Source organism: Canis lupus, chromosome 9, assembly GCF_048164855.1.
Source record: "Canis lupus baileyi chromosome 9, mCanLup2.hap1, whole genome shotgun sequence".
In the NCBI taxonomy this organism is placed as follows: domain Eukaryota; kingdom Metazoa; phylum Chordata; class Mammalia; order Carnivora; family Canidae; genus Canis; species Canis lupus.
This window is the reverse complement of record NC_132846.1, coordinates 73,547,799-73,686,415: the sequence shown is the minus strand read 5'-3', so window position 1 is coordinate 73,686,415 and position 138,617 is coordinate 73,547,799. Positions and strand designations below refer to the sequence as shown.

General features: G+C 57.3%; 2 protein-coding genes, 3 long non-coding RNA genes and 1 other non-coding gene across 21 annotated transcripts; 3 read left to right on the top strand and 3 right to left on the bottom strand.

Annotated features, from left to right (window-relative positions):
• The first annotated feature begins 33,590 nt into the window (after positions 1 to 33,590).
• TMEM179 (transmembrane protein 179) lies at positions 33,591 to 51,649 on the top strand. 4 transcript variants are annotated; one of them, XM_072840126.1, is made up of 7 exons: positions 33,591 to 33,682; positions 34,909 to 35,815; positions 39,635 to 39,826; positions 40,398 to 40,672; positions 46,819 to 46,956; positions 47,601 to 47,679; positions 49,030 to 51,649. In XM_072840126.1, exons 4-7 carry the CDS (start codon positions 40,503 to 40,505, stop codon positions 49,207 to 49,209), a joined length of 567 nt encoding a protein of 188 aa, XP_072696227.1. In that variant the 5' UTR covers positions 33,591 to 33,682; positions 34,909 to 35,815; positions 39,635 to 39,826; positions 40,398 to 40,502; the 3' UTR covers positions 49,210 to 51,649. The 4 variants fall into 4 exon arrangements, with proteins under 4 accessions (XP_072696227.1, XP_072696226.1, XP_072696228.1 ...); XM_072840125.1 differs by having other exon boundaries at positions 34,909 to 36,325; XM_072840127.1 differs by lacking the exons at positions 33,591 to 33,682; positions 34,909 to 35,815 and having other exon boundaries at positions 39,595 to 39,826.
• Positions 51,650 to 52,471: 822 nt separating this feature from the next.
• Positions 52,472 to 62,365, bottom strand: C9H14orf180 (chromosome 9 C14orf180 homolog). Of its 13 annotated transcripts, none has more exons than XM_072840136.1 (6): positions 62,145 to 62,236; positions 60,419 to 60,454; positions 57,258 to 57,384; positions 55,658 to 55,781; positions 54,050 to 54,085; positions 52,472 to 53,644 (listed from the first exon to the last, which is right to left on the bottom strand). In XM_072840136.1, the coding sequence occupies exons 3-6, from the start codon at positions 57,366 to 57,368 to the stop codon at positions 53,439 to 53,441; spliced, it is 477 nt and encodes a 158-aa protein (XP_072696237.1). In that variant the 5' UTR covers positions 57,369 to 57,384; positions 60,419 to 60,454; positions 62,145 to 62,236; the 3' UTR covers positions 52,472 to 53,438. The 13 variants fall into 13 exon arrangements, with proteins under 13 accessions (XP_072696237.1, XP_072696242.1, XP_072696238.1 ...); XM_072840141.1 differs by having other exon boundaries at positions 57,258 to 57,422; positions 62,145 to 62,198; XM_072840137.1 differs by lacking the exon at positions 62,145 to 62,236 and adding an exon at positions 60,586 to 61,532.
• A 24,183-nt stretch (positions 62,366 to 86,548) lies between these two features.
• LOC140640545 (uncharacterized) lies at positions 86,549 to 89,811 on the bottom strand. Its single transcript, XR_012037304.1, has 4 exons — positions 89,682 to 89,811; positions 89,106 to 89,426; positions 87,316 to 88,821; positions 86,549 to 86,855 (listed from the first exon to the last, which is right to left on the bottom strand). It is a non-coding gene; the product is annotated as an uncharacterized lncRNA (long non-coding RNA).
• Positions 89,812 to 90,174: 363 nt separating this feature from the next.
• LOC140640547 (uncharacterized) lies at positions 90,175 to 124,348 on the bottom strand. Its single transcript, XR_012037306.1, has 4 exons — positions 124,114 to 124,348; positions 122,057 to 122,848; positions 91,707 to 91,980; positions 90,175 to 90,788 (listed from the first exon to the last, which is right to left on the bottom strand). It is a non-coding gene; the product is annotated as an uncharacterized lncRNA (long non-coding RNA).
• Positions 91,019 to 132,791, top strand: LOC140640546 (uncharacterized). The gene is made up of 3 exons (XR_012037305.1): positions 91,019 to 92,212; positions 126,768 to 127,113; positions 127,417 to 132,791. It is a non-coding gene; the product is annotated as an uncharacterized lncRNA (long non-coding RNA).
• LOC140640795 (U1 spliceosomal RNA) lies at positions 99,805 to 99,965 on the top strand. Its single transcript, XR_012037427.1, has one exon. It is a non-coding gene; the product is annotated as a U1 spliceosomal RNA (small nuclear RNA).
• Positions 132,792 to 138,617: the final 5,826 nt, after the last annotated feature.

Sequence of the window (138,617 nt, the reverse complement as noted above, 5' to 3'; positions counted from 1 at the left end):
TCAAATGTCGCACAAGGCGGGGGTCCGGGGCCTGGCTGTGGATCTCGTGTTCCTTCCTCGTCCAGCCTCGTGAGGGAGAGCGTAGCCTCACACTTTACCTCTGCCGGAAGCGCTTGCGGCCGCACCGCGGTCTGTGGCACCAGAGTCCTCGACACCAAGCTCATCAGGCTCTGGGATCCCACAGTTCCTTGCCCCTGCAACTCGAAGACCTCGGATTCGCGTGGGCACGAGTCATGGCAGCCGAGCTGTCCAGGGCGACGTCTGCGGATGCTTCAGGGACTTTAACCTCAGGTCACAGGTGCGTGGTTCCCCCCACCCCCGCAGCAGCAGCAGCACTGCCCAATGCACGTGCAGGACCCCCAGGTACACGCGCAGGACCCCCGGGTACATGTGCAGACCACTTGGTGCATGCTCAGGACTCCCGGGTGCATGCACAGGACCCCTGGGTGCACATGCAAGACCACCAGGTGCACGTGTTGGACCCCCAGGTGCACACTCAGGACCCCCGGGTGCATGTGCAGAATCCCTGGGTGCATGTGCAGGACCCCTAGCTGCACGTGTAGGACCCCCAGGTGCGTGCTCAGGACCTCCAGGTGCATATGCAGGTCCCCCAGGTGCACACACAGGATCCCCAGGTGCACACCCAGAACCCCCAGGTGCACACACCCAGGACCCCCGGGTGCATGCACAGGACCCCCAGGTGCACATGCAGGATCCCAGGGTACATGCACGGGACCCCCAGGTGCACACTCAGGATCTCTAGGTGCATACGCAGAACCCCTGGGTGCACACACAGGACCCCCGGGTGCACGTGTAGAACCTCCAGTTGCACGCACAGGTCCCCCGGGTGCACGCGCAGGACCCCCAGGTGCACGTGTAGAACCCCCAGGTGCACGTCCAGGACCCCCGGGTGCACGCTGCCGGTCCAGGAGGCCGGGAGGTTAGCACCTTCACACCCACATCTGTGCTGTTGGCCTCGGGCTTTGCTGCGCCGGTCAGGGACCACCGCCGGTGCCACCTCCCCTTTGGGGAACCCACGGAGATTTCCTGGGGGTTCCCTCACCTGTGCTTCTTTGGTTGGCATTGAAAGGAACGCAGTCTTTGTTGAATGCCAAGTCCTGCACACCTACTAACTCGCCTTCTGTGACTCTCCCCTTTCCTTCACTCATTTTCTCTGGCACCTGCTGCGCAAGGTACGTCGGCCTCCCGCCGAGACGCCATCCGGGCAGATTCTCCTTGGCTTTCTGGCAGCTTTTCTCCATATGCTCGGGAGCAAAAGGTTAATAACTGTGATGTGGGCTCCGTGGACGTGTCCGTCTGGCTCCGCTGGGGGCTTGCGATGCTCTCTGCCAACCCTGGAACCTCATTTCCAAATCTGACTTCTGCGAGCCTGCGGGGCTCTGCTCCAGAGGGGTTCCGGGGGACGAAATCGACCATCCCAGACCCGGACCAGTGGACGGAAACACGAAGACCAGGAAGCAACGGGGCACAGAGGGATGGCTGAGCCGACGTGGGGGTCCCCTGGCCCCTCCCGGGAGCCGCGGGGCGGGCAGAGAGGTAGGCTCACGGCTCACAGGTCATCAGCCGGGACTCCTTCTTGGGCTGGGACTCTTGATGTGATGACCGGGGTGCTCGCTGCGGCCGAGCCAGGTGGCACGTGTCCCCCCCGAGACGGCACAGGCCGCCGTGGGCTGGGCCTTGGGGGCCTCCAGAGCACGCGGTATCTGTTGGGGTGGCTCTGACGTTGTGATGGGGGAATCCGTGGGCCACAGCCGTGACGTGCAGCTTTGCCTCTGTGTCACTCAGGGGTCACAGGCTCGGGGATGAGATGCCAGGAGCTCAGAAGCTGTGAGGCTGATCCCCAGGTGTGTTCTGGGGTGGACGGCGGGCCGGTTACCTGTGACGGTTAGCTCGTGTGTGACTGGGCTCCGGGGTCAGTGGGATTCTGGGCATGTCTATGCAGGTGCTTCTGGATGAGATTAACATCGGAACTGGCGGACGGAGGGAAGCCCGGGCCTCCCCACGTGGGTGGGCCTCACCCAATCAGTCGAAGGGCCTGAACTCTCCCTCTGCCTGCCTGTCTTCCATCTGGGACCTCCGTCTTCTCCTGCTTTTGCACTTGGACTCACACCGGGACTTCACCGTCAGCTCCCCCGGTCGTCAGGCCTTCCGACCTGGGAACTCGCTCTTGGCTCTCCTGGTGTCCAGCTTGCCGACTGCCGGCCTCGGGACCTGTCATCCTCTGTAACTGCGGGTAAGTCACTCTGCACACACACACCCTGTATTGGAGAACCCTCCGGAGAACTACTTCTACTCTACCTACACGCGCCACTTGCATTCTGACCCGCTGGTCCCCCTCAGCTCGTCTTCCCGTTCTTTTTTATTTATTTTATTTATTTATTTATTTATTTATTTTTATTTATTTATTTATTTATTTATTTTTTGAGACGCCCAGCCTGGTGCGCAGCACCCGGACCCCATCCCTCTTGAGAAGGACCTCGCGACGACGTGTGTGCAAGTGCAGGGCACGGCTGCTCAGTCACAAGGGTCCCGGGGGCTTCTGCCTCCCGAGAGGCCGACACCCTCCGGACTCGGCAGCGGGTGGAGGGCGATCTTCATCCAAATATGCTCTCCTTAGTTCATCGAGTACTTTTGCCCTGAAATCCTACCTTGTCTGATAATGATACCGCCGCTGGTTCTGCCTTCCTTTAAAAAAAAAAAAAAAACAACAACAAAAACCCCCTTCACCTGGTACATCTCGTTCCTCGGAATGTTTTCAAGCTGTGTCATTTTGTGTTTGGTGTGTCTCTCGTCAACAACACAGCAGGACTTAAAAAATGATCCATGTTGAGAGCTTTTGTTTGTTTTAAAGATTTTATGTATTTATTAGAGAGAGAGGGAGAGAGCGAGCGGAGCAGCAGGGGGAGGGGCAGAGGGAGAGGGAGAAGCAGAGCGCCCGATGCGGGGTTTGATCCCAGGACCCCGGGATCGCGCCCCGAGCCAGAGGCAGGCGCTTAAACTGACTGAGCCACCCAGGCGCCCCGAGAGCTTTTGTCTTTTCCCCGGGAGCTCCCCGCACGGACGCTGATGGCACCGGCCGCGTAGGTGGGTATCCGATCCCAGCCCGAGGCTCCGCGGGCCTCACCGTGGGCCCCCCGACACTGCGGCGAGCGCCCCGCGATGCGTCCCCTCCTGGCGACCATCCTGCAGCCACAGGTTCCTATTCCCAGCTTGGAGAAATGAAGTGAGTTCCCAGGGTCACAGGGCGGGTGAGGGGTAGAGTCGGGACAGACCCCACCTGGCGGGGAGTTCGGCATCCCCAGTGTATTTTACTCGTGGTCAGCCCTACATATTTTTTTTAAAAGATTTTATTTATTTATTCATGAGAGACACACAGAGAGAGGCAGAGACACAGGCAGAGGGAGAAGCAGGCTCCCTGCAGGGACCCTGACGTGGGACTCGATCCCAGGACCCCGGGGTCACGAGCTGAGCCAAAGGCAGGCGCTCAACCGCTCAGCCACCCAGGTGCCACCCCCCTTTTTAAAAAGATGCTATATGGCTTCTTTGTTCATCATGATTTCTTGATTTTCATTTCTCCCCCCACCCCCTTTCTTCAGTTTACACCTCGTCTTTGCTGCTGCGCACACCTGATGGCTTCCTTTTCCCGGAGAGGGTCCGGGGGGCTCGTTTGTCTCCGCATATCGGACAACACGTGTCCCCTTCACGTCTGAACGGTGACCGGCTTGGCCACGGAGCTTCAGAGTCTCCCCCGAGAGCCGGCACCGTCTGTGAGGGAGACACCTACGCCCACCTGACGTCCGGCACGTCACAGCACCTGCCTGTTCCCAGCGGCAGCTTGTCTTTTTCAACTCTGGAGTTGAGAGTTGTCACCCGCACGTGTGGGGTATGTGACCTTTTGTTTCTTTTAACTGTTTCCTGCCTGACGTTCTGTGGTTTGCGACCAGGCCTTTGGTTGGCAGAGCAAGACCTTAAGTCTTTGTTCAGATCAGAAAAATGTTCTGATCTAAAAAATTAAAACATTTATTTTAAATTTTTTTTTTAAATATTTTTTTTCTTTTTAAATTTATTTATTCATGATAGTCACACGGAGAGAGAGAGAGAGGCAGAGACACAGGCAGAGGGAGAAGCAGGCTCCAAGCACCGGGAGCCCGATGTGGGACTCGATCCCGGGTCTCCAGGATCGCGCCCTGGGCCAAAGGCAGGCGCCAAACCGCTGCGCCACCCAGGGATCCCAAAACATTTATTTTAAATGTGTAATTTATTTTATTTTATTTTTTCTTTTTCTGTTATTTTTTGTCTTTTTTGTTATTTTTTAAATATGTAATTTATTTTAAATGTGTAATTTTAAAAATAAGACATTTTAAAGGGTAAAATGTATTTTATTTTAAAACGAAATAATACATACGTGGGGCACCTGGGTGGCTCAGTTAAGCATCTGCCTTTGGCTCGGGTCATGATCTCAGGGTCCTGGGATCAAGCCCCGAGTCGGGCTCCTGCTCAGCGGAGAGTCTGCCTCTCTCTGTCCCTCGGCCTTCCCCCCGGCTTGTGCGCTCTCTCTCTCTCTCTCAAATGAATAAATAAAGTCTTTAAAAAATTATATGTAAGGTGAGCAACATGATGACCCGATGTGTGTAACCCAGGAAGTGATGACTGTGGTTGAGCTCCTCACGCTGTCACATCGAGGGCACCTGAAGTCTCCTCTTCTGGAATATTCCCAGTACTCAGCACAGGCCCATTAAGTGTAGTCACCAAGCTGTAAAATGAGCTCGGGACAGAATCATGCTACAAGGAAAACTGGTTTTAACAACCTTTCTTCCCTATTTCTCGGTCTCGTCTTCCCGATTTTGTCCTCCTAGCGCGTCTATTGCACAGCTGCTGGACCTTCTCTTGCTGTAGCTTATCTTACTCTTTCCGGAACAGTTTGCCCAGCAACAGGAAATAAGCCTCGAGTGTAAGTGGCCTTAGCCATATGGACACGTGCCACACTACTCTGTGGACACCTGCCACTTATTTACGAAGAAGCCGAAGGACAGTGGCCCCAGCGTGGGTTCAGTGGCTTGTATCCGTGGCTTTTGTATCCTTCTGCCCTGCCATCCTGTGTGTAGACTTGTTGCCTCTTGGTCACAAAGTGGCTGCAGGTCCACGCACACTGTTTGAAGGCAGGAAGCAGGGGACGCCAGTGAGGTGTAGAAGATTCCTTGGGAGCCTTATGTCTTTCATGGGAGAGGGAAGCTCTTGGCCAGGAGCCCCTCGGCAGATGTCCGCACGTCACGTGGCAACCGTTGCTTCCAGAGAGACTGGGGAAATGAACTGCTGACGCTCTTAGGCTCTAGAGTGGGAGGTGGGCAGGGAGAAAGGAACTGGTGACCGTGGGGACAGCGCCTGCAGCCCGTCTCCGCGCTGCCCTCTGTATTAGTAAGTAAAGGACTAGATTGGTCAGAATTGATCGCTAACGGCATCACGGGTACGGCTGCCGCGTGGGCTCCCTCCGGCCCTCCCAGAATCATGGCCTGGCCCTGGGCAGCAAACAGGACCAGGGTCCCGGCAGGTGCACGTAGTTGTTGCTGCCTGTAAGCACAGGGCCTGGGCCCGAAGCAAGGCCTGCCTGGTGCGCCCGCGGCCCCCTCTGTGCCCGGAGCCTGGCTGCCCACAGCACGTGCTCCTGTGTCCTGCAGCCCTCGTGTCGTGTCTCACCGGACGGGGCTCAGGACCTCTGGCCTCCCCAGGGCCCTCCCCTGCTGGAGGAAGCGACTTAGCTCTAAAACCAAAGCTAGTGGAACCTAGGTGAAGGGACGGGAGCGCGGTTCCAGGCAGGGAACAAGTCAGGAAGCTCTGAGGCCCGAGATGTGCCTGCTTCCAGGAGCCTTCAGAGGGGAGGAGGGGACAGTAGGCGGCCAGGCCGGGCTGGGCGGCCTTGCTGTCTCTTTGGAGACCCGGGAGGCTCAGGTGAGCTTTGAGCAGGGTGGTGCCGGGGTCAGGCTGGCATTTGAGGGGACCTGTGCGGGGTGTGTGCTGCAGGAGCAGCAGGTGTGCAGCAGGGCGGATCCGGGGGACCGGCTGGTGGGTGCAGCAGGGAGGCGGCCAAGGGAGTCGGGGTGCAGGGATGAGAGGGACAGGCCTGATGCTGACCCCTTCCTGGAGACGGGAAGACCCCGGGAAGACCCGCCGTCTCCCTGCACCTCTCCGTCCCAGGCACTGGCGGCCCAAGGGAGAGGGGCTGGATGCAGGGGTGGGTCGCTGCAGTCTGTCCTACATCTGTGTGCAAGTCCACAGACCAGGTGCCCCGGGGCCTCAGGGCCCCACCCGTGGTGACAGTCCCGAGGGCCTGGCCCCCTGGGGATGATGGAGGCGCCCGGGGCAGTGACCCCCTGGACTAGGGGGCAGGGGTGCGGGGGGGAGCGGAGGGGGCTGGTGGGCGCGGTCCCTGCAGGCATCCCGGGCAGCGGGAGGGGGGGCGGCTGAGCAGGGGCCGCTGCCTGGGGTCCCGGTCCCGGTCAGCGACCCCCCGCCCGCCCGCCCCACCCCTGCTCTCCATCCACCGCGTCCCGCTGGAGGCCGCGCCCACACTGGCCGCGCGAGGGCGCCCGAGCTCCACCCGCCGCCCCGGCCTCCGGGGACCCCCCCCCTCCGCCGCTTCCAGCCGCTAAACCGGGCTCTCGGGGGCGCTCCTGGGTCACGCGGGGCGGGGGGGGGGGGGTGGTGCCGGCCCGGCCCTCCCTGCGCTCGGAGGGGGGCCTGTGGGGCGGAGCACAGTCCCCCGCGGAGGGAGCGGGCGCACAGGCCTGGAGGGCTTCCTGGGGGAGGCTGGCGAGGAGCTGGGGGCGGGGCTGGGGTGCAGGGTGCAGGGGGCCTCGCGGGGGGGGCAGGGGGGAGCCGCAGGCAGAGCTGGGCACGCTCGCCCCTCGTTAGTATTTATTCAGCCCTCGGCCCCGTCATTCAAGAGCCTCATAAATATTAATTTTCAATTAAACATTTATAGGAAGGAGGCTCCTCCTCCCCCTGCAGGAACCTGTTTGAAGCTGGGGCTGGAGGTGGGTGTGGGCAGCGGGGTCTGCAGGGAGGCCCGGAGCAGAGGCCTGCCCTGCCCTGCCCTGACCTCGGGGGGGTCCCTGCTGACCGGTCAGGACACTCGCCAGGTCCCCACGGTCAGGGCTCGGGCGTCCGGCTGCAAAGTCAACATGGTGAGCCGCGGCCCGGAGAGCTCCATCAGTCACGTAGGCACCAGGAAGGGTCACTTGGCACAGAAGGCAGGTGAGGGTCTGCAGGAGAGGCTAAGTAGGCTGACCCCAGGCCCAGGCTGGCGGTGACCTCCCGTGGGCCTGCCGCAGACCCCAGGGGACAGTGGCAGGGGTCCCCAGGCTGCCCTGCGGCCTCCTCCACTCTGGGCTATCATTTTTGCAGCTGTGGTTTGGGGGGGGGGTCGGTGGTGGTCCTCCAGCAGCCTGGGCACACGTGTCCTTGTCTGTGCCCCTCCTGAGCCCCAGGGTGACCCTGTCCACGGGCAGGGGAGGGGCGTGGTGCGGGTTCACCTGTGGCCGGTCTGCAGGGCCGGCTGCAGGGCCCTGCCCCAGGTCCAGGCTGCCCTAACCATCGGGGCCCTGTAATAAGTCTGGGGGCTGAGGACCCCCGGGCCTGCCCTTCTGCGTGGCTGAGGGTTCCTGGGGGTGTCTCAAGTGTGATGCCACCTGACGCCCGGCACAGCGAAGGGTCCCCTCTGCCCGGGTCCTTGCAGACCCTGCGCCGGGGAGGGGACGGAGTGGCGGCCCGGTGCTCACCGGGGTTTCTCTGCTCGCCTGGCGAGCCGCTGGCGGGCCTGTGTCCCGTGGGCTGCTGGGCTCCTTCCCCACACGCGGGCCAGCCCCCGCGGCGCCGCTCACACTTCCTTTTACATTTTCTGCCTCCGGTCCATCTGGAACCAGCTTTTTATAGGGCGTGATGTGGGAACCCAGATGCACCTCCCGGGATCGCGCCGGTCCCCCGGCTCCGCACACGCGCTGCCTTTCTGAGTCCGCGTGTCCCCGGCCTGCTGGGGCAGCTGGCTCTGTCGTCGCCGTGATTCGCGTGTGGTCCTCCCGGCTCTCCCGTCCGTCCCCGCGCAGGGGCAGCCCGCCTCTTGTCTCTGCTCCCTCTGCAGTCAGCTCCGGGCCCGAGGCCTTGGTCCTCCCTCCGGGACTTCACAACGGGGTTTCCAAGTTTCTTGAAAAAGCCTCTGCTGCGACTGCGATCTGTGTGGTGTTCACCTAGAGGGCGGCCTGGGGACAGCTGTCCGCTGAGTCACGCGCGGCGGGCAGTGGCGCGGCGTCCCTGCTGATTTTGTCCCTGGCTGCTCGGTGGCCTCGGGGCTCCCATTTTCCGGGCACAGAGTCACGCTCTCGATTTCTGTGGGTTCGTCTCCTAAGTCCCGATAGCACTAGCAGTTGGTTGATCCGGCTGCTGCCACCAGGACTGTCCCATCGGTGCGCGGTGGCCGCTTCTCGGTCTCGCCTTCCAGTCCCTGCACCCATACTTCGTGGTGGGCGTGCTCGGGCGCTTCCACACTTCTTGTGGTAACCCGTGCGACGGGGGACGCCCTGACTCACTGCAGCCCTTGAGGAGATCGGGTCTGGGATTTCTCTCTTAAGTCTGATACTTCAAGAGGATTTTTTTTTTTTTTTTTTTTGGAAATAGTTTTTATCAAGTGAAGGCTACTCTGGGAGTTCTCAGAAATTATAAACAGGGGTCCCTTCCTGCGTCTGCAGACACTCCCTGGGGGGTTTTGCCCTTCTGGCCCCTTTAGGGGACCCCGTGAGCCGCAGCAAGGGTCGGATGCAGCGCCGGCCGCCCTCCGGGCCGCGCTGTGGCCGTGGGGACCCACGTTTGTGGGAGGCCATCGCTGCTAAGGCGCACGGTCATTTCACGTACCTCTAGGAGGGAAAACGCGCCGCCGAGACAGCTCTGACGTAGAGCTTCAGCGTGGGGACGTTCTGTTTCGTGTTCCCCCAGGGCCCCTCAGGCGTCTGGCATCACCGCGTGTCCCCGCGGCGCACTCGGTGCCTACGGAAACATGGAAATTAAAGCAAAATAGAGGAGTCGGGCTGTCCCGACGTGCCCTCACTCTCAGGAAGGACTCCTCCGCGTCACTCCGGGACTTGACTCATCCCTGTTCTTGGTTTCTGCACAGAGCTGTCCCCCGTGCCATCAGGAGCGTGGGCAGCGCGGCACCGAGGCTCCGGGTTTCCTTCCCGGCTGCTGTCGCCCATCTGGACCCTTGATGCTGGCGCCTCCCTCCTCCTTCCAGAGCGCTTCAGGGGAAGGCGTCCGGGTGCACTTCTTCCTCAGATGGCCTTTCCGTGTCTTGTGGACAGAAGGCCCGGGCTGTCCTGACCGCGGGGCACGTGCAGGGGGACTGCCAGGGATGGGCAGCCGCTGTGTCCCCGGGGGCGGGGGGGGTGCGCAGATTGTCCTGAGTCCTGTCCCACCCCAGCTGGGGTACTGAGCTCTGTTCTGTACTGACCCCCTGCAGGTGGCACAGACCCCACTGGGTGCGGGGCAGGGTCCCACCCCAGACACTTGCCGCGTGTTAGGGACACTGAGCCACTGCTCCTCTGACTCTCTGGCTGCAAACCCAGGGTTCCCGTGCTCCCCCCCAGGGCCCCCCACCACCTGGTTCAGTAATTCCGTGGATAGACTCACAGACCTCATGATGGAAGTGTTGACAGAAAGGCACAGATCAGGGGCGGCCTGAACGCCTGTGGCCTCTCTCTGTGGACTCCGGGACACACTCATGGGCACCCAACCTTTCTCGGGGTCTGATTACGTGGGCATGACGATTGGACGGCTGGCCGAGCTGTCCCCAGCCCTCCCTCAGGGCCGCTCTCTGCCCGCGTGGTCTCCTGGTGGAGACCCACCCCTCCCACGAGCTCTGGTGTGGTCCGGGGTCTCCTGAATAACAAGGACCCCCTGCCCGCGGGGACCCCGGGGCCCGACCACCACCGGCAGACGAACTCTCGTGATCTGCACAGCCGCCTCATGGGTGTGGGAGCGTGGGAGCGGGGATGGCCCCGCGGGGGCGTGGAGGGAGGTGGAGGCACGCCGTTGGGGTCTGGTGACCGCCCTTCATTCAGGGCACCAGCGCTGTTCAAGGCCCAGTGAGAGAATCGGTGTCCTTTCCTGTCCTGTGCTGGTGGGCGAGCTCGCACGGGGAGCTGGCACCCAAGCTGCATCGGGGTGCGGGGTGGGGGCCGTGTGGAGCGGGGAGCAGTCCTGGGTGACTGGCCGTGACGTGTGTCGGACCGAGTGCGTCCCAGAATCACCGGCCAGAAGGGGTCCCGGCTCTGTGTGCGCTGTCCTGTGGGCAGGTCATCTCACAGGCCCCGAGTGGGGGGCGCCTGGGTCCCCGAGCGACCCCCAGGCCCCGTGCGTCTGGCAGAAGCAGGGTGCGTGGTGCAGGTGCAAGGGAACCAGCGTGAGTTGGCTCCTGGGTGAGTCACACGCGGCGACCACACCGGGGCAGTGGTCGCACGAGGGAAACTTGATTTGCAGCAAGTAAGGAGGTCACGGGCAGAAACTTCCGAAGCCGTGACTCCGAGCAAGGGCGGTGGATGCCTCGTATTTAGGGTGAAGAAGCGTATCCAGAAAGGGGAGCCTCGTCATCGCATGTGGAGGTGGCGTGAAGTCGTGCGCGCCTTGACGAAACACGCCTCTCCGTCCGGTGCCTGTTGTGTAAGCGAGGCTTGTGCTCCCCCTTCGGCAGGGACTTGGGTGTCGTAACGAGGGAAAGGTAAGTGTGGTCACCGCGTGGGTCAGTCCATGCACCTGCACAGCCGGAGGCGGGGCTTGAGCTCACGCTGCGCCGGGCCGCCTGGGCGCTGTCCTGCCTGAGGGGCCGCACTGTCCTTTGCCCGAGTCAGGACATGGGCTGGGAAGAAGAGCTCCAGGGAGAACGTGGGGTGAAGGTGGGCGGGTACAAGCAGGTGGGCGGTCAGGCTCAGGTCCTGGGGTCTGGCTGGTGGCCCCGAAGCTGGGCGCCCCGGGGGAGGCACCTGCACACTCTTTCTCTTCCCCGGAGAGAGAATTTCTACAGGGAAGCCTGGGCCTGTGTCCGCGGTGTGATCTGGTGCCCGTGTCGAGGCACCAGGTGGCCTGAACGTTTGTGTCCCCAGATTCACACGTGGAGACCCCGCCGCCCGTGCGATGCTGTTGGGGGTGGGCCCTGGGGGGGGTCAGGGTTAGATGGGCCTGGAGGTGGGGCCCTACGTGGGGTCCGTGCCCTCGTATGGGGGAGACGGGGGTCTGCGTGCCCGTGGCCCTCAGACCTGCAGAAGGAATGTCCGCGTTTAGGCGCCTGGCCTGCCGTGTTGGGGCAGCTGGAGCCGACTGAGACGAGGCCCTTCTCGTCCCTGTGCCCTCTCCATCCTCCTCTCCCCGGATTCCCTGACCACCCAGGATCTGCCTCTGGGCCGGGCACATCCCACTGTGGGGGCAGGCCTCTGCTGTCCCCCTGCCCTGGGCCCTGGTCACCCCAGACCACAGCCCTCGCCCCCTGCCTCCCTCCTCAACAGGAGCTGTCAGAGCAGGCTCTGAGCTCAGGCCTGGAGGCTCCCACTGGCCACTCAGCAGCTTTGTGCCCGGAGTCTCACCAGGGAGGGCTCTGCTGCCCCTCCATAGGCCTAGGTGTGTGGGGGCAGTGGCAAGGATGGCACTGGGCTGCACCCCAGGCCTCTGGCTGGACTGGGCACGGAGTCCTGAAGCCCTCCTGAGGCAACGGCAGCAGGTGCCCGGTGGAGGGAGATGCCTGTGGAGCAGGTCAGCCTCCCTCAGCTGGGGCCACTTGGTGTCTAGGGCTGCCTGAGTATCCCCCGTGCTCTGCAGAGGGCCAGCATCAGGGCAGCTGGGTGAGTGAATGGATGGAAGGTGGGGTGAGGGATGGGGGATGGGAGGGTGGAGGGAGAGAGCAATGCAGGGAAGGAGAGGTGGAAGGATGCCGGGATGGATAGAGGGTAAGGTGATGGAGGGGTAGAGAGATAGAGGGATGGAGGGGACGGGGAATGGAGGAGGAGGGTGGAGGTGGAGGGTAGAGAGCTTGAGTGTGCAAGGGTGGAGGAGGCTGGAGGAATGGGGATGGAATGGAGGAGGTAGGGCGGGGGTGTAGGGTGGAGGAGGAGAGAGTGGAGGGTGGAGCATGGAGGGGTCAAGGGTAGAAGGTGCTCCGCGTATATAACATTAACTCACCCCTAAAATAAGAGGCCCGGGGTGCGATGGTGGCCCTGGTTGTCCCGTGGGCGGGGCAGGAGGCTCAGAGGCGGGGTGCTCCACGGCCCCACAACAAAGGGGTGGGCCTCACAAATGGCCTCAATGGGGCCTGAGTGGGAGCTGGCTGGGCAGCGGCATCCCCAGAAGGCAGCAGCCAGGGTGGGCGGATGGGGACCCCCTGTGGGGGGGCCGGGCTCACTCCCCACAGGCACCAAGCGGCTCATGGGGAGAGCCCCGCCCCCCGCTGGCAGGGTGCCCCCTGGAGCCTGGTGCCTCCTCCGGCGGTGCCTCCCTCCATGTGCAGATCCCGGGGTGCACGGACCTGTGCATGTGCGCTCCTTCCTGCCGGGGGTGGGGGGGCCCAGGCCACGAGCTGCCCCGTTGGGTCTGTGCACCCACCCTGCTTCCCTGCCAGCACCCCCAGGGCTGGGTGGGGGGGGTCCCACAGAGGCACGGGGAGACAGGGGCTGGGGTGACAGATGCTAGGGGCTGAATTGGGTTCCCCAGGATTCTCTGTGGAAGCCTGACTGCCAGCGTGGCTGTATTTGGAGAGGGGTAAGTTGAGGCTGAGGGAGGTCAGAAGGGCGCGGCCTGGGTCCACTCAGCTCACAGCAGGGTCCGGGCGGGCGCTCAGTCCTGGCTGCGGTTGGCTGGATGGCGTGAGAGGAAGGGAGGCCCCCACCCGGTCCCCACCCTCCCGCAGGCCCAGGCCGGGCACCCCAGCGTGGCTCCGTGGCTCGCCGCGCGTGGGGTCTCCGAGCCGGCCCTGCTCGGCCGTCTCCCTCTGTGGGGCTGCCGTGGAGACCTCAGGCCAGGTGCGCCCTGGGGCGGACTGCGGGGGTGCTGCCTCCCTGCTCTCGCGGGGCCCCACGCGACGGGCAGATGGATGTTGGCTATTAGAGGCGCTTCATCAGTGCCAGTGTCCTGCGCGCCCCGACCTGGCCGCCGGGAGGAAGATGGGTGGGCCCGAATGTGCCGAGGACCAGGCGGAGGATTTAAGTGCCCAGCGAGTGACAGCAGGTGCACGGCGGGCCACTGAGGGGGCGACAGCTCAGGCGGCGTCTCCTGCCCCGGCAGGGGGTCAAAGGTGACAGCCGGTGGCCCCCTTAACCGTATCCTCGGCTCACTCTTTCAACGAGGATGCGTGTCTTTTTTCTTTTCTCCTTAAATTGCTCGGTCCTGTCGGCGTGTGTGCTTGCTTCCTCCATGCTCTGCGCCGTCGGAGGTCTCAGGTTGAGGCCGGACGAGCTCATCAATACGTTCCTTTATTTTATTTTATTATTTTTTAAAGATTTTATTTATTTATTCATGAGAGACACAGAGACGGACAGAGAGGCGGAGGGAGAAGCAGGCTCCATGCAGGGAGCCCGACATGGGACTCGATCCCGGGACCCCGGGGTCACGCCCTGCGCTGAAGGCGGCGCTAAACCGCTGAGCCACCCGGGGATCCCCAATACGTTCCTTTATTTGTTTATTTTGTGCGGCAAGAAATCTGCGGCTCCACCAACATTATAAGCACATTCTCTGTTTTTCTTCCAGAAGTTTTGCAGCTTTGCTGTTCACGTTCCGGTCTTTAATGCATCTGGAGTTCAGTGTGCACAGGTGTGGGAATCGGAACCCGGCCCTTGCCACGTGGAGAGCAAGTGTTCCAGTATCATTTGTTAAACACCCCGGCGGTTTGTCGCCGCTCGGGACCGCACTGGCCGCGGGCTGCGTGTGGCCGTTCCGAATCGAACTCATTAACATTGAATAAAATGCAAAACTGAGCTTCGCAGTCCGGTTGGACCGGTCCTATCTCTAAGGCTCCATGGTGGCACGTGACGGGCAAACAATTAGAAAAATGAGCGAGGGACACCCGGGTGGCTCAGCGGTTGGGCATCTGCCTTCAGCTCGGGGCCTGATCCTGGAGACCCGGGATCGAGTCCCGCGTCGGGCTCCCTGCATGGAGCCTGCTTCTCCCTCTGCCTGTGTCTCCGCCTCTCTCTGTGTCTCTCATGAATAAATAAATAAAATCTTAAAAAAGGAAAGAAAAGAAAAGAAAAATGAGCGAGGACAGGACAGATGGGAGGAGCCGGGAAGCGGCTTCCTGGCGCGGGCGCTCGGGGACCTCTGCAGCCGGAGGCCGCGCTCGGGAACGCCGAGCCTGCAGGCCGCGTTGTCTGACCAGACCGCAGCGGGCGGAGAAACCCACGGTCACACACCCCACAGCTTCCAAAGGATTCAACCTCCAGGAGGGATGCGTGGGGAGAGTGAATGCCTGGATGCGCACGGTGACCGCCCGCCGGAGTGGCCGCTGGGCGGACCGAACAGAAGGCAGGTGCTGGGGTGTGTGTCCCTTGGAGTCTTTGTTTCTGAGTCCTGTGCCCCCGCCCACACCCCGCGGGGAAGGACTCTCGGGAGCTGGTCACCGCGGGGTCACGGCCATGAGCACAACCAGACCCTGAGGGCTGTGACCCTCCTGCCAAGTCACCGCAACCCGGGGTGGCCCTGGAGACCCTGACCTGGGAGCCCCGGTTAGAGCGCGTCAGACCCGTCCTCCTCTCCTTCCAGATGCTTCCACGGTGCAAACGCCTTTCCTTTCCTCCGGCCTGTACCCTGGGCGGCAACTCGAGCCTCTGCCTGCCCGACAGCGGTCTCCTCTCGCTGCGTCCGCGCGTCTGCTGCATCTGTCCACTGATTTCGAGGCTTTTAATTTTCATAGTTCTTGGCTAATATTTTAATGATTCATACACGTATTCATTAAATGATTGACACCAGTGCTGTAATTCATATTTTGTAAATACCGCATGTCCCTATCAGCCTAAACGCCTGAGTTCTTATTTCATCCACTTTAGCCAATCCTCTTGGCACGGGGGGCTCGTCGCAGTTGTCTCACGGGGTCTTCGGAGCGCCTCTGTGTTTCGGGATTTTTCTGTTCTTTCTCTTCCTGGCTCTTTCTCCAAGACGCCCTGGTTCCGTCTATTGATTCTTAATTCACTTATTCGTGTTTGAGCGTGCGAGCCATTAACGTGGTCCTCAAGGTCGGCAGCACCCCGGGGAAGGCTTGCTGGGGGCGCATCCCCAGGCCGGGCCGCGGGCTCATCGTTCTCCTCCCCGACCCTGCCAAGCCCCGTGGGGAACAACGTCCCGCCCTCCTGACTTCTTTCCGTGCCTCTGTTCGCACAGATGAGCAGATCCACGTAGTTCCGGGGAATTTCCTGTTTCCCGCTGACGCAGAAGGCAGCACCATAGGTGCTCTTCTGCTCTTTGCTTTTACGACTCGCACACGTCCCCTGGAGGTCCCGCTGCAGCCCCGGGCTCCTCGGAGCCCTCACCCCTCTTTATGAGCTGCGCGCCCCCACGGTGACTCGTATTTGTTCCGCTGCCGGCTGGGGGTGCGCCCGTGGACCCCGCAGCCGCCAGCACGGGTGCAGCCAGTAGCTGTGTGCAGGTGTATTGGGGGTGGACCCCTGGACATGGGGTGCTGGGCGGGAAGGGGAGTGCATGGTTCTCTGAGATAAACCCCCCGGGGAACCCCTCCAGCAGGACCCGCTTGGCGCCCCACAGCCGCACAGTGCAGGCCGCAGTCACGCCTTCCGGTTTCATCTCTCTGAAGTGCTGTCTCGTGTTCTTGTTTTTATTGTGGTAAAATCCACGTAAGATTTACGATCTTTTTTTAAAAATGTTTTATTTATTTATTCATGAGAAACAGAGAGAGAGGCAGAGACCCAGGCAGAGGGAGAAGCAGGCCCCATGCAGGGGTGACCATCGCAGGACTCGATCCCGGGTCCCCAGGACCACGCCCTGGACCAAAGGCGGCGCAAAGCGGCCGAGGCCCCCAGGCTGCCCAGGAGTTAGGATCTTAACCACTTTTACGTGCCGCGCTCGGGGGCTTCGTGAAGCACACTCACGCTCTCCTGCAGCCGCCACCACCGTCGGCCTCCAGAACCTTCTCTCCTTCCCCGACCTGAACCTGGGTCCCCTTCTCTCCCAGCCCCCGGCACCCCCCGTCTATTTTCTGTCGCCGTGGACATGACCCCATCTGGGGCCCTCGCGTCAGTGGAATCACACAGTCCTTGTCCCCGCGCCGGGCTTACGCCACTGAGCAGCACGTCCTCCCGAGTCCTCCCGAGTCCTCCCGCAGTGGCCCGTGTCCGCAGGTCGTGCCTCTCTGAATCCGAGGATCCGATTCTATTTTAGTGTGTGTTGTCTAGTGACCTGCGTTCGAACTCAGCTGTTGGAGACACCTGTGTGAGGTTGAGCATCGGGCCAAGTTCACCTCCTTTCGGGGGGTTGTCTGTTCAGGTCTTCTCTCCATTTCCTAGCGGGTTGCTTTTCTTCCCCCTGCAATTCTAAAGATTGTTAATAGGTGAGGAATATGAACCCTTTGCCTATGAAATGACTTGTAAATATGTATATTGGGACCCCCGGGTGGCTCAGAGGTTGAGCGTCTGCCTTCTGCCCAAGGTGGATCCTGGAGTCCCGGGATCGAGTCCTGCATTGGGCTCCCCGCATGGAGCCTGCTTCTCCCTCTGCCTGTGGCTCTGCCTCTCTCTCTGTGTCTCTCATAAATAAATAAATAAATAAATAAATAAATAAATCTTAAAAAAATATATATTTTTAATTTTTATTTATTTATTATAGTCACAGAGAGAGAGAGAGAGAGAGAGGCAGAGACATAGGCAGAGGGAGAAGCAGGCTCCATGCACCGGGAGCCCGACGTGGGATTCGATCCCGGGTCTCCAGGATCGCGCCCTGGGCCAAAGGCAGGCGCCAAACCGCTGCGCCACCCAGGGATCCTATATATATATTTTTATACCCGTTTGTCAGTCATCTCTTGACTTTAGAGTATGTTTTGCATGTAAATTTATTGGCCTTTTATTGCATCTGGAATGTGAGTCGTAGTTAGGAATCCTTTCCCTGCACCACAGTTACAAGGATTCACCCCATCTCCTTCCTGCACTGGGATGGGTTGAGTCTTTGGATCCCTGCACCGTCTGGACCTCGGTCGTGTGTGTGGTGTGAGGTAAGGATCCTATTATGTTTCCCACGTGGCTGCCCGGTTGCCTCAGTGCCTCTCAGCACCTCAGCGCCTCAGAAAAAAAGTCTGTCTTTTAGAACAAACCGCAGAGCTTCCAGGGTGGCTACACCATTTTACCTCCCCGCCAGCAATGCCTGTGTGGGGGATGCAGTTTCTCGGCATCATTGTCAGCATTTGGTGTTATCAGAATTTTTAATTTAGCTATTTTGATGGGAATACGGTGGGGCTTTGACTTGCATTTTCCTAACTACTGGTTGTATTGAACATCTTTCATGTTTAGCTACATCTGCATATCTTCTTCAGTGAACTGTCTCTGTCTTTTGCCCGTTTTCTAGTAGGACCATTATTATTATTTTACTGCTTAGTTTTGATAGTTTTCTTTTTCTTTCTTTCTTTCTTTCTTTCTTTCTTTCTTTCTTTCTTTCTTTCTTTCTTTCTTTCTTTCTTTCTCTTTCTTTCTTTCTTTCTTTCTTTCTTTCTTTCTTTCTTTCTTTCTTTCTTCTTCTTTCTTTTTTTTATACAAATTCTAGATACAAGCTTATAGACAAATATAGGGTTGCCTGTATTTTCTTCCTGTCTGCAATTTGTCTTATCATCCTCTTAACTGGGTCTTTTTGCAGAGAAAAGGCTTAAATTTTGATGAAGTCCAATTTATCAATTTTTTTGGCAGTTTCTATTAAAGCGAAGAATGCCATTACCGTGGCCCAACAATTGCACTCTTTGGCTTTTATGTCAGAGACGAACACTTAAGTTCATGCAAAAATCTGTCCATGAATGCTCACAGCCGCCTTGTTTGTAATAACCCCAAATTAGGGGCGACCCAAATGCTCTTCAGAGGGTGAACGGTTTAACAAACTAGTTCACCCCCACCAGGGAGTACTGCTCAGTAATAAAAGGAAACAAGCTACTGATATACATAATAGCTACGAATCAGGCTGAGTGAAATTCTCAAAAGGTTGCCTACTGTATGAATCCATTTATAGAGCATTTTGGGGTCATGCAGCAGGAGACACAGAGAACAGACTAGTGGTTGTCGGGGGTTAGGGTCTGGAGGTAGAAGGGGTTGGGGGGCTGTAGAGTGGAAGCCCTCTGCACTTTGATCGTGCCGGTGGGTGGGCTTGTGCGTGGAACATGTTAGGACATGCACAGATCTGCCACACACATGCACACGCACGCACGTGCACACACAGCCCATCTCAGTCCCTGTGATCTGAGCTGTCATCTTTCTGATACACTAAATTTTCATATATTCACGTGATTCCTTCTGCACTTCCACTCCATTCCACAAGCAGCTTTATATAGTATGTTTGAAGCTCTGGTAGAGACACTCTTGCCAGTGTTTTCCTGGCACTGTTTGTATATACATATTTTTTTCCCCATATGAACTTCAATATTAACTTGTCTTGCTCTATAAATAACCTTGTTGGGATTTTTTTGAGATTCCAATGAACTTATAAATCAACTGAAAGGGAACTGATGTCTTTGTGGTGAGCCATTTTACCCAAGAACAGGGGATGTCTTTCCACTAGTTTAAGTCTTTCAGGAGCATTTTAAAGTTCTCTTCATGTAGGTTTTGCACATTTTTTTTTTTTTTGCTGAGTTTTTCCCTAAGTACTTAATCTTCTTCTTTTTTTTTAGATTTATTTATTTATTCATGAGAGACACAGAGAGGGAGAGGCAGAGACACAGGCAGAGAGAGAAGCAGGCTCCCCGTGGAGAACCCAATATGGGACTTGATCCAGATTCCAGGATCATGCCCTGAGCCAAAGGCAGATGCTCAACCCCTGAGCCACCCAGGCATCCCTAGTTAATCTTCTTTATTGCTATGTAATTGGGGTTTTCTGTCCTATTACATCCTCTAACTGGTTGTGTTTTGTATACATGAAGGCTATGGGTTTCTGTATGTTAATTCTGTATCCTGTCACCTTACTGGAATACTCTCCTGTCTGAGATTAGTTTTACCATGTGTTCTTCAGAAGTGTTCAAAAAATATGGTATATCATCTGTACATTGACATAGTGTTACTTCTTTTCTAATCCTTATGCTTCAATCTGATTTTTCTTGTCTAATTGCATTGGCTAATACCACTGGTACAATACTGAACAGCAGCAGAGATACTGGACATCCTCGCATTGTTCCTAATCTTAGAGGATATTCCTTACTGTTTCTGCATTGAGAGAGATACAGGCTTCAGGACAAGGGTTGTGTATAGATGTCTTCGCCTGGAGTCTTCTCTCCGACTCAGTGCACAGTGTGTATGCTGTGGTATACATTTTTCTTAATACTGAATCAACTTTGCACACCTGGAGAAACTTCACTTGGCTGTGGTGCATTATTTTCTTTGTGTGGTATTGCATTATTTATTAATACTTTCCTTAGCACTTTTGCATATTTGTAAGTGCTACCACTCTGTAGTTTCCATTTCTTAAAAAGATTTTATTTATTCATGAGAAATTAATAAATAGAGAGAGAGAGAGAGAGAGAGGTAGAGACACAGGCAGAGGGAGAAGCAGGCTCCATGCAGGGAGCCTGATGTGGGACTCGATCCTGGGACTCCAGGATCAGGCCCTGGGCTGGAGGCAGGCGCTCAACCACTGAGCCACCCAGGCGTCCCTATAGTTTCCATTTTTCATATTGTCTGTATAAGATTGAGGTTTCAATGTTACCCTTCCATGTTTTCCTTATTTTTCAGTAATCTGGATCATTTATGAGACACTGGAACTATATATTTGGTCTTTGAAAATTTGGTAGCAGTTTTCTGTGAAACCATCTGGGTCTGGGGCATTTCATGTAGGGAAGTTCTCAATTTCTTCTCCTGAAATTATTCTGTTTGTTTCTTATCTCCAGCTGGGTCAATTTTGGAAATAGGTATTTCTCTAGGAACTTATCTCTTTAATCACATGTATTGGTTTCCTAGGATCTCTAACAAAGTGTTACAAACCAGGGGGGGAGCTTATAACAATGGAAACTGGGATCCTTGGGTGGCTCAGTGGTTGAGCGTCTGCCTTCCGCTCAGGGCGTGATCCAGGAGTCCTGGGATCTAGTCCTGCATGAGACTCCCTGCGGGGAGCCTGCTTCTCCCTCTGCCTGTGTCTCTGCCTCTCTCTCTGTGTCTCCTATGAATAAATAAATAAAGAAAATCTGTAAAAAAACAAAACAATGGAAACTTGTTGTCTCAGTCTGGAGTCTGGGAGTCTGAAACACGATGTCAACCAGACTGTGCTCCCTCTGAAACCCGTATGGAATCCTTCCTTGCCTCTTCTCAGCTTCTGGTGTTGCTGGAGACCTTTGGCATTGCTTGGCTTGTGGATGCATCACTCTCATCTCGCCTATTTTCACGTGGCATCTTCCTACTATGTGTGCGTGCCTCAAATTCCCCTCTTTTTACCAAAACACCAGTCATATTAGATTAGGGGCTCCCTCTCACCAAGCAGTGTTGAGGGGACCACAACTTAACCAATTTTACTGACAACAATTCAGTTTCCAAATAAGGTCACCATCTGAGACACTGGGGGTTAGGGCCTCAACATATCTTTTCTTGGGACAGGAGACACAATTTAACCCATAATATCAGTGTTTTCAAATTTATTTGCAGAGATGTCTGCAAACCAATCCCACGACTTTAAGCTTTCTTTTTTTTTTTTATAAATTTTTTTAAATTTTTATTTATTCATGATAGTCACAGAGAGAGAGCGAGAGAGAGGCAGAGACACAGGAAGAGGGAGAAGCAGGCTCCATGCACTGGGAGCCCGACGTGGGACTCGATCCCCGGTCTCCAGGATCGCGCCCCGGGCCAAAGGCAGGCGCTAAACCGCTGCGCCACCCAGGGATCCCAGACTTTAAGCTTTCTTTTTCTCCAATGGTTGCTTTTCTTGTCATTTCTCATTTTGTTTACTCAAGCTTTCTCCTTTTTCATGATCAGGTTAGTTAGCAGTTTGCCTATTTTGTTAATTAAAAAAAATTAGGCTTTTGATTTATTAATTAGGTCAAGTGCTTTTCTGTTCTTCTACCTCATTAATTTCTACTTTTATCTTTATTATTTCATTCCTTGAGCTTCCCTTTGGTTTACTTGGGGTTATATTTCTGGTTGCACGAGCTGTGAATTTTATTGCTTTTTTAAAAAAATTCTTTCATGTTTATTGATAAAAGTGTTCACAGTTCTGAATTTTCTTTGATCACTGCTTTAAGTATATCCCATGGAGCCAATACTACATATCTTCTCTGTCATCATTTTTTTTTTGAAGTAAGTGATTTCAGTGTGCATTTCTACTTTCACCCAAGAATTGTTTTACAGATTAAAAAAAATTTGTTGCCCCCAATTTTTCATTTTGTCAATAGTTTCTAGTTTTATTATATGATGACCACAGACTGTTGATTGCAATAGTTCTACTTTATGGAACTTACTAATTTTTAGTGACTTAATAGATGATCTGTTTTTGTGAATGCTTCGTGAATGCTCGAGCAGGTGCATCTGGGATCCTCCGGCTTAAAGCTGTGTGTGTGCAAATATTAGCTAAATCCATAAGCTCTGCCAACCGGTGTGCAGGTAGCTCTTCTATATCTTACGTGTCGCTCAAAGCTCCCCTCCAGGAGGAGCATATAGCTCGGCGGGGAGAGCCCAGGTGGCTGATGCCCTCTAGCCAGAAGCACTTTCGAGACCACCTTGCTCCTTTGGGGAGGTCCAACACCTGGCCGGCTTTGCCCCACGTGCAGGCGTTGAAACCTCCCACGGGCTGCTGGCGACCGTGTCTGATGCGCATCTCCCAGTCGGAGGCTATTCCTGACCCATCCTGTGTCCTCACCTTTATCCTTGACGGGTGTCCCCCATAAGGCTCCTGTGGTCCCGAGTTCCCCTCCTGCCTTTGCAGGCCTTGCCCCGTCACGTGCCTTCTAGTTCACTTGGTCCGTCCTGCTCTGGGCGTGAGGTGGCACCTTCTTGGTGGGCGGCGTGCTTCTGCGCCTCCTCGTGAGCGCTGAGTTTTCATCTCATAAAGCCGGTTGCTGTGTTATTTGTTCCACGACTTTTTTACTTTTGTTGAGAATTGTGTCTTTTTTTGTGTGTTAAAACGTCCTTCTTTGCCATGTTTAGTGATTTTGGTCTTTAATTCTGCTTTGGTGTCCCGGGACCACTGCCCTCTTTCTGGGGGCTTCTGTTTGCCTGACATGCCTTTATTCAGTCCTGCTCATTGTAGCTTTTTGACTCACTTTATTTTATGTGTGTCTCTTGTTCACAGCTTATAGCTGGGTGCTGCTCGTGAGCGAAATTGAAATCTTTTTCTTTTCTTTTTAAAATATTTTATTTATTTATTCATAAGAGACACAGAGAGAGGCAGAGACACAGGCAGAGGGAGAAGCAGGCTCCTTGCCGGGAGCCCGACGTGGGACTCGATCCCAGGACCGCGCCCTGCACCAAAGGCAGACACTCAACTGCTGAGCCACCCGGGCGTCTCGACATCTTTTTCTTTTCTTTTCTTTTTTTTTTTTGACATCTTTTTCTTTTAATAGATAAGTCAAGCCCATTAATTGTTTTGATTTTTAAAGATTATTTATTTGAAAAAGACGGAGTGAGAGCAGGAGCAGGGGGGAGGGGCAGAGGCAGAGGGAGAACTCGATCCCAGGACCCCAGGATCATGACCTGAGCCGCAGGCAGACACTCAACTGACAGAGCCACCCAGGCGCTTCCCATTAACATTTACAATATGACTTATGGGCAGCCCGGGTGGCTCAGCGGTTTAGCGTGATCCTCGGGTCCCGGGATCAAGTCCCACGTCGGGCTCCCTGCGTGGAGCCTGCTTCTCCCTCTGCCTGGGTCTCTGCCTCTCTCTCTGTCTCTCTCTCTCTGTCTCTGTCTCTCAAGAATAAATAAATAAAATCTTAAAAAAATATATGACTTATATGTTTGGTATGATACTTGATAATTATATGCATGCGGTAACATTTGCTGTGTGATATGTGTTCTTTGCTCTTTTGTTTTTGTTGTTTTTCTTAAAATATTTGTATTCTTTTTTTTTTAAAGATTTTATTTATTTATTCATGAGAGACACACAGAGAGAAGCAGAGACACAGGCAGAGGGAGAAGCAGGCTCCACGCCGGGAGCCCGATGCGGGACTCGATCCCAGGACTCCAGGATCACGGCCTGGGCTGAAGGCAGGCACCAAACCGCTGAGCCACCCAGGGATCCCTGTATTTTTATTCTTATGATTTTCTCTGTTCCTGTACTTTTTAAATGCTCCTATTTCTGTTTTGTTTTTTTATCCCCCTATTTTTTCATTTGACACTGTACCCTTGGGTTGCTGATTTTTAATGGTAACTGACACCCGCCGACTGCCTTTCCCTCCCTCAAGCGCCCCGTTCCCGCTGTGTCCCAGCCCAGACAGGAGTAGGTTACTTTCCGGCCTCCTCCCCACATTCATCCTTTTGCAAAATCTTTCCCTGTCAAATTTTCAGATGGATGTGACGTTGTTTTAGGAAGAACGTGGGTGAGGTGGTTAGTGGTGGGCGAGGTCCGAGCTGAATTCCTGAGATGTGTCCTTGGTGCAAAATGGTGTTTTATTAAAACCCGAGCACGGGACCGTGGGCGGGAAGAGCTGCTGCCCGGAGCCTGTGGGGGTGGGGGGCTATGTACCTGGTTGTTGGGAGAGGTCAGGACAGTGGGAGGTGGCCAAGCGGAGTTTGGTTCCCTAACCAGGACTCTCCGGACCCCGGGGGCCTGGCCACCGCCCAGCTAAGGTGTTTTCTCCCCCTGCTAGCAAGGGATTCACGGTAGACAGTTGGGAGCTTCCTTCCCGAAGTCCGACTCTAGATAGTACTGTTTTTCCTTGTAAACCCCTAAGACCCTGGGGCCCCGAGGGGGGCTCCTGTCCTGCTGTGGTCTGGACCATTCCCCTAGCCTCAGGGCGGGCAGGAGCCCCTGCGGGGTGGGGGCCCCGAGCCGTGTCCTCAGCCTGCCGTCGCTGCCCCATCACAGGAAGTTGACCTTCTGGTGGATCCCTCAGGAAGGGCTCGTGGTTCGGGACTCCCCGAGCTCCTGTGTGCGTGGTCGTGTTCTCTGGGCACTTGGAGGACACCGTGGACACCAGTCCATTCTGTGTCTCTGCTTGTTTCCCTCATCCTGAGAGCAAGCACAGGGGGTCCGGGTTGGAGGAGGACCCGCCGTGACTCACCCACGGAAGGCCTCCGCGTTGGTCCCTATGACCCATGTCCACGTGGGCATCGTGGGGGGAAAGCCCCGTGAAACGGGAGCTCCGCATCCCTGGAGGGGTCTCAGGGCTCATATAGGATCTGCTGTCCAGACCTGGCCAGGGGGATCCTTCCCGGGCAAACACATTCTCCGCGGGAGAGGACGGGGCCCCCCTGCGCTCAGCCCTCTGGGATGTGGGGCAGGGGCCTGGGCCTTCTCTCCTCCCACGGCACAGGGGCCGGGTGTGGGATCCCCTGTCCTGGGTCTTCACGGTCTCGGACTCCCAGGCTGCTCGCTTCCAGGCCCCTCCTCGGGCTTCCAGGGACTGCTGCTCAGAAAGCCACAGTGTCGCAGGAACACACACACTTCCTCTCCCGAAATAGCAGACGCTCCATCCCGACTTCCTCTCGCTGACGTTCTGGGGCTGTTGCCGCACCGTTGCTTTGCTGTTATTTTCGAGACGTGGGGCCGGTTCCTCTGCTCCTACGTTGTGTTTGCTTTATCTTGGAAACATCTGAGCTTCCTTGGGGGATGTGATGTCTCAGGTTGGTCATTTCAGGGTACCGACCCCGGATGTCCTCGGGGATACGGACTTGAGCACGTCATCCGTGGGGCGTGCTCCTTCTCCCCCGCCCCCTCCCCTCTCTCTGACTCTTTTTATTGCCCTCATTGTCTCTTTTTTCATTCTCTTGGGTGCTCCCCAACTTTCTTCTAAGGCCACTTGCGCATTTATTTTAGAGAGAGCACGCATGAGAGCAAGGTGGGGAGAGCAGAGGGAGAGGGACGGAGAGTCCGAAGCCGAGACCTAGGAGGCTTGGTCCCCCAACCCTGAGAGTCAGACGCGCCCCTGACGGTGGCCCCCCTCAGCCCAGGCGCCCCCCGGCCCCCTCCCCCTTTGAAACATTAAGTCTGTGCCTTCTTGGGTCTCTTGAAACCTGGGTGCATTGCAGACAGACCCCTCCTCCCCGTCCTGTGTGGAGGGTCCTCCGGCCACAGCCGCCCTCTGGGAGGATCTGAATTCGGTTTGGAGCAGGGGCTCACGGTCTCGTGTTGGTCGCTGCTGTTGCTGGCGTGGCCAACGTGCCCCTTATCAGGTGTGTCGGTTTTCACATGCTGTTTTTTCTTTTTTAAAAGATTTTATTTATTTATTCATGAGAGACACAGAGAGAGGCAGAGACGCAGGCAGAGGGAGAGGCAGGCTGCATGTAGGGAGCCCGACGCAGGACTCGATCCCAGGACCCCGGGGTCACACCCTGGGCCGAAGGCAGATGCTCCACCGCTGAGCCGCCCGGGCGCCCCTCACATGCTGGTTTCGGTGGTGGCTTAGAAGAGACGTAACTTCTTTCCGACGATGCTGTGGCTTCGGGCGGTTTACAGGCCCCTCTCGATGGGGTCGCCAAGGCTGCTTTCCTCAAGTGGCTCTACTTTCTGGTGGGAGTGGGAGGGACCGTGCGTCCTCCGAATCTGTGGTTCCCTCTTTTTTAATGGGACCTGAAACTTCCCCCTTTTACCACTCTTGCCCCCGCCACCTAGTCCCTGAGGGCACACCCGCCTTCTTTCCTGCTCCACGGGGCTTCGAAGCTTTGCCCTTCAGAGACTCCGAGCTAGGTTGCCCGGGACCCGCATGCAGGGTTGGTGCACTGAGGGCCCGGGACGCGCGGCCAGCGCTTGTGCCCTGGGCTGCAGCCCTGCGTGCCCACCCCGCGCCCACCCCGCGCCCTCATCTTCCCTCGTCCCCGAAATCAGTGATTATTCCTGGGCTGCCCTTACTCTCTGCAAAGCGTGTGAGCAGCCGCCCGCTGGGATGTCCTCCCTTTCGTCTGTTCCTTCCTCACGTGCAGTGGTGTTGAAGCCCGGCGTTCCTTGGGGTCTGATCGCGCCCGGGAGTGGCTTTTGCGCGGTTTTGTTTGTTCTCCTTCTTGTTCTGCGTGGATTCTGGTGGCCGGGCGGCAGGGGCAGGCGGGCCCAGGCGGCTTCCGTTCTCTCTGGTGCCCAGAAATCTGTGCAACTCTGAGTGATTCTTTTTTTTTTTTTAATTTTATTTATTTATTCATGAGAGGCACAGGGAGAGAGAGAGGCAGAGACACAGGCAGACGGAGAAGCAGGCCCCATACAGAGAGCCTGATGTGGGACTCGATCCCGGGTCTCCAGGATCATGCACTGGGCTGAAGGCAGGTGCCAAACTGCTGAGCCACCCGGGCTGCCCTACTGTGAGTGATCTTAAGGCCTTTCTCACGTGCCGAACAATCAGTCCATTTTATTTTCTGGGATTATTCATCTTGCTAGTGAATTTTCCTGCCCTGGCTGCAGGCCCTTCTCTTATTGATGCTCAGAAAGTCTTTCCAGGATGGAGGCTCGAGGCACGCAGACCCTCCCCGGGTTGGCAGGCTGCTACTGAGCTTGCTGATGGAGGCGCTGTTGTCAGCTCTGAGGCAGGGAGGGTGGCTGGGCCTATACGTGCATCCGGGACCCAAGGGATTTGAGAACAGGGCTTTTGGGAGCGGAAGGCAGCCTTGGCCTCAGCCTCGGCCTCGGGGACACTTGGCTGTCTTCCTAGGGCGCCGCGGGGCGGGGGCTCGCAGGGACATAGAGGAAGAAAGTCTGAGCAGCGAGTGCTGTGGGGGGGCCCCTCGCCCGCGGTTCTTCAGATAAAAGGAGGGTGGTGACAAATGTAAATGTGAACGCATAATCTGTGCAGCTTTGCAGAATGTGGGGCCATTTGCATAAATATTGTTTGCAAAAAGCAATTAGCGGTTCATTTACATGCAGCGAAGTAGCAATTTGCACTTTTTTCAGGACAATTTCTTTGCCTGTGTGCACAAATTTGATGCCTTGCAACTGGCCTTCTAATAGTAGGGCATGGTGCTGTTTTATTTTTGGTCCTTCTATTGGTTTCCTGAGATAATAAAGTTTTTCATTTTAAAAAGGAAGTGCCGAATGAAAGCAGAAGTTCTCCACACTTGCATCCCCTGCCCTCATCCCTTTACTCGCCCCCTCACTCCCACCCAGAGCCAGATGTTCCCCAGTTGGAGACTGCTCCCACATCCCTCCTGTGGGGGCCGACAGGGATAGGGAGCGGGGGTCATCTGGCCCCCAGCTCAGGGGGGAGAGCCCTCCCTGGCCTGTGGGGCACTCGGGGTGCAGATATCTGGGCAGATGTACCACCGGCCTGTCCTTCCCTGGTGAGCACCTACTCCTTCTGACTGTACTCGAGCTTCCACACCTGTGCAAACTGTTTTCTTGACTTCTTTTTTTTAGAAAAGATTTTATTTATTTATTCATGAGAGACACAGAGAGAGGGAGAGGCACAGGCAGAGGAGAAGCAGGCTCCCTGCGGGGAGCCTGATGTGGGACTCGATCCCACAACCCCAGGATCTTGACCTGAGCTGAAGGCAGATGCTCAACTGCTGAGCAGCCGCCCAGGAGTCCTTATTTTCTTGACTTCTTAAATCAGTGCACGTATGTAAGTGAGCTGTCTCACCTGCACAGTGATGGGGGCCCCTGTTCCCAGCAGGGAGGCTGGATCCGCCTGAACCGGGAGCATCAACGGTGGGGGCTTAGTTCAAAGAGGCAGGGCATGTGCTGGCATCTGGCAGCCCGGGGGGTGCAGAGCCCCCACACCCAGCCTGTGGCAAGGAACGCCACCCAGGCCTGGCCTGCCCGCCCTGCTCTTGCTGAGGAAAGACACAGTGAAGCTGAGTCTTAGCCTAAGCGTTAGCCTTCCTCTTGTTAAAGAAAAATACTTTGCCCTGGACGCTATTAAAAATGGCAAGGCAGACTTTATTGAAGACTATTGCAGTAGAGGGGAGAGCGGGCTTGACCCCGGGTAGGGTCAGACAGTGACAGGCGGGCACCGTAGCCAGTGGGCAGCGGACAGCAGATGAGGGGAGCATTAACAGGAGAAAGGGCCCTGACTGGCCATGAAAGGTGGGGGGTTCTTGAGAAACTGGCTTAGCAGGATTCTTGGCTAAAACTAGACTAGGGAGGCCTCGGTGGCTTAGCACTTGAGCATCTGCCTTTGGCTCAGGGTGTGATCCTGGGGTCCTGGGATCAAGTCTTGCATCGGGCTCCCCACAGGGAGCCTGTTTCTCCTTCTGCCTGTGTCTTTGTCTCTGTCTCTGTGTGTCTCTCATGAATCAATACGTAAAATCTTAAAAAAAAAAAAACAAAACCCTGGACTCAGCTGGCTGAGGAGGAGGCTGACGGAAGTTTGATCAGGGACCATAGCTTGTGGCAAACAAATACAGCAGGTGCCCTCCCCGGGGAAGCACCACCGCAAAGTTGGGGTCAAAGCCAGGAGGCATCACCCAGTTTCCAGGAAAGTCTGCAGGGTGAGAGATGTGAGGCTGCGAGGAGAGAAAGCCAATCAGAACCGAAAGATCCTGCAGGAAGGACGCTAGGGGGTGACTGGCACCCGTGACAGGAGTGAGACAGCCAGGCATTTCAGAGACACAAGGAGAGGTCTACAAATTAAAAAACCCCAGCAACCATGAGGAACAGGTCAAATATGTCTCCACAGAGGGGCTCATGGACGATGGCCACGGTGTGGGGAAGGAATGAGCTGGGAGCGGCACGCAGGGACGGCCGAGGTGTGAGGACAGAGCCAGCGTCCCTGTACCTGTGTGCTGGGATTCCGGGAGGACACTGTAGAGGGACGTGGGGGCCACAGTCCAAGCAGCTTTATGGGCTTTTTCAGGGCAAAACGCAGGCGTCGGCCCTGCCAGGTGCCAAGCAGGATAAATACAAACAAGCAAACGCCACACTTGCTCCCTGACCCATCAGAGTACAACGTGGATCATCCCCGATATGGAGGAAATCCCAACGGCTTCCGACACTGAATGGGTGGCAAGGGGCCAGGGGCCACACTGATGCCGGTTCTTCTCAGTGTTGGGGGTGACACTGAGTACAGCAGGATCTTCCCAGTTCAGAGGTGAAATCCTCAGACAACCTGTTATTCACGTGTGAACAGAAAATGAAGATGTTTAGCTCCCATGGTCCACCGACTCTGAAGCAACCGCTGGAAGACGTTCCCTGGGAGGAAGACAGGGAGCCCAGGGGCTGAGGGCGACAGCCGTCGTCACCGTGACCTGCTGAGTGCCGTCTGTGGGCTGCTTGTGTCATCTTTAGCGCAGCGCTGCAGGTGGGGCGCCTCACCTCACCTGGCACAGGGACGGGAGCGAACGTGCATGTACGGATTGTGCAAAATGCTTCACGACCTGCAGCTACCATCCCGGGTGGGGGCAACACACTGGGACCTGCCTGATGCTCGACACTGTCGGCAGAACTGGAGCTTAAGTCTGTTTGGTGAATCTGTGGGCAGCCAAGAGCAGACTGGAATGAGGTATAAGTGTTTCAAAGCCACTTAAACAAAAGATGGAATAAGATAAACCTTTTCTCTAAAATAAGGTGGAAAAGGGGAAAGGCAAACAAAATAGAAAATATGGAGTAAGATTTTATTTTATCAGAGGCACTAACACATGCGAATGGGTTAGGCCAACATGTCAAAAGATAGACTTTCAGATCGAACAGAAATAAAGAACAAGTTGTAACTAAAACTTAGGAAAAGCATGAATAAGTAAGCCGGGACGTGAAAGCGTAAAGCACCGAAGAAGTTCTAACAAAAATGCCAACACAAAGTCGGCAGTCCTCGTAAAGTTTACATCATGCAAAATAAAGTTCAAGGCAAAATCTTTAAAAGAGACGAAAGGGGGAGTATTTCCTCTTGGCAAGTAGGACAACTCATGAAGAATCCTGGAGGGTTGGGGATCCCTGGGTGGCGCAGTGGTTTGGCGCCTGTCTTTGACCCAGGGCGCGATCCTGGAGTCCCGGGATCGAGTCCCGCGTCGGACTCCCGGCATGGAGCCTGCTTCTCCCTCTGCCTGTGTCTCTGCCTCTCTCTCTCTCTCTATGTCTATCATAAAAAAAAAAAAAAAGAAAAAAAAGAGAAAAAAAAAAAAAGAATCCTGGAGGGTCATCAACACAAGCAGAGTGTGAAGCAAAGGGAAATACATAATCTGTAGTCATGGTAGGAGAGCCCCCCTCGACCCACCCGTGGAACCCAAGAGGCAAACGGACTGTAAAAGTGTTACCAAGAGAAAAATGGATAGACGGAAGTCATTTATCAAAATTGAAGGCAGATTATGATTTTTTAACTGAAGAAGCTAGAAAAAGAATAAGCTCAGAGAAGTGAAGTGTTAGCATGAGGGCATCCGTAGAGCCACAGAAGCAGACCCAGCATCCTTGTTGGCTGTGCCCTTCCTGGCATGGTGGAGGGAGACAGAGGGCCCCCCAAATCCCCATTTGGGGTTCATGCACTTCCAGTCTCCTGGGCAGATGGATACTATTGATACTATTGCAAGATGCAGGCACCACCTCCTTTAGCCCGAGCTCAGTGTTATGCCAGTGAGCTCAGTCCCCATCTGAGTCCATGCTCTGCAAGATGCCGTCTGAAGACACTTTGCCACGTGGGATTCCGGACCAGCAGCCAACACCCATTGCTGATTGGTGTCTGGTGTTCTCGTCCTGCCGACGGTCACCCGGTCTCGTCCGGGTGTATAGTAAATTGACACTCTGGTTTACTAGGTCAGCCATCTGAATCTGGTTAGAGTGTGGTTACTGGGTCCACTCATAGTAGGCCCATAAGTAATGCGTTTCTGAGCTGGCCGTGTTGAAGTCCACACCCGGAAGTAGCAAACTCAAAAGACTGTGAATATCATTAGAACCAAAGTGTAGCTGCAAAGATTTTTTTCCTCATTCTTCATCTCTAATCTCTCCACCCAGATGTCCATCCACCTGCTTATTCACACATCCATCCACTCATCCATCCCTACTGCTTTTTTTTAAATTTTATTTTATGATAGTCACACACAGAGAGAGAGAGAGAGAGGCAGAGACACAGGCAGAGGGAGAAGCAGGCTCCATGCACCGGGAGCCTGACGTGGGATTCGATCCCGGGTCTCCAGGATCACGCCTTGGGCCAAAGGGAGGCGCCAAACCGCTGTGCCACCCAGGGATCCCCCTACTGCTTTTTCAATACATTTATTCATCCTTCATCCTTTCTGCCATTCTCCCATCCACCTGTTATCCATCCATCCATCCATCCATCCATCCATCCATCCATCCAGTCATCCATCCAGTCATCCATCCATCCATCCATCCATCCATCCATCCATCCATCCAGTCATCCATCCATCCATCCATCCAATCATCCAACTAACCAATCAACCATCCATCCATCCACCCATCCATCCTACTGCTCTTTCAGTACATTTGTTCACCCTTTATCCTTCCTGTCATTCTCCCATCCACCTGCCATTCATCTAACCATCCAACCATCCATCCATCCATCTATCCATCCATGAACCCATCCATCCACTCATTCATGCATGCATGCATCCATCATCCATTCATTTACCCATCATCCATCTATTTATCCATCATCCACTGACCAATCCAACCACCCTCTGATCCATTTGTCAAACCACTCTACTGATGCATCAGTTCATTTTTTCATCCCTGTATCTCCCCATCCCTCCACCCATCCTCCACCCATCCACTCTCTCAGCAGCCCACCCTTTGTTTGGCAGCTGTTGGTCAGTTTTTCCCTCAGCCTAGTCCTGTTGCTCTTGGTCACTTCATGGGTTTTGTTCCCAAGAGGATCTTTCCCCTGGCTTCCAAATCCTCCTGTTGCTCTTGGTCACTTCATGGGTGTTGTTCCCAAGAGGATCTTTCCCCTGGCTTCCAAATCCTCCTGCCCACAGAGATCAAAGCCTGGCATCTGTTTCCCAGGAACTCGACCTGGGGGCGGTCTCAGGAAGCAGATGCTAACACAGGATTTTGGCGGGACCAACCACTGCTGGGTTGGTTGGCAGTGTCTCCTGTCTTGGTGCTAGTGGAGAGGTGACAGCCCGGGGCACGTCAGGGACACCTCCACTGTGATGTCTGGGGTGGGGCACCAGGGGAAGGAAATGCACTTGCTGCTGCCCCATATTGAGAGCTTGACAGGTGGAGGGAGGCGGTAAGTGTGGAAGTGTGGGATCAGATGCTGGCGTGGGGGGAGGTGCTGCCAGAGAAACACGACTCACCTCCATTTAAGGCCAAGTGTGACAGCAGAGGGCCTCGTTGGCACAATGAGTGGAAGGCAGAAACAGCCAGGTCCAGACCCCAGCCTTGATTCTTGACCGAGGAGGATACAGGGTTCTCAAGTTTGGCAAGTCCACCCCGCCAGCATTCCATTCTGTAGCAGCTCTGCTTTGGAGGGGAAGCAGTCATTCCCGAGCATCCATGGAACACTGCCCTCTTCCCAGGCTCCTGGCTGAGGTCAAGGCCCTGTCCCAGGGCAGCTGCTTCTGTGACTGGTCAGCATGTGGCTGTGGTGGCCTCATTTGGAGATAAAGATAATCTTCACAGAGGTGATCAAGTCAAAATGAGGTCACGACAAGAACGCTGTGGTGGCCCGAGGCATGCAGGGCCAGTGGAGGCCAGCCCCGAGATTGCATGTTGACCCTCACCCCATCTGGACTTTGTACTTTCTGTTCCCAGCTGCTGGTCACAGCGCCCCTCCCAGAAGCCCTCCCTGCAAGGGCCAGGCTCAGACTGCTTCCCAGGGAGCCTGACCTGGGCACAAGCTCAGAAATCACGGCCCCCAGGTCCTCACAATCCCAGGGCCCACGGAAGTGGCCCCCTCCCCTTCCCATTCTGGGTTAAAGTCAAGTACTCCCTTGGGGATCAGTGTCCTGGGGCTGCCCAAACAAACCCCCCAACACTGGGGAGCTCAAACAACAGACATTTACTCACTCCCATTTCTGGAGGCTGCATGTCTGCGGTTAGGGTATGGGCAGGACTGGTTCTTTCTGAGGCTTCGAGAGAGACTCTCGCAGGATCTCATAAATTCCGGAGTTTGCCGCATCTTTGGTGACCCCCCGCCTGTGTGCTCTTTGCATGTGGATCTGTCTGCAATCCCTCTTTTTGATAAGGACACCAGTCATGGTTGGTTAGGGCCCACCCCGCAACCTCATTTTGCCTTGATCACCTCTGTGAAGATTATCCTTATCTCCTAATGAGGTCACATTTTGAGGTACCCGGGGTTAGGACTTCAACATATCTTCTTTTGGTTCAATCCTTAGCATCTTGCTTGAGGGTGACACAGGGATCCCTGCCCCCCAAGAGAACACAACTTCTGGGAAGGGGTCTGCTAGACTCCCCTGCCGGCAATGGGACCAATGACACGGTAAGTCATAGTCAACTGCTGCTGGGAGGGGAGCGAGCATGCCCTGAGGGACCTTCAGGACCTAAAGAACACGCACCTGCGTGAGATGGGTGATCAGACCGGTGTCCCCAGAAGACAGACAGCTTGTTGTCCACTCCACACTCCAGAGCATCAAGGGAGTGAGTAGTGGACGAGACCCAGGGCAGCCCCTTGGAAACATGGAGTCATGATCCCTTGCTGGAAAGGTCCCATTTCCAGACCTGAGCCAGGCTACAGACCCAGAACCCACTGGCCGAAGGACCAGCTGAAGTTCAGGACGAAAGGCCAGCCACGCTGAGGCACATGTTTGGAGGCTGACTCCCTATCCTTCCCTGAGAGGATCTCAGACATTGCTCAGGCACCTTCACGGGGGAACGGGAAATGCCCACTTGTTTCAAGGATGGTTTGGTACAGGGTTTGAGTCGAAATCAATCCCCAGGGCATCTGGGTGGTTCAGTTGTTGAGCATCTGCCTTTGGTTCAGGTCCTGATCCGGGGTTCTGGGATGGAGTCCCACACTGGCTCCCTGCAGGGAGCCTGCTTTTCTCTCTGCCTCTGTCTGAGTCTAATGAATAAATGAATAAAATCTTAAAAAAAAAAAAAAAGAAAATCAATCCCCAGGGGGCACAGGGTCACCTTGGCCTCCTGGCTATGCTAGGTGCCCAGGTAATAAACAGAGCTCTGGGCTCATGATGGGTCACCTGTTGTCATTTACTGGGTTCTCGAATGTTTAAATAGTTGGAAATGTATACACTTGGCTGGAAGAATCTGTACTTTGTTTCCACGGAGGGAAAGGCCAGTCAAAGCTTCCGGAAGTACCCCCATACAAAACCGATCTCCAATCCTGGAGGGAGTGGCAGAGATGAGAATCATTTTGAAGACCTAGAGGGTGTAGGGGGTGGTCCCCACCATCGCCATCTGAGTCAGCATCTTGGCGCCTGCATGAGCCGGATGTGTTCTACGGGGTGACAGTGGGCCCCCCACAAACACAAGCAAGCAGGAGTCTGAACCACAGCCTCCTTTCTAGATCTGCTGTCTTTGCAGAGCAGAATAATGTGTCCCTCTAGTACGCGACATTCAGCCGTTGATCTGGCAAATGTCATTCCCATCCCACCAGAAGCGGTTTGCTTTTGTGTGGGAGGAACGACAGTGTTCACTCAGTCTCGCCCCAGGGCTGTGCTAACTCTCTTGTCCTCTGTCATAATGTAGCTCAAAGGACCGAACCATCTGGACACACTTCCTACTGTCACAGCGGCCCACTGTGTCAGTGACATCATGCTAATCTGAGTTGAAGGAACAAGAAGTGGCAAGTATGTTGGAGGCCTCGTTAAGGCGCGTGAGCTCTGCAGGGCTCAGGAGGCCACCACACTGGCACCTGCTTAGGAGTTCAGTGGTCCATAGCGTGCTGGGACGTCCTCTGTGAAGGAAAGAACAGATTACTGCATCCTGCACCTGCCATCACCAAGGAGGAGGGAGTGCGATACTTGGAGGCCTCTTGGGGTTCTGAAGCTCGCTGACTCCACATGTGAGCATCCTGAGTGACACGGAAGGGAAGGCTGCCGTCTTTGATTGGGTCACAGAGCCGGAAAAGACCCTGTAGAAATGCTAAGTATGGTACGCGCGTCCCTTGGGACGTACACAGGGGCCGAGCTTCTGCCTGTGGTGTTAGAGGCATTTATGGTGGGAAAGATGCTGTGTGGAGTTTATGATAAAGCCCAATAGGATCGTCACAATGCAGACACTAAGGTTCCAGAGCAAGGCCCTGCGTCTACAGAGGAGAATTGGATCCACTTATGCTACAGCTCCGGCTTGCTGCTGGCTCTGGAGGAGGCGGAGGGCCTAACTGCGAGACATTAGGTGACCACACAGCCAGAATCGACCGACATGACCGGGATTGTCCCTGACCCACCGCATCATAATAGAGTCATGCCCACCCAGCAGCCGTCCACCAGAACAGAGACACGGCACAGCTACATCAGGAATAGTCACAGCAAAAAGTCACAGCGGAGCCGCAGGAGCAGGAGTCTGCTGGACTTAACCTGAGAACACTTACGAGGGGGAAAGGTCTGTGGGACAAAGTAGAGCCCCACCTCTGGTTCCGGCCCTGAAGGCAGAGGTGAGAGGAAATCTTCCCAAAGAGCAGAGCTTTAGAGAAGCTGTTCCCAAACTGGGGGAACTTACTATCTGCCGCAGGTGGATCTGGCCTCGAGGGCTGTAGGGGATGCCAGGGTGTGTTGGTTACAGCCCCTCAGGACAGAGCTACTTACTACTTACTCCTCTAACTGCCAGAAGTGTTGCCTGCTGCCTGCCCAGAGCCACGACTCTCTCTAGAAATTGCCTTCTGCCAAAGCAAGCTGCCTCACCCAGGATAATTCATCCTCTCCAGGGCGGCACCCCTTGACTGGAAAATGGGGGACAATAGATGTTGCCTCAGCTTGGGGCATCTCCAAGCAACCGTCTGACTCTCAGAGCTTCCCACGTTGGTAGCTGAGCCTCTGTTACAGCTTCTCCCTGCACCCAGCTCTGTATCTGGCTTCGCCGCATGTGTTGCTGCACGTACATTTCGGAGTCTCCGAGTCTATTACGGAACTCAACCTAACATGTCAGAGAAAGGACATTGAGTTTTGTATGTTTATCTTATATCTAGTCATTGTACAATATTGCAAATTTGAATTTTTTTGTATTGTGTGTGTGGGTTTTTTTTTTTTTTTTGAGATTTTATTTATTTATATGAGAGCAGGAGAGCAAGAGAACACAAGCAGGGGGAGCCGGAGCAGGACAGGGAGAAGCAGGCTCCCCGCTGAGCAGGGCTCAACGTGGGGCTCCATCCCAGGACCCTGGGATCATGACCCAAGCCGATGGCAGATGCTTAACTGACTGAGCCACCCAGGTGCCCCTTGAGTGTTCAAGTATATGATCATATTATCCCCCAATAAAAGTGTTTTGCCTTTTTGTTTCTGTAGATATAGTGTATATTTAAATTTCTTGACTTGTTTCATTAGGTAGAATTGCCAAATAAATTGTCAGTTGTAATATTGAAAATGCTCATCTCATCTCTTTTCCTGATTTGAATTTTGATATCTTTTAAAGGTGGTCTTTATCATATTTAGGTAATTTTCTTCCTGGCTTCCACAGTTTTTTTTTTTTTTTTAATTTTTTTTAATGATTGGCCATTCAATTGTATGAAATGCCTTTTAGGTATCTGTTGAAAAAAGCACTTTGAGTTTTTCTCCTTTATTTGTTGATAAAATAAATTGTTGATAGACTTCATAATCCCAGCTGTTCTTGCTTTTATAATAAATGTTACTAGTGCATTATTTTTTTAAGACTTTATTTATTTATTCATGAGAGACACACAGAGAGGCAGAGACACAGGCAGAGGGAGAAGCAGGCTCCATGCAGTGAACCTGACATGGGACTTGATTCTGGGATCCCGCCCTGGCCCGAAAGTGGCGCTAAACCCCTGAGCCACCCGGGCTGCCCTACTAGTGCATGTTTTTGATTATCCTTCTACATTGAGTTTATCCAACATGCCAATATTTTAAACTTTCTTCTTTCTTTCTTTCTTTCTTTCTTTCTTTCTTTCTTTCTTTCTTTCTTTCTTTCTTTCTTTTCTTCTTTCTTTCTTTCTTCTTTCTTTCTTTCTTTCTTTCTTTTCTTTCTTCTTTCTTTCTTTCCTTCTTTCAGATTTTGTTTTTATTTATTTATGAGAAACACAGACAGAGAGAGAGAGAAAACAAGAGCAGCAGAGGGAGAAGCAGGCTCCACACAAGGAGCCTGACATGGGACTCAATCTCCGGTCTCCAGGATCAGGTCCTGGGCTGAAGGCGGTGCTAAACCGCTGAGCCACACAGGCTGCCCTCTTGCTACTTTCTTTGTCTCATTCTTCTAATGAGGCATTAGCATTAATGTAATGCTGACTTTTACAAAGTGAATTGTGGAGTTTTCTTTTTTTTTTCTTTTTCTTTTTTTAATGGACCAGAGTTATTTCAATAACAAGGGAATTCCCTTGACTTTTGAAGGTTAAATAGAACTCATATTTAAAAATGTCAGGGTCAGGGCAGCCTGGGTGGCTTGGCGGTTTAGCGGTTTAGCGCTGCCTTCAGCCCAGGGCCTGATCCTGGAGACCAAGATCGAGTCCCGCATGAGGCTCTCTGCATGGAGTCTGCTTCTCCCTCTGCCTGTGTCTCTGCCTCTCTCTCTCTGTGTCTCTCATGAATAAATAAATAAAATCTTTAAAAAAAATGTCAGGGTAAAAAAAAAAAGTCAGGGTCTTGTGCCTTTTAAAATGGTAGAAATTTAATAATCTTTCCAGTTTATTCTGTAGTTTTCCTATTGGTCGCTTCCTTCTTCATTGGCACGGTCTCTTTAGTTTTGGCCAAACCCTCAAGTTTAACACCCCCAGATATGTTCAAACTTGTCAACCTCCAGGATAATGGATGGATGGGATGTTCACTCTTGCCCAAGTTGTCTATGGGTGTATGGATGCTGAATTTCCTAGGAGGGCTTCCTTTGGTTGAATTGGGGTACTCAATAATAGCAGAAACTGAGCGAATTCTCCAAGAAAAGGGTTGCTGTCACAGACCTATGGGTGGTCTGCGGTGTATGCTTTGAAGTGACTGCAAACTGAAGGTGCAACTTCACAGGAGACTTATTACGATGGCAGCAAGCATAAGAAAAGATGTTCAAGCTCATGATGATAAGGAGAATCCAGGTTTACAATCAATGAGATATTGTCTCCCATGCAAGACTGATAGAATTTTAAAACAACCAATATTTCTCAGTTTTGGAGAAGGTGTCCATGACATGGATATAAGATTAGATTTGTGGAGCATATTTAGAGACCAGTTTGGCAATTTCTGTCAACACTTCACAAGTGCATACCCTATGACACAGCAATTCCTCTTCTAAGAATTTCCTTTATAAGAAATACCTGCCCAAGCATCTATGCATAAGGATGTCCACTCAGCAGTATTCAAAATAGCAGATATTGAAAAATTAAACATCCATTCAAAGAGGAACAGTTCAGCAATGGTGGAATCATCATTATTGTGGAATGTTATGCAGTTATTAAGAAAACTAAAATAGGGCAGCCCAGGTGGCTCAGCGGTTTAGTGCTGCCTCCCTGGGGCGTGATCCTGGGACCCGGGATCGAGTCCCGTGTCGGACTCCCTGCGTGGAGTCTGCTTCTTCCTCTGCTTGTGTTTCTGCCTCTTTCTCTCTTTCTGTGTGTCTCTCATGAATAAATAAATAAATAAAATCTTAAAAAAAAGAAACTAAAATAGATCTGAATTATAGACAGGGGATAACAGCCATGACGTATTGCTAAATACAAGAATCAACCTGCAGGATGGGATGTATAGTATGAAGCATTTGTGTAAATGGTGTATGTGTGTGTGGTTAGGCGCTTAGCAAAATGTCTAGAAATGTGGTTACTCCAGATAGTTGGCAGGGTGGTGTGGGAGAATGAGAAGGACACTTTTATCTTTTTATTTAATTTATATCTATACTGCTTGACTTTAAAAAAAAAAAGGCATGTATTGCTTTGGCAATAAAACAAAAAGGTTTTTTAGTGCTTGCAACAAAATGCTGATGTAATTTTAAACCAGTTGGCAATTTCTTTTGGAAGGAGCAATACTAGAGCTTCTGCACTGGGAATTGGACTAAACTGTGACTTTTTAGTCTTAAGGGAACTAGACAAGGCATTAATTCTATTAATTAATGCATCAGCAGATTCCATCTCAGCAAAGGCTGTCTTAATGAGGTGCTCGGGGCATCCATTATTTATCTTACAAATATCAACTCAGGGCCCTACTTGTGTCAGGCAGTATAACAGATGTACCCTCTGAGGGTGCGGTGCTGGAGAAGCGCAAATAGCTCCCAGACTGCTCCCTCTTCCTTGCGCCCACCCCGACCTCTCCGACCTCCCCCGCAGATGAACTCCGTTGACCCCACCTCCTCCACGCTCCAGGACCCCCGCGGAAGAACGTAGCGGCCTGGACTGCAGCCTCACCCCCGCGCAGCGCTGTGGGCATGTTGGACACGGCCCTCCTGGACCCCTCGGCCTCCGGTCCTTCAGGCGCACGGGGGACTGGGGACAGGGCCAGCCCATGGGAGGCCCGCACAGGTAGCTCCTGGTACCGTTAGCGGCGGAGGCGGGGCTCCAAACGCCGGCCTGGCCACGCTCCCGTCCCCGCTTGCGTCCCCACCGCGCGCCTTCTCGGGTGCATCCCTCCCCAGGCGCGCACCCCGCGCCCTGCCCCCGCCCGCCCTCCGGGAGCTGTCCGCGGTGCTGACCGCAGGCGCCGCCCGCGCTCGGCCGCTGCGCACGCGTCCCGGGCGGGGTGCGCGCAGGACCCGCCGGCGCTTCCACTGCGCAGCCTCCCGCGCGGCCCCGGCCCCGCGCCCCGGCCCCATCCCCGCGCCCCGAGACCCAGCCTCGGCCCCATCCCCGCGCCCCGAGCCCCAGCCCCGGCCCCAGCCGCGCGCCCCGAGCCCCAGCCCCGCGCCCCGGCCCCAGCCCCGCGCCCCGCGCCCCAGCCCCGGCCCCAGCCCCGCGCCCCGGCCCCAGCCCCGGCCCCGGCCCCGCGCCCCGCGCCCCAGCCCCGGCCCCGGCCCCAGCCCCGGCCCCGGCCCCGGCCCCGGCCCCGGCCCCGGCCCGGCCAGCCATGGCGCTCAACAATTTCCTCTTCGCGCAGTGCGTGTGCTACTTCCTGGCCTTCCTGTTCAGCTTCGTGGTGGTGGTGCCGCTGTCCGAGAATGGCCACGACTTCCGCGGCCGCTGCCTGCTGTTCACCGAGGGCATGTGGCTGAGCGCCAACCTGACGGTGCAGGAGCGCGAGCGCTTCACGGTGCAGGAGTGGGGCCCGCCGGCCGCCTGCCGCTTCAGCCTGCTGGCCAGCCTCCTGTCGCTGCTGCTCGCCGCCGCGCACGCCTGGCGCACGCTCTTCTTCCTCTGCAAGGGACACGAGGGGTAAGTCGGGGCCTGGGGCCCTTCCCAGCCCGCGGAGCCCCCAGCCTCCTCCCCGCCTCGGAGGAGCGGGACACCCTCCCTCTTCCGGGGAGCTCGCAGGCCCCCAACATATCAACCCTGGGTGCTCAGCGCCTCCGTGCACACTGCCCTTTGTCTGCGCGGAGCCTGGGCACCTTGAGGGTCGCCTGCGCTCCGGACAAGGCCACTACTTGCATCACCTCCCTCCCCCCGGAGAGCAAATGTTGCATCGTCATCTCTGAGCCGGCCTGGGCCCTCCCTGGGCCCTCCCTGGCCTGCCGGCTCAGGCCTACTCCAGGTGCAGGGGAGGGACGGGCCAGGCAGGTGGCTGACAAGGCAAACTGGGGAGTCCTCTCCTCATCCCCACCCCCATCCTCCTGGGAAGGATGAGGATGGTGGGGCCACAGGCTCGGCTGAGGATGCATGACAGACAGGGAGCAGCAAGCAGGTCCAGGAGGCCTCCCTCCTCCCGGCCTCCGTGTGCCTCTTGGCCTTTCCTGCCCTGGCACAGTTCTTGAGAGTGGGATGTGGTTCCCCTGGGGCCCTCAGCCTGTAGCATTCTATGGCCTCCACCCCTGGGACCCCTTGTGGACCCACCACAATCCCTCCTGCCCCTCGCCTGCCTCACATCTGCAGGGGAAATCTAGCCCTTTCCCAGACCCCACCCTGCCCTGGCCCCATCCATCAACCATTGGCAGTTTTCAGGGGCTTTTCTCTTCTTTTGGGGACATGAGAGATAAGCTATTGCTCTGAGGGTCACTGTGGGTAGGAGGTCAGGTGGGGACTCCCCAGAGCCCTCAGCTTGGCTTGGGCCTGGACAGAGGGGCCAGAGAGGAGTGACAGGGGTGGCAAGGTGAAGAGGATGGGACAGCCTACTGTGGGGACTGAAACACCCAGTGGAGGGTGAGGTCCAGCAGCCCACGTGTGTGAGTTTCCCGGGCTGCTCTAGCAAAGTGCCATAAGCTGGGGCTTAAAACAATTTATTCGGCCACAGTTCTGGAGGCCAGAAGAAAAAAATCAAGGTGTCGGCAGGGTGGGTTCCCTCTGGAGGGAGGATCCTTACTAGGCTAGCTGCTGGTAGCGGCCTACAACCCTTGACATCCCTCAGCGTGGGGCTTTGTCACTCCTATCACCGTCTCTGTTTTCATGGCCTCTTCTCTCTCTGTTTCTTTCTCTCTACTTATAAAGACACCAGTCGTTGGATTTAGGGCCCACCCTAAATCCAGTATGACCTATCCTGAGATCTTTAGCTGAATGACACCTGCAAAGACCTCAAGCCCAACTAGGGTCACACACACTGGTAGTGGGGTGAAGCCTCGGACGCATGTTGTCGGGGGCGCAGTTCAGTAGCCTACAGTATGGTTCTGGACTGAGGGTCTGCAGGAAGCCACATGTCAGCCTGAGGTGCCTCCAGGTGCTGTGGGGCTGGGGCTCTGCACAGGGTGAGCCCAGGCCAGTCAGGGGGCCATCCTGCCCTCCCTCAGGCCTCCTCCTTACACAACTTGCTGGATGGCTGGTGTCCCCGGGAGGCATCTGAGATGTCATCTGCACGCATGTTGCCAAGCCTGGGTGTCACCTAGTCAGTGTTCTGTGCAGATGGGGACAGGGAAACATCTCTGGGTATGAGACAGGGTCTGAGGAAAAGGATGGACGGTCAGCAGGGTAGGGTAGCTGAGGTCCCTTCAGTCCTGGAAGCTGCCTGAGGCCAGTGGGCACAGGCTATGGGGGGAGCATGGTTTGACCATCAGCTCATGCCCATTGCTCCACCTTGTCCCTATAAGACAAATGGCCTCAAGAGACCCCATCTTACAGCTGTATGATGACACTCCCCAGATTTGCTGCCCAATTTGTGGGGAATGGGCAGTCCTGCATGACCAGGATTCCTTTCTTGAAGGCTCTGGGGCTCTTAGCTCTGTCTTTCTCATGCCCAGTCTCTGGGGGTGTTTTGGGGCTCTGGAATCTCGCATTGGTCTGAGCCACAGAGGCTGGGCCATACCTAGAGAGCTGCTTATAGGTCCTCACCAGCTAGACACTGGAACACCTCGAGGTCAGAAAGGTTGGGCCTGCCTTGTGCAGCCACAGGCAGGATGGGAACCTGGAGAAGCCAGTCCCAGCTCAGCTGTTGGTCAGGCCGCACGGAGCAGGCCAGGCGGGCAGGAGGCTGGGTAGGGCCATTGGAGTGAGCTCGTGGGATGGCGAGGGCCCCAGGTGTCCAGCCCACTGGGACGTCAGTCCTGCCGCCAGACTTGGAGCTCTAGAGGGTCCTACCTGCTTAGGGCCAGCGTCCACACTGCTCTGGCGTTGGCTGCTGTGACTGCGGAGACCCGCCAGGAGCCCTGCCCTTCATCTGGGAGGGGCTCACGGCCGGGTCCCCAGGGCCTGGGTAAGACCCTGTCTGTGGTCCCCTCCCTCCTCCTGTGGGGTGTGTCCCTGGGCCAAGTGGGGGCCCGGACAGTTGTGCCCAGGAGCGTGCAGGGCCAAGGGGTTGGGGCAGCTTTTGCAGGAGGCTTCATCCCGGTGACTGAAGGAATCTGTGGCACCTGTGGCTTCCTGGGGTGCTTGTTGGCGGGGGGGCACCGGGGTGACCTGAGGGTGGTCACAGGCCTGGGGGCCTGGGGCGCTTTGCCTGAGCAGAAGCCCTTGGAGAGTGCAGGTGGCAGCAGTTTATGATTGACGGCTGGGGAGCGCTGGGTCAAAACAACCCATCTGCCGGCCCACACATGTCCCCAGCCTGCAAATCGCTCCCAGGGCTTCCCGGGACCGGGATAGCTGTCACCATGGAGACGGCACATCCGGCCGGCACCCTGAGAGGCTGGAGAGAGATGGCGTTAACCCTGTGTGTGCCGGCCTTCCTGGTTTATTAGTTTTTTTGGCACTGCCCTGTGGGTCCTTGGGGAGTGGGCAGGGGGGCGCATTGTGGATTCTGGGGGGCGGGGTGACACACTCAATTCTTCAAAACTCTGTGAAGCCCAGGCAGGTTCCACGGAAAGAGACCAGGAACGGACCTGGGCAGTGGGAGGAGGCTGTTGGGGGGATGACCTCAGCCCCCCACCGCCGCTGTCTTATAGGATGGGGTGCCACCTTCCTGTCGTGGCAGGAGAACCCTACATTCTACCTGTTTAATAGGGATATGGCTGGAGTCTCCAGACAGTCAGGTTTCCTGGCTCTTGGAGGTTCTGTTGTAAACCCCCTGAGGGCGGGAGGGGGCAGGTCTCAGAATGGAGGTGGGGGAGTTCCCTGGGGGTGGCCACGCAGGGACCGACAAGCTGCCGGCGTGCCTCTCTAGAGTTCAGTACAGAGCGTGGAGGATGCCAAGGAGCAGGATTTGAGGTGGGGTGGTTGCCTGCCCGGCATGTCCCGTGCACCCTGGCCCTCCTTCCCTCTAGGAAGGCCTGCTGGGGGCAGCAGCTGGTTCGCCCAGGATGTTGGGGCCCTGCTGGGCAGGATGCCTGGCGGGACATGGAAGGCTGTGGGCAGGTGGAGGGCACCCAGGGAACCGGCTGTCCCGGCCATCTGGCCTTCTGTGCTCTGCCTGGGGAAGCTCAGTCCTGTCCCCCGGGACCACTCCATTCTCCTTGGTTGGAGTCAAGTGGCCATCTAAAGTCTGGGGGGAGGGACGCCTCACCTGGGTGACTCAGCGGTTGGGGGCCTGCCTTCGGCTCAGGGTGTGACCCTGGGGTCCTGGGATCGAGTCCCACATCGGGCTCCCTGCGTGGGGCCTGCTTCTCCCTCTGCCTGTGTCTCGGCCTCTCTCTTTGTCTCTCAGGAATAAATAAAATCTTAAAACAAAAATGAAGTCGGGGTGTAGGCTCTGGGTAACCTCTGCTTTCCTTGGAGCATTAGCTCCTGGGAGTGGACTCCCAGAGCCCTGCCTAACCCCGCTGTCCCGCAGGGGGCACAGCTGGGCCCCAGCCACAGTCTCCAGGTATCTGGTTGCCCGGCCTGCTCCCCCGCTTCTGTGTCCTGTGGCTGCAGGCCCAGCCCCGTGCACACAGCTCCAGGCAGGCCAGGTCAGGGTTGTGGGTGGGTGGAGGCCTGTCCTGGGGAGGGAGTGTGTGCTCAGGAGCCAGCACCCTGGCGGTTATTTCCCGGGCTCCCTTGCCCACATAAGCTCCCTCAGTTTCCACAATGACCCAGTGGGGGGCTCTTGCCACCCAATTTACAAAGGGAGAAATTGGGGCTTGGACAGCAACTTGCTGAGGTCACACAGCTGGCCAAGAGGCGGGCCGGATTTGACACCCTGCTGTGCCTGGACCTCCTCGGAGCTGGGGCGGCCAGAACCTACCCCTTTATAACTATTTATAACCCCCTGACCTCTTATTGGCTTTTGCAGGGCCCAGTGGATTTTGCAGTTTAGGCTTGTCCATCGGGGTCCCAGCTAGAAACAGATGGCTCGCCCACGTGAGGGGAACCTGAGGAGAGCGGTTGGCAGAGACGAGCATGTGGGCCAGCCGTGGGCCCTGCAATGGCCCTGTCACCTCCTCTGGCCGCAGGGTCCACATGGGGAGGGTTATGTGGATGAGGCCGCCTGGAGAGGCGTGCTGACCTTTGGTAGGGGGACAGCAAGTGGGGGCGCCCCCCGGCAGGGCCCTGGGGATGAGCACCTCCCACCTCTCCTTGTACCCCAGGCCCGGGGCCCCCACTGGCTGAGCTCAACCCAATCCAGGGAGAGAGGTCACTGCATGGTCTACTTGGGGCAGCCCCTCCGGTGGAGGATGGAGGGGTGAGGATCTGCAGAGTGTGGGGCCCTCGGGTAATCTGCTGTGGGCAGGGGGCCTGGAGCCCACCCACAAACACTGATCAACTCAGGCAGCACAGATAAGTTCGGGCAGCAAACATGTGCGCCCTCGACCCTGAGCTGTCCTGAGGGTGGCCCCAGTCAGCTCAGGTGGGGGCCTAGGCCGGGTGCTGAGCGCGCTGGCACGGGGTGCTCACCTTTGTCGCCTCTGGTCGAGGCCCCCGGGCGTCCTTGTGAGTGAGAGTACGAACACGCTGGCTGGCCCCACTCTCCTGGGTGTGATTTTTGGGTGTGATTCTGGGATTGCAGCCTGGTCCCCTCTTGCCTCCCGTTCATGCCCCCAGCCCCTCCTGCCCCTGCGCCTGTGCAGCAGCGTGGCCTGCTGGCGCCTGCTTCCACCTGGGTGCCGCTGACCTCGGTTTATCGCCTGCCCGTGGCTGGGAGGCCTGCGGGGGCCGGGACTGGGGCATGGTTATTTCCCTGTCCTCAGGGCCCAGCACAGGGCGGGCGGATGCTCAGAGAGTGCTTGGCGAGTGAACAGGTGGACAAGGACCGGTGCGTGGATCTGTGCTTCGCGCCGGCCGCGGTTCCGGCCCCTGACAGCAGCCGCACTGCTTTCCTGGCTGGTGTGATCGTGCCCCTCAGACCTGATGGGTTGATGGCAAAGATGTCCACTGCGGCGAGGGTGGCCGGTGCTGCCGCCCCTCCCGAGGACGCCCTCGGGTCCCCCCGCACGCACCCAGGCTCAGCCAGGCCTGACCGAGGCTCCCGTGCAGGACTCTGAGTCTCCAGGGGATGATTCGGAGATGGCGGGGTGGTGGGGTGGGCTGCTGTGTTGCGACCCCAGGCCCCGTGCCGCCAGAGAGCAAACACTGGTGTCCCGTGTAGGCACCCGGGTCCGTGTGGCCTGTCTTCTTGGCCCTGCCTCCGGCGCTCTCCACACCCCCACCCCATCACAGCCGGGCCTTTTAGATGAGAGCAGGGTCACACCACAAGGCCGTGACGCAGGTCCAGGCCAGCAGTGTTGGTGACCATGTGGGCACAGGGCCTCAGGGAGGCCGGGTGGGGCAATGGCCTGGAAAGGGTGTCCTGCTCTTCAGCTTGTGCTGGTCCTAACGTGCTGGAAGCAAACACCACTGGGTTGGGATCTTGGCTCTGCTTCCTCTGTAGGGCAGGGTTGACATGCGCTTCCACTCCAGGCCCTGGGGAGGCTGGGATGGGGCTTTGGGGTGCGGGACAGCGAGGGAGGGGAAGGTGGCCCCGGTGGCCCCGCATGGCCCCATTACCCCATCCAGCCCAGGCCCGAGCTGTCTCCTGGCCCTGCTGGGCTGTTGTGGGGACCCTGGGGTGGTGGCGCACGGTGACTGTCCTCTCCTGTCCTCTCCCGAAGCTCCTTCCTCTATGCCTTCCTGAACCTCCTGGTCAGCGCTTCCGTGGTCTTCCTCGTCTTCATCGCCAGCACCATCGTGAGCGTGGGCTTCACCATGTGGTGTGACGCCATCACTGAGAAGGGCACCGTGCCCCACAGGTGGGCCTGGGCGCTGCCCCACCCCTGCTGCCCCCAGACGTCGTCCTGGTGCAATAAATACATCCTGAAAAAAGAAACATAAATGGATTATGGGGGAGCCTTATACTACAGTATAAAACCCATAAGATAAGTTTCCCCTTAATATTTTTGTTATTTCCTCATGAAAACCAGTGCAGTAGAGGCCACCCCCTGCCTTCTCTGTGAATGGCAAATATAGGAGAATCCCGTTCGAGCCCGAGGTTTCCTGCCTGGGCCCCCACCTGTGCACACCCGGCCAGAGCCTTTCCTGGACCTGCCTCCTTCATGTCAATGCCCCTTCACAAGAGAAGAGGGCCTCGCACACCCGGGGTGTGGAGACGGAGGCCCAGTGCGCTCTGATGTGGCCACACAGCAAGGCCCGGGGACCCCACTCTGGGCTGCCTGCAGAGGGGCCTGGGGAGTGCTGAGCCGGGTTTGCTGCTGGAGGGTTGGCAGGCAGCGATAGCAATGGGAGAGGAGCGTGAGCAGCAGCTTTTGGGCCGGAGGGGGTCAGGGATGAGGCCTTTGGGGCCAGGACAGCTGCGTCACTGTTTGGGGCTGCTGCGTGCAGCTCCCTGTGCTCCGTGTCCCAGTGTCACCTGCCACCCCACGTCTTGCTGTTTCAGCTGTGAAGAGCTCCAGGACATCAATTTGGAGCTAAACGTGGACAACTCTGCCTTCTACGACCAGTTTGCCATCGCCCAGGTAGGCGGGGCTGTTCTGGTGGGCGGGGCGTTCTGGTGGGGGGGCTGTTCTGGTGGGGGGCTGCCTGGTGCTCAGGGAAGCAAGCACTTTGGGGAGGGGTCCATTCCTCTGGACGTTCACTGAGCGCAGCCCTCCCCCAGGGGAGGCTGAGGGTGGGGCCAGGCAGAGGAGATACAGCTGAGTGAGCGGTATAGCCAGGAAGGCTTCCCGGAAGGGGGTGGGAGGAGGCTGGATCTCCGAGACTGAAGCAGGGGGTCTTGCAGGTGGCAGTGGAGAGGGGGTGAGGCAGGGGCATCCTGGGAGAGCGGGCACCAGAGCTCGCTGCAGGAGTGAGGTCCGGGGGCTCAGGCAGTGGCTGTAGGCCAGGTGGAAGGAAATGAGGCATCAGATCCTGGATCTGTAGTGCCGGGTCGGGAGCTTGGTGCCAGGTGGGCACCCTCCGAAAATGCTGGGGCGCTCGTGGGTGTTCCCGGGCCGGGGAAGCTGATGCGGTGTCTGAGGAGGGGCTTAGGGGTCCAGCCTGTGATGTGGGGGGACAGCCTGTGTAAGCTGCATTCCCTGCCCTCCGGTACATCTCTGGGGACCCCGCGGGCTGGGATGCAGGAGCGTCAGGGTTTGTTAGTGGTCAGTGAGGGTCTGTTTCTCAAAATCTGCATCTGTGTCCAGGCAGATGACGCTGGTGACGGGTGCCTGGGTGGGACTGGCTCCTTCCAGCGCTGAGCAGGGCTCCCTGGCATCCAGGTCCATTACCGGACCCCAGACCTGCCTCTCAGGGCTCACGGGGGCCAGTGGCCGGTCTGAGGACCCTTCCTTCAGGGGAGGAGCCTCTAGGGGGTTGGACATCCAGTGGGTCCGAAGGTTCTTTGCTGAGAGGAGCTGAAACTGCCAGAGACACCTGCATGAACATTTGGTGGAGACTGCTTCAGCCTCATTTACACCAATTAGATTAGGAAGGCGTGAGCTGGGGCTGGTGACAAATAACCCCCAAGGAGAATCTGTTTGATGTGGCTCAGGCCTGGTTCCGATTAAATCGTTTCTCCTTCAGTGTTTGGTGACGGCAGCTAAAGGTCGGTTTGCTCTAGCGGTGGGGGAGGCCGTGTTTAGACGGGCTCTCTGCGGAGCCGGGGGCCGGGGTCCCCCCGAGCATCGCGCAGCTTGGGGTTCAGAGGGCTGGCCGCCACGTACCAGGAGGGGTGGTGGCGCGAGGCAGGAGGCGCGGCGGACCCCGGAGCTCGCCCCGGTCCTGTCCCTGAAGCGGTCGCGCCTTTGCCCGGGCAGGCGGGTGGGCGCACCGGGCGGCGGATGGCGGGTCCGGCCGGCCTCCTGACCCTACCTCTGCCCTCTGCGTAGTTCGGCCTCTGGGCCTCGTGGCTGGCCTGGCTGGCCATCACCATCCTGGCTTTCCTGAAAGTCTACCACAACTACCGCCAGGAGGACCTGCTAGACAACCTGGTCCATGAGAAGGAGCTGCTGCTGGCCAGGCCGACCCCCCGCGCCTCCTTCCAGGAGGAGAAGAGCGCTGTCATCTAGCTGTGGCCAGGGGAGCCCGGCCCTGGATGCCCCCTCGCCCCGCCCAGGGCCCTCGGGCCAACCCCGGGGACGGTCTGCCCGGCCCTGCCTGCCCCTTGCCTTGCATGTCTCCCCTCGGCTCTGCGCGACGTGAGCGACCCCGCTCACCCAAGCACCCCATTCCCGCCCTGAGTGTGGTGGTGAGTGGGGCGGGCGCCAGCCCTCCCGCGGGGACACACAGAGACTGCGGGACGTCCTCCGGGCTTCCCGCACACGCAGCGCACCTGTCCAGGGGCCACGGGCTGGGCGAGCCTCGGTGCGGGGAGCGCCCACCCCCTTGGATGCCTCTGGCCGCAGGGCTTGCGGCTCGTGCCTCAGCCGGATGCCGTCTCCACACCGGCTTGCCCAGGCGTGAGTCTGTGCCCCATTCTGTGGCAGCAGCCCGTGTCCCCAGGATGACCCCAGCCCGCGATGGCCGGACGCCACTCTTGTCCCTTGCTCCTGAGCAGCGCGTGGGAGCAGGGGGCCCACTGCAGGAACGAGCTCTCTGCCGTGTGTCTCGACCTCCTGGCTCTGCACTTCCCCCACTGCCTCCGCAGGGCCGAGTCCCCGGGTGGCCGGGCCTGGGTCTCGGCATCACAGGGCCAGTCAGGTGGTGGCCGGGTGGCCATCCTGGGAAGTGGCTGTGCTGCCAGAGCTAGGAGCCCGCACCCCGTGCCACAGGACTTGCTGGGGGAGCCACGTGTGCCCCTGCCTGGGAGGAACCTGGGCCCCAGCGTTTGTCTCACAGTGTAGGGGGGTGGGGGGTGGGGACGTGGGCTGGGGGGTCCTACCTCCTAGGGAGGGAGGGACAAGGCAGGTGCCACGGCGCTGTCTGTAAGTGCGTGTGAGGGTGTGTGTGATGTGTGTGTGTGCATGCGTGTGGGTCTGCATGGGGAGGGTGTGTGAGCGTCTGAATGTGTTAACTGCACACACGAGTGCAGTTCTTTGTGAGTGCCTATGTACGAGTGTGAGTGTGCATGTGCACATAAGCACGCACATGTACAAGTGTGGGAGCGAGCTGTGTGAGCATGCATGTCCACGGGTGTGAGTGTGAGCATGAGTGGGCATGAGAATGTGAGTGCATATGAGCCTGAGTGGAAATGTGTGCATGTGCAATGGGAGTATGAGTGTGTATGTGTGAGTGTGTGTGCAGCGGAAGGTGTGAGCAGAGCTCTGTATCTCCACCCACGGGGGTGCCCCCAGTGCCCCGGCACCCCAACGAGGGGATGCCTTCCCATCTGATGTGTGCACAGCACCGAGGCCCCCAGAGGGCACAACCCCATCCACACATCATCCGGAGGGGGAGCTGGGGTAGGGAACTGGGACCAGAGCTCAGTGGTGAGCAACCTGGGGCTGCTTGGCTATGGGTCCCCCCTCACAGGGCTCCCCGACTTCTGCATCCGCACACAGTCCTCCGAGTACTGTCCAGGAGCGGGGCCCCCTTCCCCGGGCTCAGTGAGCCATTCTGCTTTCCCGGGCTCACCGTCCTGCTGCCCCCACCCTCCAGGGAAGGAGAGACCCGGCGCCCCCCGTCCATGCCTCGTGCTGCCAGAGGCCGGTTTGGTCTCCCAGATGGGGGGCACAGGATGTCCGGAGGCCACGGATCTGGGTCTGGACTGAGGCGCTGAGTAGGGCAGGCAGCCTGGGCCAGGGAAGGGGGCCCGCAGGTCGCCTGTGCGGATGCTGCTCGGCTGGTGCCTGTCCGTGGAGATCCGGGCGTGTGGATGAGGCTCCTGGTGTCTCAGAGGCACTCGGCCGAGGACGCCAGGCAGAGCCGCTGGGTCCTTGCGGGACTTGTTTTGGCATAACTGAGGCCCCCAGCAGATCGGGTCTCACCCCAGCCCTCATGCACAGGCTGTGGGGACTCTCCAGTCCCCGAGAGCTCCGGTCTGTTCCCAGCCACCAGCCAGGCCCCGGGAAGGAGGAGCAGGGGCAGGACGTGGGCTTCTGGAGCCGAGGGTCCCCGGCAGGCTGGGGTCTGCCCTGGCAGCTGCCACTCATGGGTTGTTCGGAGCCGGCCTGGGGCAGCCCCTTGCTCAGGCTGGCAGGGACGTCACCTACATGTCACTTGCAGAGCGGGGTGGTCACTGGCACAGGCCTGTCCCAGGCTGGGGGTACCCGGCACCTCCCGACGTCCGTGCCCGGGGCTGCCGGGAAGGGACAGCTGAGCCCCTGGATGCGTAGTGGGACTGAGCTGTGTGCCCTGCAGCGGGCGGGGGACGGGGGCCCCGGGGCAGGACAGGAAAGGCAGGGGCCCCCCCAGGCTTCCTGAGAGGGCCACGGGATCGCCTCTGGGGTGCCTTGCTTCTCCCAGCTGGGGGCGGCCGCGCGGCTTTAATTCTGCTGAGGAAATCCACAGTAGCGAGTCTTCCCCTTAAATGTATGTTTGTCAAAGTCAAAATAAACACAGAGGTCCTGAGCCCGGGGTGTGGACTCGGGCGCCGGCCCCCCCACGTCCCCGCCCCACCCTCGCCTCCCCGCTTCTAGGTTTCCTCCGTTTCTGAGATTTAAAAACCTGCCCGCGTGTGTTCCTGCGGCTTCAGAGACTGGCGGGCTTAGGGGGGCCTTCCCGTGGCGGGGCCCTCCCCCGTGCACGTGTTCTGGGGGCTCCATTCTCGCCCGGCCCGTCTCGGCTCCCCCAGGTGTGAGGACGGACGTCTCGGGGTCGTGGCGCACCTGCTGAGCAGCGTCTCCCCGAAGCCGTGGCTCATAGTCTTGCGGACCCTCCAGAGCTGGGGTGTCGTTGCAGAGACGGGGCATTGGCGGGGCTTCCCCCCGTCGGGACCGGGCTGGACGGGGCCGAGCCTGAGGCCTGTGCCTACCCCACGGTTTGGGCACATGACCCAACCTCTCCCAGCCTGTTTCCCCACCTGGAACAGGGGACAGTAACCTGCCTGTCCTCTTCGGGGGGTGGGATGAGACGAGGGGGGGTCCTGCGGGGACGGCTGGGCGGGTGCCAGAGGTGGCGGTCACCACCGTGGTCACGTTGGAACCAGCTGGTGACCCTGGAGGGTCTGCGAGGGCGGGGACCTGGACCCCCCTCATGGCCCCCTGAAGGCCACCGCTCTTGGAGGCGGGCCCCTCCTCTCCACTGGGCTCCCCAAACCCCGAGCCCTGGAAAGCACCTCCCCAGCCCCGAGGCCCGGAAGGACAGGCTCCCTCTGTGCCCCCACCTCTACTTTAGCTGAGGAAGCGGACTCCCCATGTCCTTCCTTGGGGTAAGAACGCCCGGACCAGTAAGAGAGGTGGCAGTGTGCTTTAATAGAAAGTCAGTGTGTCCCCACTGAGGTCGAGGGGACAGGCGCTCAGGGCATAAGCCCCTGGAGGGGGCGGGACTGGCCGTCCCGTGGGCACTTGTCTGAAGGTTGCTGGGCGGGATGGCGTCTTCCTGGCAGTCCCTCCTGGTGTCTGACCGTGGGCCTCCCTGCTTTGTTCAGGGGTCCCCCTCCACGCAGGGTCTGCAGTTTGTCACCACATGCCTCCCCAGGGCCTTGCAACACCGGTGGGGGCACGCCGTCTGCCTACGGTCATGGGACCCAGAGGGCCTGCAGCTGGTGTGCGGCGCAGCCCGGGGTCCGGGCGCAGACGGCCGTGTTCTGAAGGTCGCGGGGTCCGGGCAGAGCCAGCTCCCTCTCAGCCACTGCCTGGTGGACAGCTGAGGAGGAGGGGGGCAGCACATTCCCCCACCGGGGCATGAGGGGGTCCCGGAGGCCTTGGGGTGCAGGGGAAGGGCCAGAGCTGGGCTCAGCCTGGCACCCCAACACCACCTACAAGAGGAGATGCCAGGCCCTGCCCTGCGTGCAGCTTCAGGAGGGGGGGCGCCACCCCAACAGCCGGACCCGTCTGTCTCCACGGGGTTCTGTGGTCCAGGCCCCGCAAGCCCGGAGCAGCAAAGGCCACTTTCATCTCCGAGGGGTCCCACAGGTACAGGCTCGGTGTCCCTGTCTTCAGGAGGCTCCGCGTGGCCACATCCAGGCCCCGCCCAAGGATATGGAGGAGGGTGCCCACGGGGGTGAGGGAGGGTCTGGGGGGCCCCCGGGGGGGCTGAAGCAGGTGTGGAATTCTAAGAAAACCTCACGGGGGACCCCGACAGGTGCAACAAGAGGGGCTCTGAGTGGAGGGGGTGGGGCCCCTGGAAGCCCCCAGACCTGACCTGGGCTCTCGCCCTCCTGGCCTGCACACCCGAAGCCCTGGGGTGGGGGCGGCCGTCACAGCTGCAGCAGGCAGTGCCAGCAGCTCAGGGCTGTATGCCTCAGGCGCAGGGCGAGGACGAGGAGCCGGGCCCGGAGGTCCTCCAGGGCCAGCGCCACCGGCTGGGCCCGGCCGCAGTACAGCCCGAGCACCAGCACCAGCAGGACGCACACGGACAGGCGCAGGAACAGGGAGCCACGTGGGGGCCGGGGCCGGCTGGGCGCTGGCGGGGAGGGGCACCCGGGTGAGCCCCCTCCCTGCGGGGCTGGGGGTGGCTGCAGGGAGAGCGAGGCTCACCCCGGTGGGGGGCACCTTCGGGGCGGGTGCTTGGGGTGCTCCCGTGGTCCCCACGCGGCCCGGAGCACCCCCATCCCTGCCTGGGGCCTCTGCGGGTGTCAGGTGGCTTCCTGGCCAAAGAGCCCCCCGTTGGCTCTGCCCCGGCAGCCTCCCTTGGGGACGGAGTAACGGGGAGTGACCCCAGAGGGTCTGCCTGTGGAGTGCGTCAGGGACCCTGGCGGAGGGAGTGACCTTGTCAGGGTGGGGAAGGGGGGGCGGCTGGAGCCACGGGGGCGTGTATGGGGAGGGTGCCGGGCACGGCGTGGGGGCGGGGGCGAGGGTTCACACTCACCCTTGGTGGTGGTGCCGGGCTCTCTGCTGGCGATGTCTGGGAACGAGAGCCACGAGTGGGCTTGGGCAGGGAGGGCCCCCGGCCTGGGGGTGCACAGGGGGAGGCACGGGGGCACACGCATCCTCAGCCTGCACGGTGCCCTCGGGACCCCACAAAGCACCCTGGGACGGGCCGACTCAGATACACCTGCGCCGCCCGGTTCGCGAGTGGGCAGCCCAGGGTCTGGCAGGCCCACGTCCTGCCCAGCGCCACCCAGCCCTGCCAGGGGTGGCCCAGCCCCACGGCTTCGGGTTCAGGCTGCCAGGACTCGGGGATCCCAAGAGGCGCTGCTGTCAGAGCCTGTGGGAGCTGGGGTGTGGCGACCCCGTGCTGGCCTGGGGGAGGAGCCTGCAGGGGTCCTGGCGAGCGGCAGGGGCAGGACCCTCCCTCCCATCCACAGTGCCCTGGGAGGCCGCGCACCCCGCCACCTGGGCCCCATGCCCTGCGGTCTGTGCCTCTCGGAAGCTCCCGGGGGAGTGCAGGGCTGTGCGTGGGGGGCAGCGCTGAGCCGGGAGGGACGAGCAGGTGTGAGCAGCCTAGGGATCGGCGGCCGCGGGGAGAGGGGTTGAGGCCCGGCCTGGACCTTTAGGGCAGGCCATCCAGGGAGACCCTAACAGGTGCCGGGCCTGAGTTTTACCCATAACTCGGCAGGGGTCAGTACCCGGCTAGGTGCGCAGAATCTAAGATGCCCCGTGAGCCCCACCCCTCGGTGTCCTCAGCTCTGTCGTCCCCTCCCCGTAGTGCGGGGGCCTGTGACTTGCTGCTTCCCCGCAGAATAAGGTAAAGCGGAAGATGCAAACCCCACTCAGCTGACTTTGAGTCAATCAAAGGGTCTCCAGATTATCTGGGGTGGGCCTGCCCTAATCAGGCAAGCTGTCTAGAACCGGCGGTCTGCGAGTTCTGCAGGCAGCTCTGTGCGCTTGGAGGAGGGCCCCAGGCCTCGGCTGAGAGGCGGCCCGGCCCGCCCCAGATAGCAGCCCTGCGGGACCTGAGCACACGACCAGCTACACCGGGCCTACACCCCTGACCCACGGGGTCGCTGTGATAATAAATGTGGGTTGCTCGAAGCTTCTAAATCTGTGCTAATTTGTTACGTGGCATAGCTAGAGGTTACAGGGAACCTCTTTCCCATGGGAAAGGCCAGAGCAGGAGCCAAGGGGCCAGGGGAGGAGAGGGCAGGTGGCCGTGAGGGGCTTCAGGGCAGCGGGACCCCCAGGACCTGCGGCGGGGGCTGGGAGAATCTGGGAGGGGGCAGTGAAGGATGCAGGTGTGGGAGGAGCCGAGGGGCAGTGCTGGGGGGACGAGTGGGTGGGCGCGGGGGTGCTGCCCACCGGCCTTCCCTCGATCGACAGCGATTTGGGCAGCTCTGGATTCGCTGTTTCCTGCCAGTGGCTGTCGTGTTGACCGTTACTCTGTCCAGACTGACCCCCGGCCCGGGTATTATTGGGGTTTTGTTTGTGAGACAGGACGGGTGGCTGCGGGCCCTCCGGGTGGCCCTCTGGGGGTCCTGGGACGCGTGTCCCCCTGCCCCACCTGGCCCCGGGTCTGCTCCCCGGGTTCCCTTCTTACAGTGCACGGCCACCTCCAGGGGTTCCCGGAACCGCACCCGCCTCGAGGTCCTCTGTGGCTCCACGCCGCGGCGCTCTGTCCGGCTCCGCCTCAGGATGGACGGGGGGCACCTCCTGTCGCCCTCCTGGGGCGGGGGTGGGAGGCAGAGGGAAGCGGCCGAGGTGAGCCCCCAGGGGCTGGAGACGAGGCGCCCCACGGCCAGGATCCCCGCCACCGCCTCTGGGTTTATGCAGAGCGACGCCTGTGGGGGCCCGACGGGCGGGGGTGTGGAGACCCCGTGGACCTGCCCCACCTGCAGCGCCAGCCTGGCAGGGTGACCCTGGGGCTGCTCCCGAGTGCCCGGGGCTGGAACAAGCCGCTGGGGCCATCACACCCGGACGGCAGTGTTCGTGGTGCCGCGGCTGTGGTCAGTGGCCGCACGGGCCTGTGTCTCCCGCCCCCGCTGTGCCCCCACCCACGGTGTCCGTGATAACGATGGTGAGGGTGACGGTAACTGTGACTCTCCACCGAGGGCCATCTTCACGTCCGAGCCGCCTGCACAGAACCTCACCGAATCCCAGCACCCGGCGCCCCTGGCTCTCCTCTGGGCCTGGGTGCCGGGGGCAGGTGGGCCTGAGCCGGGCCATCCGAGGTCAGCGCCTGGCTTGTGCCCCACAGTGGGCCTCTGTCACTCACCGCGGACAAGGCGGGGATCTGAGCCTGAGACCCAGGCTGGGGAGGGACGGAGCCTGGACACAGGTGCCTGCCCAGGGGCTGCCCTCCCACCCACGCTGGAATGTGGGGTGACCAGGCCGCTCTGAGCCTCAGCGTCCCCGTCTGTAAAATGGGGACAAGAGGCTGTTCTGAGTGTGAGTACACCCATGTGGAACGGCTCCTGGCTGGGAGGCCTTGCTGCTGGCCTCCTGGGGGGCAGGAGACCCACTGAGTCCTGGGGTGGCCCTGCTCACAGCTGCCCCCTCCCCCTGGCTGGGCCACCTGCGCCTGTGGCCTGCCCTGGCTGGGCGGCGAGCACACATGCTAGGTGGGGACTCAGGTCTGAAGTCGGGCCCCCCTTTGGCCTGGCCTGCGCCCTTCCCAGCTGTACCCTCACAGGATGTCCTGGCCGTCCTGTCTCCACCCCCTCACCCCCACCTCCCACCCCGGCTGCAAGGTGACCTTGCTAGGGCAGCATCCAGACTTGTTGCTGCCCTGTTCCAGAGCACCCCCCTCCTGCCCCCCTGCCTTGCCCGCCCACGCTCTCCCAGGGGCTCAGACTTCCTGGGCCACCCTCCCTGCAGTCTCACTCGCTGTACCCCTGCCCTGAGCCCTGGCTTTGCACCTTTGAGTGTACCGTCTCCCTCCCCTCCCAGGGCCCTCGCACCCTCTCTGTGAGACCAAACCGGCCCAGGGCCACCAGCCACCAGCCACGAGCCCGCAGCTCCCCACCTGGTGATTCCCTCTCCAGGGGTTCCTGGGGCCGCGCTGCTCAGGGCAAGAACAGGGGCCATGCGTCCTGCCTCTGCTCCCCCTTCCCTGCCCCCAGTGGGCGCCCAGATCGCCGACCCTGGTGCACTTGGCTTTGGGACCCCGGGGTGGAGGCTTGTGCAGACCCCTGCCTCACCCTCCCCGCCCTGGGCATCGGCGAGCCCGGAGCGGCCTCTCCATTCGTCCTGGTCTGATGTCGCGTCTCTGGCGGGGAGTCGGGGCTCAAGGCTCGCCCTGCAGTCCTCATTTATTGGAACATGGTCCTAGGAGAAGCAGAGACTGTATGACTTGTTGGGGCAGCCTGGTCGGAGGAGAGGGAGGGAGAATTCTCCAGTCAGGCCTGTCCTCCTCCCAGCACGGAGCCCCCTGCACCCTCCCCGGCGGCCAGTGTCCCTGTCATCAGCTTTCGGGGCTGCCGTCTTAAGGCACGACCACCACTCAGGAAGTGTGTGTTATGTCACTCTCAGTGTTTTGAGGCCATGATGGGGAGGCCCCGGGGTGGGAGGGAGGGGGTCCCGGGCCGGGCCTTGCTGGGGCGCCCCTGGGGCTTGCCCGAACTCTCTGATCTCCGTCTCTCCATCTCCATCCAGCCCTGTGCCAGGCTTGCCTCGCTTACTTAGTGGGTGTGAGGTGGCCCCTCCCCACTTCCGCCCATGGGCCCGTGATTGCTCACGCCCTTCAGTGTCCACGTGGGGACATTGAGGCTGGGGCTTCCCCTCTGCCCCTCCCCCCGGATAATGAGAGGACTTGGGGGGGGCGTGGGGGCCACCTTCCCCTCCTATCCCCAGTCCCAGGCTCCTCCTGGACTCTCTGCTCTGGATTCCTCGGGGACATCCCTGCTCCTGCCCGCTGTACATGGTGAACATTTGGGTTTTGTGAGGAGCGTTCTGCTCGTATCCTCCAAGGATGTCCACCCCCCGCCCAGGGCTGAGCAGGGCTGCCGGGGAGGCCCCCCGCAGTGTCCTCAGCATGGTGCCATCAGGGTCCCCCAGGGGGCGGGCCACTCCGAGGAGTGAGCAGGGCCCTCCCCATGCAGTCTTCCCCGGGGATGTGACACGACAGGGTGGCTGCAGCCCTCGGACCCCGCAGGCGTCCACATCACAGCCGTGCAGAACCCCATAATGATGTCTGCCCTCCATGGCCCGGGCAGCTTCAACTGTTTCTAAAGGGAGCAGTTTTTTCCTTCTCAGCATTGGGTGTTTATTGCAAATAGGGTCAGGGAAGGAGCCGTGGGCCCAGGGAAGGGGACACAGAGGGAGGACGGCTTCTCTTAAGAACTTGCTGGCCTCCCAGGTAAGGAAACAGGCCCAGAGGCTCGCAGAGCAGCACCCAGCTGGGGGCCCTGCAGCACCTTGCCCTCCTGCCCTGCGCTGGGGACAGCAGTGAGTGTGCATGCGTGTGTGTGTGTGTGTGTGAGCATGAGTGTGCACATGTGTGCACACCTGTGTGAGCATGAATGTGCATATGCATAGATGTGAGCATGCGTGTGCACACGTATGTGCCTGTGTGAGCACGAGAATGTGCATATGCATAGACGTGTGAGCATGAGTGTGCACATATGTGTGCGCATGTGAGAATGAGTGTGCATATGCATAGATGTGTGGGCCTGCGTGTGCATATGTGTGTGCACATGAGCATGAGTCTGAGCATTGTGCATGTGCATGTGTGTGAGCATGAGTGTGTGCATGTGTCCATATGTATATATGTGCAAGTATGTGTGTGCACTGTGTGTGCGAGGGTGACTGCACATACACCTTAGCATGTGTGTGCATGCTTGTGCATGCTATTTGTATGCATGTACATGAGTGTGCACATGTAAGTGTGTAGTGTGGGGATGTGTGATCGCACAAGCCTGTGGTGCATGCCCTGTGCACGTGAGCACACGTATGAGTGTGTCTGTATGACTGTGCCTGTGTGCATGTGTGTTTGTGCAGCGTGTGCAGTGTGTCTGTGTGTGTCCTGGCAGTGACCGGGTGGGTCCCACAGCTTCATCGCGTGCCCGTGTGACCGCGCGTGACCTTGGACAGGCCCCCTAGGCTCTCCGTGCCTCGGTCTACTCAGCTGAAAGTGGGATCACAGCAGCCACTTGCTCGTGGGCTTGGTGAGGGCAGCTCGCTGTGCGTGTCGGGGGCTCAGGGGGAGCCCGAGGTGGGGCCGGGCTCCGTCCCTCAGGGAAACAGTGGCTCTGCTGGGGCGCTGAGCCCAGGACCCTCTGCCCATGTGAGGACGTCCCCCCTCCCCGGGGCCTTCTCTGGCCGCGCCTTTGTCTGGGCCTCAGTTTCCCCAGCAGTCGCACTGCAGGAGGCGAGCACTGCTGTTGCTGGCGGGCGAGGGCAGGGCCGTGCGGGGGAGCGGGGAGGCCCCGGGGCCTCTGGCAGCGAGCGTGTAACAGGAGTGTCCGCGGACAGATGGGTGATAACGGGCGGAAAATAGCTCAGGCCTGGGGCCTGCGGAGTGTCACCACCGCCCTGGGCCCCGAGGACACGCCCCGAGGGCCCGCCTCCCCATGACAGTCACCTCCGTGGAGGGGACACTCGCTTCCGCCTGGTGGAGGGACACTGAGCCTGCCGGTCCCTGGAGCCGGAGCCCGGAGCACAGCGCTGCCCAGTGTCGTCTCTGGGTGGGGGCCCCCCGGCCGTCCCCGGAGCTCCTGCTCCAGGCCCGCGGGTCAGGGGTGCTGAGTGGGGAGCCCCACGCTCGCCCGCCGTCCTTCAGGGGCACAGGGCTGGCCGAGGCCGTGCATCCACAAGAGCCCCGATGGTCTCTGGGGTGTGGCCTGCTGACGCTGAGCCTCTGTCCCCCGGCTCTCCAGCCCAGCCGCGCCCCCCGCCCCCCGGCCCCAGCTCTGTACACGGGGACCACCAGGCTCCCCACCTCCGAGAGCGCAAGCCCCAGGGCCGGGCCGCTGTCCTGCCTTTGCTGTGTGGTGCCACCCGGTGGGGTCGTCGGCTCCGCCCTGGCCAGGCCGACCACGCCTTTGCGCCCTGCTCGCCCCCACGCCCACTGACCACCACCGCCGCTGGCGCGTCTCCATCCTCACCAGGGGTCCCTCAGACACCCCCGAGTAGTGCAGCCCTGCATGGGGAGGGGGCCTTCCTCAGCCCCGACGGTGGCCGGCAGCGGCTTCGGCACCCACGCCCGCCCCCGTCACCCCTCACACCCTGCACCTTGCCTGTTCACCCCCGGGACCCCGGGGCTCAGGGGATGGGGAGCCGCGGGGAGGCGGAGGGTCTCCTCCCGGCCGGCGGCTCTGGAGGCTGAACCAGCAGAGCCACAGCCCGGGATCCTCCCACTCACCTGTCCTGGTGACACCTCCTCCAGGGGGGCCCCGGGCTGGCGCAGGTGGGAGAAGCACGTCAGGGGCTGGAGAGGCTGGAGCTAGGACCCCACGGTCCACACACCACATACGTGCACGGCGCCCCCCATGCACACGCACACACACTCACACACAGACCCCGGCGCACCTGGGCTCCTGCAGGTGCCGCACCCCTGCGTGGCCTCGCCCACCTGCCCGGCCCCCAGTCCGCGGGCGATCAGAGCCTCGCAGAGTGGGAACCGGAGCCGTCCGCTCACAGGCCCGCTGGGAAGTTTCCATTACAGCCGCGGGGCCGCGGCCTCGGGTGGCTGTGGAGGAAGCTGTCAGCGCGGGTTCCGTGCCTTGGGCCGTTTGCCTCCCCCTCCCCCAGCAGCCTGGCTGAGTTGGGGGGGCGCTGAGGCCTTCCTGCAGCTGGACGAGGGGACAGGAGGCCATGGGCACCCCCAAGCTGGCCTCCCCCCAGGAGGACCGGGGCGCCTGGGGGGGCCGGCCCAGAGCAGGCTGGCAGCTGCCCAGATAACACACGTTTCTGATTTAAGCAAGAGGAGAGCCCCCGGGGACACCCCGGCTGACTGCTCGCTCACGGCTAGCCCAGGCGCCTGCCTGGAGTTGGGAACACGGGGACGGAGCTGTCCTGGCAGCCTCCAAGGACACTCCCCCACATCTCTGGACACGCATCTAGGGCACGGGTCAGGGGGATGGCTGGGTGTCTGCTGGGTGCAGGGGGGCGCCCCAGAGTGCGGCGCGGCCGGCCTTGGCCTCCAGCCCCCAGGCAGGAGGGAGGGAGGAGGTGGACCCTAGCCTAGACCCTGGCCACAGTGAGACCCAGGTGGGTCCCTCACCCCGCGTCCCAGGCCCTCGTGTAGAATGGAGGTTGTTCGCCAACCGCCCAGCACGCTGCGAAGACGGAGAGAACGTGCTGACCCTCCTGGGGGGACCTGCACGCAGTGGGTGCCCGGTAGATGCTGCGTTCTGAGTTGAAAGGGTGACCCAGGTGCGCGGTGGGCCGGTCAGCTCAGGAGAGGGCCACGCTGCGGCTAACGGAGCGCGCCGGCCGTCGGAGTGACCGGGTCCGACTCCAGTGTGCCTGCGCGGACCCACCTCAGCGGGACGCTACCCCCCCCCCCCCCCCCCCGCCTTGGCCCCTGCAAAATGACGGGAATCCTGTCTGTCGGCAGCTTCCGAGGAGACCGCACTTGGCTCCGATTTGTAGAGTCGCGCCCCCCAGCCTTGTGGGGGCTGGCCGGGTTCCCACTTCACCCGAGGACGGCCAGGCCTCAGGCAGGAGCGCGCACGGACCCTCGGCTCGGGCCAGGCCGCTGAGGAAGGGCGCAGAGTGCCAGGCCCCTGAGGCGTCCCTGCGAGCACCCGCCACCCCCACTTTTCAGACAAGATGTGAGGTTCAGAGGGGCCTGGGTCTTCTGGGGTCACTGACCACGCTGGCTGGCTTGGGAATGTGCCCATTTTAGCACCGAAAGGCCGCACGTCCCTGGTGAATGGGATGGACGCCCTCCCCCTCCAGTCCTTGTCCAGGGCCGCACAGTGTGGCCCGCCCTCTGCCCACCTGTGCCCCTGCCCACCTGCCCACCTGCTCGCCTGCCCGTGGCAGGTTCTCTGCCCGCATCTCTGCTGGGAATCTCCACTCTGGAAGCTTCGTTCCCAAATGGGAAGTGAGTTTCTACCTATGCCCCTGAGCTGGGCTCTCACCTGGCTCCCTCCTGGGTCCGCGAAGCCAGGCTCTGTGGCGTCCTCCCCTGAGAGGGGTTCAGTGTGGTCCTGGCCCGATCTTGGCTGCAGCGCCCCCCCTGCCCCCCTGGGGGGGCGGTCCCTTGCCTGTCCAGTCCCTTGCTGCTCCGGCCTGGAGCTGCTGCCGGGCCGCCCGTGGGGCCAATCTGTGGCCGGCCTGCGTCCCCACCCCAGGCCCCTCTGCAGGGCTGCGGAGCCTGGCCAGCTGGCAAGAGCTGAGCTATAATTACCTCTCCCCTTTGGCAGAAATAGCAGTGACCCTGCGGATAGGCCGCTGGCCCGGGCGCAGAAGAGGAGCTACTGGTTTCCCAGGCCCTGAACACAGACAAGAGACGGGGTCAGTGCCCCCTCCCTGCCCTCCTGGGTTCTGGGTCCAGAGCTCTGCGGCCTTGGAAGCCCATGGCTGGAATCAGAGGCAGAGCGGGGGTCGGGGAGGCAGAAGGGTGGGGTGATGTGGGGGCTGTAAGAGGCCCGGTGAGCATTGAGTCCAGCCTGGCTCGACCCTGCCCCAGGGAGGAGTCCCGGGGGGGGAGGGGCCACCCTGCTTCTCACCCCTGCACCCCCTACATCCTGCTCTGGGGTCTCAGGGTGAAAAGCCAAAGCATGGATCCCATGCTGCTGATTTGGGGTGCAGGGCTGAGCCCCACATGGGCCTGGCAGGCGGAGCTGGCATTCGGGTCAGAGGGGGACGGCAGGGCAAAGGGACCAGCATTTCCCAGGGTCCCCTCTGGGCTGGGGCTCCTTGTGTCTGAATGGCAGCTGCTCTGCTGCGCAGGTGCTGAGGTGGCCTGCATCCGGGGCTGAGGACAGTGTCCCCCGCCCGCTCCCGACGCGCTGGCAACACGGGGCAGCCCGATGGGGTGAGGCCCGAGACAGGACAAGGAGGTCAGGTGTGGGTGTATCCCAGAGGGGTCAACCCGTCCTGGGGAGCCCGAGGAGGTGTGGAGAGACGCCCCACCTGGGCACTCAGGCAGCGCTGCAGGGTCACCGGGGCATCCGGGAGGACCAGGGCCAGGAGGGGCAGTGGGAGCCGAGGGGTGATGGCCTCTCTGGGTCCCGGGGCCCCCTGCGGGCCACGAAGCCACGGCGCCTGGAACGCAGCGCTGGCGCACGGTGTGTGCAGAGGTTGGCGAGGTGTCATGTGGGGGCGCGGCCCCCGCGCTGTCTCCGTGCTGGGGGAGTGACCCCCTTTAAAGGGTCAGATGGCTGACGTGCCAGGTTCCCTGGGCTTGACTCCGCCTCCTGGGGCAGGAGCAGCCGTGGCGTGGACGGAGGATGCACAGGCATGGCTCTGTTCCACGGAAGCTCTTTCCACCTTCATTTATCAAAGGGACACAGTTTGGTGTCCCCTGTTCTGGGGATAGCGCCCGGGAGGGCTGGGGAGGGGGGGTCCTGCCTGCAGCTTGGCTTCCTGAGGTCCTGGAGCTACAGGAGCCCTGTCCCCACCCTGCACCCGGCCGGGCTCCGGGGCCGCTCTCTTGTGGCCCTCCTCGGGAGCCCCGTCGCCTGCTCCCGCAGCAGCTAGCTCCAGGTGATTTATTGGCGATCCCCGGCCCAGTGGCCCGAGACCCGCCCGGGCCTGGTAACGTGTCCGGCCTCATCTGGTCAGACGCGGCGCCCTCTGCTCGCCCCTGCATCGACTGAGCTTCAGACCCGCCTGGCGTCTGCAGGGCGAGATAAGGCGGGCCCAGGGGAGTCCTCAGACGCTCCTTGGTCCCCGTGCCCCTGGGGAGGCGCCGTGGGGGCCAGGAGCCTGGGTTGGGTCCTGGCTCGGTTGCAGACCAGCGAGGGGACCCCAGGCAACACGCCGCGACTCCCCCGTACGCTGGCAGCGCCGAGACCCGCTGCAGCCCGCCAGGCCTCCCATCTGCGGATCCTCACTGTGCCCCTGCCCTGTGCGGGCCCTGGGCACGCAGCGCTGTGCTCGCTTGGCCGCGGGTTCTCGGGGAGGCAGGACGTCCCAGAACCCATGTGGTTCCAAGAGCTGTGAGGCCTAGAAGAGAAAAGGCTGGGGGTCTTTATTAGGGTTCCCCAGAGAGGCGGGCGGCTCCGCATACGAGTGCGCGTAGAAGTCGCCCCGGGGGACCAGTCACCCAGACTTCGTGCGGGCTGCGAGGTCCCAGGGCCGGCGGGCGGCCAGCTGCAGACCCGGGGCCACCGCAGGTTCCGCTCCGAGCCCATGGGCCAGGCAGACCCAGGTCCCGGCCGGAGGACGTCGGAGGGTGCAGCTCTCTCCCCTCCGAGCGCTGCCCGGGCCCCCACAGATCGGACGAGGCCCCCCACACCGGGCCGGAGTCTGCTTTACTGGGCTCGCTGGGTCGGGTGGCCGTCGCACCGGGGACGCCGGAGTCGTGTCCCGCTGCAGCCGGGGCGCCCATAGCCCCCCACGCCGACGGTCCGGTGAGCCAGGGCAGGGCCGACGTCCGTCGGAGGCCAGGGGGGCCGCGGGGCTCTGTAATGGGGTCCCAGCGACTCAGCGTGGCCTGGGAGCGTCACAGAGGCCTCCGTGCTGGCCCAGCTCTGGCCGGCCCACCAGGCGTCCCGGGACCTGGATGAGGGAGCCTGAGGTCGGCGCTGGGAGCCGAGGCCCGGATGCGGCCCCTCCGTCGCCGTGGCCGGGCTCCAGGGCCGGGTCCAGCGTGGGCAGGTGGCCCAGCCAGGCTTGAGGGGAAACTGCCCGAGGGCACTCGCCCGCTCACCCCTGTGTGGGCCCCGTGCGACCCCCGTGCGACCTGGGTCACAGGGCTGCGTCCCTGCAGGGAGTAAATTAATTTCCCTTGTTTGTTTTGCTCCAGTCACCCTGTTTGTGGCACCTGGTTATGGCAGCTGCAGCTAATGGCCCGGCCGTTCTCAGGGAGGAGAGCTGTGGGGCTGGCGGAGCCACCCTGGGGTGCCCGGGACAGGGGCACGGAGGGGCCCGAGGATGGGCCCTGGACCCTCCAGGGTGAGCACGGGGCCTGTGGGTCCCGACAGGTGTGGGCAGAAGCGAGAGGGCTCTCGGTGCCACTGCGGGGCCAGGAGGGATGAGGAGGGGGACATCCCCCCCGGACTTGGCCAGAGCCCTTTGGTGGATCGGAGAGTGAAGGCTGTGGCTGGGTGGGGGGCTCGGGAGAAAGGAGGGGCGGGGGTGGGAGAGCACGAGCCTTACACTGGACGGGCTGGTGCACACGCTGGGTGGGACCCAGAAGGGGGGCCGAGGCTGAGGTCCACAGGCCGCCCTTTGTGGGAGACATGGGGGCGGCGGTGGGATTTTCAACCAGGCAGAGGAACAGCTGACAGTGAGGTAGTGAGTCCTCCACAACAGGAGGCAACCAAAGGATGCTTCCTGCCCTTGGGGTCTCTGAAAGACTCCCCTTGATTCTGGGGTAACACCGGGGTCGGAGGCGCAGAGGGAGGGAGAGCTGGCAACGTCGAGCGCGGCGTCTGGCCTGCGTGTCCAGCAAGGTGCTCGCGACCTGCAGCTGCCGGGAGATGCCTCCCTGCTGGTCCGCAGGTGCGGGCGGAGGGTCCTGCCTGAGGTGACAGGCCAGCTGCGCCTGGCCATGGCCGCGGCGCGTGGTTCCCGGGCTGAAGCACGGACCCTCTGGCCCTTGGGGCCACGCCCGGCCACCCGCCACCCGGCCGGAGCCCCCAGGCAGAAGCCGGGCTGCCGGGTGGTGCCCCCCGCCCCGAGGCCGGGGGCCCGCGCCAGTCGGAACCGCGGGACGCGGGGCCCCAGTCATCTGTCTCCAACAGCTGCGATAATGGGAACCGCTGGGCCCCATTGTGCACTAACAGAAGCGGCCCCTTCTCCCATCTCCTAAATTATTCATGACCTCCAAGAGGCTGTAAAAGTCCTCAGCTCTCTACAGGAGCCATAATTACAATGATAAATTTTATTTATAAAGCCGGTCCCTCCCGCGAGCCAGCTGCCTGGGGGGCCGTACATAAGCCATAACTGAGCGAGGGGCCGCGGAAAGCTGCCTGTCACAGCTGGCTTTCCGGCGGGGTGGGGGGCTGGCTGGGGAGGCGGGGACGCCGAGTGGGGGAGCTCCCCGGCTAGCCCAGCCCCCCGGGCCGTCTGTTTGGGCTTTAATGGGGGTGGCCGCGTGGCCCCAGGGCGCTGCCGTGTGGGTGCCCCGGTGTCTCGTCCTTGGGCTGGGGGCCCGAGGACCTGTCGCAGGCACACGGGGACGTGGCACGGGCCCCAGGGCCTCCCCCTCACTCAGGTGTGGGCAGGTGCTGGGTCCACAGAAGTGATGGGCGTTCGCGGAGTGTTCTCGCCTCCCTGTCCCCCTCACCGAGGCCGGTGGGGAGGCGCCAGTGTCACCCCCTGGGCTGACAGGTTCTCGGGCGTTGCAGGGACGCGCCCCACACAGGGCCCTGAGGCGAGCTCCGGGAGTGAAGGTTTGCACCAGGGCCTTGGCGGCCTCCCTTGCAGCCTGCACCTCACGGCTCCTGGACACTTGGCACTGGGGGGCCCTGCTCCCCGTCTCCGGACTGCATGACCTGCCGCCCGTCACCGCCCTGCCCAAGAGCGGCTTGCCCCACCCCCCCGGGGGCTGCTGGGGCACCAGGGGGCTGGTGCTGCCCGCGTCGGAGCTGGCCTGGCAGTGGCCCGGCAGCCCGGGACCCGATGCCCACCACCCGCATGGCCCAGGTGCGCTTGTCACTGAGTGCGCCCTCCCCGGGTGTCTGGGTGCTGCTGACCCTCCTGCCGTGCGCAGGTCGGCGCGTCCCCAGGCCGGTCTGTTGGTTAGAGAGCTGGCCTCGGTGCTGGCATTGCTGCGAGGGGACCCAGACGCGGCCACGGTCAGCGTGAGGGCGTACGGGGACACATGCACCCGGGCCCAAGCCTCCTTGCCGGGGGGCTGGGCGCGGGCCTCCCATCGTGATGTTAGAGCCCCCGGCGCACACCTGGGCTGCACACTAGCCGCTGGCAGGGCCCTTCATTGCTTCCCTGGCTTGTGCAGTGAAAGCCATTACGGTCGACAAAGCCAAAGAAACCTGTGGAAGCTTCCAAACCACCCACCCTGGCCAAGAGTCATTCCATACCCCCTGAGTGGTTGCAGAAGTCGGGACGATCCCCAAAGACAGGACACAGGGTTGGTGGTCTCGCCCCGTCCCCACTCAGTTCACCACGTGGCCCCTTCCAAAACCAGACACCAGGTGGAGACCTCCCGTGAAGCCCCCCGCCGTGGGCCAGGGGCCAGCTGTGGCGCTGGAGGTACCTGTGGCAGATCGTGGTGACGGGGGTCTCCGGCAGGCTCCACGGGAGGACCTGGGCAGTGCACGCCTGCCGGGCACAGAGGTGCCACTCTGCCAAGCCGTGGTGGTGGCCGCGGCCCCCAGGAGACCCCACCCTGGGACACCTCCCGTGAGGGCCAGCAATGGGCACCTGGTCGGCCCACGCGAGCCGGAGGGCATCGGTAGGTCACGCTAACAGGTGGCCCAGAGCCATTAGCCTCTGTCACCCCAACACCGCCCCCTCAGCTCACACGTAGGGCCTCACGGGGGGAGGTCCTCTGTGATTAGCTGACTGTGGAGAGTCCTGCCCTGGTCCCAGGAGCCGCCCACATGTGTCCGTGCAACAGGAGAACTAACAGCGGCCGTGCTGTTGTCCCCAGACAGGCATGGGGGACATCCCAGAGGCCAGAGCTGGAAGCACGGCTCTCGTGTCCACTCTGCATGGGGAGGGCGGCCGGAGGCTCCTGGACAGTGGGAGTGGCCGTGCTGGTGGGTCAGGGGCCTGGGAGGGGGCCTGGGAGGGGGCCTGGGAGGGGCTGGGAGCGGCGGGGGGAGCCTGAGGCCCAGGGGTCCCGATCCGGGGTCAGGCACTCGGTGTGGGGACCTGGGGAGGTGAGAGCACATGGGCTGGTTGAGGGGTTGAGGCTGGTCATGGGAAACAGGGAGACGGCTCCCCTTTGGGGCAGAGGGGCTGCTTCCTGGGCTCCTGGCTCAGTCTGTGGAGGTGTGTGCAGCTGAGGGTACAGCTGGGGATACAACTGGGGGAATGGCTGGGGTGCAGCTGGGGGTACAAGTGGGGTGCAGCTGGGGGTGCTGCTAGGGTGCAGCTGGGGGTACAGCTTGGGGTGCAGCTGGGGGTATGGCTGGGGTACAGCTGGGGTGCAGCTGGGGGTGCTGCTAGGGTGCATCTGGGGGTGTACCTGGGGGTGCTGCTAGGGTGCAGCTGGGGGTACAGCTGGGGGTGCAGCTGGGGGTACGGCTAGGGTACAGCTGGGGTGCAGCTGGGGGTACAGCTGCAGGTGCTGCTAGGGTGCAGCTAGGGATACAGCTAGGGTACAGCTATGGTGCAGCTGGGGGTATGGCTGGGGTATAGCTGGAGTGCAGCTGGGGGTACAGCTAGGGGTGTGGCTGGGGGTACAGATGGGGGTGCTGCTAGGGTGCAGCTAAGGGTACAGCTACAGTGCAGCTATGGTGCAGCTGGGGATACGGCTGGGGGTGCGGCTGGGGCTGCAGCTGGGGGTACAGCTGGGGGTACAACTAGGGATACAGCTGGGGGTGCGGCTGGGGGTACAGCTGGGGGCCAGGCACAGGCTGAGCCCTCGGGGAGGGGTCCCCCTCCCTGGCAGCCAGACAGGAACCTGTGGCTCCCGCGGCCTGGGGGTAGTGCTGAGGCCTTCAGAGCAGAATCGGAAGCGGAAGCCGGAATCCTGCTTTTCCTGTGGCTCCTATTTCCATTTCTTATTAGTAACAAAATTGATTGGATGTGCCAGAGGCGCTGCCATTTGCATTTCAATGACAACTTCCCTGGGCTTCGGGGCTTTTCTCTACTGATGAGACCAGCCACAAAGTTTCAGTGAAAAAGTAATTTAAAAAGTAGCCCTTGAAAAATCACAGTGAGGGACTGGGCCCCCCCCCCCCCCCCCCCCCCCCCGGCGGGCACCCCGGGGTGCCAGTATGGGGCGGGGGGCACAGAGCACGGGGCGCGGGTGAAGCTGCGGGTGGCGGGCCCCTCCGGCTGGCCAGGCCTCTCCGCCGCTGGCTGCGGGGGCCACTCAGCTCCCCCATGAACATCGTGGGGACACGGGGAGGGTGTCAGAGGGAAGGCCGGGGGCAGGACCCTCTCAGGCCTGGGCCAAAGGGCAGAGGTCGCAGCTAACGAGAGCAGAGAGGTATTTAAAGTCTGGAAGGAAGCGCCAAGTCTCTGTGGGGTCGGGGTCGGTGTCGGGGTTACAGTCGCGTGGACTCAACGCAGGCGGGTGAACTTGTGCCTGAGAGCATGGGTGTCCCCCTGTCACGCCTGCGGAGCCCTCAGCCCGGAGAGCCTCACGGGATGCCCCGGATTGCGTGGCCGCGAGTGGCGTGGCCGGCGAGCACCCCCGGCTCCTCCAGCGGAAGCCCACACTGACCACTGGCGGGGTCTCCGCGGAGCCGAGCCCCCATCACTGCGGAGCGAGGACTGCCGGGTCCCCACCTCTGCGGGCAGCCCCAGGCCGGGCATCCCGGTGGCCACGGCCCATGTGGGCTTCACCTCAAGGAGGCCTGGGCCAGGGTGTGAGCGCTACGGAACGCCGCGCCGCCTCTGCCCACGGAACACGGCGCTCAGGCCGGACGTGCCCGAGGCCGCCTCCGGGGCCCACTGCCCGCCGGGCTGCTGGCGACTCCAGGTGGGTCCTGCAGGTGCGCCCCCCACGTGCGGTGTCCCAGCGGCTACGCCCCCGCTCCCGCTCTCCTGCCCCCGATGCTCCTGCCTGCGCCGGCGCCCCCCGACGGCAAGGTCACTCACCAGGTGACGGGGGTGCCGTGCACTGGCGCTGCCAGGGTGAGCGGGTGTGGGGCGGGCGTGCACAGCCAGGTGGAGCAGAAGGGGCGAGCTCGGGCCCAGTCAGGGCACACGGCTCTGGTGCCCCACTTGCAAGGAGGTTTGTTTCGGGGGCCCCTGGGTGGTGGGCAGGTGCTGTTGTTCAGGTTGTGAAATGAGAAACCGACTTAGTTCTACTGGAGGAGGGCAGAGGCGCCTCGGGGGCGCGTGACGGCCCTGCCCGTCCTCCAGGGTACGCGGGTGGCAGGGGAGACTCGGGAGGTGGAAGGGTGGGGAAGGGTGGGCGAGGACTCTCACGAAGGGGGCCTGCTCAGCGGGACTCAGAGGGGTCCAGGTCCCTTCTGCACGCACGCCCTTGCTCCCCCCTCCCCCCGGCTTCCCTCACCTGCAGGCTCAGAGCACAGGCGGGCCCTGTGTCTCTGGGGACACACGGTCAAGGTGGCCTCCAGGCCTCTTCCTTGAAGACTCGACTGTGGCTCCGCGGCCCCCAGATGTCACCTCCCTCCTTGGTGCTGAGCCGCGCAGTCGGCACGTCCACCTCCCCCACTGACCCTGCCCCGCGTGTCCTGCCGCCGCCTCACGCGGGTCAGCCTGAAGCCCACGGGCCTGGGAAGGGGTGACAGGAAGCACCCCGGTCAGCTGGGCCGCCCCCGCTGTCCCTCGGCACCCCGCCAGCGGCCGTTCCCGGGATCCCCGGCTCACTCTCAGGGATCATGTGCACACATGCTTGCACACGTGTGTGCTCAGGTGTGGCTGGAACAAAGACGTCTTGGGTAGGGGGGCAGGCAGCCTCGGTCCCCTGGCGGGAAGGACGTCAGGGAGCTGCTGGGGGCAGGACGCGGGGCTCCCGCTCCAGGTCCCCGCTCTGCTGGCGGCTCTGCGGCGCTCCTGCTCCGCGTTTGGGGGATGACGGGGCAGGAAGGCGGCTCCTGGTGTGTGCAGTCGGCCCCCGCGCGCCCACGCCCACGCCGAGCCAGCCTACGAGCTGATGGAGGCTAATTAAGTGCTAGACTTTCTATTAACTGGAACAGTGGAATCTTCTATAAAAATCAGCCCGCAGTGAGGGCTGGCCGTAAACGCTCGGAGCCCCGCAGCCCCGGCAGGGAGGGCAAGGCGGGCAGGCCGGGAACGAGGGGGCTGCTGCCCGCCGTATGGGAAAATAATGGGGTCATTACGATAAAACACCTTTCTAGAGCATTAAAATTAGAGGTGAATTGATTCAGTGGTAAAACAGTCTTATTTTCCTTTTTGGGTTTATTTAGAGCATTTACGCAGCCTTCTCTGTATAACACGGTGTAAGGGGCTGCAGCGACTCCAGGTGCCCACGGGGGCCCCGAGGCAGGTGCGGGTGGGGAGCGGGGCCCGAGGCCTGCAGGCGCCTTCCCGCAGGAGGCCTTAGCGGGGTCACGCGGACCACCCCTCGCGCAGGCCCGCCTGCCGTCCACCCAGGACCGTGGCACCCAGTGGGGACCTCGTGCTCCATGCTTGGGGGGTGGAGTCCAGGCAGGGTCCCCGTAGCCCAGGTGGGGGCTGGAGACGATAGTCAGGACCCTCCCCACCAAGCGGTTGCTGGATCCCGGGCCATGGGGCCGTGGCTCTGAAGTTGGGCAGAGGCCCTGGCGGGGGGTGGCCGGAGTGGGGGCAACGAGAGGCTGGAGCCGGGAAGTGTGGGGTGGGGAGCCTGGCAGGGACTTTGTGGGGATGGAGGGCCCCCTGAGCTCCCAGGACCCCACGTCACACTCGGGAACCCAGGCCGAAGACACAGGCGTGGCTCCTTGGCCGTGTGCGCCTGGGTGATTTGGCTGGGAATTTTGCAGAAACGGGATCTGGGTTCCTGAGCTCTTGCGGGACTGGGGGGGGGGGGGGGCGTGCCTGCATTTTTAGAGCATCTGTGGTGATGCTGGTGTGGCCATAACCCCCGGGCGCCGGGTCGTCGCTGGGGCGCCTGGTCTGGTCCATACCTGGGGGTGGCGAACTCGGCGAGCCCTGACCCTGGCGGCCCTCCCTTCTGTACACAGGGGAGCACCCCCAGTTTGGTAAGGACTCTGGGGACACCCGAGGCAGGGGACCCCCCCACCCCCCTCCCAAGAGCATGTGAGCGGTGGGGGTCTGAGGGAGGGGCTCTGGGCTTCCAGAATGCGCCCCCCCCTCCCCGGCTGCTCCAGCGCCGGGACCCGGAGGACCCCGCAGCCGCCGCCAGCGCTCCGAGGCTTCTCAGCCGTCATCTGGGGGGGGGGGGCACCTGCCCTTCGCCGCTGAGCTATGGTTCCCTTTCTGCCGCCGAGGGAGGGCTCGCCTTCCCGCCCCGAGCCAGGATGGAGCCTTGTGGTCCGGGCCCAGGCCCGGGGAGGGCGCGGGGCTGCAGGGGTCCACGGGATGGATTTCTCCGACGCGTCAGCGAGCCCGCCCGCCGCCTCGTCCGAGGGGTGTTGCTTAGCTTCCTGCACGCTGCCGCCCCGCAGCCCGCCCTTCTGGGGGATTTTACAGGTGTCAGTGTTTGGATTCCAGGCAACGTGGCGCCCCAGCCCCGGGCAGTCGAGTGAGCACCGTGCTGCTCCTCCCTGGGCCTGGGTGCCCCCGCGCCCCCCGCCCCGGGTGCTCGCTCCCTCCAGGCGCCGCCGCCACCCTAGCACCTGCCCACAGGTGCCTGCACGGGAGCCTGGGCGGGCGGCTGCCCCCACCAAGTACCGCCCACGGCACAGGCCCCCCTGCCTGTCTGTACCCCCAGCTTTACCAGCCCTGGCCCCCACGGGGGTCTGGGTGTCTGTGGGCCGCTAAGGGGTCTTAGGAGCAAAAGCCCCCGTGTGGGAGCCCGTCTGCTGGCGGTTAGGGAGGCAGAGAAGGCAACCAGAGGCCCCAGGGCACAAGTGCCCTCTGTGCCTCCCTGGGAAGCATCAATGGCCTCAAGCCATGACCCCGTGTTCTGAGGGACCTCCCACCCATCATCGACACACTTTCCAGTGGGCGCCGGAGAAGCAGAGACAGCCCCCGGTAAGTGAGGGGCACTCGGGGCCACCCCAGCTTGGCCTCTGGCCCTCTGCCTCTGCCTCGGGGAGCAGCCTGAGCCTCTGGACGCCCAGCCCCACCCGGGAGCCCAGCCTGCAGCCTGTCCCTGGACAGCACACTGGCCTCTCTGGGTCCCGGGTGGACGGGCACGGCCCAGGGCGGCCTTCTTAGATTTCCTTGTGCCGTGGTCCAGGCGTCCACATCACGCTTATGCACAGGCGATCCAGAGTCTCCCGGGGCCCCGGGGCCACCGAGGCTGTGCCCACCTGCGGGGCGGGTCCCTGGCACTGTGTAGCCTCGGGCAGCCTCCCTCATCTGCGGTGGGTTCCTGGCTTTGGGAGCAAGAAGGCTCCTTGGGAAGGTCCCCTGCAGGACCCGCCGAGGGAGGAGGGCACCCTCTGCAGAGGCCCCACGAGGTTGGGGAAGCACGGGGTGTCCAGCACACGGGGTGGGGGGGGCATCGGCTGGAAGGAGCTTCACGCTGGAGCGTAAGCGACTTGATACGATTTCGTGTGTTTGGGGGGGGACATCACCCTAGAAGCTCCGTGTGTTAAATGTATCCTGGTGCCTCACACTCGCCTCTGTCTGCAGCCCCCAGGCCCTCTTCCCCAGCAGCTGGGTGCTGGGCGGGGACGTCCCACAGCCTCCACTGCGCCCCGCAGGTGTGTGTGGGCCAGGCCAAGGTGGACCCACACCCCGGGGGGCAGCGGAGCTTGCAGTGTGGGGCTGCGGAGGGCGGGTGCTGCAGAGGGCAGCGGGGACGCTGGTCCCCTGCCCCCCAGCCTGTCCCCTCGGCTGCCCAGGGCTGCGGCCCCCAGTGTGGTGCCCTCCCTCACCCCGGGCCCTCGGCACCCGGCAGAGAGGCCAGGCAGCAGCGGGGGCAGGAGCCTGGTCCCCGCCGTCACTGCCACATGGATCCCCACGAGGGCGGGTGGCCCGGGCCCGGGTCCAGGGAAGGCGGGCTGCAAAGTCCGTGCGGTGCGTCAGCACTGGACGGGGGAGCCAGGCCCCCAGCTGGGTGAGCAGGCGGGGTGCCCCCGGGGGCTGCTCGGGCTCCCTGCCCGCCCCGGGGTCACGGCCGTGTCCTGGGCGTGGGGTGGCCGCAGGAGGACCCGGCGGCTGGGGGCTGGGGGCTGCACCCCATCCCCCGCGGTCTGCCCCGCTTCGCTGCTGGTCATGCCTGCGCCCACGCGGTTCCCTTAGCCTGGGGAGGCCTGTCCTCGCCGCCCCAGAGACCCGTGTGGAAAATACTGCGTGTTAATAAATAACTTTTGAGTCACAAACACCCTCTTTATCACTTTGATGGGTGATGCAAGCTCCGAGGCTGAGGGGACAGCCTGAGGCGTGAAATGCCTCATAAACGGCCCCCCCGGCCGCGCGCGGGGTGCGGGGCGCTGTGCCTTCAGACCAGTGTTGATTAGAATTTTTTATAAGTTTTTTTTATACGAGTGATAACAGCTCTTTCGAGACAATAACAGGGCACAGGGAGGATTTTAAAGATCTCCAGGAATGGGAATTTGATTAGCAATCAGGATGGGGCCCTCTCCGCCTGGGCCAGCTCTAATTTCTTGCATTTATGTGCCTTTTATTGCCTTTGCCCTCGGGGGATGGAGCTCCCTGTGCTGAGCAAGACTCGTCTTCCAGGCCAGGGCGCTGCTGCAGCAAACTGCGCAGCCCGGGCCGCTCCCCAGCCGGGCTGGGGCTGCGGCGGGGGACACGGACCTGTGCCCAGGGGTCCGGCCAGGTAAGGCCCAGGACGGCTGTCCCGTGGGGCCGGCCCAGAAGCAGCCCAGGCCAGGGGCCCCGGCGGTGGTTGGCCGTGGCCGTGGGCAGGTGGGCCACCAGGTGGCGTCGGAGGACCGGCCAGGAGGCCAGGCGTGTCCCGCTGGCGGGAGGGACACGGGAGGGACGGAGGGGTTGGCAGGCCTGGCCTCAGGCTGGCGGGAGGGAGCCAGTGGGGGCAGGGCCTTTCCCAAAGGGGGGACCCACGAGGAGGAGAGCAGTGGCCCGCGGGACGGGGCACCCGGAGTTCACAGGCTCCCCCCGCGTCAGAGGCCTCTGGGGATGCCCCGTAGGAACCACAGCCTGTTGAGGGGGTGCGCCCTCCCCGGGAGCACCCCCGGCCCTGGGCCGGCCCCCTGCCCGCATATGAACGGCTCCACCTGGCCAGGCCTGGAGCGAATGGGCAGCGGTCAGGGCCCCCAGGAGGCCCAGGCGCAGGGGCAGTGGGTTTCCTGTGAGGACAGGCCTCAGGGTCACACCTCCCCATCTCCCTTCGCTGTGCCAGGAGCCAGATGCATTCTGGGAAGAGGCCTGGCCCCCTCCTCATGGCGACCCTGGGGGCGGGGAGGGTGGGTGCTGCGTCATGGGTGCAGACCACCCTCCTGAGAGCGTCTGGCAGCAGACAGGAGGCATGGGGTGCTCCCGGGGCACCTGGGTGGCTCAGGGGTTGAGCGTCTGCCTTCCGCTCAGGGCGTGATGCCGGGGGTCCTGGGATCGAGTCCTGCGTCCCCGCAGGGAGCCTGCTCCTCCCTCTGCCTGTCTCTGCCTCTCTCTCTGGGTCTCTCAGGAATAAATAAATAAAATCTTTTTTTTTTTAAAGGAAGCATGGGGTGCTCCCGATGACTGCCCTGCAGGGTTTGGGGGTCCTCCTGCCGGGAGCTCTACAAAGGAACAGGAAGGTGGATGGAGGTCCCCTGGGGCGGCTCCGGGAATGAGCTCGGGGGTGGGAGTCGGGAGGAGCCCCGGTCCCTTCCCCACTCTGGGGCAGCGGGGCCTGGCGGGACCTTCACCCTCTGGGCGGTGGGGAGCGGCCCGCCCAGGAGGAGCGAGCGGGGGCCGCAAGCTGGGTGGCTGCGCTCTGGCCGTCCCTTCATTGGCCCGTGTCCAGGGAGCCCCCAGGGACCCACCGACCAGACACAGGCTACAGGGACGGGGGTGCTGTTCACCTTCCTCGTGGTCTGCAAACCCTAAGGCTGAGGGGATGGGATGACCTGTGGTCAGCTGACAGGCAGCTGGAGCAGGTGCCACCGCCCACAGGTCGGGGAAGAGCAGCATGTCGGGGTCCAGCAGCATTTCTGTCACCAGCTGTGAGACCACGAGCAGCTCAGACCTCCTTTCAGCCTGGGCCATAGACTTCTTACTCTGCTCCATGCTGAGCCCTGGTCCCAGCACGCACTGAGCCCACATCCCAGCCCACCCTGAGCCCTGATCCCAGCACACACTGAGTCCTGGTCCCAGCATACACTGAGTCCACATCCCGGCCCACACTGAGCCCTGGGCCCAGCCCACACTGAGCCTACCTCCCAGCCTACACTGAGCCCACATCCCAGCTCACACTAGGCCCTGGTCCCAGCGCACACTGAGCCCACATCCCAGCTGAAATACAGCCTTGACTTCAGATCACACAGTGTAGACTCTCAGGCAGGGCTCTGAGAGTCTGCTGAATGAATGGACGGGCATCACAGCAGGGGGGTGGACACGGAGGGCCCCCTTCTGTTTTGGGGTGGGGATGGTCTTGGAAACTGTCTCAAGGAGGCGTGCGATTTTTTTCCTTCCCCCTTCTAGCCACACTCCTGGGACCAATGCCCTGTGACTCGTGTGGGGCAAAGGTGGCCCTGGGGGGCCCTGGACACAGCCCCTTGTGGGCTACTCCTTTGCCCGGTGCCCGATCCCCCATCAGTACTGCCTTCAGTAAAGGCTTCCGCTGTTAACCAGAAAACCCAGAGGGAGGAAAGCTCCGCACGTTAGAGCAGACCCCGTCTGAGGAGGCTTTGTGGGCAGGCTGCGAGCTGGCGGCGTCTGTGATGTGGGGTGGGGGCCTCGGCAGGGGACGGGCCTGGGCCCCACCGCCATCCACACAAGCGCCCACCTTCCTCCACGATCGCCCCTGGGGACGGGCTGCTGCTCTGTCCTCAGCCCTGTCTTAATTCACTTTCTGTCCACTCCACCCACGATCCTGTGCGCGAGTGTGGGGGAGTTCTGAGAAATTACCTGCCACCAGCGCTTATTTAAATCTCGGGGTGATTTATGAGTGTGGACAGTTTTAAGGCCACCGCCGAGCAGGTAGTTAGCCAGACTGCTGAACTGACAGTTTCCAAAGTGAGCGCAAAGGCACGCCACTGGCTTGGGGGAGCCTGCTGCCGGCTCCCGGCGCCCCCACACGCGGCCCAGCGCCTCCCTCTGGACGTTGCGACCGTGTCTTTTCCTTGAAGAGAAAGCCAAGGCTGTCCTATACAACCGCCCGCTGCTCTGGGCTCCCAGAGGTGCCCTGGAGGGGGGGTGGTGGCGGGTGGGTGGCCTCGGTGGGCGGCTTGCGCAGAGCAGTGGGGCAGCAGGGTGGGCAGCAGGGTGGGCAGCACCGACGCCGGTCACGCCGGGTCCCGCAGGGCCTCCAGCGGGCCTGGGAGCCGGGAGAGGGATCTGAGCGGGGTGGGGGCGGGGGAGGCAAGCGATAGCACACAGGTGGCTCGGGGAAGCCGGCACGGAATCTTCTTGCTCTGCCTCTGGGTGCTGCCCAGGACTTGGGTACGGACCCCTGGCTGGGGCGGGGCTGGAGGGCCCGAAGCCGTCTCGGGCCCCAGCACCCAGGGCTGTCCTGCACCGTGTGCCCCTGATCCCGGGGGTGCGTACCCTGTCAGAGCGGAGCAGCAGCCAGCTCCCTCCAGGGCCAGGCGGGGACGCAAGGGGCCTGCCGTCCAACATTCCTGCTTCCTGGCGAGGCTGGACGTTGGGACACAAACAAGGGATCTCCCGAGGCTTAGCTGGTGGGCGCCCAGTTAGGACACGGCGGACTCCACTGTGCCGGCCACGCCGCAGCTATCACACGAGCAGGGGGGCTGGGCCACCGTCCAGGGAGGGAGGACAGGCATGGACCCAAGCGCTGTGAGGGCAGGCTGTGGGTCTGCGGGGCCCCTGCACCCCTGAGCCCCTAAGCCCCTGTGCCCTTGTGCCCCTGAACCCCAAGCCCTTGCACCCTGCACTCCTGTGCCCCTGCACCCCTGTACCCTTGCACCCTGAGCCCCTGTACACCTATACCCCTGTACCCCTGTGCCCCGAGCCATTGCACTCCTGTGCCCTTGCACCCCTGCACCCTTACACCCCTGAGTCCCTGTACACCTATGCCCCTGTGCCCCTGTGCCCTCAGCCATTGCACTCCTGTGTCCCTGCCCCCCTGTGCCCCTGCACCCCTCTACCCCTGTGCCCTTGAGCCACTGCACTCCCGCACCCCTGCACTCCTGTGTATGCACCCTGCACCCCCGCGTGCACCTGCCTTGCTCACTTGGCCCAGCCCTGAGGGGAAGACTCCCAGGTCCAGGCTGGCTGCCAGCTTGCTGGGAGGCCCTGAGCAAGTCCCCTTCCCTCCCTTGGCCTCAGCTTCTCTGCAAGGAAAGGGACGTGAGCAATCGAACCCCACTGGTCAGTGGCTCCCCACCTGGGCCCGTGGAAGAGCCACACGATGGCATTTCTGTCAGCAGCTTCCGGGGCTTCATGTGGCCGTATTTAGGAGCGAGTGTGCACACGTGTGGACATGTGTGTGTGCGTGTATGTGCCCACGTACCCGGGTGTGTGTTCACATATAGGCATGTGTACGTGTGTGCGTGGATGTGCCCACATGTCTACGTACACACTGGCGAGCATGCCTGTGTGCACATGCGTGTGGGTGTGTGCACAGCAGCCCACCCGCTCTGAGCACGGGGCCTCCAGGGCTGAGCCATGTGCATGCCCCAAGTCGCGTGGGGACGCGTGGGTGCCAGCAGACGACAGCCGCGGCCCCGTCCTTGTCTTGTTAACGTGGACTTCATCGGGTGGAACGATTGTGAAGGACATCCGGGGCTTGATCTCTCCCTCCGTCTGAGCCCTGGGAGCCCGAGGGGGGGCAGGGAAGGTGGAGCAGGAGCCTGAGGGCCCGGGACTGGCATGGCCTGTCCTCGGGTGGGTGGCCCTGCTGCCCTGGGGGCAGGTGGGTTCCTTGGAGCCCAGGGCTCTGCTTTCCCATCCATCAAGGGCAGACTGGTTTGGTGGCAGCTGAGGGTCCCTCTGACTCTGAGGGTGATTCTAAGATTCTCAGGTGGGGGCACTGCCCTGGTGACCCCACTGCAGCGGAGAGGGTGCTTCTTCTAAGACCTGTCTGGCTGCCCTAGCTCTGGCCTGGCTACACCGTCACCTAGTGTCACCTGCTTCACAGTCACCGGCCCGCACCGGCCTGGTGCTGTCTGGACCGAGTGTCCTGTGCTGAGGACAGTGCCCGGGATCAGGGGCTGAGGGACTAGAGACGTGAGGCCTGGAGGGGCTGGTGCCCAGTCAGTGTGAGGGAAAGAAGGAGTTGGTGAACGCTGGTGGCCCAGGGGGTGAGGGGGGCAGCCTGGGGGCCTGGGTGGGCTCCAGGGGACGGTGGCTGCTCAGGATGCTGAGCCCCCCGGGCTGCTGAGCTTGGGAGAGGAGGAGGGTGATGGGCCCCCGTGTCCTCACTTGACCCTCCCAGGGGCGCTCAGAGGACCGTCTCCCTGTGCGGGGGCTGTGGTGCCCAGTGTGACCTGGGGGACCCTCTGGGACCCTGGGCAGCAGGCTGCCACGGAGGCGGCCCCAACCCTGGCCCGGGAAGGCGGCTCCATGGCTGGGACCTCCTTCCAGGGCTCCCCCCGAACACTCAGGAGGAAGACACGACGAGGCAAGGGGCCCTTGTGGGGGACACAGACCCCGCTTACGGGAAGGTGCAGAGGGGCTGGTGGGGAAGGGGAGGCCCGGGCCAGGGCCGGGAAGAGCGCCGCCTGGCACCGGCCGCCGTTACCCACAGGCCGGGGCTGTTGAGCGGGTGCGACCGGCGGGGAGGCCCCGTGGCCGGGGCGCCCGGGCCGCCCACGTGGATGCGACAGGTCCACGGTCAGGAGGGGCGGGCGTCTGTGGGTCCCGAGGTCCCAAGGCTGGCGGCGCCCTGTGCCGCGGTGGCGTGGGGCGCGACTGCTGGGGCCCGCACAGCAATGAGGCTGCGAGTGGCAAGTGCAAACCCACAGCTGGTGAATATTTCACGAGGCTCTCGGAGGCGCATGCATAATTAACCAGCAGGCCCGGAGGAGCCGCATAATTTGTCTTCTTAAAGGGGCTTGGTAATCTGTTAAGCTGTTTTGGAATCTGCATTCGAGCTGCGGGAGCCCCTCTGATTTCTAAATTAATTTGTGTGATTTAGAAAGTGGGCGCTCCACGCCTGCCTCCTCCCCGTTCTGGGGGGCCGGGCGCGGGGGCCTCGGCTGGCGCTGGCTCCGACGTGGGTCCCGTTTCCGTGGATTGATCGGTGGTGGTTCGCTCACTCGTGGGGCCGCGTGCGTCCGGGTGGGGGTCCCGTGTGCGGACTCGGCCCCGCTCGCAGCTGAGTCAGCTGCCGTGTCCGAGCCGCGCAGGCTGCGTTTCATCCGGGGCCTCAGGGGCTGGTGCTAACCCAGGCTCGGCACCCTCGGAAGGCCCGGGGGAGCTCTGCTGCCGCCGCTGGCACGTCATCACCCGGCTCCGGTCGGCCGGCCAGCTGGCTTCGGGCCCGCACGGCGGGGCTCCTCGGGACTCCTCGGGGCTCCTCGGGGTAACACGGAGAGGACCTGGGTCCCCAGATCACAGCGGGTCCCGGAGGACCCCCCTGGGTGTTGCCAACCCCGGCTGGTGCTGAGCCCGTGCTCGGGGGCCATCCTGCGTCCTAGCAGGTGGTGGCTGCGGGAGGGTGGGGATCGGGCTTGGCCTGTGTCCCGTGAACTGTGCCTGTCGCTCACCCCCTGGGCTTGAGGGGAGGCCCCTGGTGGGCAGCCGGGCTCTGTGGAAGGCCGGGTGGGGGCACAGGTGGCCATCCGGGCAGCGATCCTGTGGCCAGATGACCCCTCCTTGGGGGCTCCTTGCCTCGGGCTGCAGGCTGGACCAGGTGGGATGGATCCCTCAGGTGCCCTGGTCCCGTCCACGCTCCCACCCCCGGGTCTCCAAAGCTCTGCCCACCTGTGCCCCCGCCAGGCCAGCTGCCACCCTCTGCGATGCCCTGGGGGCTCCTGGCCCCTCGGCTCCCTTCCACCCCACGCTGCGTTTTTCAAGCTGTGAGCTTGAAAGCCGCCCGGTGGCTCCTGGGGAGACGGAGCTCCTGCCAGGGAGCTAAGGGACAGCGGTGCCCGGGCCTGACCTCGGGCCGGACCCCCGGGGCCAGGGGTGCTGCCAGCAGGGTGGGGCTGCAGACGAGGCACAGCTGTGATTGCAGGGAGGCCAGTAGGTGCCCAACGTGTGTTCGCTCCCCAGTGATTGTGGGTCATGCCCTCGATGACACCCTCGCTTGCCTCTGAGGGGCCCCTACTTTTCCTAAGAGCCCCCCCTTCCTTGCTGTTCAGAAGGGGACACTGAGGCTCAGACGTACCCATGCCTGCGAGGCTCCACCCCGGGTCCCTCTGAGTTTGGGCTGAAGATTCCCACCTGGTGACTCCCTCTGGTGCCCGGCGAACCGGGGCTCCCGCCGCTGACCCGGGCGGGGGGCTCCTGGGGGACGCCGCACACCTCCAGCCTTCTCTTTGTTCCACCCGGTGAGGGCCGTCAGCAGCTCTCCTTCCACGGCTGGGTGAGTCCTGAAATTCTCTTTCCATTAAAAATAAATGCCCCATTTTATCCGCCTGAAATGGCTCTGCTCTGATTGTCTCCTCCACGCCGCTGTATGTGGAGAACTATAAAATCATAATACAACTATTAATCCCCTGTATCTGCTTGTACCTAATTTTTATTAAAAATATCCCGTGCTCCCGCTGCCTTGCCAATTACAGTGAGGCCGGCAGGCTCCAGGTGGGTCAGCGGGACGCAGAGCGACCGGGATGGAGGCAGGTGGGCTCCACGGGGCCGGCCTCCTCGGGCCCCAGCGCAGCCAGGTGAGGCCAGGAGGGGGCAGGAATCCCCTGCCCGGGATGGACCACCTGCTCACCTGCCCTCGGGGCCCGGGCTGGGGCCGCCTGCTTCCTTGTCGAGTCCGCCTCTGCAGACTTTCCCCCTTTGAGGAGCGGGCTGGGCAGTGGGAACCGCCTGGTGGGGGGCTCGGAGGGGTGCTGTGGGGGCGCAGGTGGGAGCGCCGGATGCTCAGGTCAGGGCCTCCCGACCCTCACGTGCCCACGGGGCGGGCTTTCTGGGTGGCCAGGGGGACGCGGCCCTCCGCCCTCACAGCCCTGGTGGAGGGGCCTTGGGCTCTTGATCCCAGGGCAAGTACAGGGACCAGACACCCTGGAGGCCGGGGCGACCGGCACGGTGCTGGACGGCACCTCGCGGCCACCGGCTGACGCAGCAGCGCAGGAATGAGGTCCCTGGGGCCGAGGGGCTGAGGGGACCCCCGGCCAGGGCTTCGCCTGCAGGGGTGGAGTCGGGGGGCCGTGCATCAGTCTGTCTGCATGTCCAGCCCAGCATTCTGCCCCCGGGTCACGGCTGCCAGCCCCCCGACCCCCCGCAGAGGAGGCTGCTGGATGGAGAGGGGCTGGTGGGGGCACAGCCAGGGCTGCAGGGACCATCAGGTGCAGGGGGGGACAGAGGTGGCCCCTCTTCCGGGGTCTCCCTCACCAAGGAGGGGGTGGCAGTGTTGAGGACAAAGGGGCTATGGGGTCCCCCAGCCCCCAGCTCAGGGACCCCTAGTGGGCCCCCACCTGTCCCCGTCCCATCCTCACGTCCAACTGCCCTGCGGCCAGGCCTTCTACCCCGGAGGGTCCTGCCCGTGAGGCCCGTGGGGAGGCAGCCGGGGGCCTCCAGGAGAGATGGGGCGGGGGCCGGGCTGTTCCGCCAGCGCCCCAGGGCCGGGGCACCCCCTCCCTGTACCTGGGCCCTCTGGAGCCAGCCCCAGGTGCAGCAGCGCATCTCTGAGTGTCTCTGAAGGAACCCGTGTGGTCCCACGACTCCCAAACTACGAGGGTGTCTTCCCGTCTGCTGCTGGGCTCCTGTCACCCACGCTGAGTGGCTGAGAACAGCTCCTGCCTCGCTGCGTCCACGCTCAGGACCCGGGGTGTCTGTGGGGGTAGCCACGGTCCCCCACCCAGGCCTCTCGGGCTCAGCGGGGCGCCCGCTTCCAGGCCCCTGCCCCGCCTCCTGGTGGCCTCAGGTCCCCGCCGGCCGCTGGATTCCTTGTCACGCGGGTCTCTCCGCGGGGCTGCCTCATGTCCCAGGGTGGGGGGCGAGAGAGACAGAGACACAGAGATGGAGACAGAGACAGAGAGAGAGACAGACCCAGCAGGGTTGTCTGTCTTGCCCCGCAGAGACCCAGCAGGTGCCCTCCGCCCCCCCCCCCCCCCCCCGCCCCGCAACCTGCCCTCTGTCCCCGAACAGGGCTGGTCTCTGTGGTTTTGGAGGGTCTCGGCAGGTGACCAGAACGTGGAGGCTGTGATGCTGTGAGACTTCCCGGCCCTGCAGGTGAGGCAGCCTCCTCGGAACCCGGCTGCACCCCGCGAGGACCCGCAGGCCACGCGGGAGGCCCCCAGCGTCCTGGCCGCGGGGAAGCCCCGTGACGTCTCCAGCCTCAGGCACGCTCGGTGCAGCCACGTGAGGGACCCTGACCCGCGGCCGGGCCGCCTCCCCCCGCCTGGTGCCCTCAGACCCTCCTGTCCAGACTCCCGGGGAACGGGGGCTCCAGACCCAGGAGGTGGCTGCAGCCCCCGCTGCTCTGTGCTCACCCCCGGGCCCTGTAGGACGGGCGCCCGCGTTCACGTCACCGCGGGACGTCGCAGGGTGAGGAGCACAGACTCAGCGCGAGGGGAGTGAGGAAGTGATTAGGGGCAGGACCGAGCGAGAGGCGTGGATCCTGGTTCCCCCCTGGAGGAGGCAGGACTCGGCTGCCCCCCACCCGCTCCGCTCGTCTCCCCCTGCCGCCCCAGCCTGCTCCTGGGGTCCCATCCTGCTGGTGCTCCGGGGGGGCCGGGGGAGCGGAGGCACCTGGTTTCCCTCTAAACAGCAGCTTCACAGAACCCCCCCGCGCGGCACGGTCCCCGCGAAGACCTGGGCCCCACGCCCCACGCGGGCCCAGCCGGGGCCGGGAGCCGGGAGGCGCCTGCTTCTCCGAGACACACAGGGCCATAAAGACTGTTTCCCCGCAGAAACGGAGCCTCTAAATGGCATTTCCCTTTTATGAACAGCTTTATTACAAAGTACATTTTCCCCCGCCAGTTCCACCCCCCACCAGCCCCTTGGAGGCTCCGCGGCTGCCGCCCGGCCCTGCTGTCAGCGTGGGGCCCGCTAACGGGAGACGTTGAGGGGGTGCGCGAGTGGGGGCCTGGGGCTGCAGGAGTCAGCCCTCCCCCGTGCCCTGTCCCGGGGCTCCCGTCAGTGACGGGCCTGGTGACCCTTGCCGGGACAGGTTGAAGGGACTGGCCTGGCCTGGAGGCCGGCGGTGTCGGCTCCCACGGGACTGCGGAGGCTCCGCTGGCCCCAGCCTCCGGGCGCGCCCCCAGCAAGGGCTTCTGCTGTGTGGCTTCAAGGACCCCGTTTGGGGTCAGACTCCCCGGATGTGAGCAGGAAAGAGGGTGGGGCCGTCGGGGCACGTCACAGGGAGCAAGGCCGCCGGCTGCCTGCCCCTCGTGGCTCCGGATGACTCCTGGGCAGACCTGTCTGGAAGGTTCTGCTTGTTGATGCTCGGCGTGCCCGCTTCCGTCCACCTGTCACCGTCCCAAGAGCCTGGGGCACGCGAGGGACCCCTGGCTGGATGGGGATGGGCAGGAGCGCCACGATTTCTCCTGCAGAGAGTGGTTGGTTGGTCTGTGAACCTGAACAGGAAGCCAGAGACCCCAACCCTCCCACTGGTGCCCTTGGAACCCCACCAGGTGGCCGGGGACAGGCCGAGGACCCCGGGGCCCCGACATCTGCCAGAGGACTGGCGACAGGGCCTGGATTCACTCTGTAGGGCTCCGCCGTGTGCTCCTTGTGCCAGGGAGGCGGGGAGGGTGCTGGGCGCGATGGCCTGAGGGGTGGAAGCGGGAGGAAGGGGGACGCCGGGCCCCCGGATCCCGTGGCCCCTCTGGAGCCCCGGGGTCCGCGGGGAAGGACAGGGTTCTGGTGCTGCCCGTCCCACTCCCCCTTCCTGGCCAGTGTCTCAACAGCGGCCGGTTCTGGGGATCCCGTGGATACGTAGTGTGACCCTGGCCCAGGGCCGTGCGGAGCTCCCTGGAGCTGATGGAGACGACAGGTGGGCAGGAGGGGGTGAATGCCAGGAGGAGCCCCTGCCCACCCCTCCTGCTCGGAACCCAAGGCGGTGCCAAGGGTGGCGGGAGGGAAGACGCCCGGGGGGTGTGGGGCGGGCCTGTGGTGAGGGCCAGCGGCCCCGGGGCGTGCCCCCAGGTAACCGCACTGGGAAATGAGCAGAAATGGGATGGAGCCGCCTCTGTTCATTCTGGAGATCAGTGCAGAGTTTGCAGCTAAAGCCTAAGGCTCTATTCAGTGCTTCACTTCCTTCCCCCAGCTCCACTCCCCCATTTTCTCGGGCCCTTGGGTCTCTGCTGGTACCCGTCAGGAGAGCCTGCCAAACAGCCCCCGAGCCCCGGTGACCCCCCTGCTGACCTCTGGCCCTCCTGCAGCCCGCAGAGCGGTCCCAGCAGGGGCTGAGAGCGGCTTGTTCTGGGGTTTGGGTGAGGTCGGGGGGCCCACCCGGCGTCCGGGGTGCCTTTCCTCCGTGCCCGGGAAGGTGCGGGGTCCAGGTTCCAGGGCGCGCACGGTTACAAACGAGGCCAACTTCAAATTCCTCCAGGGGCCTTGTTTTTTTCTTTCAATTAGTAATGATTATTCTTGGATGCACTGCTTAGGGATTAAATAAAGCCCAACTTACAATGGTTTCTTCACCAAATGGGCTCTAGGTTTCTTTTCTTTTTTTTTTTTTTTTAAGATTTTATTTATTTATTCACGAGAAACCCATAGAGAGAGGCGGAGACACAGGCAGAGGGAGAAGCAGGCTCCATGCAGGGAGCCCGACGCGGGACTAGATCCCGGGGCCCCGGGGTCACGCCCTGGGCCCCTCGACCACTGAGCCCCCCAGGCTTTATGTCCCTTTATGTTTCCTGCATAACAAGCAGCGTGGGGTAAAGCAGCTGCTTCCAACCCCTGCCTGCAGGGCCTCGGCGCTGCCTGTCTCTCTGTCCAGCCGTCATCCTGGATGAAGCTTTTGTCCTCCTGCCTGTAGCCTCATGGTCACAAGACCGCTGCTCCACCTCCAGCATCACATCCGTGCTCCAGGCAGGAGGAAGGCGCAGGACAGAAGACATTAGGGGGTGAGAGAGGGAAGGAAGTCTGGCACCGAGTCTTCCCCCAGCGTCCCCGTACTTTCTGGGACGCCAGGCGGTGCGCGGCCGCGTCCCAGTCCCCAGGACACCAAGACGCCTCGGCGCGGAGGAGGCCGGTGGCTGCCTCGATCCGGGAAGGCCCGTGGAAGTAGTGGGGTCTGTCCGGTGGGTCAGACGGACGTCCTGCGCAATCGCTGTTATTTTTAAGGCGAACACTCCCTTCCTCTTCCTTTTAAGCCACTCCTCTCAGCACACAGGGGCCCCGGTCCGTGGCCGCCCTGCCCGCCCTGCCCGCCCCGCCGCGCCGCCTCCGCTCCGTAATTAACGCGGAGCCCGAGATGCCGGGAGGCTGCTGATTAGTTTTTTTATTAAAATAATGGGGCCTTCCAGGCAATCAGGGAGAATTGCGTGAAACTCAGCAGTTTCGCCGCTTATTTATGGCAACATCGAGCAGTGGACAGTCTCATTACCGTCTGTAAATACCCAGGGTCGTGTCCTTGGTGGTGAAATGCGGCCTTCCCGGCCGAGGGGGCGTGGCTCGCGACTCCCGGGGACCATAAACCCCCTGGAAGCAATTACCCCGGGCTTTAGAGGGGCTCCGACAATCTCGACAATCTCGTTTGGCGCTGCTGGAGCCTCTCGCGGGCCGTAGGCCTGGGGGACGGACATGCAGAGCGTGGTCGGGGCCGACCAGGGACCGGGCACCGGGTGTGCAACTGGTCACGGGCCCCGTGGGGCTCTCGGGAGCCAGCACCAGGTGTAGGCGTCTGTGAACTGGGGCCCCACCTGGTGGACCCCTCCCCGCCGGCCCCGGAGGAAGCCCCAGGTGCAGCGGACACCTGAAGGGGACACGGTGCGCCTGGTGGTGACGGCGTGGAGCGGGCGCAGCCTGGTGGACGGCGGGCGCGGGGGCCCACGCGGCATCCCTCCACCCCGCCCCCTTGGCTCTGGGTGTGCCACTCTCAGGTGTCACTGCCCACTTGGCCTAAGCCAGGAGCTGTTTCTCAAAGTGAGGGTGGGTACCTGCTGCGGGGGTCCTGCCTCTGGGGCCTCTGGTGGCAGCCCGCGGGGAATTCCTGTGCCCCCCCCCCCCCCCCCCCCGCTTTACGCTTACATCTCCGCTCGTCCCTGCTCGTCAGGGACCGTCCTTGGGGTCTGCTTTGGCTCTGTCCTGCCAGGAGCTGGGGGTCCTCCCCACCCACCAAGGTCCCTGAACCTGTGGCCTCTTTCTGAGCAGCTGGAGGACGAGGACGGATGTCCTGGCCCGTCCCAGGCCATCAGACCCTCACACACACAGCTCCGCTGGGAGGTCGCACGCCCCCGTGGGCTTCTCCTCCATCCTCTGGCAGGCCAGGCACCACGTCCTACAGTGTGAGGTCCCCATGTGGCCCGGGGTACCGTGGAACAGTCCAGACTTCTGGGGGCCACCCTGTGGTACGTGCCTGAGACGGGAGCGTCTGTGCAAACCTGCGTGCACGGGGGCCGAATCCAGCCCTGGGTGACGGATGCCGCGTCCGTCTCTGATCCACCAGCCGTGCTCGGGCAGCAAGTGCGTTCCTCGCGTCCGGGGCCTGCGGCCTCTCTGTCTATAAATTCCTCAGGAACGTGGCGGGGCTTTGGGGCCGGCAGCAGGCGGCATGCGGGGTCCCCACTGTGCTCCTCTTCGGCCCAGGGTCAGGAGCCAACTGTTCCGCTAGGTGCTATCCCAGAGGAGCCGGAGAAAGACCGGGGAGGGTTAGGGGAGCACCCCGGATGCACCCGAGGGGGCACAGGTCAGAGCCCATTTATCCCCAGGTCGCCTGAGCTCCGTCTCTGATTTGGGGGCCGCAGCGGCATTCAACGCCCCTTCTAAGTCCCGGGGGCCCGTTCTTCGTGGATGGCTGTCCTGGCTCGCGTGACGGGCCCCCGAGTCTGAGCGCCTCAAAAGCGGACACTAACTGGAAAGAGTCACCCTGCCCCGGCGTCTTCCAGAGCGAAGACGTTTTGCAATGCGATCTCAGCAGATGCCCGGGGTTCAGTCTCTAAACCAGGAATCGGGGGGTGGGGTGTGTGTTTTCTTTCCTCGAAGCCCCAGTTCTGACAGCGGCCACCCGGCAACTGGAATCATCGGGGCCCATACGGCCCCCGCCGCCAGGGTCTGCTCAGCACCCCCACCCCGGGGGTCCACGCCGGCCTCCTGCTGGCCGCCCCCGCCGAGGGGATGGCTCGGCTGCCTCAGGGCCACCGCGCAGGGCCGGACCGTCGCCCCTGAGCGCCCGTGCGGTTGGAGAGGGACTTGGCGGGAGACCAGGTATCTCGCAGAATCAAGGGGAGCTTGGAGAACCAGGCTTGGAAAAGGAGCAGGAACCTAGAAGTTTAGGTGGTTTTGTTTTCTTGAACCACACGTCTGAAGTCTGAGCCGAGGAGCGGCCGGGCCGTGGGCACCGCATCAGGCCCCGGCTCGGGAACCGCCCGTGGTCCACTGGCGAGCCTGGAGCGGCCGGGCCCTGCGTCTCTCCCGCGCCCTGCCTCGACCTTCCCCGCGGCTCCTCCGGGGCGGGTGTGCGTGTCGACTTCTCCGTTTCACGCTCCCTGTGGCCTGTTGGCCAAGGTGGCTCGTCGTCCAGCACCTGTGCCCCACCTAGCAAGTGTTCATGTAACAGAGTGATAGCAGGGGTTCCTCCCCGACAGGTAGGAGCCCAGTGGCCAGGGTCGGGACACCCCGGAGGAGGAGGAGGCCCCCCGTGGCCGTCGATGCCCCTCACCCAAGGGCCTTGCTGATTATGCCAGGGCCCCCGTGCCTGCTGAGTGCCATCCACAGCCCCCCGGAGTGCCAGGCCCCGGCGCTTCTGACGTCATCTCCCACCAGGGTCCTGCCGGCTGTCCCAGGCCTCAGGCTGGCCTCCCCCAGCCTTCCCTGCTCACCCTTCCTGCCAGGCTCACGCAGCTCCCGGCTGGCCCTGGAGTTGAGAGCGGGTGTCTCAGTCCCTGCGACCGACACTGAGAGTGAGAGGTGCTTCCAATAACTGGTACGTGGGGGCCCCAGACGTGCCTGGGACGGCCCCGGGCAGGCTGGGGGGGATGGTCACTCTCCCTTCACCCACCACGCGGCAGGGGGCATTAGCTGTTTTCTGGGTGCTGTGGACGGAGAAGGCTGTAGCCTCCATCGGCCTCCCTTCCTTGGAGCCCAGGGCAGGTCGCTCTCAGGCCTGGGGCGTTGAGCATCCTCCCGTGAGATGACGGTAGCTGGTGGCAGCCTGGTGTTAGTGGTGCCCCAGAGCCAGAGCCGTGTCCTGATTGGACATGCTTGATCCCAGCGGGAAGTGCAAGGGTGGGGCTGGGTCTCGGGGGGGCATCTCAGCATCCAGGACACCAGCAGGCTCTGCCGTCTCCCTGCCACGGTCCCCCCACCAGACCCCCGGGGCCTCTTGGTCCCTGGGGCCTCCCCACGCATGGCCGTCTGCCTCCACTGTGTTCCCAGGAGTGGGGGAGCCTCAGCACCTGCTTCACGCTGACATTCCTGGGTCCTTATGACCAGCGCCCAGGGCTGCCCGGTGCAGGGGGCCCCCAGCGCCTGGCTCGACGGAAACAGATCCTCGGTTGCCAAGAAACTGCGGACAATGTGGATGGAGCTCCGGGGATTCCAGAACCCTGCTCACGGCGCCCTGGCAACTTTGTCCCCGTCTCCCAGGGGGCAGGGAACTCCTGTCTGTTGAGGGACAGGGAGCTCCAGGGTCGAGGAGGGCAGCCAGCTGCCCCGGGTGGCACGGTGGCCTGGGGAGGACCGGGGAGGCCTGGGGAGGACCGGGGAGGCCTGGGGAGGGAGCCGGCTGGGGAACCTCGGCCAGGATGAGACGCCTGCCTTCCCGGCCCCAGCCTGGAAGGCTCGTCCAGGGTCATCTGACTGCCACGGGCCTGGTCCAGGGCTGTCCTGCCGGAGGGCCGGGCCTTTGCCCTGACTTCACGGCTGCATGGCTGCTCCACAGAGGTCACACCGTGTCTCTGGGCTGCCCCTGGCTGTGCCTACCCGGGGACCAGGCAATGTCTCTGGGCAGGGTTGTGAACCTTGCACCGGGAAGCGTGGGTCTGCGGGTGGCGTGCACGGGGCGGCAGGTGGCTCCACCTCCACTCGCCCTTGTCCGGGGTTCGTGGCCTTGGTGAGCTGCACCCCCGGGGACCAGAGGACAGAGCACCGGGCTCTGTGACACCTGGGACGTGGCTGGAGAAACGTCAGGTTCGGGTCCCCCTGCTTTGGGTCTTTGTTTCCGATGCCTCCTTTATGTTTTAACCGCATTGGTGCTCCCTCAAGAACTTTGCAGCTCGAGTGTTCCCGGAGCCTGCGTCTCCAGCCTCGCTCTCCCGAGCCTGTCACAGAATGTCAGGGCCACCGGAGGGGAAATTACAAGCTGCTCAGCCTGCCGCCGAAGCCTTGTCCCCAACTGTTCTCTTTATTCCCGGCGTTGGTGACAGCCCCCGGGGAGGGCTCCTGTTCCAGCTGGGAATCACAGCCCCCAGGTCGTGCTCTGGCATCGAGGTGTGCGCCAGCTTCGCGATGATGAGTCAGAATAAATTAGCATGCTAACGAAGGAGACCATGCCCAGGAACCATCTGGAACAAGGCAAGTTGTCATCAGAAGAGCCAAGTTGGTTCCAAAGCTGTACTTACTGCTTCAGACTCATCGCTCTCCCCCTCCCACAACCTGAGGGTTGGGGTTCATGCCAGCCCAGCCATGGCGGCGTTCCTACAGACCAAGAGAGGGCATGGGTGGTCTCTCACTGTCAAGGGCACAGTCGCTCCAAGGGGGGTGTGGGCCCAGAGGGGGCGGGGGCAGAGGGGTGGGCCTGCCTCCCCTTGGGCTGGCTGAGAGGGAGGGGGGTGGCCACCCGGGCAGGGGAGGAGAGGGACCTCAGCCCCCAGACCCAAATGCTCGTGGGCACACACACACAACTCAGACACACACACTCTTTCACATACACACGCACACTCACACATACATGTACACATGTGCACACACTCACATGTGCACACACTCTCACATTGCACATATGCATACACTCACATGTGCACACACTCACATTGCACACCCATGTACATGCTCACATGTGCACACATGCTCACATTGCACATATATGCATGTAAGCTCTCACATATGCACACACACTCCCACATGTGTATATATAAATGTGCACACTCACACATGCACAATACTCTCACGTGTATATACACACACATGTGCACACACATGTATCATCTCACACTTGCATATACACACGCACACTTTCACATGTGCACACACATGCACATTTTCACATATGGATGTACATACACTCTCAGTGCTCATACACTCACACGTTCACACATGCACACTCTCACATGTGCTTACACACATATGCACACTTTCATACATGCGCACACACATGTCACTCTCACATGTGCACACACGTATCTCTCACACATTGTCTGCCTCTCTCTCACACACTTTTGATGCAAGCCGGGTATGTTGTGCTTAAACATGGAGTGACTCACAGCCAGATGGAGCAGCTGCTGGAGTGCTGGGGATATCGCGGAATTACTCAGGAATCTGTATTTTTTAAATATCCAGCTCCTGGCCCTGTGTCAGTATGTAAGAGAAGCCCATTTTGGATCCTGGCTGCACACTCCCTTTGTGATCTCGGCCATGTCTCCCAGTTTCTTCCAGCTTCAGTGTCCCATTTGACTGGGGCTGACAGCAGTACGTGTGCCTCCAGAGCCGTGACAGGGCTCAACACCGTGATGTAGGAAAGCTTGTGATGGTCAGGACCTTTGGGAAGTAGGTACAAAGGTCATTATGTTACTTCCTGCACCAGAGTCATCCTTGCGGGGAGTGGCCCATGTTCAGGGAGGAGGCCCGATGAGCTGTTGAAGGGGAGGGGACTGGAGAGAGAGACAGGGATGGGAGGGACAGAAGGACGTGTGGCTTAGCTGGAAGAGGCCTGGTGGGAAGGAAGCAGAAGCTCTGCCTGACCCAGGGAAGGGGCTTGGTGGATCCTGAGGTAAGATTAGTAAGGCGTTCAACTTTCTGAGGTGCAAACTCTTTCCACCTCCTCAGACCTTAGCGGACTCGGCTGTCACACATGGGCTCTGGGAAAAGCATTTGGAAAAACAAGGAAAAGGTTGTAGTTCTGCATTGGGCTTGCCTTGATGTGGGGAGAACAGTATTGGGAGCTGCAGAAAGACTGGAGTTGGGGGACTTGGGACAGAGGGAGCAGGAGGGTGTAGCCCCCCCAGGGATTTGCAGAATGGTGAGAGGCACCCAGCTGATTTCTTTTTTTTTAAAGATTATATTTATTTATTTATTTATTTATTTATTTGAGAGAGCGTGAGTGAGCACAAACAGGGGGAGGGGCAGAGGGAGAGAGACAGAATCTCAAGCAGACTCCGTGCCGAGCATAGAGTCCAATGCAGGGCTTAATCCCAAGACCCTGAGATCATGACTTGAGCTGAAACCAAGAATCAGATGCTTAACCAACTGAGCTACTCAGGTGCCCCACCCATCTGGCTTCTAATGGGGCATGGAGCTCGCACAGGGCCTTAGGCTAACAAAATTGCAATCGTCTGACTTCATTATCATCAGCATTCTTGTTATATTCTCACCACATTGCAATTGTAGGTGTGGATATTTATTCTTGACTGCTTTAATACAGGCATTTATGTTGGTGAAAAAACATTTGAGTTTCAGAACATGCTAATCGCCTCTTAGGCAAATCTGAGGAAAGCCTGGCATTTGGGTCAAGTTTCTGCAAGTATTCAGCTATCAGCCCTCAAAAGAATTAAACAAAGCATGATTTATATAACTTGGGTCCTGGGGTTAACAGTTTTAGGACTTCGCATTTACATTTTAGCTATTAATTTACTATGGTATTTCTTATGGTTTTTACTTTATAGATTTTGATGATAAGTTATTTGCTGCTTAAAGATTAATCACTGTTATGCTTTCATTGGGTCTTGAATTGTTCCTCAGATCAAATTACTGTTTGTCTTTTTTAGCCTTACCTGATATTCATTTTACTGATCCTATTTCTTGTTTATGTAACATTTCTTTGCTATCCTTTCCCTTTTAACATTCAAGTATTTTATTTTAGGTGTACCTTGGGCAAAGAGTGCATATTTGGACTGTTTTATTTAGAATATTGTCAAAACAGACATGTTTGTTGATACATCTGTTATTTATGCTCTGTTTTCCTTGTTCTTTCTCTGTCTTTGGCTTTGTGAGATGTTTACTATTTTATTTTCTCTAGTGTTTTGGAAGACCTTATTCTTATTTGTATTCTCTTAGAGATAAATTCTAAGTTTAAGATGTATTTTTTAAAGAGCTTTATTGAGATATGATTGACAAACAACTGCACATATTTAAAGTGTACATAGTTTGATAAGTTTTGACATATATATGTTTATGAAACCATCATTACAATCAAGATGAACAAATCAATCACCAAATTATCTTCATGTCCTTTTGTAATGCTGTTTTTCTTCCTGCATCTCTCCTCCCTCCCCAGGAAAACACTGATCTGCTTTCTGTCACTGCAGATTAGTTTGTATGTTCCTAATTTTATACAAATGGAATCATAAAAATGTATGCTTTGTATCTGGTTTCTTTCACTCATAAGAATTATTTTGAGATCCCTCCTTGTTGTGACATCTATCAACAGTTCACTCCTTTTTATTGCTGACTAGCATTCCATTGTGTGGATAAAGGAATAAGTTATCTTTTCACCTATTGATGAACATTTTAGTTATTTCCAGCTAGGCACTTGTATGGACATAAGGCTTCCTTTCTCTTGGGTAAGTACTTAGGAGTGGAATGGCTGGTCATATGGTAGGTATGTTTAGCTGTTTAAAAAACTGTAAGCTAGGGACACCCGGATGGCTCAGTCAGTTAAGCGTCTGCCTGCAGTTCAGGTCATGATCCCAGGATCCTGGGACCAAGACCTGCATTGGGCTCCCTGCTCAGTGAAGAGTTGCTTTTCCTTCTCCCTCTGACCCCCTCCCTGCTTGTGCTCTTTCTCTGTCTCAAATAAATGAATAAAATCTTTAAAAAACACACAACTTGTAAGCTGTTTTCCAATATGCTTGGACTATCTCACACTCTCCCCAGTGGTGTGTGAGGATTCTAGTTCATCCACATCCCTGCCAGCACTAGTTGAGGACAACCATTTTAGCTATTCTAATAAGTCTTCAGGGTTATCTCATTGTGGCTTTAGTTTGCATTTGCATAATGAAAAGTGATGTTGAGAATCTTTTCATATGCTTATTTGCCACTCTAATATCATCTTGGGTTAAATATCCATTCAAATCTCATATTCTCCCCACCAAATCCCTTTAGGTATTGGGTTGGGACAAATGGATAGCAAGATGAAAGGCTAAAACCTAATCATATCAACATTCACATTAAATGAAAATGGTCTATACGCCTAAATTAAAAGACAAAGATTTTCAGATTGGATAAAAAAGCAAGACCCAAGTATATGCTGCCTATAAGAAACAAAAGTTAAATATAAAGGCATAAGTTAGAATAGATGGGAAAAAGATGTACCATGCTAACATTAGTTGAAAAAAAAAAACATGTGGCTATATTAAAGTAGTTTTCTGAACAATGATTATTGTCAGGTATAAAGAAGACCATTTCATAATGACAAAAGTCTAGATTAATGAGGAAGATATGACAATCCTAAATGTTCATGAACATAACAGTGAAGTTTAAAAATACATGAAACAAGTATTGGTAGAAATGTAAGGAGAAATAGACAAATCTATAATTATATTCCTCCTTGATAACTGATGGAAAACAGAAAAACCATCAAAAATACACTGGTAAACTATCATCCAATTTGACCTAATTGACATTTATAAACACTCTGCACAATGAGTAGAATGTACATTTTCATCAAGTGCACACAGAATATTTACTAAGACACCATCTTTTGAGCAGTAAGTCAAGTCTCAATAACTTAAAAGGATTCAAATTATGCAAAGTGTTTTCTCTGACTACAATGGATTTAATTCAGAAATCAGTAACAAAAGGAAATCTGGAAAATCCACAAATATATAACTAAATATAACACACTTATGAATAACCCATGGATCAAAGAAGAAATTAAAAAAGAAATTATTAAGTATTTTAATTTAACCAAAATGAAAACACAACATATCAGAATTTGTTGCACACTACTAAAGCAGTGTGCACCAAATATTAGGAGTGAGAAAGATGGCATCACATAAATCACTTACAAATATTAAAAGGATAATTATGGCAAATTAGAAACAACTTTTTGCTCATATATTTTGATGTAGGGAAGATGGTAGAGTTTGAAGCCAGTGGCCAAGAAAGAATTCTTTATTTTTTAATAATAAATTTATTTTTTATAGGTGTTCAATTTGCCAACATACAGAATAACACCCAGTGCTCATCCCGTCAAGTGCCCCCCTCAGTGCCCGTCACCCATTCACCCCTACCCCCCGCCCTCCTCCCCTTCCACCACCCCTAGTTCGTTTCCCAGAGTTAGGAGTCTTTAGGTTCTGTCTACCTTTCTGATATTTCCCACACATTTCTTCTCCCTTCCCTTATATTCCCTTTCACTATTATTTATATTCCCCAAATGAATGAGAACATATAATGTTTGTCCTTCTCTGATTGACTCATTTCACTCAGCATAATACCCTCCAGTTCCATCCACGTCGAAACAAATGGTGGGTATTTGTCGTTTCTAATGGCTGAGGAATATTCCATTGTATACAGAGACCACATCTTCTTTATCCATTCATCTTCCGATGGACACCGAGGCTCCTTCCACATTTTGGCTATTGTGGACATTGCTGCTATAAACATCGGGTGCAGGTGTCCCGGCGTTTCATTGCGTCTGTATCTTTGGGGTAAATCCCCAACAGTGCAATTGCTGGGTCGTAGGGCAGATCTATTTTTAACTCTTTGAGGAACCTCCACACAGTTGTCCAGAGTGGCTGCACCAGTTCACATTCCCACCAACAGTGTGAGAGGGTTCCCTTTTCTCCGCATCCTCTCCAACATTTGTGGTTTCCTGCCTTGTTAATTTTCCCCATTCTCACTGGTGTGAGGTGGTATCTCATTGTGGTTTTGATTTGTATTTCCCTGATGGCAAGTGATGCAGAGCATTTCCTCATGTGCATGTTGGCCATGTCTATGTCTTCCTCCGTGAGATTTCTCCTCATGTCTTTTGCCCATTTCATGATTGGATTGTTTGTTTCTTTGGTGTTGAGTTTAATAAGTTCTTTATAGATCTTGGAAACTAGCCCTTTACCAAGAAAGAATTCTTGATACATCTTTGGTGCAAAAAGGGGGTTTTATTAAACATGCAGACAGGATCTGTGGGCAGAAAGAGCTGTACCCTGAAGATGATGAGGGCCTCATTATATACTTTCTTTTTTTTTTTTTTTTTTCATTTTTTTCCCCATTATATACTTTCAAGTTGGGAGGGGGTTAGGAATAGCATAAGCCTCCCAGGTATTTTGGCAACAAGGTTTCCAGGATCCCAAGGGGGCTAGTATTGTTGGTAAAGATCACTTATTTAGTAAACCCTCAGTCATGAGACCCTTCAGATGTTTATCAGTGGGTCATATGCTTAGAGGATGATTGTCAACATGTATCTTGTGGAGGAGAGTGATTAAAAGATAAAGGAATTTTCCAAAGGAATGTTTATATGTTAAAGTAGACTTACAGAATCCTGGGAGTTTGGGCTAAAATTGCCTTTTTGCCCTTAGCAAAGTGTCAACATTGAAGCAGCTGGGTTTCTAGAGGAATGTCACTCTGCCTGTTTCTAGGACTTGTCAATGGGCTGCAGGTAGTAGGGAAGTTTAATAATTTCTCTTCTGCCTTTGTTTCCCACACCATATTTGACCATTTAGATAAAATGAACAAATTCTTCAAAAGTCACAAACTATCAGAGCTGATTCAAAAAGGCATAGGTATCTGAACAGGACTTTATTAAAGAAATGGAATTTATAGTTAAATATCTTCCCACCAAAAAAAAAAAAAAAATGCTTCAGGCCTAGATATCTTCAGTAGTGAATTTTACCAAACATTTAAAGGAAGAAGTAATGCCAATTCTACATGAACATTTTCCAAAAAACTGAAAAGGAAGGAATACTTCCCAACTCCTAAGAAGCCAATATTACTATGATACTCAAATCAAAAGCATTAAAAGAAAAGAAAATCATAGAAAAATAATCTTCATTATCATAGGTGCAAATATTCTAATGAATTTTAACCAAAAGAAGCTAACAATATTTTTAATTTTTAATTTTAAATTTTTATTATTATTATTATTTTTTGCTAACAATATTTTTAAAAGAGAGTACGACATGATGGTGGGATTTAAGTCAGAAATGCAGAGATAGCTTAAGATCAGAAAAACATCAGGGTGCAGGTGTCTTAGCTTTTCACTGCATCTGTATCTTTGGGGTAAATCCCCAGCAGTGCAATTGCTGGGTCGTAGGGTAGCTCTATTTTTTTTTAATTTTTTTTTAATTTTTATTTTATTTTTATTTATTATTTATGATAGTCACAGAGAGAGAGAGGCAGAGACATAGGCAGAGGGAGAAGCAGGCTCCATGCACTGGGAGCCCGACGTGGGATTCGATCCTGGGTCTCCAGGATCGCGCCCTGGGCCAAAGGCAGGCGCCAAACCGCTGCGCCACCCAGGGATCCCGGGTAGCTCTATTTTTAACTCTTTGAGGAACCTCCACACAGTTTTCCAGAGTGGCTGCACCGGTTCACATTCCCACCAACAGTGCATGTCCACAATAGACCAACTGTGGAAGGAGCCTCGGTGTCCATCGAAAGATGAATGAATAAAGAAGCTGTGATCTATGTATGCAATGGAATATTCCTCAGCCTTTAGAAACGACAAATACCCACCATTTGCTTCAATGTTGATGGAACTGGGGGGTATTATGCTGAGTGAAGTGAGTCAATCGGAGAAGGACAATCATCACATGGCTTCATTCATATGGGGAATATAAGAAGTAGTGAAAGAGATTATAGGGGAAAGGAGAGAAAATGAGTGGGAAATATCAGTGAGGGAGACAGAACATGAGAGACTCCGAACTCTGGAAAATGAACAAGGGTAGTGTAAGGGTAGGTGGGTGGGGGGTTGGGGTGACCGGGTGACGGGCACTGAGGGGGACACTTGGAGGGATACAGATGCAAAAAAGTATAATTGGGTGTTATACTATATGTTGGCAAATCAAACTTCAATAAAAAAAATACACAAAAAATCAGAAAAACAATGTAATTTATCATATTAAGAAATAAACCCATATGGTAAACTAATAGATGCAGAAAAATCATGTGACAAAATCCAACATCCTTTAGTAACAAAAGCTCTCAGAAAACCAGGAACAGTAGAGAACTTTCTCAATCTGACAAAGGGCATTTAAAAAACCATACAGCTAACATCACCCCTATTGAGTGCTCTTTTCCTAAGATGGAACAAGACTGGGATGTTTACTCTCATCACTTTTACTCAACTTGTGGTTGGAAGTTCTATAAGTGCTTTAAGACAAGGAAATAAAAGGCTTTCATATTGGAAAGAGACATAAGACTTTTTATTTGCAGATGTGATCGTCTATGTAAAAAGTCCAATAGAATCTCCAAAAACACTATAAAGTGAGTTTAACACAGTGAACAACTGCAGATCAATAAAAACAAATCAGTTGTTTCCCATGTACTAACAGCAATCAGTTTAAAGAAATGAACTATTTAGGGATGGATATGACAAAATATATGAAAGGCCTGTAAATATATGAAAACTGCAAAGCTTTACCAAAATGAGGCCTAAATAAACTAATGACTATACTGCATTTCTATACCAAAAGACGATGTTTTTACGATGTTAATTCTCCTCAAATTATCTATAGATTCATTGCAATCCCAATCAAAATCCCAGGGGCCTATTTTGTAGGAACTGACTAGTTGATTCTAAAATTGATATGAAAACACAAAGGTCTTCGAATAGGCAAAATAACTTTGGGGAAAAAAGAACAAAGTTGGAGGATTAACACTGCCTCGTTTCAATGATTATTATATAGCTACAGTAAGCAAAATTATGTGTTGTTGGTGAAAAGATAGACAAGTAGGTCAATGGAACAGAGCAGAGTCCAGAAATAGTCCTATGCATATTTGGACAACTAATCTTTTATAAATGCAAAAAGAAATTCTACAGAGTAATTCCAGCAAAAACTGCCAGAAGAGTTGAACACACAAAGAAAGAACTTCGATCCATTTTTCATATCACATGCATAGACCAAATTGTAAATCTTAAAAACTAAACCTTTTAGAAGAAAACCTGGGAGTAAACCTTTGTGACCTTGGGTTAGGCAAAAATTTATCAGATACGATATTGAAAGCATAATTCATAAAAGAAAAAATTAATAAATTGGATTTCATAGCAATAATAGAGTTTCTGCTCTGAAAAAGACACTAAGTTAATAAAAAGACCAGCCACAGACCAGGAGAAAACTATTTGCAAGTAATCTAAGAGTTAAGTTCTTATATCTAGAATATGTAAAGAATTCTGAAAACTCAGTAATAAGAGGAGAAAGAATCCAATTACAAATGAACTGAGGGGTGATAACATGATCATGAAAATGGTTTTTCTAGGGCGTGGCTTATCCCTTGCACTTAGAGTATGTTGAACCCTCTGATTTCCCCAAATACAGATTCTTGACTGCATAATTTGTAGTTGTGGTGGACTGTATTCATGCTCTCCCATGTCTGAACAAATTTTTTCTTGAATAAGGTAAAGATTTTTAACACATTCTTCACCATAGGTTATACAGATGGCAACTAAGCACATGAAAACACACTGAGCATCATTATTCATTAGGGAAATACAAGTTCCCATAATGATATAGGGCTATACATAGATAGAAAGGTTAAAATGAAAAGGCTGAATTTACCAAGTACTGGTGAGGGCTGTGGGGTGGAAATACAAAATAGTTCAACTACTTTAGAAAAGTTTGGCAGTTTTTTTAAAAAATATATATTTTATTTATTTATTCATGAGAGACACACAGGGAGGCGGAGACATAGGCAGAGGGAGAAGCAGGCTCCCCATAGGAAGCCTGATGTGGGACTCGACCCCAGGATCCCAGGATCATGACCTGAGTCAAAGGCAAACTACTGAGGCACCCAGCTGCCCCTAGCAGTTTCTTAAAAAGTTAAACATACACTTGCTGTATAATCTAGCTATTCCATTCCTACAGAAAAGAAAGTATATATCCACATTCATATATTTATGTTCATATTAGCCTTACTTGTAATAGACCAAACCTGGAAACAACAAAAATGTTCATCAACAGGTGAATGGATAAACAGATTTTTGCTTTATCTATACAATAGAACACAATTCAGCAATAAGAAGGGATGAACTTTCAATACAACAATATGGATGGGGGCTCAAAATAATTTATGCTGAATAAAATAAGCCAGAATAAAAGAGTCTACATCATATGATTTCATTTGTGTAAAATTCTAGGAAATGCAAATACTTTACTCCATAAAGTGACAGAAAGATCAGTGGTTGTGTGGTGATGGTAGGACAGTAAAGGGTGAGAGAAAGTGATTATAAATAGACATGAGAGAATTTGAGGCGGGGATGGATTTGTTCATTAGCTTTATTGGGATGATGGCTTAATGGGTATATACATTGTTAAATTGTGCACTTTAAATATGTGTAGTTTACTGAGTGTCATCATACCTCACAAAGCTGTGAAAATAAATGAAGGGACTGATGTCAGTTAAAAGAGACAGATTGTATTTTAAAAACTAAATTCTGCTATATGCTTTTATAAAAGATACATCCAAAATTTATGAACATTTAAAATGAGAGTAAAAGATATAAAAATAGACTAAACCAATATTAACCTAGAGAAATCAGGAGAGCCTATACAGATAGCAAACAAAACACACTTAAATATATAGGAATTATTTGGGATAGAAATGATTATTGTGTAATGAAAAGTTGCCTTAGCTCGCCAGGAAGATATAATAATTTCAAACATGTATGCACTCAATAAAACAGCTTTAAAATGTATAAAGCAAAATGTAGGTGAAAATAGAGAAACCTGATATCATAGAGGAAGATTTTAACACAAGTCTCTCAGTAATGAATATGTCAGCCAAAAAAAAAAAAAAAAATCAGTGTGTGTGTATGTGTGTGGGTATGATCTTACTAGCATAATTATAAGCTTGATTTAATGAATATAATTGATATAACAGAAACAATGGATTACAAACAATAAGAGATGGACACTGCATTCATCAATTAAAGAATACATATTTCTTTGTAGCACATTTAAAGGATAAAAAAATGCAGCAGAGCAAATTACTGACCATTTAGGCTATGAAACAGATTGCAACAAATTTCAAAGACCTGGGGTTATACAGATCACTTTCCATCACCATAATGTAATTAAGCCAGAAGTTAGTAGCAAAAAGGTAAATTTAAAATTTCTCATTAAGAAATTAATAACCACACTTCTAATTATATCATGAGTTAAATAAAATATTATAACACATTTATTTGAATATATTTTGTTCCAAAAAATAATAAAAATATTACATAGCAAACTTGTGGAAAGCCATGAAAATAATACTTTGAAAGAAATTTATAGCCTAAAAAAAAAAAAAAAGAAATTTATAGCCTTAAATGCTTATATTAGAAAAAGATAAAGTATAAAAATAAATGATTTAAGTATTTAACTTAGATAAGACAAGGAATAAAATAACATGAAGAAGTAGAAAGAAAAAGAAATTTGAAGGAAGGAGATAAAAGTAAAAATATGACTGTGAATGAACTAGAACACAATAAAACAATAGAAAATTTCAAAAAAGCCAAATGTATCCTAAAATATAAATAAAACAAATTTCTGGCCAGATGTCTCAAGGAAAAAGAGCTAAAATGCAAAAAATATTAAGAATAAAAAAAGAGACCTAATAACATATACAGAAGATACTATCATAGAATATGATAAATATTGCTTTTGCCAATATATTTGAAAACTAAGATGAAATATTTGGGGGATGCATGGGGGGCTTAGCGGTTGAGCGTCTGCCTTCTGCTCGGGACATGATCCCGGAGTTCTGGGATTGAGTCCCGCCTCAGGCTCCTGCATGGAGCCTGCTTGTCCTCCCTCTGCCTACATCTTTGCCCCTCTCTGTGTCTCTCATGAATAAATAAAATCTTTAAAAATGTAAGGTGAAATAGTGGATCTTTAGAAAAACTTAAGTTACCACAATTGACTCAGGAAGAAAGAGAAATTCAGAACCATTTATAATGATTCAAAAGTTGAATCAGGGACTAAAACTTATGAAGAAAATACTTTAGCCTGCTGGTTTTCCAGGTAAGTTCTATTAAAATGTAAAAGGGTGGATTATTCTGATGTTTCACAAATTCTCTCAAAGATTAGAAAGTTAGAGACTACTTATGAAACTTATTCTGTGGGACAGTAATAACCTTGATCTCACAAGCAAACAAAGGTACAAGAAAGGAAAGTTTCAAGCTCGTCTTAAGAACAAAAACACAAAAATTCCTAAACAAATATATCACAACCAGGCTTTATCCCAAGGATATAGGATAGTGTAACATTAGAATATCTATAAATTGAATTCACTCATCCTAACTCAGTAAAGGGGAAAGTACATATAATCATTTCAGTAGACATAGAAAATAAATGTTTACATTTATTTAGGGAAAAAAAATATCCACTTAGTGAACCAGAAATAAGAGGGAGCTCACTTAACTTGATAAAGGGTATTGGTCAAACACTTAATAGCAAACATAATTCTTAATTGTGAAACATTAGAAGCACTGCCTTCAAAACCATTAATAAGAAAAGATATTTATTATCACTTCTTCTATCAGCCTGGTAGTAGAGGCCCTCAGCTGTAAAGCAAGAAGAAATTCTATGTGGTTTGGAAGTAAAACATTATCATGATGTCTACATGGAAAAATTCCAAAGTCTCTACAGATATATTGATAGTAATAATAAAAGATCAATAAAATATATTGGTCTAAGATCAATATACAAAAATTAATTGTGTTTCTGTATGCCAACAATGAAAAAATTAAAATACACAATTTTAAAATCCCACATAATAGACATGGGGATAAGTCTAGTAAAATAAGTAAAAGTTTTAGAGAACTTTATCTTTTGGAAGATATTAAAAAAAAACTTTAGTGGAAAATGTACCATGTTCACGAATTGAATTATTTGATACATATGGATGTCAGTTGACATATGTTGATCTCTGGAATTTCAATCAAAATCTCAACAGAGTTCTAATTCTAAAAAACTTTATGAAAATAGAAAGGTTAGGAGTGGGCATGACATTCCTAGAGAAGGATTTTCAGGGATTTTATTAGATGTTGACATAAAATGATAAACTTTTCTTTCTCAGAGACTCCATAAAGTGAAAAGACAAGTCAGGAGCTGGGAAAAGATGTAAGCAACCCAGAAGCAACAAAGGATTAGTATTGATACTACATAAAGAACTCAATAAGAAAATAAACAAACCGAGAGGAAAATGGACAAAAGATTAGTTAATAGAAGAAGCAGTATGAGTGGTCAATAAACATAAAAAAATTAATCTAGAAAATATGAATTAAGATCATAAGAAGATACTATTATGACTATTAGATTGGGAAAAAAATAGGAGTTTAACAGAGCGTTGTGAGGGGGAGAAGTGCACTGATACATAAACTGCTTGGAAGTGTGATATTGATGCAATACATTATTTTATTCTTTTTCCCACACACAAGTGCTTTATTGAATTCACCTATAGACTGATGTGTACATAAAATTCAGTGGAAGGAGTGACAGCCTCAGGCTACGGACAGTTACCAGTAGCTTCCATAACCTTTTATGATCTCTGAAATTGCTTCAAAAATCCCTCATGAACCAGTGGTGAAAATAAAATGAAGGTAATGATCAGAAGGAGGTCCGAGACCAGGGCTCAGATGTTCAGGCACTTGGCAGTGGAGGCATAGGCCTGGGCCCCTATTGTGTCTCCTCCTATCTTTCAGTCCCTGGATTTCATAGGATGGGTGAAGGCCACAAAGCCCAGGCAGGTTGAACAGGGACCAGACTATGAGGTTGGGCATGGAGTTCTCACTGTGGATGTTGACCATGGTGGTCCCCATAGGAGCTGAGCTCTGGGGTCTCCCGAGTATGGCCACTTTGAGCTCCTCCTTGAGCTTCTCATAGGTTGGGGATGCCGGTGTAGCGATCAGGGAAGAAGGGCTGGGGATTGTGGCTCATAGTGTGAGATGGAGCAGCTGTGGTCCGGATGCTGGACAGCATTCTGGACTCACCCTTCCCAAGTAGTTTAGATGTCTCCAAAGTTTCTATTTCCTGGCTTTTTCGAAGGGTGGTGAGCTGGCTGGGTACTAGGAGGGTGGACCAATGACTGTCAGGTCCACCAGGGCAGGGGTGGAAGGAGGCTGAGGCGGTGGTGGGGCTTCCTGGCAGGCTACTCCACTTCCCTATTTAGTGGTATGGGAGGGCCTGGGACTCTCCCTACCCTTTTACCTGTTTTGTGCAGGTCTCAGCTTATTAGTAACTATTGTTGTGGCTGGACCCAGCCTGGTGATTCTTATAACAGCTGCAAGAAGTCCTTCAGCTACAACTGCCAGGAATCTTTGAAAAACTTTTAAAGTACAAGACTGGGAAATTACACAGCACAGACATGGCCACAAAACAAGGTCGGTGGTAGGGATTGGAGGGAGAGGGAATGAGAGGGTGGGAGTGCCCCAAAAACATAACAGCCAGGAAGTGGAAGCATAGGACGAGAGAAGGCAAGGGACCCAGATGGTCCATTGTCAAAATCAACCAACATCTTGTGGAGGTGGCCATGCACTTTATCTTGTCATTGGGCTGGCAATGTGTTTACTGGAGATAGCTGTCTTTGAAATGGATGCCTCACGATAAGTGATTAAGTCAGGCACTGTGATTTGCCAAAGCTTGACATCAAAGGGTGTTTACTGGCTGCAAGAGAGAGGGCCACCCACCTGGCAGGACCCTCATCCCAAGTCACCCGCAGCTCAGGTGGGGTTATGCCCAATGTGATCATCCTTTCTGAGCACTGCCTAACCCAGGAATGTGAGACCTGCCGCGCCCATCGACTCAGGGTTGGTGCAGTACTTTAGAAGATGATTGGAGAGGACGCCTGGGTGGCTCAGTGGCTGAGCATCTGCTTTCGGCTCAGGGTGTGATCCCAGAATCTTGGGCTCCCCACAGGGCTCCCCACAGGGAGCCTGCTTCTCCCTCTGCCTATGTCTCTCTCTCCTTCTCTGTGTCTCTCATGAATAAATAAATAAAATATTTTAAAAAAAGGAAAATGATTTGAGGGGTGCCTAGGTGGCTCAGTCGGTTAAGTGTCTGCCTTCAGCTCAGGTCGTGATCCCAAGGTCCTGGGATCAAGCCCCACATCAGACTCCCTGCTCAACAGGGAGTCTGCTTCTCCCTCTCCCACTCTTGCATGTTCACTCTCAAATAAATACATAAACAAACAAACAAACAAACAAACAAACAAAATCTTTAAAAAAGTGATTTGATATCCTGTGGAGTTAAATGTAATGCATACTTATGACTCACCTGTTCCAGTCCTAGTTAATAGAGCCTAGAGACATTTTGGCATACGTGTGCCAGGAGGTATGTCCAAGAATGTTAAAAGCAGTATTGTGCATAAGAGCAAATATCTGGAAATAACTCGTGTTCCCATAAGCAAGAGAATGGATAAATACATTGTGATGCATTAGTACAATGGAGTATTATATAGCAATAAAAAATGAAATTTAGCGAAGTTCAATATTGTCTTAGAAACAATGCCCGAAAAAAAAAAAAAAAAAAAAGAAACAATGCCCGGTAGAAACAGGGTTTCTGGATAATACACATGGCTTGGCCCAATTTTTATAGAGCTCGAAACAAAGCAAAATAAGGCAATGTGCATTTGAGGATACACATGTGGTAATTCTACAACAAGGCAAGGGAGGGATGCCTGGGTGGCTCAGTGGTTGAGCATCTGTCTTTGACTCAGGTTGTGATCCCGGGGTCCCAGGATCGAGTCCCTAATCAGGCTCCCTGTAGAGAGCCTGCTCTGCCTATGTCTCTGCCTCTCTCTCTTTCATGAATAAATACATAAATCTAAAAAACAAGGCAAGGGAATGATAGAGGGCAGTCAGGGTGATGGAATAAGGATGGAGTATGCAGGTAGATTTGATAGTATTGGTCATTTATTTATTTTCCCTAGCGTTATTGAGCTGATAAAATTGTATGTATTCAATGTCTACAAATGTGATGATTTGATATATGTATATATTGTTAAATAATTACTACATTTCGGTCACCTCACTAATTACCATTTTCATGTGTATGTGGTGAGGACACTTAACATCTACTCACTTAGCTAATTTCAAACATACAATGCAGCATTATTAGCAGAGTCACCGTGCTGTCCATTAGCTCCCCAGAACTTATTCATCTTATAATTGGAAGTTTGTACCCTTTGCCCAACACCTGCCCATTTCCCCTCCTCGTCAAACCTCTGGCAGCCACCATTCTACTTTGTTTCTATGAGCTTCTCTGTCTTTTTTTGTGTGTGTTTAGATTCCACATATGAGTGAGATCACATAGTATTTCTCTTTCTTTTTCTGGCTCATTGCACTTAGCATAATGTCCTTTAGGGTTATCCGTATTATCACAAATGGATTTAAAAAGATTTCACTCTCTTTTTAATTGCTGAGTAATATTACACTGTGTATAATATTTTCTTTATCCACTCATCTGTTGACAGACACTTGGGTTGTTTCCACATCTTGGCTATCAGAAATAACGTGGCAATCAACATGGCAGTGCAGATGTCTCTTAGAGATACTGATTTCATTTCCTTCAGATATATCCTCAGAAGGGGATTACTGGATCATAGAGTAGCTCCGTTTTGAATTTTTTGGAGAATCTTCATACCGTTTCCCATAGTGTCCCCAACCATGAGTGGTATCTCGTTATGGGTTTTATTTGCATGCATTTCTTTGATGATTAGCGATATTGAGCACCTTTTCATGTTGGCCATTTGCATGTCCTTGGAAAATTGTCTATTTCGATTATTTGCTCATTTTAAAAGTGGATTATTTTTTTCTCCTGAGTTGTATGACTTTATTATATATTTTAGATATTAACTCCCTACCAGTTATGTGGTTAGCAAATATTTTCTTCCATTTCACAGGTTCTGTAGGTTCCACATATTTGCAAATTGTCTACCTTTATTCTTGTGATTGATTTCTGGTTTCATACAAACATGGTCAGAAAAGATAATCAATGCACTTTCAATCTTCTTAACTTTGTTAAGTAAGACTTGTTTCGTGACCTAACACATGGTCTATCCTGGGGGAATGTTAAGTGTACCCCTGAGAAGGATGTGTATTCTGCTGCTGTTGGATGAAATCCCATGTCTGTTAGGTCCATTTGGTCGAAAGTGTAGTTCAAGTCCAAAGCCTTTTCTGTCTGGATGAGCTATCTATTATTGAAAGTGGGGTACTGACATTCCCTACTATTACATTGCTATTTATTTCTCCCTTCAGATCTGCTATTTGCTTAATGTACTCAGGCACTTCAATATTACGTGCAAATGTATTCACAACAGAACCATTTGACGAATTGAACTCTTAATCATTATATAATGACTTTGTCTCTTGTTCCAGTTTCTGACTTAAAGTCTGTTTTGTCTAAAACTACCTCTGCTCTCATTTGGTTCTCAGTTGTGTGGAATATCTTTTCCCATCCCTTCACTTTGAGCCTCTGTGTGTCCTTGAACCTGAATTGAGTCCTTTATGGGAAGCATATAGTTGGGTTTTTACAACAAATCAATTCAACTACTCTGCATCTTTTGATTGTTGATTGGAGAATTTAAATCATTTACACTGAAAATAATTATTGATAGCAGGTAAGGACTTGTAATTGTCCTTGTTCTTTTTTTTCTTTCCTGGTCATTTTGTAGTTCCTTTCTTCCTTACTATTTTCCTTCATGATTTGACAATTTTCTGCAGTGGCACTTTTGATTCATTTCTCTACCTTTTGTATATCTACATTAGATTTTTGCTTTGTGGTTACCATGACACCTACATGAAATATAACAGGCTATTTTAAACTGTTAACAGTATAACTGCAATCACATACAAAAACTCTACATTTATACTCCCCACTACATTTTATATTTTCGATGTCACAATTTGTATCTTTTTACATTGTGTATCCATTAACAAATTATGCTACCTATGTTTTTTTGTTTTAAAGATTTTATTTATTTATTCATGAGAGACACACAGAGAGAGGCAGAGACACAGGCAGAGGGAGAAGCAGGCTCCCTCAGGGGAGCCTGATGTGGGACTTGATCCCAGGACTCCAAGATCATGACCTGAGCCACAGACACTCAACCACTGAGTCATCCAGGCATCCCCCATGTCTGTTTTTTTAATATATTTTTCATTTAACCCTTTCTACTAGAGTTAACTGATTTAACATCATTGTGACAGTCTAGAGTATTCTAAATTTGACTATATACTTACCTTCACCAGTGAGTTTTATACTTTCATATGTTTTCATGTTACTAGTTAGTGTCCTTCCATTTTGTCTTGAAGAACTCCCTTTAGCATTTCTTACAGGGCAGGTCTAGTGGTGAGGAACCTCCTCAGCTTTTGTTTATCCAGAAAACTCTTTATCTCTCCATTTCTGAAGGATAGCTTTGCTGGGTAAATTATTCTTGGATGGTAGTTTTTTCCTTTCAGCACTTTTAATATCTCACCCCACTCTTCTGGTCTGCAAGGTTTCCACTAATAAATCCACTGATAGTCTAAGGGGGGTATGTAATGAATTTCTTTCCTCTTACTGTTTTTGAAATTCATTGTCTTTGATTTTTTTTGACAGTATTTTTTTTCCCTTAATGTATCTTGACCAATCCCTCTTGGGTTGTTTGGGAACCTATGACCTTCATGCACTTAGAAGTCCATATTTCTTCCCAAATTTAGAAAGTTTTTATTTTTTTTATTTTTTTATTTTTATTTTTTTTTTTTTTAGGCTAGAAAGTTTTTAGCCATTATTTCTTTAAATAAGCTTTCTTCCCCTTTCTACTTCCTCTGGGATTCTCATATGTATATTATTCATCTGATGATGCCCCATAATTCTCATAGGTTTTCTTCACTCTTCATTCTTTTTTCTTCTCTGAATGGATGATTTCATATGACCTATCTTTGAGTCCACAGATTCTTTCTTCTGCTTAGATCCAGTTTGCTTTTGATGCTCTTGGTTGCATGTTTCACTTCATTGTTTTCTTTGGCTCCAGAATTTGTTTTTTTTTTTTGGGGGGGGGTGGTTTTAAATAGTCTTTATTTTTTAAAGTTCTTATTTAGATGCCAGTTAATTAACATATAGTGTAATATTAGTGTAGGTGTAAAATATAGTGGATTTAACATTTCCATACAATACTTGGTGCTCATCACAAGTACACTCCCTCATCTCATCCCCTATCTCACCTCCCCCCCAACCATCACATTTTTTTGGTTCTCTTTTAGAATTTATATTTCTCTGTTCTCATTTTGTTCATGTTCTGTTTTCCTGATTTCTTTGAGTTGCTGATCTGTGTTCTTTTGCATCTCACTAGGATTCCTTAAAACCATTGTTTTGAATTTTTTGTCAGGTAACTCATAGATCTCTATTTTTGGGAGGTAAGTCACTGAAAAAATAAGCTTACTTGCTCTTTTCATGATGTCATGTTTTCTTTATTTTTTTCATATTTTTTGAAATCTTGTGTTGCTGTCTTCATATCTGAAGAAGTAGTCACCTCTTCCAGTCTTTGCTGACTGGCTTTGGGAAAGAGATGTCTTCACCAGTCAGCCTGGCTAGGGATTTTGAGGCTTTATCAGATCTTTTCTATGAATGCACCCACTCTACACTTCTTGTTTCCTCTTGGGAGGAATTTTTAAGACTGTATGTCTTCTAGTGATCCTGATCACACGAAGACAAACATGTGACTGTAAGATGCTTACCTGAGGATTTAGAAATATTTTAGGGCAATTCCTATAGGCCAGTGTTTCTTTTTCTTTTCTTTTTTTTTTAGGCCAGTGTTTCTTGACCTTGGTTTTACTGACATTTGGGGATGGATAATTCCTTTCATAGGAAGCTTTTCTGTGCATTGTTGGATGTTTAGTATCATTTCAGCTCTCTGCTCACTACATGACAGCCCCTCACCACTTGTGAAAACCAAAAATGTCTCCAGACATTCACATGTTCTTCAGGCAGTAGCAAAATCACCTTCAGTTGAGAAACTCTTTTGTAGACTCTCTCCTATAAGTAGTTTTTTTTTTAATTTTTTATTTTTTATAAATAGGGTTTTAAAGAGTCCTAAGGATGATATACCCTGGGTCTCTACCCAAGGTAGAGAGAAGCCTGTCTCAAGAGATTATAAGTTGATACACAGGAATCCACAGTTTATAAAGAAATTATGTCAGTGTGGGCTAAAAGGGAATTTAAAACCAAAAGAAGCCTTTGAGCCCTCAACTTCCTAAGGCAGAAAGCAGGCTGAGGAAACTACTCAGCTGAAACTGTGGGCCATTTATTATGGAAAATGAGGACTGATTCTAGGAATAGAGGTTAGAGCTCAAAGAGTAAAACCAGAACCACAGAGAACCACTTTCAGGGAATAGAACTTATCCTAATCAGGGAACTGGTACAAAGTACTTGGCTGGATTTTAGGGTTGTGAGGCCCATTTTTGGTTAAGAGTGAGGTGATAGTTATTCCATGCCCTCATTTCATATTGTGAGAGGTCAGATCCTTTTTATCATACAGATCTTCATAAAGAAGAACCATATTTGGAGTGTTGTACTTGAGGAGTCTCATGCTTACCTGGACCTAATTTAATTAAACCTGGACCTTAAGCTGATGCTGTAATTGGATAGATTTTGGGGTCTTGGATGACGGCTGAGAATATTTTGTCTATGGAGGCATGAGAACTGTGGCCAGAGGGCAGACTGTGCCAGGGTGTATTTTCTAAAGATAGCTGCCACAATCTCTCCCTTCCTACAATTCTCTTTTGCAGTGTGAACTTGCCACCACTGCTACAGAGGTGAAATATTTCTGAACGCCTTCGAAACCAGGTGGCCCTATGGCTTCTTTGTCTAAAAGCATATGGTAGAAGTGATGCCATGGCAGTTCTGCCCATAGCTCTCTACTGGCTTGATAGTTTCCTCTTCCTGCTTCTTGGAAGCCAGCTACCATGTAAGAAATGTGGGGCCACTACACTGGGAGCACCTTTCTGTGAGAAGCCCAAACCATATCAAGACACTGTTTGTAGGGACGCCTGGGTGGCTCAGCTGTTGAACATCTGCTTTTGGTTCATGGCATGATCCCAGAGTCCTGGGATCAAGTCCCACATCGGGCTCCCTGCACGGAGCCTGCCTCTCCCTCTGCCTGTGTCTCTGTCTCTCTCTCTCTGTGTCTCTCATGAATAAATAAATAAAATCTTTAAAAAAGACACTGTTTATGGACACTTTGGTCAGCAGCCACAGCTATACTTCCAGCCAACAGTCAGCTTCAACTGTTGCCCTTTTGGATGGCCAGCCAGGTGAGCCTGCACATTGCCCCAGCTTCCTTTATCCTCTACTGCAAGAGACCCAAGGAAGAGTAGCCCAACTAAACCCAGTTGGCCCCCAGAATCACAAGAGCTAATAAAGTACTGCAAGGATGAGACCATGGATATAGGTACATAGGAATTGCTTAGTGTGGCTCTGGTCACAACTATAAGGAATAGTTACTTTTGCTCCCCCAACACAAATCTGCCATCCTTCTAGTATCAGAGCTCCAGTTCCAGGGATGGATTCAAGCCTGGCCAGTTAGAATATTCCATTTCCCTGGCAATAATGATTGGATTGTAGTTGGAGATGTGGCTCAAGGACAGAGAGACAATTCGGGAACATTGACAGGAATTATTGAGAAAGAGAGGGTCACTGTGTGGTTGGAACATGGGTTCAGCTTCAAAGACAGAGGCTCTAAATCACCATGGTTGAAATACCCCAACAGTAGTTTTGTCTGACTTTGGCAGCTCTGCTCTATGGAGCATGCAGGAATCCTAGCTCTTACTATATTTTTGCTCCACCATCCCTAGGATATTGCTCTTGTCCACGTGTCCAGGATGGCTTTTCACCTAATCTGCTTTGCACCAGACCGTGAAGAGGGTGAGACAATGGTGGTAGGATGCACACCTCTTCCTTTCAGGGTGTGACCTGGAAGTTTCTCACATCGTTTCTATGCATATCCAACTGGCTAGAGCTTTTTCCTGCATCAAATCTAGTGCATCTGTCAGCATTTGGGAAGGATCCAGAGAGCACATTCTAATTATGGGTGGGATATAGAAACCCTCAAGCAATAGAGCTGTACCCCAAGCTGGTAACAAGCGAGGACTGTTACCATTCCTGTCTGAAGGGTGAGAGGAGGGAGCAGAACAGGGAAAGGCAGGTGCAGAGGGGCTGCAGTGAAAGGAAATGTGAACTCTGGAGAAGTGACATGGCCAGCTTGCGGCAATGCTGACACGAAGAAGCTGGAGGAATAAATAATGTGGCCACCGTTTCCTGCTGGAGTTTTTCATTAGCCAGAGGCTTTTAGAATAGAGAGAGCAAGGGAATCTGTGGCTATTGTTGATTAAGGGCAACCTCCCTGGGCAGACAGCAGGGCGGAGAGGTATAGTAAGTAGACCTCGAGGATCTCATAGAGGATTCCAGCAGACCTAGGTAGGTAGTGAAGAGGTCACTGGGTCTGTGGGCTTTGCTCAAAATTCCATTCCAATGGGAGAAGGGCAAGTGGCCACTGGAAAGCAAGAAGCAGTTTATACATTCCTTTCCCTTGGGGCTGCAAGCTGGGCAGACTTGAGTCTGGTTATGGCAGAAACCATTTGCTACCATTAATGGAAAGCCTGAGAGGAGGTGGCCAACACAGAGGACAGCAGGAAGCAAAAGTGGAGGCAGACTGATGGCAAATCATGGAGCACCTTGATTCAGCTCTGCCTGAAGTCACTGCTGCTAGGGTTTTCAGTCAGACAAACCCATGCATTCTGTTCATTTCTCTTAATCTCTTAGTAGTGTTTGTCTGTTTGGCTGCATTTAGTCAGTCTAGAGCTTGCTCTGGGTTCCTTCTGACATTTACCTGGGATTGAAGCCAGACCATGGACTCCAGGCAGGAAAAGGCAAAACCAGGTGCCTCCGCAGTCAAGCCCTGTGCAAACAACCGTAGCTTCCCCTTCCTGCAGGCGATGTTTCTTTAACACCCAAGCAGATTGACAGCAGTGACATCCAAGGACTCCTTTCTCATGCAGGGCCCTCAGGCAGAGGCTTTCTTTAATTTCTAGTGAGAATTTTGAGGGCGTAACTGTTCCTAAGGCTGAGGGGGAGCCATCAGGCTTGTTTTGCTCTCTTTAGCGTGTTACAACTTATATCAGTGACCTCACAGGGTTGGATCGTTCTACACCAGGCTCTCCCAGTCTCTCCTAGTGACAGCATATGACTTCACAGGTGAAGAAGTCAGCATTGTCACATGGCAAATGAAGCCCTTTGGCTTCCTAAGGTGTGACCACCCAAGGGGCCCCAACACATCCTTTCCTTCCATCCTTTCCATTATTTGGTGCCATATATGGGTGAAATGTTCCAAGATGTAGTCAGTGCCTGTGCTTGGACCTTTATCCAAGGTATTTGAGCGTGGGCTGCACCCCAAACCAACTGAGTGAGAGTCTCTGGCACAAAGCCTGGACATCAGTACTTTTCTTAAGCTCCAATATGCAGACAAGTTTGAGAGTCACTGCTACAAGCTTAGTCACTCCCCATCAGGAGGGCTGTGTGCTCTCCTAGTCTTCTACCCCCACATCATTTACCAGTGACTCTACTAAAGTAGAACAGCCTCCTTTGAGGCCCCTTCAGGCTTAGTTGGGGCACAGACAAGCCCCAGCACCTCATTGACACAATCTCCATGCTCCTTGCTGCCGTCCCCAATCCTGAGGATGGTTCCGGTTCAAAGCAGATCCACTGGGATGGCAGTACAGCACCTTGATCTGGATGAAACTGAAGGGAAGATTCGAATCTGACCTTATACTGAAGCTAATTCAAAATGGGGAGGCTATAGACAGAAATAAACTCAATAACAAGGCAAGTTCAGAGCATATCCGATAACCCATGCCAAACTTTGAAAGGTAGTCTCAGGTGGGTCTCAGTTCTAAGGATTGCAGAGCCAGACTGATCTCAGTTCTAATCTCATGGGGATTAAAGGATAATAAAAGGATACTGTGGATGACTCCATGCTCACAAATTTGATAACTTAAATGAAATGGACCAATTCCTTAAAGGACACAAACTACCCAAATCCACACAAGGAGTATAGATCATCTGAATAGGCTTATGTCTGTTAAAGAAGCTGAATCCATGATTGATAACCTTCTGGGGAAAAAAAAGCAGCAAGTCCAGGTAGCTTGACTGGTGAAACTACCAAACATTTAAGGAAGAAATGGTACCAATTTTCTACAATTCTCTTCCCAGAAAGTGGAAACAGGGGGAAGGAATACTTCCTAATTCATTCTATGGGGCCAACATGACCCTAATGCCAATACCAGATAAAAATAGAGCAAGGAAAGGGAACTATAAACCAATAATTCTCATGAACATAGATGCAGATATCCTCAAGAAAATATTAGGCAATGAAATACAGCAATATGTAAAATGTGTCAATGGAACAGACTACAGATCTCAGAAATGGACTCACAGAAGTATAACTGGCTGATCTGTCAGAGGGACACAAGTGTAGTACAATGGAAAAAGGATAGTCTTTTCAACAAATGGTGGTAGAACTATAGGACATTCACATGATCTCCCCCCCAAAAAATGGAATCTAGACACAGATCTTACATCCTTTACAAAAATTAGCTCAAAATGGGTCATAGACCTAAATATAAAATGTAATATTTAAAAAATCCTAGAAGAGGATATAGGAGAGTGAGTGAACTTGGGATGACCTTTTAGATAAAACACCAGAAACATGGTCCATGAAAGAAAACATAAATTGGACTTCATTAAAATCCAGAGCTTATGCCCTGTGAAAGACACAGTGAAGAGAACCAACAGACAAGCTGAAGACTAAGAAAGCTTTGCAAAGCACATAACCCATAAAGCACTTTGTGGAAGTAAATGACAAACCAAATGAGAAGAGGCAAAGCCTATTTGTTCAAAGTTTGCTGTAGCAAGGGAGTTGGCCACCATTGCTCGTGTTTGCCTGAGACTCAAAGGCAGGCAGAGGAGTGGAAAGAGTTTATTGTGAGAAAGCACACTCAGGCAGACGCTGACCGAAGCTGGGAAGCTGGGCTCTGGGAGTGGGCGTCCCATGTGGTTGCTTAGGGGAGCATATTTGGCTTTCTCTGATTGGTCGTAAGTTGAAAGTGGGAACAAAAATTAAGGATGTGTCATTTATAACTAAAGTCCAGGCTATTTTGGGTTGATTGCTATAGGGATTAGTTTGGTCTCTTGGATTGTTGCTGGCGATGATGGTCTGACTTCCTGCCAGCGCAGCTTGCAGCAGGCTGGCTACTGTGGACAATGGCAGCTGCGGGTTGTGGGCCAGAGTCCTGTTGGCATATATGGCCTGTCCATTTGTTTAGTCAGCCTCTCAAATCTGTCCAAAAATATACAGAAATCTTACTCAGCAACCAGCAAGCAAATATCCCAATTAAAAATGGGCAAAAGAGCTAAACAGGCAGCTCACCAAGGAATATATGCAGATGGCAAAAAAAAGCGGATCCATTTCTTATTATGGAATTGCAAATTAAAACAATGAGATACCGCTACACATCCATTAGAACGGCTAAAATAAAAAAAGAAACTGGCAACACTGAGTGCTGGCAAGGATGTGGTGCAACAAGAACGCTCATTTACTCCCGGTGGGAATGCGAAATGGTGCAGGCACTTTGGAAGACGGTTCTGTGCTTTCTTGCAAGCTAAACATAATGTTACAATGCAAGCCAACAATTGCACTCCTCAGTATTTATCCAACTGATATGAAAACGTATGTCCACACAAACCTGCACCTGAATGTTTATGGCAGTTTTCGTCATCATCACCCCAAACTGGAGGCAATTAAGGTTTCCTTCAGTCGGTGAACAGATAAATTCCAGACAATGGAATATTATTCAGCAATGAAAAGAAATGAGCTATCAAGTCATGAAAAGATACAGAGGAACCTTGACTGCCTATCCCTAAGTGAGAGAAACCAGTCTGGAAAGGCTGCAGACTCTATGATTCCAACCATACGACATTCTGGAAAAGTGAAAACTATGGTCACTAAAAAGGTCAATGCCTGCCAGGTGCTTGGGGGGAGGGAAGGGTTAGTAGATGGAGCACAGGAGGTCAAACCACTCTGTAGGATCCTGTAACTATGGGTATACGACATCATGCATTTGTCAAAACCCATAGAATTTTACAGTCCAGAGAGACCCTTAATGTACACCAGTTAAAAACCAATGATTTAGGTCTCAAGTCTCCCAGGAACAGATACACGCTGTGATGAGAGAATTTAGCTGTGTACAATGTGTGAAAAAACCTCATTGAAGGAGAATGGGAGAGAAAGCACTGGCCTAAGTAACTTTGGAAATGAGTGGAATCTGCAAGACGACAGGCAGACAGGCCGTAAGTCGTCGGCAGGCAAACAGGAGTCAGACTTCTCACTGCTGGTGTGGGAATTTAGACAGAAGCCACGGGAGGAATGACCCATGTGGTGTAGATCGGACGTAGAAATGTCAGCCTGAACTCATGTTTAGCGTAACATGGATACAAATGACTACATACGGAATTATTTATAGGGAAGTAGCCATGCACATTAGCACACCCAGTTGTGCAATATTTCCGTTGGCCGAGGGGCTTAGAAGCAATGCCATCCCAGGAGCGATAAGCACACCCAGTGCCCAGCGCTTGGCTTCTAGCACCGCTGTTCTCCAGTGAAAAGAACCAGGGCTCCTTGCAGAAATGGCTGATCCCTAGGACCAGGGCAAGAATCACACAGGATGAGCCTGTAGGAAGGGAGGCTCAAACAGACAACTCTGCCTTGACGAGGGCATGCTCTGTGACGAGGGACCCAGGGGCCCAAGCTGGAGGAATGTGAGCAGCAAAATAAATGGTAATGGGTTATATTCCAAACAATAAAATAAGTATCCATGAGTCTGAACCTATTTAAATGACTGAATAACTAAATGGGAGAGAAGAGACAAATCTCCGCGCAGAAGAATTCCAAATAATTATGTAGATGTTTCCCCTTTGAAGGAGGATTCCCCCCTTCGAGGGACGGCCCCGTCCTTAGGTGTGGGCTTCACAGAGCGACCCCCTTCCGGAGGACACTGTAGATGGGGAGGGAAAGAGTCACCTTCCAGGGGAGAAACCCAACAAACACACCCCAGCCTGGTGACCAAGGCCAATGCCCATGGTGACATGTCATGTTGCTTGTGTGCTCTCTGGACGAGATGAGACAACCTCTGTGACTGCCTCCCAGACCCACAGCACCAGTCAACTGTGAGAAAGACATCGAATCCCAGCAGAATCTGGAAAAACCTGACAAAATACCTGGCCGGTAATCCTCAAGATTGTCGAGGTCATCAGAACCAAGAGGAGTCTGAGATCAACCTCTCCATGGCCAGGATGGTTTTTTACGTACACAGAACACTTTCGGCACCAGATGCGCAGGGTTTTCCACACCAACCAATTACACAGTTCTCTGCAGGCTCCGAAGGGTGTCCTACCCTTTAGTCCAATCTGACGCTAACAACCCAGACTCTGCACAGACCCCAAAGGTCGAGGGTTCAAGTCCCAGACCCCAGTCACAAGTCTGGGCCACCCACACTTCTGACCCGATACAAGTCAAGGATTCCCGTGACTATGTCCTTGGGTCTGATCGTTGGCTAAAACAGTTCTCAGGATTCAGAGAAACAAGTTGCTTGCATTTACTGGTTTATGATAAAGGCTATCGTAAAGGGCACAGGCGGACAGCCAGATAAAGAGGTACCGAGGACCAGATGCAGGTGGGCCCCAAGGGCGGCAGCTTCTGTCCCCGTGGAGTTTGGGGCGTGTCACCCCCTTGGCATATGGACATGTTCACGAACCAGGAAACTCTCTGAACCCATTAGTCAGGGTTTTCTTAGAGGTTCCAACATGTGGGCATGATCGATTAAATCACTGGACTTTGGTGACTGACTCAACCTCCATTCCCTCTCACCTCTCAGAAGTCAGAGGCTGGAGGTGACACTTGGTTCCTCGGGCCCCCAGCCCCCAGCCCAGCTAGCTCTCTAGTGACCCCAGAGTCACCTCAGGTAAGACTGATGGGCTGTGTTTCCCTCGCTCCCTTACCACCCAAGAAATTACGCGGGTTTTAGGATCGAGGTGCCAGGAACCAGAGGCAGACTGGAACATTTCTGGTGACACGGGAGCCTGGGGCCGGGGAAGGCAGGGGGCGCCTAGGGAATCGGGATGAAGTATGACTTGTAGTTAGTGCATCGGGAGCGGTTCATTCATTGTGGCAGCAGCCCCACCGTAACAGAAGGTTTCGGTCACAGGGACACCCTGTGTGGGTCACGGGGCTGGGGGGGGGGTGCTCTGTTTTGTCTTCTAAAAACCACAGTCTACTGGAAAAGACATAAAAGACGTGCCGCTGCCCGTGGGCACTGCTGTGCAGAGTGGGGCAGCCCTGGTGAAGGCCATTTGCGTGGACCTGAGGACACTGGAAGCCACGTAAAGGTCTCTATTTAGGATTCAGTGTTGGGAAAACACCTTTTTCTTGGACTTGAAACACCGATGGACCCGATCGTCCACACACACTGCTTCCAGGATGCAAGTGTCGTGGGTGCAGACCCCGCCCATGGCGGGAGTGCAGGTGCTCAGCTGGCAGGGACCCTGCTGGCCTGGCCTCAACGACCTCGGACTGGGGGTGGGGGTGGAGGGGTGGGGGGCTGTGAGGGCGCGCACCTTCTCCCCTTTAGTTTTGGGAAGAGGCATATCCTCATAAAAGGGGGGAGCGGTACAGGAACCTGAGAGGAAGCCGAAAACGGGCCGCCGGCCCCTTCCAGATGGCCGACTCCGCTCAGCGCCCTGCAGGACCGCGCTCCACGTGGCGCAGTCAGACTGCGGGGGATGCGGATGGAAATCGCCTGGGCCACGGGGTCGCGATGCACAGGAAAGGGCATGACCTGTCACGGGCATGAAGGTCACAAGATAAACCGACGTGCAATTAAGCTGTCATCGCCACCCAGGACAGTGGCCCCCACCCAGCTCCCGCCAAGAACAACCGGGAGAAACCGTAAGAGGAGCCACTGCTGTCCTAAGCCACACGTCTCCAGTTTGGAAGTTGTTTTGTGACTCCCACCCCTCCAGCACCCCAGCTCTGTGCGTGCCCCAAGAGCGGAGCGTGGGCTCCGTGGCTGCGCCGGGACCAGGCCCCCATCTCCAGGCGGACCCCACTGCCGGTCCCAGGGTGCGCTCCGCCGCGGGGTGCCGCCTGCGGCCGCGGGACAGCTGGGGCACTGGCGGGCCTACAAGTTCTGTGCAGCCTGGCGCACCTGTCCCCCTCCGTTCAGGGTGCTGTATTCAGAAGTGACGTCCAACCCACGCAGAAGCAGTAAAGGCAAGAACAGCACCGGGAAGAGCCAAGCACCTTTACCAGGTTCACCGACTACTCCCTCCCGTGCGCTCTACCATTTGCGCTCTCACTCGCAGACGCCTCTAAGATTTCCGAGCCCCCTGAGGAGAAGCTCCAGGTAGCGCGACCCTTTTAAGTACGTCTGTGTGGGATTCCCGGGGATGGGGACATTTGTCCCTCTACGCGACCTCAGCACCGTCACGGATTCCTCAGTTTACATTAATGCATTTGTTGGACGCACCATCCAGATTCCACGTCTGCCTCCGGGTTCTGGGGACCCGGGCGCCCGCCTCCTGCACCTGCAGACAGGTGAGGCTCCCAGGGCCGCACTTCGTGGTCAGGTCACCTGAGCGTAGGCGATGGGGCCCTTGAGGTCCCCTGACCCCGTGGAACCGTGGGGCTCCTTTTAGGATGGGCAGCACGTGTTCCGGTGCGCTCCGACTGTCTTTGCCTGTCCTGCGTGTTCCGCTTTCTTCTCCAGAAACGTCTACACACACACGTGTTAGATCTTCTCCGTCTGAGCTCGGCACCTCCTCTCCTGATTATTTTTATACTGTAGTTGTCATTTCTATTTTCTGCGATTTCCTCACGCCCACACCCCTTGCCTTCAGAGGCACGTCCAGCCGTGGCTGGTCTTCTCGGCTGACCAGGCCATCACCGCCCCTGGGATTTCTCCAGCCCCCCCTCACCCCACCCGGGGCCCCTTTCCCCCCAGGAGGTCAGGGGTCTGGAGCAGTAGAACCCTTTCTGTCTGAGCTTAGCGCTTGGGCGGGCTGTCCCTCCTCTTTTACACAAGATCCTTGACGGCCCGAGGTGTCCGGGCATGCGCTGTCTGCACAAGTGCGTGCAGGCCGGGGCCGGGCTTCTGAAAGCGCTCACAGTGCCCTCCCCGGCCCTGCGGACCCACCACGCTCCAGCCCTGAGCACCAGCAGGTGACTCAGGCTCAGGGTATGTGGTGACAGCGCCCGCCAGGGTCCAAATGTTTGTGACCCCCCGAATTCCTATGTCGGATCCTAACCCCAAGGGGGTGGTGTGTGGGGGCGGCTCTGGGGAGGTGCTGAGGTGGGCGGGTGGAGCCCCACGAAGGCCTCAGGGCCCTTAGAGAAGGCTCCAGCGGCCACCGGACAGGACCGAGAGGAGGCCTCGCCCCAGCCCGCCCCCCAGGGCTGTGGGAAATGGGTTCCTGCTGGGGGCCAGCCCGCTGCCCCAGGCTCAGGCCGCCCGGCTCCACACTCCGCGGCAGCCACCGGCAGGCAGGCGCCAGCTCCCCGCCTTCCACCCGCGCCAGCCCACGGCGTCTGTCCCTTGCGTGCGCGGTTCCATCTGCGCCCGAAGCTGCGCGGCCGGCCCTCTGCGTGGGCTGCGGGCTCGCGACTTACACACGCTCTGCACCGGTTGTGAGCATGGACGGCTGCGCCGGGGGCTGCTTAGAGCCCGGCCGTGCACGCGGGTGGGCGCGGTCAGAGGCCTGTGACCAAGAGGAGTTTGAGCCCGGGGCCTGGAGCAGCAGGGACCTCCGGCGCCCCCCATGGGGACCCCCCTCCCCCTCCCCTCCCCCCTCCCCCCTCCCCTCCCCCCCATCCTACGTCCACCCTGGGGTCTGCTGGGAGTGTCTGTGTTCATTCCTCCTCTTCCCCAGGGAGGACTTTCCCTCCTCCCTCCCCTTCCCCCTCCCCTCCCCTCCCCACTCCTCCCCCTCCCCCCCATCTCACAGTCTGGCCAGAGTCCCTGAGTTCACTATCCCCCTCTACCCCTTCCCCTTCTTCCCCTTCCCCTCCCTCATCCCTCCTTCCCCTCCCCTCCTCCTCCTCCCCCTCCATCATCCTTTCTCCCCCTCCTCCTCCCCTTCCCTTCCTCCTCCTCCTCCCTTTCTCTCATCCCTCCTCCTCCTCCCTCCTCCCTTCTCCTCCCCTTCCCCTCCCCCTCCCCTACCCACTCAGTGGTCTGGTCAGAGCCTCTGTGTTCACTCCCCACCCATGATGATTCCACTTCCCCTCCCTCCCCCTCCCTCCCCCTCTCCCCTCCTCCCCCCCTTCTCCCCTCCTGTCCCTCCCCCTCCCCTCTCCCCCCCCCCACCCAGTGGTCTGGTCAGTCTCTGTGTTCACTCACCTGCTCCGGGAGTCCCTCGGGTGGACCCACAGAGTGGGTTTTCCTTCGCGTCCTTCACTCAGCTTGTTTGTGAGGCTCGTGCACACCGTCCATGGGCACTTTGTTCCCCGTCTGGGGATGGACCCAGAGCGTCCCTTCCTTCCCTGCTGACGTCTGCTTGTGGGGCGTGAGCGTTCACACGAGGGCCAGCGGGCAGGTGGCTCTGCACACTCAGCAGGGCCGGGCAGCGCCCTCCTCTTCCTCTCCCTTTCCCTGTCGCCCCGAATGTCTCCACACTGGCTGTCTTTTACAACACCCACATTTTAAAACAATGGGACCCCTCCCACTTTAAATGCTCTCATTCTGGGTCTGATCACTGTTGGGTGGTGCACCTGTCAGAGATGGGGGCTGGCGGGTGGGAACCAGGCACCAGGAAGGGACAACGGAGCACAGACCCATGGGCTTGGCGCCACGTGACGGCGGTGGCCCCTGTAGCAAGGCTGCCCTGAGGAGCAGCACGGGGTGCCCGTCGGCCCAGTCCCTCCACCTGTGTGTGTCTGCCCCCTGTCATCTGCCCTCGGCCACGGCCACAGCTGGACCAGAGCCCAGGGGCTCCGGAGAGCCCCATCTGGAGGCACCCACCCCACCCACAGCCTCTTGTGCTGGCCTCTGGGGAGGCCGCTGCTCTCCCACCACGTGGCCTCAGGGTCTGAGGGGGACTTGGTGCTCCCGGGTCCCCAGCGCTTATGATGAGGAGACCACCCTGGATTCCCTGGGTGGGTCTCAAATCCGATGACAGGTGTCCGATAACATCTGGAGGAGAGACAGACAGAGGGGCCCGTGTGAAGACAGAAGCAGGGCTTGGGACGACGTGGCCACAGCCCCGGACGCTGCAGCCCCAGGAGCCAGAGGGGCAGGAAGGACCCTGCCCTGCAGCCTCGGGAGGAGCTCGGTCCTGCTGAGACCCTGAGTTAGACTTGCGGCTTCTAGGACCTCTGTTGTGAAGCTCCCCCCCCCCCCCCCGGGTGTGGTCACCTGGTAGGGCGGCCCCAGGGGCAGGTGCAGAGCAGCGCCAGGTGCCCAGCTCCCCTCTGGGTCGTGGTTAGGGGCTGCTGGAGAGACCTGCCCCCCACCCGGGACAAGGCTTCCGCCCCGCCTGGCTCCTGGGTTCCGGGGGTGACAGGGAGCCGTCCGGGGTGTGCCTGGTGTGGCGTGGGGGCGGCTGTGTGCACACCACGGAGGGGGGTGCTGGGGGGGCCCCACGGCCTCACGCCGCCGCCAACCCTTCGCCCGCCGAGCACGCGGCATCGCTCGCTTCAGCTGCCACGAGGCGCCACGACGCTCTCGAGCTTGTGTTTGTTTGTTTTCCGCGGACTCCGCGGCTCTGAACCAACAGCTTGAAGCGATTTGAGTGTTTTGTCGTCGCTGTTGGTGCACAGCCCTCGTTCGGGAGCAGCTCGCCTGCCAGCCGACTGCGGAGCGCGAGCCGCCGGCCAGGGCCCCCCACGGCCCGCCTGTCAGTGCAGAGGCGCTCGGGACCCCGCGCTCGGGTCGCCGCCCCCGAAGGTGTGCGAGGAGGGGGCTGGTCCCAGCCCTGCCACCCGCGGCCGTGCCTGGGCCAGTCCTGAACCCCTGAGCTCCGAGCCTCTCGTGAGCGCCTCCCCTCACAGGTGCAGGGGCACGAGGGGTCACAGGAGCCCCACTCGGTGAGGGGCTGCTCGCAGGGACCTGCCGTGTTGTCTGTGAGATGGTGCCCGGCTCTCCCAGGGACCACGGGACGGGTGCTAGGAGCCCCTTCTCACAGGTGAGAATGACCCTGCGTGGGCGGCCACATGCTTCCCCGCCTTCCAGGTTGCATCTCTGTGAGCCCCTCCCCGTCGAGGGGCGGCCCTTCCGTGCCAGCGGGGAGAGGAGTCACCAGGGCTCAGAGCCACTGGACACTTGCCTACCGTCCCTGAGCCACCAGCAGAGAAGCCAGGGCTGGCCGAGGGTCTCTGTCCACCACAGTCCCAGGGAGAAGAGCAAGCATCGGGCTCTTTGTTCTCGATCCCCAGGGAGGGCTGCGAATCAGAGCTGACCTTTCCAGAGAGAGATCCTGTAGCTGTGACCAGACTTGCAGCGTGAGGTCACCGGGCTGACGCAGGGCTCCGACCCTGGCCTTGGCCGTCACTGAGACCTGGCCGGGCCTGGTCCTGGCTGCCCTCTGCAGACCGCAGAGGAGCGGCTGAGCCTGTGGGTCCTGTGGGTCCCTCCCTAGGGCTCGCAGATCGGAAGGCGCTGCACAGGATGGGGAATGACCGCCAGAGCTGCTGGGGACAGGCCAAGGCCCGGGCTGGGTCTCCTTCGAGCCAGTCCACCAGGCCCGTGCTGAGGAGGGATTGTGATGCTGGAGGGCCCACCCCAGCAGCTCTGGAGGGACTGGGGGGAATGGGGCCCAGGGGTGAGAAGCGGGTCTGGCTGGGGCAGAGGCCAGGCTTACGGCCCATACCTGCCGACGCCTTCCCGGTTTCCTGCACCCCTGGCTCTCCGGGATGCCAGGATGCCCCACCTGTGGCGGGCAGGACGCCTCGCTGCCTCATCCAGGGAGGAACTGAGCTCCAGCGGGAGGGGGCCTGCGTCTGCCCCCACCCGCCCTCTCCTCGGAGGAGGCCCAGGACAGGCGACTGAGGGCGCCTGGCCAAGTCCAGGAAAGGGAACAGTAGGACTTTTCACACTGGAGGGAAATGGAGCCCTAGGGGGCTGGGGGCTCGGGGCTGGGGGGGTGGAGGAGGGACGACCTGGGGGCTTGGTGCAGGGTCTCGGGGGCATGTTGCACCGTCCCCAGAGGGCAGGTGTGGGCTCTCTCAAAACACAGCAGCAGCCCACACTGGTCACTGGGGAGCCAGACAGCCCCTGAGGGCCCAGCCGGGCCAGTGGGTGCTGGGAACAGGCCTGCAGCAGCGGCGGCTTGGTGGAGGCCTCGGCTCAGGGCCCAGAGTCACGGGAAGCCTGTGAGGGGAGTGAAAGGGAGATTCTTCTGGTCTTGAGGGATCTCAGGGGGGCCGGAGAGACCCCAGACTGCCTGTCTTTTGGGTACCAGGTAGCTTCAGGTGAGGTTGCTGCTCATTCATCGTCAGGGCCACATGGGACTGCAGGACCTTTGTATGAAGCCCATGAGCCGGGGGGGAGGAAGGTGGGAGGGCCGGGAGGGGGGAGGGCGGACTTCATTACTGGGTCTCCATCCTAAGGCCGGTTGCAGAGTCCTCTACCCATTTAAGCATCTCTATTCCCAGTGATTGGCTCAGGGAACCCCTGCCCCCGAGGGGACCCCTGGCCCACCAAGGCCACGCCTTACCCTACAGACCTGAGCGGGACGCTACCCTGAAGCACGTGCATGCAGGAGGAGGGGTGGGGGCAGAGGCTGTGAGCACAGGCCCAGGGTCTTGGGGAGGGAGGGGAAAGAGAGCCAGGTCCCAAGTCTGACCCAGGGACCAGGATGGCTGCCGGCCGGATGCCTCTGGGTGTGTGGGGGGGTACAGAGGCCCCAGCCAGGGAGGGAAGGAGAGGCTGGCGCTGGACCCCTCTCACCTGGGCGCATGGGCCTCAGCTACTCCAGGGAGACGAGGGCGGCCCAGCCCTCCCCTGGAGGTGACCCGAAGGACGCCCCTTTGGTGTGTCCCGAGATGGTCCCGGGGTGGGAAGACACTCGCTCCCCAAACCGGCCCGATGATGCGTTCATGTGTCCGTGACCGCCCCTGTAAGCTTTCCTGTAGGGGCAGGGCTTGCGGGCTGCGGGGCCCCAGATAGACTTCTGACTGCAGGGCAGCGGCGACAGCATCCGGCCGCGGGTGCCCGAGGCTCGGGCTGAACCAACAGCCGCAGGCCCTCTAGGCTCTTACGTGAAAACCTGGAAAACATAAGACAAGGAGAAAGCAGGTCCGGTTGCAGGAAGGGACAGCTGGACGCACCACTGACTCCTCCACAGAGACGCGGGAACCCAGGAGGCCGTGGGGTGCTGTCTTTGGGAAAAAGCAACTCAAAACACGGAATTGTCTCCCGGAGACTATGCTCTGAGAATGCAGGTGATAAAACGCATTTTTAGACAAATGTGGCATCAGGCCTCCCTCCTTCGCTAAGGGAGACAGCGAGGGGATCCTCCGGGAAGAAACGGAGTGAGCCAAGACCCAGCGCTGGGACGGAGGCCACCACGGCCAAGGGCCCAGCAGCTGGCAATGATGCGCGGTGTGGGGGACCGCCGGCGTCACCGGCAGGGACCCCTGAAGCTTGGCGGGGTTTGTGTCCCATCTTGTAGGGTGTGTGCGTCTCGCTAAGGCATTTAGAGGTCTTTTACCTCCCGCTCGTGGGGTGCAGGGAAACGGGGTGACACTTTGTACGAGGGGGACATCCGGACCCCACGGGCCGGGAGTGGGGCCGGTGGCGCAGGCTGGAGGCCAGGCCGGGGTGTGGACCGCAGGCCCCGCCGGGCTCGGAGCTGCTCCCGCACCCCTTGAGGTTGCCCTGGGGGGAGCGCAGTGCCGGGTGGGAGGAGCCGTGTCCCTCGGCGGGTACAGATCCTGCACGTGGGCAGCAGGGCACTGTCCCCTCTGGCTGGGTTTCCAGGAGCGGCTACGTCTGGGGTGGCCAGCTGGCTGGGGCGGCGCGCGCACCCTCGGGGCCAGGCCTGGGGGGCGGGGGGGGTCATTCCGGCAGACCCTCCAGCAATGCCGTTTTGCTTCTGGTTTTCCATCTTAAGGCGGGAAGTTCCAGGATTTCCGCTCGGCCCTTGAGGAAAGAAGAAAGGAATCGCCGTGATGGCCCCAGGCCACGGCCCAGCAGCCCGGAGCTTTCGGCCTGCGCGCAGCGAAGTCCGCTCCAACGACGCCGGGTCGAGCTAGGGAAGTAACTTGACCAAAGTCACAATTCCCCGACGGCGACGTCTGACGAGGGAAGATGCCACCAACTGCCCGACCGCCGTGAGTGAGCTCCCCTTTGGGCTGACGGGTCACGGTCGTGTTTGGAGTCCCAGGGTCACCGTCCACCTGAAGCTGGTGGTCACCGTCCGGAAAGGCGGCCTCCTCGCCCTCCAGCAACCTGCATATGTAAGTTATATGATCTGATTTTTTTTTAAAAAAGATTTTATTTATTTATTCATGAAAGCCCCGGGGTGGGGTGGCAGAGACACAGGCAGAGGGAGAAGCAGGCTCCATGCAAGGAGCCTGACGTGGGACTTGATCCTGGGTCTCTGGGGTCATGCCCTGGGCTGAAGGTGGCGCTAAACTGCTGAGCCACCCGGGCTGCCCCTGATTTTTATTAATTTATTTTTATTTTATTTTACTTTATTGTATTTATTTATTTATTTATTTATTTATTTATTTATCTATTTAATGAACTTTTTATTTTAGGACAGGTTTAGATTGACAGAAAGATGTTGAAGATAGTCCATCGGAGTTGACGTCTTACAGGGGGCGGCGGGTTGTCACAGCGGATGAACCTGTAGGGACCGTCGTTGCCACCGAAGCCCACACCGTGTCCGGAGTCCCGGGCCCTCCCCTCGCGCCCGTTCCCTGCTTCGCGGTCCCACCCGGGACACCACGTCGCAGTCAGTCATGTCTGAACCGTCAAGAAACTGACGGTTTCTTAGGTTTTCCCTCGTTTTGTTGATCGTGAGTTTTGAGAAGGGCTGGGACGATCCCGGGTGGGGCTTGTGGGATGTTTCTCTGGCCGATTAGACTCTGGCGGGAGATTTTAGGGGGAAGACCACGGAGGGGGTGCCCTTCTCACCAGGTCACGGGTGCACGTGATCAATGGAGCCAGTCGCTGCGGCGTCGGCCTTGGCCACCTGCTGAGGGCGCTGCTGGTTCCTCGCCTGGAGGGGGAGTTGCCCCAGGAGGGGGCATCCGCGCAGGGCATCGAATTCGTCTGCAGAGAGTCTGCCTCGCCCCCCACTGTGCGTGTAGTCATCTGTTTATATCAATGGGAATTTGTGAATTTTTGTTGCGCTTTGGGTTAAAATTCGGTCCTGTGTTTTGTTGTTCTGTTGCAGCTTTGGCCATTGGACACGTGTGTATGTGTCCATGTGTGTGTCTGTGGTACGTGTGTGTGCCCATGTGTGTAGGTGTTTGTGTGCATGTGTCTGTACGTGTGTGTATCGGCGGTGTGTGTGTATCTGTGTCTGTGTCTGTGTGTATCTGTGTCTGGGGCACTTCCTCACTCTCTGACACCGTGTGATGTGTTGGTTTTCAGCGGCTCAGGAGTGGATTCTTGCTGGGCTGTGGTTCAACCAGGATGGGGACCAGGACAGGGACAAGGACCAGGACGGGGACCAGGATGGGGTCCAGGACAGGGACCAAGATGGGGACTAGGACAGAGACCAGGAGCAGGACAGAAGCCAGGACCAGGACTGAGACCAGGACAGGGACAAGGACCAGGATGGGGACCAGGACAAGCACCAGGACAGAGACCAGGTCCAGGATGGAGACCAGGACCAGGACAGAGACCAGGACAGGGAAAAGGACCAGGACGGGCACCAGGAAGGAGACCAGGATGGGGACCAGGACGGGGACCAGGACGGGGACCAGGACGGGGACCAGGACCCCATTGAAGGGACATGCTGGTCCTGTCCCCTCTCCCAGGACGTCCTGTTCACAGGAACATGCTACAGTCGGCTCCTCGTGATCACATGCTGGGGGCGGGGGTGCTGGCTGACGGCGATGCTGCGCCCCGGCTGTCCGCACCCCGTTTTCCACGAGCAGGAGCTCGGTGTGTGCTGCTCGGAGGCGCGAAGCAGCACGTATGGAGCCTGCAATCCCGCCGTGGTGGCCGCGTCCCCAGGGCCCTCTCTGCTGCCAATTTTGTCAGCCAGGCTCTTCGGGAGCCAGAAATCACACAGCAGAGGACAAGAGGACGTGTGACAGAAGGAAGTGCTGGCTGTAGGGGCTCCCGAGCGCGTGGTGCGACACCGAAGGATACAGGGCGCCCAGGGACAGGGAGCAGAGGCGGGAGAGGTCCAGCTGCCCCCTGGCTGTGCTCCAGACGCAGAGGAGGGGAGAGGTTTGCTGTGGTGGCGTGCCGCCGGGCCTTCTGGAAGCTGCCCGCGTGCTCCTGCCTGGGAGACGCCCCCCGGGGCGCCTGGGCCACCAGGGTGTGGGCTGCTGGTGCACCGCGTGGTGGCAACCACAGGAAACAGGGTCACGCTGGGGCGTCGCATTAGCCCTGGGCTTGGAGCTTCCTGGGGAGGGTGGGCGCTCCGCTGGATGGTGCAGGGGGGCCGAGAGACGGACCCCAGGGGCGCCCGGACCCCCCCTTCCCTTCAGCCTTTCTTCCTTCCTTCCTTCCTTCCTTCCTTCCTTCCTTCCTTCCTTCCTTCCTTCCTTCCTTCCTTCTTTCTTCTCTTTCTTCTCTTTCTTTTTATTTTATTTATTTTATTTATTTCTTTTATTCCTGAGAGACACACAGAAAGGCAGCAACACAGGCAGAGGGAGAAGCAGGCTCCATGCAGGGAGCCCGATGCGGGACTCAATCCTGGGTCTCCAGGATCACACCCTGGGCTGAAGACAGGTGCTCAACTGCTGAGCCCCCCAGGTGTCCCAAAACCATTTTTTTAAAAAAAAGATTTTATTTATTGATTCATGAGAGATACACGGGGGGGGGGGGCAGGCAGAGACACAGGCAGAGGGAGAAGCAGGCTCCACACAAGGAGGCCGATGCGAGACTTGATCCTGGGACCCTGGGGTCACAACCTGAGTCAAAGGCGGCCGCTCAACCGCTGAGCCCCCCAGAGGCCCCCACTTCAGCCTTTCTAGCTCCTTCTCCCCCAAACCCTCCCCCCAGGACACTTAGCCCCAGAGCTGTGCTTGGGACCCAGTAGAACTGGTGTCATCCTGTTTCGCAGCCTCAGGAGGGCAGGAGCCCTGGTCACACCTTCTCCATTCTCTGCCCCGGTGATAACGGAGGTGCTGGCGGAGAAGGGGGGGTCTCTAACATCCCCTCCCTGGCTGGGGTCACGCTCCCTTGCTCCAGGAGTCTGCCCTCGGAGGCCTCTGTGCTCCAGACAGGATGGAGGCCAGGCCCAGGCTGAGGGTGTGCCCCGTTCCCGGACACGCTGTGCCAGGTGGCACCCGCAGCTGCACCCGCCGGGGCCGCCCTCCCAGCCCGGCTCCGGGGAGCAAGTTCAGGGTCGGGGGGCAGGCTGAGGAGCTCACTGCAGCCGGAGAACCTCCAAGTGGTGGCTTCCCAGGCTCAACAATGCTGGGAATGCCACGACACGTCGAGGCCAGCGCCTGGGGGCCACGGAGGCCATGGAGTACATCATCCTTGTTGTGCAGAGGGAGAAACTGAGGCCCACTGAGAGCCCAGCCCCTGGTGTCAGGGAGAGCAAAATGCCCGCGAGCTGATTGGTAGAGGAGGCTCAGTGGTGCCTGGCACGCGGAACGTGCCACAGAGGCGCCCATAATAGTAACCCTGGTGATTCCGGAAGAGCTCCGATTCCTTGGTCCCAAATTCAGAAACTCCGCTACTGTTCGGGGTAGCTTGGGTATCTGATGGCGTTCGGCTTGCGTTCAAACGCCGGTCAGCATTTGGCAGAACTACCCTGTCCCCGGTGGCACGGAGGCATCTGTGGGTTTGCAGAGACTGACCAGCGAGCCGCGAAGCAGCTGCCTCCCCAGGTAGGAAGCCCCCGCCCCTTGCCGTGCAGCAGCTCACCAGGCAAGTCCTGCTCCGGGGGCCCCAGCTCTGAGTCCACATGGAAGCCTTCCTGGAGGCCCCGCTGAGTCAGAAGCCTCCTCGGTGCTCCTAGAGCCCTCTGAGGCTCTCCTCATTATGCCCTAAGTAGGGTGTATGGCCGCTGCTTACCTCCTGTCACCCGAGGCCGTGCGAGCATCCTGGGGGCCGTGGCTGGGCAGGTGCGTCTCATGTCCTCAGCTCCTGGCTCAGGCTCTCGCCCCTGCTCTCAGTTCTCTGGCTGCGTTTGCAGGAGCCAGAGTGGGTGTCAGAAGATGGCAGAGCTCAGAGCCAGCGGGCCCATCGCGAACGAGGCAGCCAGGGATACGCAGGCACAGGGGACGGTCCCCAGTGAAGGGAAAGGAAGGCCCAGCCAGCTCAGCCGGGGGACCACCTGTGAGGCCGGCCCTCCCGGCCTGGGAGCCAGCGGGAGCTGGGTTAAGGCCCAGCTGCGCTGCGTGAGCCTTTCCAAGCGGCATGACCTCGTCGAGTCCGGTCTTCTACCCTGGAGTGGGGAGCGGTGGTCCTTCCTGGTACGTCGGGCCGGGGGTCGCGATGTGCTCTACGGAGACCACAGGCCTGCAGCCGGCCCGCGACCACCCACACTGGGTCTCCGGCCAGCAGGGCCCCTCGCAGGACAGCAGGCTGGAAAGACATTGGCGACATCGAACAATTCATCTCAAGAGCCCATCCGGAGGGTCCCACCGGACACGGCGGGAATGAGCCGTTTCCCCTCCCCCTGCGGGGTCCCCACGGGACGTGCGCATCCATCCCGGAGCATCAGGAAGCCGTGCCCCCTCGGCGAATCCGAGCTGCAGCCGGAGTAGAGCTTAACTCCTCACTGGACGACTCAGGGTCCATTGGGTGAAGACCCTGGATGTCAAAACTCTGACCCAGGTGGAGACTGGTTCTGGAAGCTCGGATGCCAGGAGGGCCGTAATGTGGGGCGCCGGCAGATTTTCAAAGAAATGTCTGAAAATTGGTTTTGGGCTCACTGCGAGGACGTGCCGGGAGGCCAGCGCTGGCTGGGGCACCTGTTCCTGGAGGGGAGGGCGTGGGAGGCTGCCTCTGCCATCGTGGGTGAGGGGGGCCCCCGGAGGGCTCCCCTGGACTCCAACCGGGTCCCGGGGTTCGGCCTGACTTCTACCCTGCAAGGAAGTGCTGGCCTGCCTGCTGGAGAAGGGGAGTGGGCTGGGTAGTGAGAGCCCGTCCCTGCCGGTGAGGGCCGAGGGCCCCCGAGGCTGGGAGGAGCCCCCGTCAGCAGTGGCCACACTGGAGGGAAGTGGGGGGACCTGCGGCTGGCGGGGAGACACGCGTCCTACTGTGTTCCTCTGCTTTTCCCATACTAGTGGTCCTCATCCTGAGTCCCTGTCTGAACCCCCTCCCCGGGCTGAGCTGCCCCCGCCTCCTCGGAGCCCAGCCCCCTGGCCGGGGGTCCTTGAGCCTCTGCAGCCTGGAGCCCCTGAAGGGCAGCGACGTGTCTGCCCGGGTGCTCCCCGCGGCCCGGGTGGGGGGGCGGCGCGTGTGAACTCGAGAGGACGTCAGGTAGACGTGCTTTATCACCGGCGCGCTCTTCCCGCTTGGCGTCGGATCTCAGCTGGCATCTGGTCGGGACGAAGTTCGCATCCAGTTGGCCCACGCACATAATTGGTCTATATCCACACCAGAGAATATGACATATTCTTATTTAAAAAAAAAAATCAATAAATCATTGGCGAAGCCGCTGCCAGCGATTACACGGCTGAATTAACCCCTTGTCCACCGGGAGGGTGATGTTTTCATCACTTCACCTCCTCTAGGGCCGGAGCCCCCGGCCAGGCAGCCCTTGTGGGCAGGAGTTACTGGGTTTCTGGGTGCCCCACAGGGGTGCCTGCAGGCTGGGGTGCCACCAGGGTGCCTCCGCCCAAGACACCCAGGACAAAACTGAAACGTGTAGAGACACGGCCCGGCCAAACCCAGTGGATCTCGCTGCCGTCCCACTGGGCTTCTGGTGGGCTGCGGATTGGGTAGTCGGCCTCGGGCAGCTGGGCTCTGTGCTCTCGACCCCTTCCCCAAGACATCCATTTCCTGGGTCCCCCACTGTACCCAGGCCTTCCGTCCTGCGGGACTGCACTCCTCCCCCAGCAGGCCTTCCAGAACATCCCCCCCCGCCCCCCCGCCCATGTCCACATCCTCCTTGGCCTGAGCATGCCCCACCCCGGGGCTCTCAGCAGTAGCGAGGACATGGAGGGTTTCCTGGTGGCTGCCCCCCATCAGCCCGGTGGAGTGTCAGGGCGCGCCTGTGCCCGCCGAGGACGGGGGAATGACGTGTGCCCACTGAGATGCTTCCAGTTAGCCGTCCTGGAGGCGCAGAGTTATCGCGGAGCAGACTGTCCCCCAACTACACGTTTTTGGCTTTGAAGCACAGTAGATGTTTTGGCAACACATCGACCTTCTTAATTACGTCTCTCTCGGGCTGATATTTCAATCAGTTTGCGTTCGCCGAGCATATGCCAGCCTCCAGGATGTCTCCATCTTCAGAGGGCGTCCGCTCCAGCCTTGTCACCGCGGGCCTGGAGCCGCCCCAGCCGAGCTCCCCGGGCCTGTCCTCTGTCCCTGAGCCCCTGGTCCCTGACCTGGCGTTCGCGGCTCAGCCTGCCTGCCAGCCCCAAGTGCCACCTCCTTCCCCTCCCCCACCAACCACCATTCCTCTGGCTGCTGTCCTTGGGGGCACCTGACACCAGGCCCCATGCAGGCCCCCGGGCTTGGACTTCTTTTCATCTTTCTCCCCTGACATCCTGGGCTCCCCCGAGAGCCCCCAAGAGCCCCCGTCGCTGGACCCACCTCTCTTCTGGGCATCTCCTGCCTGCGGGTCTCCTACCCAGCCTGGGTCTCTTTCTCCACCCCCGGATGGGGGAGCGGGTGACTGATCCTGAATCCCGCAGCCCTTGGGAGAGGCTGCGCGGTCGGGTCGTCCTGGATCTTGCACAGAACGGACTGTCCTGAGCTCCGGGTAATTGAGGAGGGCCTGCAGTGCAGCCTGTCCGTCGGGCGAGCCCCCCACCTGCCTCAGGAGCAGACTCTCCCCTCCAGGGATGTCGGGACACAGGGCATTTCCCACCTTAGAGGTGACTCTGCTCCTTTAGAGGAAAGTGTGTGTTAAGTACAAACAGCAGCCTCAGGCCCGGTGTCCTGTAACTGCCCTAATTGATATGCATGTGTTCTTACACGCACATTTGCATAATAACACCTGGAAAGATTGGAAGGTGTTCACCCACCTGGAGCAGGGATCCCTCTGGGGAGGGCACGGGGCTGGGAGGTTCTCACGTGGAAAGAGCGAGCCTTTTGGCTGTGCTGTCGGTATAATTTTAAAATAACTATTGTTAAAACAAAACAAATATCGCCTTGCTTTAACAGCAGCGCCTGAGCAGCGGGAGGTCCTCAGTCGCGCTACTCTTTCCCTTCGCTGTCTGCGACTTGCACACCGGAGTGGGGTGCACCCGGGAAGACGGCTCCCCCGCCCCCCCGGCTGCACGCATGAGCTGTGCGTCCGTCCGCGGCAGGCCGTGGGGCCCCGCGCCACGCAATGGCATGCACCAGGCAGGGCGTGTTGGAGCTGCGGGCCGGGAATGTGCGGAGCTGGCGGGTCTGGCGGCCCCGGCGGGCGGGCACTGGAGTGCCAGCGCCTTCTCACCACGCGACGGGATCGGCAGTACAAGCAGGAGCTGAAGTCTTGGCCGCGCGCGGGGCTGGAGGTGCCAAGAGCCAGCTCAGAGCCAAGAGCCCGCTGGCAAGCCCCACAGGACATATTGCGCACCAAGCACGCGGACAGCAGCCTTCCCAGATGGGCCCGCGCTCGCCAGTGGGAAGGGGTGCTGGAATGCGTGGGGCTCCCGCCTCCCAGGGGCCGCCGCTCCGGACTCGGAAGGAGCTGTCCTCCTCCAGGTGGAGTCAGACGACACTTCGTGGGGACCCTCTGTCTCCTCCCCACCCTCCCCCTACCATTTGTCCGTGACTATTCAAAAGAATCACCCCTACCCCTACGTTTGAGCCCCCGAATCAAATCGCTTTCGCAATTTGTCCGATTATGCAGAGGAGCCGAAAGAAAGGAAGGGAAGTCATTTGATTCTATTATGTGGAAATTAGCTGGAAACAGAGGCTGCTGCCTGTTAGAGCAATTTCTCTCCATTTGTTTCGGGAGAAAATTGCCTGCGCGTCCTCATCTGGCCGGGGCTGGCGGCCCCCCAGGCTGCGAGGGGGAGCTGTGCGGGCAGCAGCCCCGCGGCCCCCGCCCCTCCGGCCCGGCTCACGGGAGGTGTGGGGGGGGTGTCACGCCGCTGCCCACGGAAGCGCCCGGGCAGGCGGGCGGGGATGGCAGGCCCTGGACACACCGTGGCTCTTGGGAGGCCAGGAGCCAGCTTCCCTGCAGCGGGGGCCCAGCCAAGCCCCAGAGGCGGGGGCTGCGCAAAGGATGGGGGGCAGAAGCAGCCGCTGCGTCCGAGCCGGACATCAGGGGATTGAGAGTATTGGAGGTGACAGGGGGCACCGCAGGGGACGCTGGCTAGAGGCCGGGAGAGGCTGTGTATTTGGAAAAGATCAGAAGTGGGGGCGAGACCTAGCCGTGCAGGGCCCTTCCCAGGGGGCAGCTGTTGGTCCTGGGGCCCGGCCAGCCCGGCGGGGCTGCAGGGAGCATGGGGTGTCCCGGGGAGGCGGGTAAGGAGAGGTTTGCTGCAGGCCGCTGCCTTTCACTAAGCCCTCCAGAGGCCAGCGAGGCCTCCGGGCACCAGCCCTGGGAGGGGTGCTGTGGTCCCCGGTTACAGGGGGGACCCAGCTGAGGCCACACGACACTGACTAAATTCACACTTAGGTCCCGATGACTCCCAAGCCCACCACTCAAGTGCACCGAGCAAAGGCACTGGGGTGCGTCTGGGCAGCGGCGACTCTCGAGGCCAGGACGCCCAGGTGGAGGTGGAGTGTGGCCGCTGGGCCTGGCCCCGGGTGAGGGGATGGGCGGCCCTTCCGTGCTGCTGACACAGCCATTTTTGGGGTGGCCTTGTTTGTTAGAAAATACAACTTACATCAGCATGCAACGCAGAGATCTAAGATTACAACGTGACCCACGGGACCGACACCCCATTAGGCTATAGGGCACCTGCGTCTCCCAGAGGTGGACTGCCCCGGGGGTGGCACCCCGGCCCACAGGCAGCCACTGCTCTGATTTCTTTTCTTTTTTTATAAAAAAAGATTTTATTTATTTATTTGAAAGAGAGAGAAAGAGAGAGGGAGGGAGAGAGAATCTGACGCAGACTCTGCGCTGAGCACAGAGCCCGACGGGGCTCGATCCCACAACCTCCAGATCATGACCTGAGCCGAAACCAAGAGGCGGACGCTTACCCGACTGAGCCACCCCGTCGGGGTTTTGCCTATCCTGAAACTTCAAACTGAGGGCATCGCGCAGCCTGTTTCTGCTGTTTCTGGCTTCTTTCACTCAATGTGCTATTTTTGAGGTTGACTCATGGAGTTTATTCATTTTCATTTGTCGACTGGTACCCCACTTAATGCCCATATTTACTGCTTTTCCCGTGGATGCACATTTGGGCAGCTTCTAGTTTTCATTACGCACGAGGCTGCTGCAAGCCTTCTTGTGCAAGCATTCTCAGGGATCTCTGTTTTCCTTTCTTTTGGGTGAATACCCGGGAGTCGGATGCTGGGCCACAGGGCAGGCGCAGGTTACCTGGTGCAGGACGTTGCGGGGGGCTTTCCTGGTGGCCGGGCCCTGAGCGCCCTCGCCGACAGGGTGGGAGCCTTCCGCCCCCACACCCACCCAAGCGCTTGGCTCTCAACCTAGTGGGCGAAAGGGCTGTCTGCTTGGGGTTTGAATGTGCGTTTCCCTAATGACTAATGATGTCGAGCATCTTTTCACACCCTTATTGGCCATTTGTAGAGCTTCTTTTGTGAAGCATCTGTTCAAGTCTTTTGCAGCTTTAATTGGGTTATTTGTCTTTTTATTGTTGCTTCCTGAGAATTCTTTATGTTTTCGGGATATAAGATGCAGGCACGTGTCTATCCACATATATACGGATCATTGTTTTTTCTTTCCCGTCTGTGCATTGCCCTTTTGTTTTCTTAACGGTGTCTTGAAGATCTGAAGTTGTAGATTTTGATGAAATTCCATTTGTCATTTTTTTTTCTTGGCCGGTCCCTTTTGTGTGCTCTCCAAGGAAAATCTGCCTGCCCCGAGGCTGCAAAGGTTTGCTCCCCTGTGTCCCGCTGGGTGTTCTCTCATCTGCCTTTCATATTTAGATCTATGATCCATCTTGAACTAATTTTTGTATATGGTGTGAGGAAGGGGTTGTTTATTTTTTCATACATTTATCCGGGAGAAACTGTCCTTTCTTTATGGGATTGCCTTGGAGCCTGTGTCAGAAATCAAGGGGCCTCGTATTCGTGGGTCTGGTCGTGGAGCCCTCCCGTTCACGATCCAGGTCCAGCCCTCCACTCGGCCTGCGGCTTTACAGTACGTCCTGCATCAGGTGGTGCTAGTGCAACTCCACTTGTCTTTTCCAAGATGGCTTTTCCTTTTCCAGATCCTTGGCACTTCCAGATGGATTTTAGAACCCACGTACCAGTTTCCACAGAGGCGTGCTGGGGTTCTGATGGGACGGTGCCGGGTGGCCTGTGGATCCCTTTAGATGACCGGCATCCTAGCCACAGCAGCACTCCGCCCACGACTCACGCAACCCTCCACACGGGTCCTCTCCCCCCCTTTCTCCCTACGGCGTGTCTGAGATAGAGCTGGACCCGGTCTCTGCCTTTGCTCTCTGGGTTTGGTTCCTCGTTGACAAAGACCCTCACTTGGAAAGTTGAGCCAGACCAGTGCTCATCTGTTGCTATGGTTACGAGGAGGGAAATAATTTCCTGTGAGGTATCTTCTGATCGCTTCTGTCGGATGCGGGAGGAGATTAGGAGACCGTGGTGATGCTCCACCCGGCCGCCGGGTACGGCCTGGTGCTCGTTTTGACCTCATGTGTGGGGTTACAGTCTGCCTGCTTAGCTGCGGAGATAGAATGGAGCTCATTAACAACCATCAGAGGGTCACTTTGCTGGTTTTATTGCAGCTGTAAAATTGCCTTTACCCTATTCTCTCCGAAATGCCGGATTACATCACAAGAGATGAGGAAGTCTGGGGGTGCCAAGTGTGGGGAGCGAAGCCATCACCAAAGCCAGCGGCTGCGTGTTGGGCCTTCTCCTTCCTGCACGGAGTCAGCCCACCACCCACACGCAGCTGGGAGCCCGCCACCTGGGGACACGCTCTCTGGGGCAACTCCAACCTGCCTTGGACTCGGGCAGAGCCCAGAGCCTTAGGGAGAAGGGGTAGAGAAGGAAGGGTGAGGTCAGCGTGATGACAGGGCTTCCGGTCTGGGAGCCAGGTGACCAGCGGATTTCCTTATCTATTGGGGGTTCACTGGTCACAATCATTTTGCTCCCCACCCCTAACACCGTCTGGGCCCTGGAGAGAAGAATGTCCTGCCTTGTTCTCAGGTGGGCACAGACCCGAGAGCAGGCAGGGCCTGGGAAGTGTCTACAGGGCTGAGGTCAGCTGGAGGAGCCCACTCTCCACCTACCTGGTGGGCCTCTGGGCTTTCCTCTTCCTGGTCCAAGGACCCAAGGGCACAAAGGGACTCCAGACCCTGCCATGTCCAAGTTCTTCCAGCATGGACAAGGCTTCCCCCTCCTTCCTGACTGGGCATGGGGCACAAGAGACCGAGGCCTAGGGTCCAGTCTGGAGAGGCGGGGTGCCCTCCTGACAGGGGACGTGGTTTGGTGGGGGCAGCAGAGCCTGTCTTGGGTATGTTGACTGAGGGGCCCCCGGCCATGTGGGGAGACATCAAGCAAGCAGCTG

Excerpts from the sequence above, each read along its gene's own strand:
- C9H14orf180 (XM_072840128.1), bottom strand. The coding sequence starts at position 62,061 with ATGCGGGCAGAGAACCTGCCACGGGCAGGCGAGCAG. Across the intron at positions 54,086-55,657 it reads CCTGGAGGTGGCCGTGCACT|ACATCGCCAGCAGAGAGCCC; the intron begins GTAAGAAGGGAA and ends TCTCGTTCCCAG. Across the intron at positions 53,645-54,049 it reads GCCCGGCACCACCACCAAGG|CGCCCAGCCGGCCCCGGCCC; the intron begins GTGAGTGTGAAC and ends CCTCCCCGCCAG.
- TMEM179 (XM_072840124.1), top strand. The coding sequence starts at position 40,368 with ATGGCGCTCAACAATTTCCTCTTCGCGCAGTGCGTGTGCTACTTCCTG. Across the intron at positions 46,957-47,600 it reads AAGGGCACCGTGCCCCACAG|CTGTGAAGAGCTCCAGGACA; the intron begins GTGGGCCTGGGC and ends TTGCTGTTTCAG. Across the intron at positions 47,680-49,029 it reads ACCAGTTTGCCATCGCCCAG|TTCGGCCTCTGGGCCTCGTG; the intron begins GTAGGCGGGGCT and ends CCCTCTGCGTAG.